General features: G+C 36.6%; 5 protein-coding genes across 5 annotated transcripts in view; 2 read left to right on the top strand and 3 right to left on the bottom strand.

Annotated features, from left to right (window-relative positions):
• Positions 1-3499: 3499 nt before the first annotated feature.
• Positions 3500-47957, bottom strand: LOC306844104 (ectonucleotide pyrophosphatase/phosphodiesterase family member 1-like). The gene is made up of 25 exons (XM_079376022.1): positions 47474-47957; positions 40840-40912; positions 40625-40753; positions 34811-34936; positions 33226-33286; positions 31712-31809; positions 30499-30578; positions 30218-30337; positions 26404-26513; positions 26027-26092; positions 25708-25780; positions 25403-25511; positions 22758-22889; positions 22341-22372; positions 22082-22209; positions 20634-20703; positions 19173-19260; positions 16269-16453; positions 14144-14183; positions 13894-14048; positions 10339-10465; positions 9896-9970; positions 6942-7074; positions 5205-5349; positions 3500-4463 (listed from the first exon to the last, which is right to left on the bottom strand). The coding sequence occupies exons 1-25, from the start codon at positions 47600-47602 to the stop codon at positions 4311-4313; spliced, it is 2637 nt and encodes an 878-aa protein (XP_079232148.1). The 5' UTR covers positions 47603-47957; the 3' UTR covers positions 3500-4310.
• A 2865-nt stretch (positions 47958-50822) lies between these two features.
• LOC306844111 (potassium channel subfamily K member 3-like) lies at positions 50823-62298 on the top strand (the record flags this gene model as incomplete). Its single annotated transcript, XM_079376029.1, has 2 exons — positions 50823-51105; positions 61409-62298. The coding sequence occupies 2 exons, from the start codon at positions 50823-50825 to the stop codon at positions 62296-62298; spliced, it is 1173 nt and encodes a 390-aa protein (XP_079232155.1).
• A 13510-nt stretch (positions 62299-75808) lies between these two features.
• LOC306843426 (serine/threonine-protein phosphatase 2A 56 kDa regulatory subunit alpha isoform-like) lies at positions 75809-95224 on the bottom strand. The gene is made up of 13 exons (XM_079374921.1): positions 94458-95224; positions 85333-85529; positions 85118-85219; positions 84706-84798; positions 82288-82418; positions 81365-81424; positions 81084-81192; positions 80147-80200; positions 79089-79139; positions 78833-78952; positions 77724-77851; positions 77261-77362; positions 75809-77185 (listed from the first exon to the last, which is right to left on the bottom strand). Exons 1-13 carry the CDS (start codon positions 94612-94614, stop codon positions 76978-76980), a joined length of 1512 nt encoding a protein of 503 aa, XP_079231047.1. The 5' UTR covers positions 94615-95224; the 3' UTR covers positions 75809-76977.
• LOC306843425 (denticleless protein homolog) lies at positions 95146-101710 on the bottom strand. Its single transcript, XM_079374920.1, has 15 exons — positions 101553-101710; positions 101351-101476; positions 101169-101261; positions 101015-101076; positions 100775-100895; positions 100183-100248; positions 99995-100095; positions 99762-99835; positions 99518-99621; positions 99324-99428; positions 99045-99157; positions 98855-98944; positions 98606-98744; positions 97305-97885; positions 95146-96342 (listed from the first exon to the last, which is right to left on the bottom strand). Exons 1-15 carry the CDS (start codon positions 101605-101607, stop codon positions 96226-96228), a joined length of 1947 nt encoding a protein of 648 aa, XP_079231046.1. The 5' UTR covers positions 101608-101710; the 3' UTR covers positions 95146-96225.
• Positions 101711-102818: 1108 nt separating this feature from the next.
• LOC306843882 (integrator complex subunit 7-like) overlaps positions 102819-115189 on the top strand; it is a 13823-nt gene continuing 1452 nt past the window's right edge. Inside the window, exons 1-18 of the mRNA XM_079375579.1 lie at positions 102819-103095; positions 103216-103345; positions 103619-103765; positions 103975-104112; positions 106391-106437; positions 106533-106732; positions 108219-108341; positions 108421-108538; positions 108667-108801; positions 110126-110223; positions 112141-112380; positions 112458-112595; positions 113209-113415; positions 113566-113760; positions 113895-113998; positions 114475-114543; positions 114787-114919; positions 115021-115119. Coding sequence (XP_079231705.1) covers positions 103002-103095; positions 103216-103345; positions 103619-103765; positions 103975-104112; positions 106391-106437; positions 106533-106732; positions 108219-108341; positions 108421-108538; positions 108667-108801; positions 110126-110223; positions 112141-112380; positions 112458-112595; positions 113209-113415; positions 113566-113760; positions 113895-113998; positions 114475-114543; positions 114787-114919; positions 115021-115119 — 2415 coding nt within the window. The 5' untranslated portion in view covers positions 102819-103001. The remainder of the gene's footprint in view (positions 103096-103215; positions 103346-103618; positions 103766-103974; positions 104113-106390; positions 106438-106532; positions 106733-108218; positions 108342-108420; positions 108539-108666; positions 108802-110125; positions 110224-112140; positions 112381-112457; positions 112596-113208; positions 113416-113565; positions 113761-113894; positions 113999-114474; positions 114544-114786; positions 114920-115020; positions 115120-115189) is intronic.

Raw genomic sequence — 115189 nt, 5'->3', positions numbered from 1 at the left:
CAGATTTGTGCTTGTGTGAGGGACCTATAGCCACGGTGAATCTGAGTCAGCAGACCTACATGGAATTCAGCAGTGTGAGAAATGTCTGCAGTCATTTCCCACGTTCTTCATGAGCTCATTTACGTGAAGCGTCTCTGGTGGACTCATAGCTAGCGAACTGTGCTTGTCATGCAATGATTGGGTTATGCGGGAGCCCACAACGTCTTGCCCTGCCAGCTCTCTGCGAGGGGCTTTTGCTGCAAGAGCCACTTCCAGGAAAGGTTTATCGAACAAATGCCTCATGTATCTATTATATACATAGCTGTGAGATGACAACCAGCTTCCCATAGATCATATGTTTTCAGTCAGATGGCCTGCTTGACATTCACATTTGTTTTCTTTGTTTTAATTGCCAAGCACTAGACACTAAACTAAACTGATCTGCAGTGACTGATTCAATTCTTTCAACTGAACTACATGCATCATGCACTTAAAACCTTTCTCTAGCAGGGACGTCACAAAAATGTGTGATTCAACACCCTATAGAGGGATTTTTTTGTAAATATACAAAAAAATCCAAAGGGAAACAGTTATGCTGAAGAAAAAATAATACACCTTTTTGTACTGCAATATTAGAATCAACGGAATAATCTTTTGAAAGCAGAATGACATTTGATCAAATGTCATATTTCATAACTTGTCTTTGCACACATTGACAGCCCTAAAAAACATTGTAAGCCAGTGTTGGTTAACAGCATTTACAATGTTTCTGTTAATATGACTTTTAAATGTTAAGTAACACAAGCAACATGATTTACAACAGGTCTTGTGAATATTAAAGTTTACTGACACTGATGTATACTTCACTAAAACATGTTACACTTTGCTGTTAATAAACTTCACCCCATTCAAATTTGGCAGCTTTGATGATTGTATATTATAACAATCGCCACACTGATGTGTCGTCGAGATAAAATATTAATTGCAGACTTACCCTCCAGCCAGTTTGATGTGATGATATGAATTGACAGCTCAGAGACCTGCAATCTTAACTCTATATAAAGAGAAAGAGCTGTTCGTCATTTTCCACATCCTTCCTGTTCACATGATGAGGTCACAGGTCTGTGAAACTGAAATAAACCAGAACAACAGTATGTTCAGTTGAAGAGGGCTATGTAAGGCCGCAGAAGCAGTTTGATTCTCAAGCATCTTTAACCAGAAAGTTTTCAGTGTTTCATTTAGATTTTCTAACATGCATTTTTTCTTTAGCTTATAATGCATGTAATGTGAGTGCATACATGTTAATCAGTATTTTACAAAACATTATACAATGCAAAAAGTGTTTTGTTTGATTTGTTTTTAAATCATGAACATAAATGTAACAACCTGAACTAAACTTGTAATATCATAAGGTGGTAAAATTATCATATACAGTGGGTACGGAAAGTATTCAGACCCCTTAAATTTTTCACTCTTTGTTATATTGCAGCCATTTGCTAAAATCATTTAAGTTCATTTTTTTCCTCATTAATGTACACACAGCACCCCATATTGACGGAAAAACACAGAATTGTTGACATTTTTGCAGATTTATTAAAAAAGAAAAACTGAAATATCACATGGTCCTAAGTATTCAGACCCTTTGCTGTGACACTCATATATTTAACTCAGGTGCTGTCCATTTCTTCTGATCATCCTTGAGATGGTTCTACACCTTCATTTGAGTCCAGCTGTGTTTGATTATACTGACTGGACTTGATTAGGAAAGCCACACACCTGTCTATATAAGACCTTACAGCTCACAGTGCATGTCAGAGCAAATGAGAATCATGAGGTCAAAGGAACTGCCTGAAGAGCTCAGAGACAGAATTGTGGCAAGGCACAGATCTGGCAAAGGTTACAAAACATGTCTGCTGTACTTAAGGTTCCTAAGAGCACAGTGGCCTCCATAATCCTTAAATGGATGACGTTTGGGACGACAAGAACCCTTCTTAGAGCTGGCCGTCCGGCCAAACTGAGCTATCGGGGGAGAAGAGCCTTGGTGAGAGAGGTAAAGAAGAACCCAAAGATCACTGTGGCTGAGCTCCAGAGATGCAGTCGGGAGATGGGAGAAAGTTGTAGAAAGTCAACCATCACTGCAGCCCTCCACCAGTCGGGGCTTTATGGCAGAGTGGCCCGACGGAAGCCTCTCCTCAGTGCAAGACACAAAACACAACACCTGAAGGACTCCAAGATGGTGAGAAATCAGATTCTCTGGTCTGATGAGACCAAGATAGAACTTTTTGGCCTTAATTCTAAGCGGTATGTGTGGAGAAAACCAGGCACTGCTCATCACCTGTCCAATACAGTCCCAACAGTGAAGCATGGTGGTGGCAGCATCATGCTGTGGGGGTGTTTTTCAGCTGCAGGGACAGGACGACTGGTTGCAGTCGAGGGAAAGATGAATGCGGCCAAGTACAGGGATATCCTGGACGAAAACCTTCTCCAGAGTGCTCAGGACCTCAGACTGGGCCGAAGGTTTATCTTCCAACAAGACAATGACCCTAAGCACACAGCTAAAATAACGAAGGAGTGGCTTCACAACAACTCCGGGACTGTTCTTGAATGGCCCAGACAGAGCCCTGACTTAAACCCAATTGAGCATCTCTGGAGAGACCTAAAAATGGCTGTCCACCAACGTTTACCATCCAACCTGACAGAACTGGAGAGGATCTGCAAGGAGAAATGGCGGAGGATCCAAATCCCAAATCCAGGTGTGAAAAACTTGTTGCATCTTTCCCAAAAAGACTCATGGCTGTATTAGATCAAAAGGGTGCTTCTACTAAATACTGAGCAAAGGGTCTGAATACTTAGGACCATGTGATATTTCAGTTTTTCTTTTTTAATAAATCTGCAAAAATGTCAACAATTCTGTGTTTTTCTGTCAATATGGGGTGCTGTGTGTACAATGAGGGGAAAAAAAAATTAACTTAAATGATTTTAGCAAATGGCTGCAATATAACAAAGCGTGAAAAATTTAAGGGGGTCTGAATACTTTCCGTACCCACTGTATATATATATTTTTTTTTTAACCTCAAAACAGTCATGAACGTCTGCAGGGGTCCTGATGTTTTTTATTTAAGGTACTTGTCATGTGCCAGCAAAATTGTTTCCTGCTAGTTCATACCACAAATAGCTATTAAATAATATTTTAAAACAAAACCGCTTCACTGCAGTACAAAAACATTAGGCTATATAAAATACTTTTAGCCTTTTATAGATTTTCTTCATCATGACTTTAAGATTATTTTCAAAATATATGTATAATAAATATTAATATATATACTACTGCTTCAAATTTGGACTGTTTAAAGTCTCCTGCATGTGCTTACCAAGGCTGCATTTATGCATGTATGGATGGACCCAGACCAAAAATCAAAACAAAAACAAATTGATACAAACTAAAAATAAAGTACACTTCTTGAAGAGGGTAATTGACAGTGCCGCTTAATTATATTGAACCACAACAAATTGCACAAATAAAATACAACACATTAAATATTTAATCAATATTCACTACATGAGAAAATCTACAGTACGATCCCATCTCTGCTTACACGTTATGAACTTTGAATAACAAAAGTAACATACATATGTAATAATGTTGATGCAAATTTATTGGTAAAATTGACCTGAGAGAGTGAATCCATTTAATCTCCAGAAAAAGATGCACAGTGACATAAATTTTGCTTTTGTTGTCTGATGTAATTCTGCATTCTGGTCTGAAAGGGCAGTACAAACCACTGTTACACGAGTAAATAAATCACAAATTGGCTGTACATGACTGCTGGAAACAGCGTTTGTTTCATTTGTTGTAATACAATATAATAAAAACAATGTATAGCAAGTGACACTTTGAAAGTGATTCTTGTGGAAAATGTAGCTTTGCTGTTGTTTACACAAAAGCTCTTGACACAGTTTCATTTGAGGATCCTCTTTCTTCTTGGAACCCACAGTCCAACCACAGTTAAATCACTAACATGTGTGCAGCAAAACAGCTTTTTTTTTTTTTTTTTTTTTTTGGAAAAACAATTTTAGTATCTGTGGAATTGTTGGGCCAGTTTCTGATACAGTCGGTACTTCACCAGATATGAATAGATTGCCTCTGAGAATAAAGATTTCATTAAAGCAAAGAAAACGTTTTATTTTCGCATTTTAGCAGTTCAAAGACTCTCATGATGAACTTGTGTCTTTGTTTCAGAGTCTGGTAAAGCTCAGCTGCGTTTCAATGATGAAAAGATCCACTCCGTTCTGAATGTGTCGTTTGTGGCCTGCAGACTGCAGTAGCGTTTCTAGAAAGTTTTGAGTGTGGTTTTGAGTTGTAATGTTTCAGCAACAGATATCCGGTCATGGTAAAAACTCAAGCCCGTCAGAAGCTCAATGTCTCTGATTCGCGCCACGTGAAACTGAACCCAATCCTGGAGCCATGAGTAGTCTGAGCCATTCTGGAGGAATAAATGATCAAACAAAACAGGGTGTGTAAAAATAAACGCATAATGAGATATGAGAGAGAGAGAGAGAAACACAAAAATTCCTTCTTTTAATAAACATATTGGATTCATCTCATGATATTCCATATTATGCTTGACCTTGTGAAAAAGCACACTTTAGCTTTTAAGAGTACTTAAGGAAATAATATACTTTAAGTGTGAACTGAAATGTAGATTTAAAGTGGCTGAAAACATTACATTAAATTCAATTAGTTGAAATTTTGGACCCGTTCAGACAGGACTTAAAGGGATGGTTCACCCAAAAATGAAAATTCGGTCATTAATTACTCACCCTCATGTCGTTCCAAACCTGCAAGACCTTTGTTCATCTTCGGAACACAATTGAAGATATTTCTGATGAAATTCGATAGCTCTCTGATCCTCCCATAGACAGCAAGGATCCTACCACAATCAAGGCTCAAAAACGTAGCAAGGACATCGGAAAAATAATCCATGTGACACCAGGGGTTCAATTTTGGGGTGAACTATCCCTTTAAGTACATATTTACCTTTGAAATATGGTTGAAGTGTACTGCCAAATGTTTGTTGTTCAACTAGTTTCATTTTGGGTTTTTTTTTTTTTTTTTTTACTTAAGTGGTTAACAAGTTACCTAACGAGCACGTTGCTCAGCTACTTCCTCTGTACAATCATATGGTCACTGTGGTTTAGATCATGCATGGCTGATTATTACATACATGACATGTTTCCAGACGATCAGCTCGATGAGGAAGAACAAAAGACACAGCATCTAGAGGACCGTCACACTGTCGGATGGGAATGGACGAGTTCTTACAACTTGTAAGAATCACAAAGAAATGTGTCGGGATGGGAGCCCCGTTCCTGAAAACAGAAGAGAATCATCTATATGAGCGAAGAATTCAGTCGAATGCATTGTTAAATCCATTTTTGGCAGTGTTTGGCCACTAGTAGGCAGTATGTGAACTACCAATAGGTCTTTTCATAAATGGTGCATTTGGCCTAATAAAATATTTTCCTTATATAGTCACATGTTAGACTTAAGCATAAAGTCTGGTCCACTTTGTATCTTGTTTTTGTCATCTTAGACAAACACCATCTGACCAACATGTAAAGTGACCAACCACAGTTTATTTTGATTTTAAATTGGAATTTATGGAAAATTAAGTCTGAAAGAGATTAATAGCAAAGTGTTTTTTAAGAAATTAATACTTTTATTCAACAAGGATGCATTATATTGCTCAAAAGTGACAGACATTTGTAATGTTACAAAAGATTTGTTTCACAGGATAAATATCGTTCTTTTGAACTTTCTATTCGTCAAAGAATCATGCAAAAATATTAAGCATAATATTGTTTTGTACTGTGATAATAGTAATAAATATCTCTAAACCCTCTGGCCCTCTTCGGTCATTTTTGACCAAAAAATTTTCTATTTTGAAATTTTTAGAATCTTAGAAGTCACCAAGTGTCATCTCATTCTGAAGCGGTCACATTAGCAATATGAACACACAAAAAACATGGACATGATTCGGATATGTTAAAGGGTAAAAAAAAAAAAAAAAAAAAAAAAAAAAGTCACGACTTCTTCGCGGTCAAAAATGACCGACATAGGAAATGAATGGGAAATACGAAAAAAAAAGTAAAAAGTCAGTGAATCTTTGGGTGGTACAAACTACAAATCAGTCACTGGTCAGAAAAAAAAGTGAGCAGCAATCAAGAGGTGACTGTCTGGAATATCAGGAGTGCAAAATAGACACCCACACATACGCGCGCACACACACACAGAGAAATTAGCTGGTAAGACAATTTTAGGGTTGTGACTGCAGAGCTGGTCCCTGCGCGGCTCGTGCCTCACCTCATCTAATCTTTTAGAATGTCTAGATATACATCTAAATGCAAAACCTAAAAAAAAATTAAGAAAATGTCTAATAACAGGAATCCAAAAGCCTCTGTATATATCTATATAGGGTGCTAATACAAGGTGGTTACACAACATTAGTTGCATACAACATTACATAAGTTTTTATTTTTTAATGCCTTCAGATGGCCCAATGCCTTCACTATTTTAATGTGAAATATTTATTAAACAATACTAAAAAAAAAATAAAAAAAACACATGAATTCCAATGGAGAAAATAGCTCATTAAAATTGTATAAATATTGCATAGCATCATAAAATTCCCTCAAAATCATAAATAATAATAACAAAATATTATTGAACAAAAATATTACATTGATTTTCCTGAAAAAAAAAAAAAAAGTTACATTAAGGCTTCGGTCACTTTTGACCGTGAAGGCAAGTGTGACTCCTAAACGAAGAGGGCCAGAGGGTTAAAAAGCAAATCAGCATATTAGAATGATCTCTGAAGGAGCATGTGGCACTGAAGATCGGATATTATATCCGTGATATAAAAAAAAAAATTGGATCTTTCTGGTTCATTTTGCAAACTTACGGGGTTCCCTTGTTCATAAAGTCATAGTTCCCATCAAAGTCATTGTCAAATATTGGTCCGCTCACAACATTGACTCCATTCAGCTTTTGTGAATACTTCACCAGCAGAACATCGTGAAAGCGATTCCAGATATCTAATCACAAAGACATTAAACATGAACAACTGTGACACTATTAACAAACATGAAAGACCTAAGAGCCACAGAACAGACACAGCAGGGTTATCATCAATATATTACTGATATAAACATGTACTTAAACTAAACAAACATGAGGTGCTGTCTGGGCACATAAAATGTACTTAATACAAACCATTTAGACATTAAAAAAAAAAAAAAAAAAAAAAAAAAAAAGGGCAATAACAAAATAGAAATATCAAAATCTTTGGTACTAAAATAAGACACAGTAGAGGAGAGGTTTATGTAACATGATAACACCGACTGATATGTAAAACAGTGATGATAACATTCGAGACAATCCCAATGTTAGTGCAGAGTGCTGTCCATAATTCTGTTTACGCATAATTACTGTTCTTAAAATGCTTAAGTTGCACCTTGCTGTTTAAGTTTAAGTGACTGAAAGCAAACAAGTTGTGTAATGAACGATGCGGTTTTGGATTCTTATAAATAACAGGCCTATGATAAATGCTTAAACAATATACTTGTGTAAATCAACCGATAAATGCGTTATGAAATGCTGGCGCACCCAAAGTACAAACCACACATTTTCAGATTATCACCGTGTAGATGCACTAAAACGCAACTGAATGATTTCTAATGGAATGCAGATAGATAATGCTCTACATACGTCATGTTAGTGGAGTTAGTTTGGGAGTAATTTTTATTTTGATCTAAATACTTGCACAATGGGAAGAAAGTGTTTAACATACACAGGTGTTGCAATTACCACTGATGAGTCTCTGAGGTTAAAGCACAGCGTCAGTTAATCTGGTTCACAGGCATATATGACTCAATACAGCAGGTCTGCCTTCATGACTTGTGAGGATCACCTGGTGTAAAGCTTTCTAATTGATTTCTGGGTTTTCAGAGTATAACAATTTAACAGGAACATTCCCAAGGTGGGTCTGCAATACAGTAATGCCATAATGTGCATCCAAAATGACTAAAAATACAATGCTGCTCTATAATTCCATTAATATCTTTGTATGTTATTTATTAATTTTGTTGTGTTTTCTGAATTTCCCTAAAACAGAGTTAGTATGGTTATCGAAAAGCTTTTTTAAAATCATTACCGGAAATAAATGGGGGGGGGGGGGGGTGAAATAAAATGTAAGAAACCTAATAAACCTAAATATTTACGTTTATACATTTACGGTAGGAAATTTACTAAATATCTTCATGAAACATGATTTTTACTTAATATCCTAATGATTTTTGGCATAAAACAAAAATCTATCATTTTGACCCATACCATTTATTTTTGGCTATTGCTACAAATATACCCCAGCGACTTTTGTAGTCCAGGGTCACATAAAATATAAGATCCTATATATGAAATATCACTGAGATGCCAATTTTGTTTGTCTACGGGCCCATATAAACCCAAAACAGCATCGGTGTCATGTCTGTTCGCTCATCAAGCCCATTTTTGTCTCACTCGGATAACAGAGCCATGAAATTGCGCTGAGAAACCTGCAGTTCTTTGGGCGCTCTGTTGAGCATTCCTAGGTGGTTTCTGGCAGGTCAAGTGCTCCTGCAGGACTCTTTCTTTGATTTTGGTATAAATGCTTGCTGGCCTCAATTCAGCTGTGATCAACTGGTTCTAATTATAGGGCAGCTTTAATTGGAGAACATTTACCTTTTCAGGGAGTGTTGGATATCTATTAAATTAGAGCACAGCTTTCTCATATATAGTCTGATTTATTTAGAATGCGTTTTAGTTGTTTAGTAGGACAACGCTCGCTCTGTAGATCTATAGAATGGCACAGCACTGTAGATCAAGGTTCACACCCATGTCTATGCAAACACTTGCAAAACAGTTTTAATTATCATGCAATGTAGGAACTTTAACATTCTACTTGCTTAAAGTCAGACATGTCCAAACCCGGTCCTGGAGGGCCGCTGTCCTGCAGAGTTTCGTTCCAACTTGCCTCAACACAACTGCCTGAAGATTCTAGCATGCCTAGTAAGACCTTGATTAGCTGCTTCAGTTGTGTTTGAATAGGATTGGAGCTGAACTCTGCTGGACAGTGGCCCTCCACAGGTTTGGACAACCCCTTAATGCTTATCATCAGTATAAATATTCATGGGTGCGTTTATGTTGGGCAAAGTCTTTTGTTATTTTAAGGATTTCTGCATTACTTTCTGACTTCTAGTGTCAATGTATTACACTTTTCCAAACAGAAAGTTGTAAATTCTGACTTCATGAGCTGGAATGCAGAATTACAGCCTTTTAATAAAAACAGGCAGCATGTTTACGGGCATATGGATCCCATTCTGAATACAAAGTTCAGTACTTTATTTTTTTTTGATGATTACTGGCAACGGCACTCCAGACCCATGTGTTTTTTTTTTTTTGTTTGTTTTGCTATTGTTGACACCAAAGGTTGTGCGTGTAATTGAACTGTACGGTCATTATGACTTGTTATATTTGTGCAAAAAACTAATGTTTCCAAGCACTTCATGCTTGAATCCCTAATAAAAGCTACATTTTAACCAACCTCAGAGATAATTATGCATAGAATCTGGATTTGGAGATTCATTCCAGCATGCCATTAACTTTCCATTTCCACGCATACAGCAAATGTTTAGGAAATATTCGTATTGGCAGTCAGAAGAAAGACATCATTCAGTTCTTGCCAGAACAAGCAAATTGCAATCGTACATGACATAACGCAATAAATCACAAAAAGTGTAAATAAGAAAGATCCCAGTTGTCAGGTTGTCTTCCTGCAGTCTGTGTAATGTTATAAGCTGAATGTAAAACACTGCTTACCTTTGAAAACAGGAAACATGGGCACCATGTTGCTTGTAATTAAGGAGTCTGGCTCAGATCCTGTAGGACTGAAGTCTGAGGGAGAAAGAAAGCATTTAGAGTCCTGTCATGCAAAACACAACAGATATAGCAGAGTAAACATAACTCTTTTATCACACAGATCTCTGGATACACTAATTGGCCAAATTGCAGAATTGAGCGTTTAAACTTTTATAATGACCACTAAACTGTACAATGCTGTTCAAAAAATGGGTCAGTAGGATTTTTGTTTTGAAAACTTCTTTTATTCAGCGAGGATGCATTAAATTGATCAAAAGTGACCGTAAAGACTTTTATATTGTTACAAAAGGTTTATATACAAATGGTGTTGTTTAATTTAACTTTTTAATCAAAGAGTCTTTAAAAAAAAAACCTAGTAAATACAGATATCCCGTTGGACTCACTGGGCGGATGCAGGAGGCCAAAGGTCAGAGTGGAATTGTTCTTATAGAATGAGCAGGACTGTCTCGCACTGGCCTGCACACGCACATCTGCACGCACACATGTGTCTGCTGAGGGCTGGACGCTCACCTTTGTTTGACAAAGAGAAGAAAGAAAATCAATGATCAGAGCAAACAGTGCTTAGTTTTTAAAACACTCATTAAGTGCATGATAGAATTCCTTTTAGACACATTGCAAGCTCAGAGTTTGCCACTTAACAGATTTCCTACAGTAAATTTACGTCTTTCAACTTTGAGAGATTTGCTTAAGAAACACGTATTTTAAGTGCTATTAAATCAAGATTAGAGACATGCTTCACAATCTGACTTCTGTGTGGGATGGTGAAGTCATGATGTTTAGTTACTCCCATGCAACAACAAAACAAGATCAGGCCTGAAGCCTGAAAAACTCCAGATGTGGTCACATTCGTCATTTCACAGCCTCAGGTTGCGGCTTGTAGTTGTTTTATGTACACAGCCCTCTAAAAGTTTGGAAATGCCCTAGAAAAGTGGGGTTTTGGACAATATTGGCATGAATGTTTTAATTTGTGATAATTTTGCACTGATAAGGGACAACACAAACTACGAAAACATTTTATTACATAAACAGTTTATACATAGAAAAAAAAACTAAAATTTTCAATTAATCAAAATATCCACCATTAGCAGCTATTACAGCTCTGCATAATCTGGGCATCCAAGCGGTCACTTTATTCAAACATTGACTTTGAATTGACGATTGTTGAAGCTACAGTATTAAGGTGTTCTGACCCAAAAATCTTTTAAAAACCTGGGCCAAGTTTAAACCAGTAACCAGGCATCACAGCTGGCAAAGGGGCATGTTTGACTTTAACATGTATATATTGCCATTATGTTTTATTGCTGGTCTTCAATGATCAAGTTACTTTAATGTATTTGCACCAAAAAAATAAGGATTTATGCTTACATCGTCCAAGACCACTGAAAAATAGACGAATCGGAACATAACACCGACTGTGACGTTACAGTTGGAATCACTAATAGTTACTCCCCCAACATTTGCATATACCCGCCCATGTTCAAGGCCAGCCGAACCATCAGAAGTTCTGCAGGTATTGTGAAGAAACAAGTGAAGACAACAGCGTAAATGGCAGATCATGGCAATAAATGATATGTTCCAGGCTATGCAGGGGATGTGAAGTGCAGGGATGGGTTGGTGTCTGTATTCAGGGACAAATCCAAGGGTTGTAAATGGACATGTAAAACCGTTTCTGGAGAATTTTTGCCCTTACCCAAGTCACATACCTTCTATGTAGATATCAGAGAACAATTTAAAATATTGTATCAATGCATTCTATGGCACCTTTAAGAAATAGGCTAAAATTGTAACAATTTCTCACTAGCATTCTTTTAACATTCAATTTCAGGCTGTTCCCCACAAAAGGCTATCACATGGCGTCAGAAAACTATAGTGCGCAAGATATTCTGGACAACTTTAATGCTGCGCGAAGCCCAGAGTATACTTCTGTTTTTATGTATTTACATTCGCAAAGAAACTGATAAGACTAAGGATGAAAGTGCTTGTGTGTGAACCAACTGAATTCGCACAAGCTATCAAACGGGGTATTACTTTGAACGGCTAAAGAGACGGTCGTATTTCACTTTTCGTTCATCTGACATAGGCATAACCATTCTGAATGCAGGATACAGAAAACACAAGTTAATGAGAATTTCACTGCATTGGTGAACTCTGCCCTGCCACTTGATCACGTGAAAACATGTGATTGGCATGACCTCTTGGCTGAATTAAAGTACACCAACTTTGAATCTGCAGGATTGCAGCGTTGCAGGAAGGTCAAGTACAGTAGTTGAAGTGCACATGAGTTGACTTGCTGTGTTTGCAAACAATATCAAATGAAGTATACAAAGATTGTGTATTTGATTGTGAAAAAAAAAAAAAAAAAAAAAAAGTATACTTTGGGCTTAAGAGTTTGGGTGAAAACTGAAGTATGCCTTCACGTTCATCATATGGAAAAGAGTGACTAGTATATACACTTCAAAAACCTTTGCATTGCATGGGAGAGAGCAAGAAGTACAGATCTGTAAATACATACGGCAGAGTAAATAATCAGAATTTTCTTTTTTGGATGAACTCTCTCTTTAAGCTAATTGACAAAAAAAAGACAGTAACAATCAAAACACGCATTGCATGAAGCCGAGAAAACACTTGATGAGCGACTGCAGCTTGTCACTGTCGAGTGTTAGCAAGTGTGAAGACTGATTTACTCTGCGATCGGCACCGCAAAATGAGCAGCACATGCTGAAGGGTGGAGAGTGAGGCCGTCTGTCATATTTCCTGACCTCACTGAGCATCGCCATTAAACCCTCTGGCACATGTACACCTTCCTGTTAGAACGGTTATTACAAATTTAGTTTGTGGGAAAAAAAATAAAAAATTGCACTTAATCTCATTTCACCAGCGGTTACTCGCCTTTGTGAAAAAGAAATGCACTTAATTGATTATGCACTTGTAGTGTATATGGTAGTGTTTTGGTGCTTTCAAATATCAACATCGTTTGGCAAAAATCGCTTAGTACGATTATTAAAACAGTGATTTAAAATGTAAAGTGCACTGACTAACATACTAAAATACATGTAAGGTACTTGATTAGAATTTAAACTGTAGTGTGTTATTCAATCAGAGTTAATATATTTGAAGTGCACTAAATTGCAAATTGATCACAGACGTATACAAAAGTATTTAAATGAATGTAATTTCTGTAGAAATTTGTATGCGATACAAGTATATTTTAGTTTATCGTAAACACTTGTCAGTACATTAGGCAACATGTTAACTGAAATAGTATTTGAATTATGAAAAAAAAAAATTCTAAACTTCAGTTAACTGATTTCATATAAATTTAAACGATTAAATTTTCATGTATCAGTTAAAAGCAATGAAGTATGTGAAAATATTACATTTGCACTTAAGCATATTATATCTATAAAATACAGTAGTGTTACTTTTTACAAGTTTCCTATAGTGTACATCTTTCACAAGTGATTTCTAAAGTTCCAGTCCTGTAATAATTAAAAAGGGGTGTAGCTCATTTAAATCCCACAGGACATCTTCAGAAAATAATCACAGGAACAGATCAAATGAAAACCCCTGCTGTGCAACATTGTAACAGCTTAAAATGAGCTATTGTTTCCTCTACAATAAACTGCACTTTAAAGACCCCATGATATCACAGTCAGTCATAACTGTTAGTATTGCGATCATAATTATGTTAGTGTACTTCAAATAAAAATAATGATAAAATAACATTTTAGCAGATGTATCTGTTTGGGGGATGCTCTACATGACTCCTCTTGCACGACTTGTCTACATGAATCATGAGAAAAAAAAAAAAAAAAAAAAAAAAAAACTCCCTAATTATACATTCCACCTTTAACTAGCAATACGAGTAGGAATATGCCCACAAAGCAAAAATAGAAGTGCTTATCAAGTATTCCATGGGGTCTTAAGACTAGTCTTACCGTTGCATTCAAAGAGTATGAGACCCAAAGGGGCATCAGGATGTTTCTGCTGTATCCGCTGGCGTACACACTGTGGTGAAGTATACAGTAATCTGACTGCTCCTGAAGAACACGTGGTATTCCATAAGGCAGATGAACATGCTTCACGTTAGGGTCTATAAAAAGATTAATAAAGAAAGATTGACCTGAAGAGTTTCAAACACAGTGTTTAACACAATGTGAACTATTCCTGACAAATCAGTTTACTCACTTGAGTCTGAGTCGATGAGACGCTGGTTCAGACGGTTCACCTGAAAGAGTTTGGGGAAATGTATTATATATATATATATATATATATATATATTTTTATTTTTAAGCAAAAAAAAAAAAAAAAAAAATTAATAATTTGAATTCATAAAAAATAGGTTTGGGGTCAGTAAGATTCTTTAATGTTTGTGAAAAATGCCTCTTATGTACTTGTCTTTTTATGTATTATGTATTTATTAGAACAAAAATTAAAAAGTATCATCCTATAAAAGTATTTTACTGGAGTAATGACTGCTGAAAATTCAGCTTTCCATCACAAGAATAAATTACAATTTAAAATATATTAAATATAGTAATTTATTCTTGTGATGGAAAGCTGAATTTTCAGCAGTCATTACTCCAGTAAAATGCTTTTTCAGGATGCTTTGATAAATATATATATATATAAAAATAGCTTTTGCTTTTCTTTTGTACTTTATTTATTTATTTTTTATTTGCACACACACACATACACAATTTAATGCATCCTTGCAGAATAAAAATATTGCTTTCTTAAAAACTATTTACTGACCCCAGTAGAGTATGTATACTGTGTGTATATTTATACTAGAAAAAAAAAGGTGCGCACATCCAAGAGTATCTCGATCAGGTGCAAGATCAAAAAGTGATCAGAAAAAGTAGAAAAAGGATCCGCACACTGTTAATCCCTTTATTTTAAATGTTTAAAAAGCGACGTTTCGGTCAGAAGACCTTCATCAGGCAAACACATTTATACTAGAGACACTAAATCATTTGTAACTGTTAAGCACAAGTGGCTTGACTCAAGAACTATGAGAGTGTAACAAAATCACAGGAAAAAATAAATCCAGACAACACCACAAAGCCAAAAATGAATGTGATGTGGATCATCATAGAGACACACAAACAACAAACATAACTCAAAAGAAATTCCTTGCTGAATGGATTACAGTCTGTAGCTCCAACATTAACTGCAGAGACCAATGCTAAAGGGCAATAAAAACCCCTTTGAACCATGTTTGAATGACATTCTGAAACTATCCACTTTTTTTCAGAATTGTAATATGAAAAGGGTAATATAATTGGCTTTCCAAGTCTTTCAAACATGCAGTTCTGGTTGCACTGCAACTGAATTGTATAGTAATAGGCTTTGCCACATTTTAGGCTTAAATCCCCTGTTACAAACACAAAGCAACAATAGCAAGGAAAAACTCCTCAAAAGTAAGGAGGAAACCTTGGGTGGAACCACGAGGAAATTCATCCTGTTCTCAAGAGGGAGTCATCTAATAACAGCCAGTTCAAAGACACAGGATTACACCATAAAACACGGCAGACATCCGATTTAAACTTAAGCTTGGCCTTTGAAGGGAACTAGTCTTGGTTCATAACAAGTCAAATAAAGCATGCTCAAAAATGTCCTTAAAATCAGGCATAGCAATCTATTTGTAATATCATGACCTGCATTAATCCATCAACATGCAAAATTATATACATAACATACAGCCTCATAAGAAAAGGTACACAACTGTGACAGTGCCTTATTTACCCTTGAATGGTACATATTAGTATGTTAAATGTGCATTTAGTACTTTAAAAGTACATATTAGTTTCAAAACTATAGGTGAAAGGGGAAAATAAAATTGCATAAACAATAGAATTTTGATGGTTTCGTGATCTCATGCTGTTCACTGTATTCCTATTTTCTTCTACCTCATGTAGTATTGTTCATGGTTTTTGAGAACAAGAGCATGTCATGTGATCTGTCCCTATTGGCATCTGTGCTAATTTGACTCGATCTTAAGCGACATTTTATTTGAATATTCAAATATTTGAATTATGAACCACCGCAATACGTACCTGAAGCAACGTAATACGAACACAGCAATATGTGCCTATATCAACGTAACAAAAACGTGTCAGGGTCACGTATTGAACCTGTGTTTTAGCACCACTTACTGGACGTTTCACTTTGAACCTGCCACGAAACGTGCAGTAAGGTGCATAATAACAGTGTTGCAGAAATATATTTAGAGGCATGCATTTCGAATGAGCCTGGGTTGCAAAAGTGTTTCCAAAGTCATTTCTACTTTTACTCTTTTTAAAGTGCTGACCTCAGCCTCAGTGAGGGCGTCACAGGTGCAGCCGCGAGGGTCCCGTAAGGAGCCACTAACAGGGGTGCATATCGATGGTGCCGAGCGCTCTGCGGGGTAAACCGGCTGGTGGGGTGGGTTCTTCAGCAGATGGTTTAAACTGCCATGGGTGCCATTATTGGGGGCAGGAGGAATACCCAGCAAATCTAAAGAGACACACAGAAGAATACACTGTATTGTAAGTAGTTTTGGTGAAAAGCATCTAAGAACAATGCAAAAATCATGCTAGTCAAAAATCGGAAAGAACAGTCTTTACGTTAAAGGGATAGTTCACCCAAAAATGAAAAGTTGATGTTTATCTGCTTACCCCAAGGGCATCCAATATGTGTTCTACTGAGGCATTTCCTCAGTAGAACACAAATTAAGATTTTTTAACTCAAACCGTTGCAGTCTGTCAATCATATAAATGGCAGTCAATGGAACTCATGGCTTTAAGAAAAAAAAAAAAAAAAAAAAAACACCATACAGACAAAACCAAATTAAACCCTGTGCCGCGCCGGCTGTTGTATGAACGCGCTCAGGACAGTTGGACAGTGTGTGGACAGTGGATCAGAGGTTAAAAAAAAAACAAATACTGTTCAGTTTCTTGCACAGGCCGATTGTTTCGTGTCTTTAGACCTCAATGTATCATCATGAGCCGCAGGGTTTCATTTGGTTTTGTCTGTGTATATTTTTTTTTTCTCTCAAAAGGCATGAGTCCCATTGACTGCCATTATATGAATGACAGACAGCAACAGTTTGAGTTAAAATTCTTCATTTATGTTCTACTGAAGAAACAGTCTCCTATATCTTGGATCCTTGGGGTAAAGCAGATAAACATCAAATTTTAATCTAAGATAGGCTTTAAAGGGATAGTCCACCCAAAAATGACAACTCTGTAAGCATATACTAATCAAACGGTTACGGTTTCCATTGACTTTCATTGTAAGTCAATGGGAACCAAAACATTTTTTTTTAACAGAAGAAAGAAAGTCAGAAATAAATAGCATGAGGGTGAGAAAATGACAGACTTTTCATTTTTGGGTGGAGCATCACACTAACATCAGGGTTGCCTTGCTATAGTGAGATTTTGATGACATCGGCCTAAAAGAGTAGGAAATCCTGTTAAACACCCCGGTGACAGGTACTATTTGTAGTCCTAAATACCCATTCGGGATGCTTACATATAACTAGAGTGAAGAGAAAAGAAGAGTGGGTGAGAAAACCAGACATTATGTAACAATGTTGGGAAAGCTTTAACTTTAAATTAACTTGACAGGCTGCAGTTTTAATCAAGTCAATCTACACTTTAAAAATTAGCTAGCTACATTTGTTTTTACTTGACCTTGCAATTTCTAAATCAGAGTCTCATAACTCAATCATTTGAACTGTCCCCGTCCTACATTTTTTTCTTGTCACAATACAAAAGAAAAGATCTGTTGCTAGTTCAGTTACATTAATAGCTTTTCAACAAATCAGTTTCCACTAAACACAACTGGAAAACAATATTTTAACCCAATATTTTAAACATGGTTGGACAGCAGCATTAACCTCAGCATTCTATTAATTGTGAAGTTATTGAAATAAATATTACATTATAAAACAGTTCCAGTTTCCTTTCAGCAAGTTATATTTTTATGCCAATTAGTGAATCACTGAATCATTCACTTAACCGATTCATTCAAAATCAGCGATTCATTCAGAACTGAAAACCAATATGAGCTCAAGACCTCACATTCCATTAGTATACTGTATGTTACTAGATTTAGAAACTTTATGAGTGATAAAGGATGTGAACAAATCATAATTTAAATAACATACACTTTGTTCCAAATCAAAGATGAACAGAAGGAATCAAACACAGTACATGGCTGCAACCATTTGAGGAATTTCTCATTTATCTCAACAGCAGTTACTCAACCTTATTAAAATAAATACGCTTTGTATTGAATGTGCACTTGTAGTGCACTTCAAATCTTAAGTATATTTTAAACAACTGTACTTGCACAAAATATAATATTAATACAATAAAAGGCCACTTAAAGGTGGGGTAAGCAATTTCTGGTGGCCAATGTTGACATTTGAAATCACCAAAACAAACACACCCCTACCCCAAAAGGGTCTCGCCCCTATTTTGATAGCTCCGCCCCACACATAACGATTAGTTCTGTGAAACAAAGCAACCCTCATTATAATCAGTGACGCTGTCTACACTGGATGAGTTTCAACAGAAGTTACATTATTTTAGTTTACTGTAAATACTTCCCAGTACATTCGGCTGTACACTTTAACAAAAGATAATAAAGGCAAATATGAATTTATATGTAAAGATTATTTAAGTTCTACTTAAAGGGATAGTTCACCCAAAAATGAAAATTCTGTCATCATTTAGTCACCCTCAAGTAGTTCAAAACCTGTATGAATGTCTTTGTTCTGAAGGAACAGGGCAGTTCTGGGCACCATTGACTTCCATAGTTTTTTTTTTTTCCTACTATGGAAGTCAATGGTGCCCCAAAACAGCCTGGTTACAAACTTTATTCAAAATATCTTCCTTTGAATTTCTTTGTTCTGCCGAACACAAATTCATTCAGGTTTGGAACTACTTGAGGGTGAGTAAATGAAATAATTTTAATTTTTGGCTGAATTATCCCTTTAAGTGGTTAAAAAAAAGCAGCTAATTGCATTTAATATAAATTTAAACTCTTATATTTTTATTCATTAATATAGCTTTTTATGCTTAAGTGTTATTTTTCACAAGGGCATTTAGCACACAAGAATATGCTCAGTACCAAAAACGTCAATAGCGGAGAAGGGATGTCAATGAAATATGATTAAAGGAACTCTTTCAAACTTTCATGATATATAATATATAAGAAATAAACTTACCACATAGGAGGTTATAGACTTCAATGTTCTCGAAGGGAAGCACATTCGCCTTAGAATGAATACCTGGTCCATATCCAACAAAAATGGCCTGCAAATAGTTACATTTCATTCTTTAAAATCACACCATTTGCTTGTCTTAAAGTTTGAAAGAGTTGTGTTTTTGGTGAATATTTTGAATTTCATTAAAAAAAGAGAGAAGATGGTTCTGAGAAAAGGTTATTTGTTTGCAGATGCCACTTAACATTGTTATCCAATGTGATGAAATTTAGACAATCCTTAAATGCGGCTTTAGTGTCCAAGTACTATTTGGGGACCCTGGATATGACAACAACACCCACGACAGTTCCAAAAACACAGACCACAGTTAAAAATAACTAAAAGCACTTGGTTTGATTTGCAGTCGCAGAGAGACACACATTCCACTCGCCTCTGGCTGAAACATTTGAGTACTAGAAACTAGACTGATCTCATTTCCTTGACACAGAGTCACAAAGATGAAAATGACCTTCATTCCTCCTAACAGGAGATTTCACTTCATTAAACTGGCCTAAAGTAAAGCTCGTCATAACCAACTAGCTTGTGTAATTACCTCAACCAGTTAGACCGTTGCCTCAAGAGTTCCTGTAAGAGGTTTTTGTAAAGCCTACCAGATGCATTAGACATTCCTAGACAACCACATCGACCAGGGGGCGCAGATGGCTGGAAACTCACACACGTCACAGACATAAACAAGACTTTGTCAAAGGTCCAACGTGTGGGTTGAGCGTGTGTTTAAAACTGCAATCTGAACACCTTCCAGTTTGAAGGAACTACTAAGTGTGAATCTGGCACAGAGAAGCTATATTCAATAGCCGAGAGTGCATTTAAAGGGCGTGTCTGGATTTCTCTCAGTTTTTGTGGAAAGACCCTCGGGATCATAATCCCCTTAATGGAAATTTACTCCGATCCTTTAATAAGAATTTAGTATAATCCCCTTCAAAATGCTTGGTCTACTAAACCTCATTACACTGCAGCACAGAAGCCTTTGAACAGAGCCTCGAGGAGAAACTGAAGATAGAAATGTTTACTGGTGTCTATGGCAAATTTCAGAAATATTTTCTCTGGATTTAAGGGATTATGATTAATTTTGTGGTTAAAGGTTTATGTTGACTTTCAATGAAGCTGAAAGAGAAGAAAATGCCATGAGAAGTAATGGAGAACTGATGTTTGGCAACTGCCAACCATACTCTTCTTCAAAAGAAAAACATTTTTCAAAAGGCACTGAGACCAAACAAGTAATTATAAGTATACTTGATTATGTTTCTTAAACGGGTACAGCCAATCTATTGGTAACATCAGCCTTTGGTAAGAAAACATCTGCTATAGCATCACCATCAAGATGAGGATGCAATTTGTTTTATTTGTTTACTTTTATTACGCAAGACATGTGCCTTGAATGTGAAAGTGTTTTAAAACACCAACCTGCATGTTCTTGAAGACATTATCTGAACCATGGAAGCCGCCCCTGCAGTATTTAATTTCATTTGGTTTGCTGTAGATCAAGGGAGAAAAATACTGTGAAAATGCCAGTTTGAGTGCATTAAAAAAAAAAAAAAATCTTCAAATGCCTTCAATCAAATTGTAGTTGCCTTTTAAGAACAGAAAAGTTTGCAGAATGATCAAAAACTTCTAGAGGTTAAACTCATCTGGATTTATAAACGTATTAATACTTTTTTTAGGGATATTACATTTTCATTATACACAAATATTTTACGATTATTTATTAGATTTACAATTTATGCATTTGAATTGCAAATAAAATATCTATTTGGATTACACAGTTTTAGCATAAACTAAAAATTGTGTAGGAATGCATTGCATTAAATTCTAATAGATTATCATCTATTAGTATCAATGTGATATATATATATATGTGTGTGTGTGTGTGTGTGTGTGTGCGCGCATTTGTTTCTCAAATTGTATTTATTATATACAACTATTATTAGAATCAGTATACATCTAAATTCTTTTTTCAGTAAAAATTAACGGTTAAAATATGGCTACCTATAAAACAAGAAGTATTTGGTTAGTTAAAATGTATGAGATTGAAAGAAATTGCTGATAAATATGTAAACTTTGTTAATGTGTATTTAAAACACATTTAGTTTTTTTTTTTTTATGACAGCGGCTATTTGCGCTAAATGTAAATAATGATAGATGCCATTTACACTAAGTGCAAACAGCAATGGATTTTATTTACACTTAAAATAGCAAGATTGCCTGCTATTTATATACTAATTGCAAATAGTGGCAATTATCTGCACCTCAGTATTGTAGTACATTATAAAACAGTATGCAATAACTTGGTGTAAATTATAGTTAATTCAAATTATTAAATAGATGCCACCTTATTGGGACAATAAAGCCCTCTCTACACATACCCTAAACCTACCCGATACTTTGATTATTTCCTTCATTTTTCTTGAAAATAAATGCCTTTCTGATGCGATATGAGGGGAAAAAAAAAAAAAAAAAAGTTCGGCAAAAGGCGGGTTCGAACTCGATCGTGTGGAAAAGCACACACCTTACCATCTACGCCACTGAAACTGATGTTAAATGAGCTTCTTTTTTCAGTGTTGACTAGTCCAATCACACGTTGGTGGGTGGAGTTAGTCTAAATAGCCTCTGCCAACAATGCGGCTATTTGCACTTAGTGTAAATAGACACTAATGTGTTATCTATATGCATGACTGACAAATATGAATTGGGATTTAGCAGTTTCAACAAAAAAAAAACGCTGCATAATCTAAACAGATGGACATTTTATAGCCAATTCAAACACATGAATCCTAAATTCAGACCAATTTTATTTTTTGAGCACTCATTTTAACATCAAGCATCAGATGTGGCGTCCCAAAGCTCAAACTCACAGTGCTGCTTGCCAGCCGGGCTGCATGTAGAGATGTGCTCTCTCTATACGGATGTTACTGGCAAAGTGAAGCCGTTTGGGTAGATGCTCCTTCAGATACGGCCTCATCGGCTGATCAGGTTCCCTGCACTTCAAACACAAAGAAAGAAAAAAAAAAAAAAAAAAAAAAAAAAAAAAAAAAAAAAGGACAGAATAAAGATTAACATGATTAAGTGGAAGATAGTCTGTAATTGAGGTGTGGAGATGTGACAGGGCCGTACCGAAAGATTCTTCACCAGACCTTCATAATCAACTGCCAGATGAATACAGGAAAAGAGAAGAGATGGATCGTTTGACTTGCATTTAATGGACAAAACATTTTTTATAAATGGGTGTGTCTTCAGACCAGTTGTGAAATGATAATTTTTGTTCTTTTTTTAAATATACATTTAAATGTAATTTATTCCTGTGATGCAAAGCTGCATTTTCAGCTTCATTACTCCAGTCTTGAGTGTCACATGGTCCTTCAGAAATCATTGCTGCACCCGCAAAAATGAACCATTTTATAGCTAATGCAACCTTTATACCACAATCTTGCTAGTTTTAATAAAATCAACTGCTGTGGCACAAAAGTGGCTATAATTGAAGAAACCCTCAAATACAAAGACATGTGTGGTGAGTCAAATCTATTTGCTTACAGGAGAAGAATTCATCAGGCAAACGTTTGGGACGGACTCTCGCTGCAGGACCCTGGATGACCGTTATGTCATCGATGTTTTCCAGATAGTTGGAGACATACGCAGCTTTCTTGCATGACGCTTCTTCCATCCCTGCAAATCAAGCATTCAAAATGAACTATATTTCACAGATTGCTCATTCAGTTGTGCTACAAGGAAGTTCTCCCAAACAATTCTACCATGATTTACTCACCCAAACCAGAATTAATTCTTTCTAAGTAAAAGTGAGTACATTTTTGGGTAAACTATGAGTTAAAAACGTTAAGTTCAAGTGACGTCCTCACTGTAGTAATTCACAGCGTATTATAACATTCAACGTATTATAACATTCAAGCGTCAAAAAAGCATATAATTTACTGACAGTAAGGCTCACAGCCAAACCTCCACGTCTTTCATTATATTCTTGAGTGAGTACTAATTAAACATCAGTGATGCAACAGAAGTTCAGCGCATAAAAAACATACAAGCTCAATATGTATCTGCCAACCACAAAGGCAGAGCGGCACAGACAATTAAAAACCCAAGAGTCAAAATTAGCATGCTAGCAGGCCTCATGGCGTGCTCTAGGGTCAGGAGACACATGTGCAATCCCACACGCCTTTAATTAGCCCCAATCACAAATGAAGACACACGTCAAGCAGATGTCACTGCTGAAGAACTTCTGTGCCCACCCAGATGTTATTTCCGTATATTGAGATACTATTTTTTAAATTAGTTATCATTTTTTATATTTTCTGTTTTTATTTACACTTAAGTTTTAGTATTTTTGTTCAAATTAATTAAAACTGTCTATTGTTTTTTTTCCTGTTTGTTTTAGTTATTTTACTACAGCAAGTCAAACTAAATGAAATAAAATGAGGCAACTGGCTGCAATAAAATTAGTTAAGTTTATTATGTTATTTCAAGTCACGAAAGTGTTGGGTGCCTATGGATGGAGAAATACTTTAATGGATAAAGGCTTTATGGAGCACGGTCTAATCCAAATTTAAAAAAAAAAAAAAACTCCTAATATTACAGTGGCAAAAGCATGGCCAGATTTAGTACTGTTCGGACTGCAATGGTTTTCATAAAAACTGGGAATACATAAGTCCAATAAATATTTACTCATGTCTGACTGAGACATTTGGTAAATGTTCATATCAGATAAAAAAATAAAAATAAACTAAATAATTGTGATTTTATATTTTTAGATTCTATGTAAAGTTTCTGCATACACAGTACACTATCAGGAGCAATGCAATACATTTCATACAGCAAATCTCAGCTGCCCGATGTTATATTTTTAGATTCTATGTAAAGTTTCTGCATACACAGTACACTATCAGGAGCAATGCAATACATTTCATACAGCAAATCTCAGCTGCCCGATTTTATATTTTTAAATAGGGCAATATGAACTATTCAGCAAATCTCAACTGTTTGAATTGCTTGTGTCATTGCAAAATGTAAACTATTATATAAAGCATGCGTAAAGCTAAGCGCATACACGCAAATTTGTGCGTGAAATGTGTGCAAACATGTGTATGAATTTTAAAAGCAAATCACGATTCACCAAAAATTACACAATCATTTATTCTAAATTTACGAAAAAAAAAAAAAAAAAAAAAAAAAAAAACACCATAGGAACAACTCAAACCACACATTTTGCAAAAACCAGTTACTCCGTAAGACTTAGTGTTAAGTTATATTTAATCCTAACACAACTATAATTATACTGAAGTATGTTGCATTAATTGTATATAAATCAATACATAAAATAATAAAGTGATTAATACAATTGAATTTAATCTTAAATACTTTCCATCATATACAATCATAAAGCTGCGTTATAGCTTCAGCTGTGAGGTTTCTCTGAATAACATAGATATACTCATATGGACAGCTGGCTAATGAGAGGTCTGTAATCGGAGTCTGTATAAGAGGTGTTTGTGAGAATGACACTTTTGATCGAGGATCGGGCGAGTATGGAAGCATGTTTCTGCATTTTAAAAGATAGTTGCGACTTGTCACAATCTTGAGTTTACATCTTACAACTCAGAATTTCACATCTTTTATTCTGCATCAGAAAAAGCTGCTATGTGCAAAAGCATGGCACGTTTGACCAGAGTGATGAAAGGCTGTAAAGAAGAGCATGTACGGAAAGCCCTTACATGGAGATGGTTTAGGCATGTTTTATGCAAATGACTAACTTTGTGCATGCAACCACTCATTTAGAATACTCCAAGGCCCAGTTTCTTAGACAAGATGCACACCAGTAATGTTTAGTCTAATTCCTAAGACAAAACAAAGGCACTGATATGTTTTAAGATCAGTCAGTGCAATTCTCTTTCAGGTTAAACAGCTCATAGGATTAGACTAGGATTAGCTTTAAACCTTGTCTGTGAAACCAGGGGGGAAACGTACAAACATCAGAACGATGTTAAGAACAAATTCATGCACATATGAACTTATTAGTGAATGAGACCCACTGTGTATTGTGAAAAGTGATATACAAATAAATTTGACTTAAATTGAAATACCTTAACTATGACTTAAATTATACTGTAGCTGTTGCCAATACATGTTTAAACTCAGATTTGGTCAAATTAAAGTGTAAAGGTACTCACCGTGGTCAGAGACCAGAACCAGGTTGACACATCTGTGCAACTGTCTTTCCTTGAGACCTTCCATCAACATCCCAATAAGCCTGTCGACATTCAGTAAAGCCTCAATGACCTGCAATGCAAAAATCCGCCAAGATTTGAGACGCAAACATTTCATCAATAGAATCCAAAGCAGGGGAATTCATACTGCTTATAAAAAACGTCAAAGAATAACAATGGGGGCAAAAATCTGATTTAGGATATGACACAAACTAAACTGACATTTAAGCGTTTCAATTATTTCCGCATGTGGTTTGTCTTCAGTTTACCTGGCTGCTCATTGGTCCATGTCGATGACCTGCAGAATCAGGCTCTTCAAAGTATAAGGTGTAAAAGTCTGGCCTAAATCAGAGTGAATATACTGTAAATTTAAAAAATTACTTCTAAATTAACTTACTGTATTCAAGTCAAAAAAAGGATTTAATGTCAGTTAATCAACCTGACTACATTAATTTACACATTTTTATGAGCTAAATAAGGTAGAAATAGCTCTTTACCTTAAAATAGCAAGTTACCGTTTCTACAGTGCAGGCAAAATCAAACCAAAACAGTAACTTAAAATAAATATATATTTTAAAAAAGCATTACCTTTCTCCTTCAGGTAACTGCAACCATTCAAAGATTTTTGCCATTCTCTTTTCAAAGGGGATGTTCCTAAAAAAAAAAAAAAAAAGGAAAAATTGTAGCATCCATTTTAACTAGTTTGTTGGCTGATATTTTTTTGATACAATTTTTGATGGCCATTTCTAAAATCCATAATGTCTTCTGTTGAATTCAGCAGAAGCCCACATTCAGAGTCATTACCTACGTTACCGGTTTCAAACTTTGAGGCAAACTTTTGTATTTAGTGTTGCTCTTGATAGCTAGTTTTAGATGTGAATTATAGTCAGTCCTCACAACCCTTAAATCAACCCTAAAATCCAGTTAATAAAAGTTTAAACAAATCAGGTATTGTAAATATCCACCTGTCATACTTCTCCCAGTAATCTGGGAAATGTCCATTGACTTTCACATCAGATCCAGGCCAGAAGAAAGTAGCCGTTTTTAGTTTGTTTTTCTTGGCTGTGAGCCAAACCTAAAGACAATCACAGGAAGAACTGAATGAAAGTGCTGACAAAAGATGCAGCGCACAAGATAAAACACCACTAACAATTACAAAATGAAACAAACATCTGCAAAAAAAAGTGAGATAATAGAGAGAGCCTCAGTACACACACACGTTTTGAGTTCAACTATTAAAAAAAAAAAAAAAAAAAAAAAAAAAAAAAAAAAAAAAAAAAAAATCACCCTGGGTTGACGAACTGGCAATCCCGTTTCATTCAAATCATTTGTAAGGACAAAATTAGAAACTAAAATGGTCACTACTATAGCAAAGTACATGGTCATGAAGCAGCAAGTATGCACGCATACAGTCAGAAACCGCAAAGTCTGTCTCTGTAATTACTGTAAAAGCCAGTACGATGGAGACCAACCCAGTCTTCAATGTAACACAGGCTACCACTGAATTTGAAAACGTCACACATTTAAATGACCATTAGTTTGAGTCTAAAATGTCAACAGCTGCCTCTTTTCAAAAGCAAATCCCAGTATCTCCTACTAGAAGGTTTTATGCTGCATCATTTCAGCACAATGGACGGGGCAAAACAAAAGTGCATGGCTGAAAGTCGAGCACAGACACAAACCAGAAGGACCCGTGTTCCCAGTGAGGAGTTTGAGGAACTTCAGAAACCCTGTCCATCACCAACTTGGATACAGGAAAGTTAATCAGGAAAACAAAAACTTTGCAATAGATCTTGGATTTTCACGATTTCAGCTGCCCACCACAAACACCTTGTGCGCTGGCATTTTTTGACCATTTGCTGCCCATTTGATTGCAAATGTGAATAGGTCGCACAGTGTTAAACATCTGTGCACCACACCCTGTTTCCCCCAAACGGCTGTCTTGCTGAACTCTGAAGAGGATGGCATGGGTGGTACCAGACTTTCTTCTTGTGCTGTCCTTATACAGAAAACAATCTGGAAGAATTCATTGGCTAGAACTCTAAGTGAGTTTCACTCAAAGAGTTTCACTCAAAAAAAAAAAAAAAAAAAAAAAAAAAAAAAAAAAGACCAAATGCAAGTCTATGCATTTCCATCAGGTTCAAGAGGGTTTTGGCCCTGGTCCAAAAGAGTGTGATCCAAAAGAACATCACGCCTCTTCAAGCAAAGCTTTATGCTCAATGACAGGTCATGAAACAGGAATTTGAAGTAATGTGTTATTGAAGAATTATCCAAGCCCAAATGCATTGGCTTTCCATTGATTCCTGAAGCATTCATGAATTCCTAGGTTGTTCTAGGTTGGCTGGTAGAAATGGCCAATCAGCACAGTCTTTCTGATGAAGCTGGATGATCAAGGAATCCTTGCTGGTTCAAGCTAGTTAAGAAGCCTGCTGGAGAAACCACCATCTAATTTTGGGGAAGGGACAACATCTGTTCGCATGAGCAGAAGATTCCAAGTCTGAACTACATGGCAAGGTCACCAACATATGTTGTGTTTTGCACAAGTCAATTGAAAGGTTCTTCTTAAATTAGGATGTGAAGGTCACACTAGGGGCTTAGTAAACACTTGTAAGTTTGAATCCACGTATGCTCTTAATTTGGCTGTACCATTTGAGTTAAACATCTGCATTAACCCCAAACAGCTATCTTGGCAAACTCTAAAGAGAAAGATAAGAGTGCTGCCAGAAGATGGGTGTGACTCTCGTTCCACCCCGATACAGCAATAAATCTGGAAGAATTCTACCACACTACTAAAAATAAAAAAATAAAAAAAATTAACAAAATAACTAAAAATATAATAAAATACCCAACTACATAATACTATTATTGTTAGAAATTGCAACAATATAAAAATATAATACATTTATACAAATCAATAATATCCTGGCCAGAGGAGAACTGGCCCCCCCGACTGAGCCTGGTTTCTCAAGGTTTTTTCCTCTCCATTCTGTCACAGAGGGAGTTTTGGTTCCTTGCTGCTGTCGTCTCTGGCTTGCTCAGTTGGGGACACTTGATGTCCAGCGATTATCGTCAATTTGATTTCACAGATACGATTTAAACTAAAATGAGCTAGACAATGACACTGAATTCAATAATGAAATGCCTTTAACTGAAAATTGAGTGTTTAATATTATTATACATTACTGACACTCTATCCTACAATTTGATACTGTTAAGTGCTTTGACAATCTTGTCCATGAACTTGAAGAACATTCCACTCCATCACTCTTAATCTTGGCAGTTCAGATGAGTATATGATGAAACACACAGCAGCAGAGCTGCTCCATCAGGTACCAGATATTTATGACCCTTGACCAGAAGAGTGTGATCCAAGATAACATCAGGACTTCAAACAGCGCCTATCCGAGACTCATCAAATAGGAATCTGAAAGGGTGTGTTATTGAAGAACTATGATGGTCACAGTCCAAGACTAATTGTGACATTTTCAAAATTGAACAGCATATTTTTCATTGGGTTAACAAAGATTTCCAGCATTCATGAATTTCCAAGTTGGTTTAGGTTGGCTAATGCATGGTCTTTCTGATTGATCAAGGAAACCTTGTTAGTTTAGGCTAAGTAAGAATCCTTCTGGACACACCAGCATCTCATGCTCTGGACCAATATCTGTTTGCATGAACAATGAGCTGAAGACTCCAAACTTGCTTTGGGCCGACGAATTCTTGAAATATATACAGTAAGGTCACCAGCATGTGTTGTGGATGTTGGTGCATGTCAATGACATTGATTAAATATGGTCTTTATAATAAATAAGCTTTGCATGAATGTTTTGTTTTTGGGAAAATAAATATTTTTAATTGATTACATTAGAACATTAAAAGGTTTGAACCAAACCATAAATATAAATTAAAAAAAACTTCAAGTTTGTTTTAAACTGTAATGTTCACACTAGGGGCTGGGTAACTAGCTCTACTCATAATTTGGCTTTACTATTGGCTTAAGGTAGAATAACCAAAACACACCAAAAAGATAAAAAAGGAGGGGCAGGACAGAACAGGACATGACCGCAAACACTGTGCCAGAAGAATCTGATGGAAACAACCAGAAAGTAATGCTCACATACAGACAGGGCCAAATGGCACAGAGTGGAGCACAGGAGAACTCACCCAAAACCAACAAGCACAGTATGAGTGCACATAGGTAATAAAATCACATCTGACAGGTGTGGCAAATGAACTAGTGGCAAGGCAAACAAGAGAGCGGGGTGAGAGGAGCACATGGCGAGCAGACACAAACTGGGTTTTGTTTCTGGAGCATACAGTAAGGGCCAAGATCCCACACCAGAAATGACATGCTCCTGACATTATCCTCCAGAAACATACTGTAACCCACAAGAACCAAAAACAGGAAGAGTTACACAGGATCCAAACACTAACAGCAGAATAAAAAGAATAATTTGGGGAACCCCGACAAGCAGTGCTTTTATCTTGACTTATTTGAGGTAGCTGTTAATATTAATGACTACATTTCCATTAGAGCATGATAATTAAGCATGGTTAATTATCTTAACATTTACCCTCTAAATCCAAATCAGTTACGTTACTTATCCAGACCTTTCAAAATAAATAAATACAAACTGAGCGGATGTAAATTGAGTTTAAAGATTTCACAAGAAAATTCTCTAATCTTCATAAAACAGATCATCACAAATCTATATTATTTCAAATGTGTTAAATCTGTGCTTACGGATTTTTAAGTTTCACGTGTGTGCTTATACTCACTGGTTCACCCTGGTACCATGCAGAGTTGAATTTCTCATCAATTTTCAAACTGAAAGAGGCATTGCGAGTGACATCATACATCTTATTGTCCACAATTCCATGCGATTCTGGATACAGACCCTGCAAACGAAAAAACATTTTATGAAAACAATTTCACTCATTAGAAAACAGGAGCAAAGCAAAATAACTTGTTTGTATGGTCTGTAAAGCAACCATTGTAATTTTGATGTACATGTAGTTCTTCAAGAGCAATTGTGGCTTAATTTCTACCGGTCACTTACTGTCACTATGGTGTAATGATTTGGGAAGGTCTTGGTGGGATAAGCAGGTCGCATATACGGTGCGGAGGTCCCACATTTCCCTGAAGAAACGAGATGAGTTTATTTTGTTTACATTAATTAATTTATACCAGTAGGTCACAACCAGGGAGCCAAGGCCCACCTCAGAAACCTTCCAAAGGGGATTCAAGATGACTTTTTTTTTTTCCTCCAAGACAGCCTTGGAAAATCTGGATATATCATGTAGCCTAATTTTAAAAACATGACTTCTAGACCTGGAAAGTCATGCAGGTGAATAAGACCTTAAAATGCCATGGGGATTTTTATAGTTATGTATAGCTTAGTTTTAATAGTTACATTTTCTAGTCATGTCAAACTCTACAACATTTTATTAGGTAAACTTTGAGTAAACAATATTTTTAACCCCTGGTTTCACAGACAAGGCTTAAAACTAGTCCTAGACTAAAATATAAATCTGAGCTTTTTCAAATGAAAGAAACTTGCATTGACTTAAAATACGTCAGTGCCTTTGTTTTGTCTTAAGATGCACACCAGTAATGTTTTTTTTTTTCTAAGGCATGTTTATAAAAATTACTTAAATGTCCTAATTGAACTATGGCCTAATCCTGGTTTAGGCTAAAACCAGTGTATGAAACCGGGCCTAAAAGTACTTATACTTAATTAGTATATCATGAACGACTAGAAAATTCATATAAATTTGTTAGGTAAAGAGCGAGTTTCCTGAAGGACATTCAGCTCTTAATTTCTGGAATTCTAAAACAATTATTTTAAATCTTAATGATAATTGATGAATTAGTATGACTTGTTTTAATGTCGATGCTACTAGTTTTGGTCAAAAAAAATAAAATAAATACTTTATTACAGCAGATGTGCCAGAAGAAACCTATTAGTCTACATGGGGGGGGGATATTGTTGTGGACAATAGGGGGCCTTGAAATGAAAGAGTTGAGAACCACTGGTTTAGACCAACTACAGTACAGAGAATATCATACTTCACTTTATGAAAACATGTTTCAGTTGGTTTTAATACACCGATTCTCTTATAAGATGAATTTGACTCATTCATTTATCAGACTGACAAATGTTAAGATGTTTTAAACAAAAGTCAATTAAAAAGGTTCATTAGATGCCCCTAACAGATATGAAAGACATTATTTCTACAGCCAGGGTCAGACTCTGAGTGAATGTGACATACTGAGTTTGTTGATGACAGGAAGCAGGCTGCTGTAGGCCTCCATGTATCCTGCCCTGAATCCATCCAGAGACACCAGAAGCAGCGGCGGTTTAGAAAACCTACAGAAAAAGACGACAGTTTTTAGAAATGCTTGTCATGCCATGGAATAAAGTAGCTTCCTTTTTCAGTTGAAGTAACCATGGGTAAAAATAGCAATGGAAACTTGAGTAGGGTTTCACCCAGAGAACAGCAGATGTTGATGCATGTCTACAGGCAAAGCCCAAAGCAACCGGTCACAACCAAAACGCCAAATTCAACAACCAGAATAACATGCTTTACGTCAGAGACTAGAATGACTGCAAAAACTTTTGATGTTATAAAACATTCGTATTTTGCATTTTGATCATACACCTTTTAACTGGCTCTTTAAGTGCCAAAATATTACAAAATGTGCAATATCTGTGTAATATAATTAGTCTTAATGTAGCTATCTGACTCTATGACAACACTGTAAAGTTACATTAGCATTCACACATCTTCTAAAAGACCCACCAAACATCCTTAACCATTTCCTTGTCATTATAAAGACATTACCTCACTGTAAGACAATTCAATTCAATTATTATTTTCAGTGTAGGTAAATGGCTCCCATAATGTTTTAGTTTTCTTTTCTTTTTTCTGATGAAACACAATGGCAGCAAAAATGGTTTTAGAGTTAAAGCTCATGGCTCATTAAGTTGTCTATTTGTGTTTACGCCAGCGACTACCATTACGGCCAAAGCTGAATGTACTTCTGAGTACGTTTATTATAGCTAATGGAAAAACAACACTGACCACACAGTCCATTTACATATAAACAAACACACGCCTAAACCTCTCTCTGTGCATCTAAATAGATGCATTTATATACAGTGCCATTTTAAAAGTCCACATGTGATTTAAAAGCTCTTTTAAACCCGGAAAGACAGTTTTAGCATGCTGACAATTTACAACAAAGAAATATTATTATATGAAATTAACTATTTCTAGGCCACTATTAGTAAATACTGACCAGGGGTGCGTTTCCCAAAAACAACCATGGTCGCAAGTTCCGTCGTTACCAATAGAGTTTCGGGAAACGCACCCCAGGTGAACTCCTTTGTGCAAAGAGTCTTTGTCAGAGTTCCTTCCAATGAACAACAAGATCCTCTTTGGATCATTCTCATATCATGCTGGATAACATGACCATTAGGTTTATGAATTTATTCAAGACCATTAGACATACCAGAAGTCTGTCTGAAACCAGTTTCCCTCATACAAAATCACTGTGAAGTCTATGGCTAACTTTGGCAGTGTGGGACTTCGGGACGCAAACATTGGGATCGTTTTCAAAAGGAAACAAAGTTTTATCCCAAAAGTTGGTAACCATATACACACACACAGTACCTATAAAGCCTCATTAACTATTGATGGAGATGCTAATTTCTAGTTAATGATATTAACCTGATTGAGATCTTGATACAGAGCCATCTCTTTTATAAACATAAGTCTGTTACCCAGCAGGACACTGAGGAGTTCTGATGTCCTCACAGTCCTCTTCCAGCCAAGGTTTTTCACCTGTGAAGAAAAGACGGAAGAGAAAGGAAGTATTAATAGTAACTTGAAACTCTGGCCAGGTGTATTTGTTCTTTCAGTGCTCAGTTTTCGGAAGTTTCCACTGAGTTAGCAGTGAGAAAGAGAAATTAAAAGGTGACGAGGAACAGTTCAGTTTTCAAACGCAGGAGAGGGTAAAAATGTTAGCCTTGATTTAGCCTTTTTCAAGTGATAATAATTAGCTGTCACCGGCTAAAGCAGCAGCAGGAACAAACATGGCTGTGATTGTGTTGAGATTGTGAAGAGTTACTGAAGAAAGACAGCTAGTGGAATTATGAGTTATCAATCTGCTATGTGGAATCTTAAATCCCTGTTGCGTTTAATTCACATCATATGTGAACAATGTGTTTCCAGAGGATTCGAAGAGCAGATGCAGTGCTTTCAAGCCAAATCTTTTTTTTATTTTTATTTTGCTCCCACAAATATCCTGCTTAGAAAAATGTGGAAATCAGAGCTAGTCATCACACATAAAGCTGTCACAAGAACTGCGTTTCATTAACCGAAGGTTTAAAGTCAAGAGTCCAATTTTACAAGTGCTTATTTTCTACAGTAGCATTTTTAAGTTGGTTTATGTAATGTAACAATGTAAAACACTTAAATGCAAATTAAAGGAAATTTATGGTGTTTTGTTGTTGTTGTTTTTGACCTACTTGAGCATTTCAGAATTTCCTACTTGAGTATTTCACCAATTCAGAAAAATTAAAAAAATAATTTACTCATCCTCAAGTTGTTCCAAACCTGTATGATTTTTTTTATTATTATTATGATGAACACAAAAGATGATGTTTTGAAGAATGCTGGTAACCAATCAGCTTTTGGTAGCCATTGACTTCTATAGATGACAATTTTCATTTTTGGGTGAACTATCCCTTTAAGTAAATCTTTGTGCGTAATTTCATAATGACTTTTATAGTCTTTGAAATACGGTTATTTAATGGCAGGTTCCCAGTTTGACAACTTACAATATATACTGTATATTGTGACAATATAAATGCATTACATAAACTGTATCTTTTTTACAGCACAATAAAACTGAAAATTGCAATGCTTTTAGTGCAAGACTTTAAAATCCAATACAGAAACTGAATCGCTCAAAGTCTGAGTGTCTGTTTACACTAAGTGCAAATAGCCCAGCTGATAATGATCTATTTGGACATTATTCTGTACAAACACCCAAAAAGCGATCTGAAATAATCAGAAGACTATTTGTGAAAATAAAAAACAACCATCTATGAAAACACCATGTAGGGAAGATTCATTGCTCTCTGTCCTGCTGAGAAGAGATGAAATCCAGGCCCAAATAACTTCAAAGACAAATAAGTTCAAAGCTTAAACGAAAACCTAATCGGCTTGAGGACTTTACACAACACTTATGAGATTGTATCAACCCAAAATGTCTTTATTTACATTTATACAACTTAAATGACAACTAGCATGTTGTGTAGCTACTCGACGAGAATGGAATGCAGAGCAAAGCATGTCTTGTACCTTCACATATGCTCTTGTAGTTTGAGCAGCAGTCACCCACTTTCACACAGTCTTCAGAACAGGAGCAGAGGCTGTTCAGCAGACGCTCCTCACTGCAGCGGAATTTAGAACATGTCCAGCGCTGACCTGGAACACAGCGAGTGACATGATAAACAGCAGGACACAGATGTTGGGGGAAGATTTGAGAGGATCAAGATTGTTGATATAAACTGCTGAAATTTTGGTATCATGAAAGCACTTCAGAGCTGTATAGAGGAGTGCTTTCAAAACCAATGTAGCACATTCAGCATAGTTTACATGCAGACCTTTGATTTAAAACAATTTTTGTATTTACTGAAATTCAAATTTAATGCAAAGTCAATGCAAGGGAAAAAAATGGTTTGATTCCTAAAGGGACAGTATACCCATTTACCCAGCCAGCGTTTTAATTCAGCAAATCATTTTGGGGAGACACAGACAATTACTATTCAGGAGCTCAATAGGTTGTCAGGCTTTAGTACCACAGATAAGCAGTGGACAGAATGAAATTTCACGAGTTCGGGTGCACGGGTGGAGGCGGGATGATTGGAGAGAAGGGTTAGAAGGAAGATAGGGAGGGGCCGAAACCGTTTGCGGAGGCTGCCTCGCGCACGGATTAGCCTTTGGTGTTTAGGGAAGCATGTAGGAAGAGGTAGAAGGAAATGAGGGAGAAGGCCAGTAAGCTTGCATTGCTGGCTGATGATGCCCTACATGGATGTCTGTAGCATGGGCTGCTGGCCATTGATAGGGAAAAGGAGTAGCGAAAGGGTAAGTGTAAGGTGGCTGAGCTTGAGTAGCTAGCGGAGGCAGCCTCACGCTAGCGTCTGCTGCCGGAGGTAGAAGGAAGGGAGTGCGAAGGATAGGAGTTTGGGAAGCTAAGCCAGCGGCATTGCATGAGGCGCTGTAGCTGAAGGCGCCACAGTGATTTATTGAGAAGAGGAGAAAGGCAATGCAATGTGAGGAGCGGTCGAGTCTGGGGCATGGCCCATGCTTTCTGATGGCCTGCTGCGTCTTGAATCTGGAGGGGAGCTGGAACTTGATCTGGAAGAAGACAACGTTATTTTGAAAGAAGTAGGGAGCTATGGGGGAAAGGAGCATTGGACACAACTGACAGCAGAGTAGGGCTGTCAAAAATTTGAACTAACAAAAACTAAACTTGCATTTTCCACCTAAATATTATATATTGAATATTATCAATATTCAAATTCTATTCAAATTTGAGAGGCATAATTTCAGTTAGGGGGAAAAAGCTTTTGGCTTCTCTCCTGAGGCCACAGGAGGGTGCATCGAGCAAAATATTACTAATGCACGTTTATTAAAGCAATAAAACAACAGGACTATTTATGAAAATGTGCATAATCTTTACGGACCAAATATAATCAATTAAGTTGCTTAAACCATAATGAACAAAACGGCATCATGTATGCATAGTTTAATATAAAGAGACGAGAGCCAATTAGACATTTTATATGGCTTTCTAAACATGCTTCTCTCTTGTGCGAGATGCGAGTCTAAAAGTGATTTCACTCTAGAAAATGTGCAAAATATGCATTCTGTGTGCCACTGATAAGGCAGACACACCTAAAATTCAAATGCATCGGTTTTATATTCGAATGAGAATTTTTATTTTGAACTCAAATATTCGAAATTCAAATTTATTTGACAACCCTGCAGCAGAGGCAGCCTGACTTTTAAGTCGGCCTCTGGGCTAGTGTCTGCTATGGGAGCTGGAGGCGACTGAAAAGAAAGAGGGGTCATTAGAAAAGGCCGAGATGTGTGGGCTGGATTTGCAAGCGGAGGCAGTCTCACGCTTCCTTCAGCTATTGTAGACCACAGGAGTGGAGTTTATGACATCCTGAAAAGCCTGCGCAGCTAGCGGAGGAAGACTCACGCTAGCGTGTGCTGTGGGAGCTGGAGACCACTGAAAAAGAAAGGGGTTAGAAGTAGCAGGAGAAAATATTACTTTTTTTAAAAGTTGTTAAAAGCAGTGATAAAATTATGAAAATACATGTTTTTCCTCTTAACCACATGAAAAGAAGAAAGTATTGAAAGCCAAGCCGCACATTGGTTGGTAGAGACTTGAAGAGGGGTGCCTATGCAAATTGGGTTGCATTTGTTCAATAATGATATGAATATTCTTTATGATACACCTTAGTTGTTAGTTTGTACCTATAATTGTTCATTTAGGTACAATGATTTTCGAAAAATTAAGTTCAAACAATCTTTTACATCTTATCTGTCTGAGTAATGTGCAATTTAAAATACAGGTAAAATTCTAGTGAAAATTAATACAGAAAATGAGTCATTTCCTTGTGTGATCTGCATCATGGTTACCGAAATGACGTCGACATCCATAAAGGTCATCACGTCATTTAACAATTTTAGCAACAAATGACCTGCCTTTACACACACAGTTTATTCGCAACACGATCGCACGTATCCGCTTTGTTTACCCTCCACAAGAATGGTTTGTCAGAATAAATCAGCATTTGCTTCAGGCTTAAATACTGTCCACTTCCAATCTGAGCATATATTGGAATGAGCCGAATGAGACGAGGATGTCGGTTGAGGCGAGGTTAAGCCTCGGCATTGTGGAGAGCGTGTGGCTGGTCGAGCAGAGCACCGGCTGCGATGAAGCTGCGATGACTGACGGAAAAGGAGTGAGCCTAGCGCTTGCAGATTGCGATGGAGGATACGAAAAATCCCCAGTCCAGGTTTTGTCGTTGTCCAGAAAAAGAAGCGTCTGTGATATGATAACAAAGGAGCAAAACCGAGTGCTGGAAAACTGTCATAGAACAGAGCTGAGTTGGCTGTATATATACACCTGATGTGCTTGTTAAGGTGATTAGCTGACGAGCTGCACCTGGGCCAGACTGATTATCTGATCGTGCTCCTCCCGAACCTTGTTAATAAAACATCATATAGTGGAAACAAAATGAATGCGAGCAAACATTTAACTGTTGACTAGTTAATGATGTTAAACCAATTGAAATATTTTACATTTTGATAACATTTAGCAAGTTTTCTTTATTTTTCTTGTTTTAAATTCTGACCTCTTTATTGTCTTTTTCACAGAAACACTGAGTGACCTATAATATCTCACACAAAACCATTAAATTATATGATAATTCTTCAGTTTATTATGAAAATGTTCATCCATTCATGGACCAGTGTCATTTTAGGATAATTGAGATACACTATTATAACTTATAATATTTTCTGTTTTAAATTTAATTTCAGTTAAAGTTTTAGTAATTTTGTTGTTTTGTCATTTTTTATGTATATGTATAATTTTTATTAATATTTATTTCTGTTTTAGTTATTTTAACAAAACAAGACGTGTTGTGGCCACAAAACTTCAAATAAGTTTAAGTTTTATTTTTCTATTTTATTTTAAGTTTATTTTAAGTAACAATTTTTAATAACACTGATAAAGATTCTTCATTTTAGTTGTAATATTATATATATATATATATATATATATATATTATATATCATATTATATCATTATTTAGTTCAAACTATTATTAAAGATATATTATTACTATTAATGTTCTATCATAAAAAAATATTAGTTATGCTTTTGTAACAAAACATTACATATAACATACCTTAAAAATTCCCAGCTTTCTTTCGTCTGAAACTTCAAACAATTATTTGAAAATATTTCAACTGTTTCTGTCCATACAATGCAAGTCAGCAAAAACAGCATGACTGATCTGTGGAAGATTTAAAAACTATATTCCACAGACAAAAGACAGTCATATAAGATTGGAAAATATGAGAATAATAAAATGATAACTGCATTTTCAAAGAAACCACCATTTAACCACAAACACTGAGGTCTAGCATCTGCTGGCAAGATAAATATTAAGTACATGTGTGTTTTCAGTCAGTAGAAGCCCTCATCTTGACACGTATCGACATTCTAGGACAAAGATGTTAGATAAAGCAACAAAACACATTCTGAATGTAGGTCTGTGGGTTGTGTGTGTATGATACAAACAGCTACAGCTATATTACCGGTGGTTAAGTTCTAAAGTATTATACATGTGAAAAAACGAGACAGGTGGAGAGGGAGAGACAGGAAAAGAGTCTGTCTCAGCAGACCCAAAGTCACTGATCCTTTACATGCAATTTACCAAAGCAATATGCACCCATCCCACACGAGGCGCACAGGGTAGGCGCCACAAGGAGGAACATTCGGCTACTGTGTTGGAAAATGGAGCTGATTCAAAACATCAGGGAAAAAACTACAGGGAGGGAATTTAAACCCAAACTAGGAGAAACCCACAGAGCACTAACACTTCACTGAGGGGATTTCAACAGGTGGGTGTTGATGGTGTAAACAGACATTCTTCTTTCCAATGCGTGCAAGCCTTTTTTGGGTTGTTACACCCCTGAATAAATAGTCAGTGTCTGTACACATACTATGAATATAACTTCATTTTCCTTTTCTGTTTCTATGTCAGACACATTCACCAACACTGGCTGGTTTGCCAAGCTACCAAAACACAAAACAGCGTGACATGACCATGACCCAAAGGAGAGTTCACACCTAGTATTAAAGGGATAGTTCACCCAAAAATCTAAATTATGTCATAATTACCCTCATGTCGTTCCAATCCTGTAAGACCTTTATTCATCTTTGGGGGAAAAAAAATAAGTTTTGATGATCTGAGAGCTTTCTGACCCTACAGAAAGCTCTCGGATTTCATCAGAAATATCTTAAAGGTGTCATATGGCATTGCTAAAAATAACATAATTTTGTGTATTTGGTGTAATGCAATGTGTTTATGTGGTTTATTAAAGTTCAAAAAAACACATTATTTTTCACATACTGTACATTATTGTTGCTCCTCTATGCTCCGCCTTTCTGAAACGCATCGATTTTTACAAAGCTCATCGTTCTGAGAAGTGAAGCGTGCTCTGATTGGCCAGCTATCGCTATCCAGTGCATTGTGATTGGCCGAATACCTCAAGCGTGAGACGGAGATGTTACGCCCCTCACCATATTGTTATGCCATGTCCCAGCGTGACGACACAAAAACAATAAAACCCATTATAAACGAGGCATTTGTTGCATCCAGTGGGGACATAAATACTGATTATAATGACTCATATGGTCTTTTTACATTACCATGTCTGCACTACAACAAGCACTACTCTACTCAGCTCAAAACTCGCGTTTGAATAGTCAGTATCTCTTTGGTTTTGAGACTTTAGTTATCTTTGCAACTTCAGGGATCTTATCTATGCACAAACAGCTTGTAACACTCCAAAGAGAAAGGAAAACTTGAAATCGCATCATATGACCCCTTTAATTTGTGTTCCGAAGATGAATGAAGGTCTTACGGGTTTGGAAAGACATGAGTTGTGAGTTTCATTCTTTTGTGGAACATAAAAGGGGAAGTTTAGCAGAATGACTAAGTGTAGATGGGGTTGCCAAGCTCCAAAAATGACAAAAAACAAAACAAACAAATACTCACAAAAGTCATCCTTGTCACTTATGGACTATATTTAAATCTTCTGAAGCCAAGTGATAGTTGTGTGTGAGGAATAGACTAAAATTTCATGTGGTCAATATTCACTTTCATATTATTGAAGCATCCAAGAAAGACAAAAAATCATGTGGATTTTGAAAGACACGAGCGTGAATACTTTTTCCTCTGCTTTATCAGCATTCAGTAACGCATTGACGTCAAAAGTGAAGTACTGTATGCAGTTATGAAACTAGACACTTCACATTGAATCTGAACAGAAATGGTCACACAGGATGGATGAAATGTCACTTACTTGGTTCCACACACACTTCCTCGTAGTCCAGACAGCAGGTGCCTTCATTCACACACGCAACGTCACAGTGGCACACCGCGTTAGAGTCACGACTTTTGGACAAGCAGCGGTTTCTACAGCTATTACTAACTAGAAAACACAAAATAAAGAGCATGTAAACAGATTATATAAGGTGAGCTTTACAAACATGAAAAAAAAGTAGAAAACTGAGATACCTTTATCACTGCAGCGGAGTTTGAGTATAAATATGACTGTGAGAATTAAAGCCAGCAAGCCAAGCAGAAGGACCTAGAGAGAGAAAAATAAACAAGAGGGCAAAAACTGTAGTTACAAGATCCAGTAAAGAATATTTCATTTGCATCAATATAATTTGCTTGGACTTTAGGAAATACTGTAATAATAAAAGTTTCTTTGACATAAATGTTGCTAACATTGTGGTTTATTTGACCAAAAATACAGTTAAAATTATTAAATATTATTGCAATTTAATACAACCTTTTTATATTTGAATATATTTAAAAATGTAATTTATTCCTGTGATGGAAAAGCTGAATTTTCTTTTTAGCATTTTGAAAACAGTTTTCCTCCTAGATGATTCTTCTAAATAATGATTAATACAGAAATGCAATAACAAGCCAGCTATTTGCTTAAAGTGATTTGCTTAAAGTCCACCCAAAAATAAAAGTTCTGTCATCAATTACTGACGTAGGCATAATTGTTTTGTAGAATGTGGGTAACCAAACACTTTCTGTTCCCTATTGACTTTTTTTGTGTTCAGCAGAAGAAAGAAACTCACACGGGTTCACAAGAACTTGAGGAAGAGTAAATGATGACATAATCGTCATTGTTGGGTGAACTATTCCTTTAAATGGGTGAAGGAGGCATTTGAGCACTAACATTGTTTAGAAAAAAAATAAACACACTAGCCACAAATTTGCATTTGTTTATGAAATATCAAAACAATGGATTAGTGTTCTCGACTAGCTCCATTTCAAAGAGACACTGTAACGCTACATTACACAATGAGATACTCTATGCTGGCTTCTGGAAGTAATGAAGCTCCAGTGCAGCCAGTTGCTACTTGTTTTCACAGCTTTGCTTTCTGGCGTTCTCAGGCTTTACAAACAGCGCAGTAGTGTTTTATTTAAAAAACACGGTTCCAGCATTGTTTGATAAATTAATTTCAACGATTTTTCCAATTGTTCATGATTACAATGCAAACTGCCATGACCTTTAAAGATTCATTTCCATGGATTTCCTGGCCTGCATATCACATTTGTTTCCAGGTTTTCATTGGTCGTGGGAATCCTGATGATTAATGATGCATGCTAAATCTCAGCTAAAACAGCCTACTTCTAACAGCAGAAATGGTCAAATAGAACTTACAAAAACAAAGAAAACAGAAACAGGGAAAAATAGGCATAAAACCTTACATATGTAACTCTGGAACACAAAACCAGTCTCAAGTCGCTGGGGTATATTTGTAGCAATAGCCAACAATACACGCTACACTACACGCATGCGCTGATTTGTGACTGCGTGTTTTGAGTTTGAGCTTCATCAAGTTGATTCTTTATCATCTATTTTCTATCTTAAAAACAATTTTATACACAATAATTTTCATTTCTATAACGTGTGAATATATCCCCTATAGAGTTCTAAAGCAAAACCAATCAGAGCGCCTTGTTATCACTAGTTTTATTTTGATTTATCGAGTCTGCTATTAGTTTATAGCCTGTTAGCATCTAATCTCGCATCTAATCAGCTAATCTCGCTTACATTGCTAATACTCTATTCACACACATTACCATTGTTTCACTGTAACTTGCTTAAATGGCAGATGTGTCTACATTTGAGTGCAAGTGAGGACACATTCGAGCTGCATTCGGTGCAGCTGGAGCTGGAGGCTGTGGAGAAGCAGATCCACGACCTGGTGGAGAAGCAGGCCCAGCTGAGAGAGCGGAGAACTGCGCTGGAAACATCCCGGGCTGACGCTCACAAGTCCGGGGTAAGTATACAGCATGCTGCTAACACTCCCACCACCTCTACTCTACTGTTTCTCTGCACAGACCCTGTGCACCCAGGACGCAATCTTCCCAGATGTCCTTCACTCCGGCGCTGGGACGCCACGGACCCTGGGTGCACCAGCAGCGGAAGACGCGAGCCAGGCCCCGGGCGACGACCTCTCCCCCTCCGCCACCTTCGGTCTTCGAGATCTCCACCCGGAACCGCTTCACTCCCCTCTGTGAGACGGAACGCGACGCTGTGATCGTCAGAGACTCTATCGTCCGGCACGTCCGTGCTACGTTAGCTGAAGGTAAAGTGCACACTCACTGTTTCCCCGGTGCTCGTGTTCTCGATGTTTCTGCGCAGATACCCGCGATCCTAAAGGGCGACGAGAGCATCGGTGCTTTCGTGCTGCACGCGGGGGTTAACGACACCAAGCTGCGGCAGACGGAGACACTGAAGAGGGACTTCAGGAGCCTGATCGAGACGATACACAGCACATCGCCCACGACGACGATCATTGTGTCAGGACCGCTTCCCATGTATCGACGAGGACACGAAAGGTTCAGTAGACTTTTTGCTTTAAAGGAATGGTTATTGTCATGGTGTAAAGAACAGAAACTGCTCTTTGTTAATAATTGGAATCTTTTCTGGGAGCGTCCTTGGCTTTTCCATGCTGATGGCCTGCACCCCAGCAGAGTCGGAGCGGAACTCCTGTCGGACAACATCTCCAGGACGCTACGCTCCATCTGACTAGTAAGCCAACTCTCAAATAACTGCTATGATGACTTTTGCTCTACCCACTTAAAAGATAGAAGTACTTGCGTTGTCCAATCTATACAGACTGTGTCTGTTCCCCGAATAGCGAGGTCAAAATATAAATTTAATGCAGGATCTAGAAAAAATCTGATCGTGATTAAACCAGAAAAACGCAAAATAAATGAACAAAAACAATTTTTAAAGCTTGGGCTCCTAAACATTAGATCACTCGCACCCAAAGCAGTTATTGTAAATTAAATGATCACAGATAATAATTTTGATGTACTCTGCCTGACTGAAACCTGGCTTAAACCAAATGAATATTTTGGTCTAAATGAGTCTACTCCACCAAGCTACTGTTATAAACATGAGCCCCGTCAGACTGGTCGTGGCGGCGGTGTTGAAACAATATATAGTGATATTCTCAATGTTACTCAGAAAACAGGATCCAGGAGGTTTAACTCATTCAAAATACTTCTGCTTAATGTTACACTGTTAGATATGCAAAATCAATCTCTCCTGTCTCTTGCTCTGGCTACTGTGTATAGACCGCCAGGGCCATATACAGATTTCCTAAAATATTTCCTCTCAGATCTATTAGTTAATGTTGATAAAGTGCTAATTGTCGGAGATTTTAACATTCACGTTGATAATACAAAGGATGCGTTAGGACTTGCGTTTACTGACCTAATAAACTCTTTTGGAGTCAAGCAAAACGTCACCGGGCCCACTCATCGTTTTAATCATACGCTGGATTTAATTATATTGAATAGAATTGATCTTACCGATATAGATATCATACCTCAAAGTGATGATGTTACTGATCATTTCCTTGTATCGTGCATGCTGCTTATTACTGATATTAATTATATGGCTCCGCGTTATCGTCCGGGCAGAACTATTGTTCCAACCACCAAAGACAGATTCACAAATAACCTGCCTGATTTATCTCAACTGCTCTGTGTACTCATAAATACACATTAACTAGACAAAATGACTAGCAACATGGGCACTATCTTCTCTAATACATTAGAAGCTGTTGCCCCCCTCAAATTGAAAAAGGTTAGAGAAAAACATACTGCGCCATGGTACAACAGTTATACCCATTCTCTCAAGAAAGAAACTCGTAATCTTGAGCGCAAATGGAGAAAAACTAACTTAGAAGTTTTTAGAATTGTGTGGAAAAACAGTATGTCCAGCTATAGACAGGCTCTAAAAACTGCCAGGGTAGAGCATATCCACAAACTCATAGATAATAACCAAAACAATCCAAGGTTCTTATTTAGCACAGTGGCTAGATTAACAAATAAACAGACACCGCCCAAACTAAATAGTCCCTCACAGTTTAATAGTAATGACTTCATGAATTTCTTTACTGATAAAATAGATAACATCAGAAATACAATATCAAATATAGATTCTACTGTGTCTAGTATTTCAGCTTCATTCATCGCACCCAAAGAAAAACTGCAGTGCTTTACAACTATAGGACAGGAAGAGCTAAATAAACTTATCAGTATTAGATCCTGTACCCACTAAACTACTGAAAGAGTTGTTACCTGTAGCAGAAGAACCGCTTCTCAATATTATTAACTCATCGTTATCTTTAGGTCACGTCCCAAAACCATTCAAGCTGGCGGTTATTAAGCCTCTTATTAAGAAACCACAACTAGATTCTAATGAACTGGCAAATTACAGACCCATTTCAAATCTTCCGTTTATGTCTGAACTTGCAAAAAAATAATCTCTATGAAGAATTTCAGTCAGGTTTCAGGCCTCATCATAGCACAGAAACTGCACTTGTTAAAATTACAAATGACTTGCTTCTTGCTTCAGACCAAGGCTGCATCTCATTGCTAGTATTAATTGATCTTAGTGCTGCGTTCGACACTATAGACCATGACACACTCATAGATCGATTACAAAACTATACTGGTATTCAAGGGCAGGCTTTAAGATGTTTTAGATCCTACCTGTCCGATCGCTACCACTTTGTTCATTTAAATGGGGAGTCATCTCAATTATCACCAGTAAAGTATGGAGTACCACAAGGATCTGTCCTAGGTCCTCTGCTATTTTCAATATACATGTTGCCTCTTGGTAATATTATTAGAAAATACGGGATTAGTTTTCATTGTTATGCTGATGATACTCAACAAGACCAGATGAAACTTCTAAACTATCTAAGCTAATAGATTGTGTAAAAGATGTAAAAGATTGGATGACCAATAATTTCCTCCTATTAAATTCAGATAAGACAGAGATATTACTTATTGGACCAAAAAACAGTACAAAGAATCTCTTGGATTACAATTTACAACTAGACGGATGCACTGTTACGTCCCCTAAAGTCAAAAATCTGGGTGTTATATTAGACAGCAACTTGTCCTTTGAAAATCATATTTCCCATGTTACAAAAACAGCATTCTTCTATCTTAGAAACATTGCCAAGCTTCGAAACATGCTACCTGTTTCTGATGCAGAAAAGCTAGTTCATGCATTCATGACCTCTAGACTGGACTATTGTAATGCACTGCTAGCTGGTTGTCCTGCATCTTCAATAAACAAGCTACAGATAGTCCAAAATGCAGTGGCTAGAGTTCTTACCAGGTCAAGAAAATATGATCATATTACCCCAATTTTACAGTCTCTGCACTGGCTACCTATTCAGTTCCATATCATTTACAAAATATTATTACTTGCCTATAAGGCCCTAAATGGTTTAGCTCCTGCGTACCTAACTTGTCTTCTACCACGCTACAATCCAACCCGCTCCCTAAGGTCGCAAAACTCTGGAATTTTGGTAGTATCTAGGATAGCAAAGTCCACTAAAGGAGGTAGAGCTTTTTCACATTTGGCTCCCAAACTCTGGAATAGCCTTCCTGATAACATTCGGGGTTCAGACACACTCTCTCTGTTTAAATCTAGATTAAAGACACATCTCTTTAGCAAAGCATTCACATAATGCATCTTATAATCTTGTACTGCAGTTATATCTGATCAAATGTACATTATTATTATTCTTTAGCTTGGGTTGAACAAATAATGTTTGCTTAGATGGAACAGCTGCTACGCTAATTATGTCTCTATTTGTTTCTCTGTTTCTGATTAACATCCCGTGGTAACTAGGAATGACAGAAGCTTCAGTCTGGATCCAACCCTTAAATGTTCTGAGATGACCGAACACCTGAGAAAAGATAATGCCAACCCCTCAGAGGACCTCAGAGGATGCCACCGCTCAGACAACATACAGAATTACCTAATTTTGCCATAAGTTAAATATATTAAGGTTCTGCAATATATAAATATATTGTGGAAACTTAATTTCCTGTAGAGCTGCTTTGCGACGATTTGTATCGTAAAAAGCACTATACAAATAAACTTGAACTTGAATACATTTTATGGGTCAAAATTATCGATTTTTCTTTTCTGCCAAAAATCATTAAGATCATGTTCCATGAAGATATTTAGTAAATTTCCTTTCCATAAATATATCAAAACTTAATTGATTAGTAATATGCATTGCTAAGGACTTGAACAACTTTAAAGGCGATTTTCTCAATATTTAGATTTTTTTTGCACCCTCAGATTCCAGGCTTTCAAATAGTTGTATCTCAGCCAAATATTGCCCTATGATAACAAACCATACATCAATGGAAAGCTTATTTATTCAGCGCTTAGATGATGTATACATCTCTGTTTAAAAAAATTGACCCTTATTATTGGTTTTGTGGTTCAGGGTCACATAGCCTATATAATTCTCCTGAAAGTAACACATTTTAGAAACCTTTTTTTTTTTCCTTGTTTTGATGAAGTGCCACTTAAGCCTCCATATCTAACTTAATTATCCATGTGTACAGTATGCAGGCCATACACTATACTATGCTGTATTATACACTGGTCTATATGGATACTGTATGTCAAATTACTTGAAATAAATAAATAATAAAATAAATTATTTATTCTTACACAAACAATTCGGATTAAAGATTAAATGAGTAGCACTCTCATGGATTGCTTGTTTAACCTAGTTTCAGAAACCTGCTGTTATTTCCCCATAGAGTCCCATCAGTCTTCGCTTACCGCACAGAGGATTTTCCAGTATCTTGACTTTGCTTTGGTGGCGCTTTGTGTCCGATTGGACCGCTGTCCTGTCCCCAGTAGGTTGGCGGCGTGCTCGCTCATGTGTTCATCCTGCTTGGCTGAATCCATTATTGATCGCTCGCTCAGTGTGTGGTGCACAGGTTTGTTTTGCAGGGACTCATTTCAAACTTTGTTCTCTAGATCGTGCAGGAAAGGACCGCCCAGCTTTAGTCTACTAGTAAACCAAAGGTAACATGAGCGGCAGCACATGCCCTGTTTCTGTGTGATTATATTTCAGCCCGAGAAAGACCAGTCGACTGCACTTAAATGACCTTTGAAGGATACGTGTCCCTGTTTGGAAAAACGTCTTTGACAAAAGCTCTTTTATTTCACTGACGTTTACAACACTGTCAGGAAAAAAGTGCAAAAATTGTACAACAGCTTGTCACTGGCACAGTACCCTCAAAGATCCATCTTTGTACCTTCTTTAGGCTACCTCAAGGGCGCGTATTAGTAACTTAAGAGTGGTAGTAAGGTAGCAATAGGTACGCGGTCAATAGGTAGTGCTGTCAAACGATTCGCATCCAGAATAAAAGTTTACTAACATATGTGAGTGTACTCTTTATATTTGTTATACATATATAAACACACACATATGCGTATATTTAAGAAAAATATGTTATGTTTATATTATAATTTATATGAATATAAATATATACATGTGAATATTTTCAATATATATACTGCATGTGTGTGTATTTATATATACATAATGAATATACACAGTAGCCTACACACACACATATATTATGTAAATAAAAACTTATTTTGGATGCGAATAATCACGATTAATCATTTGACAGCACTAGATATGTACTCGTATGGTACTATTTTAAGAGTAAAAAATGCACAAAGGTGTCCCTTTGTAGGTACTGTCCCAGTGACAAGCTGTTGTGTCCCTAAAGGTAAAATGTTTGACTGTTTTTCTTTACTGACTTTTTATGTAGGGGAGCACATGTGGTAAATTAGTCCAACCGTGTTTTGAACTGATTTGGGGAGGAAAACTTTGGTTCCGATATGTCAAATAGGTATTGCAAGTCGAAGTACACCTTAAAGTGTGGTAGATTCACTAAGGTGAATGCTAATACTGGTTTGGAAATGTGTCGGCTGTAATTTGCATGGCAAAACAAGTACAGAAATTTGCACTGTGTAACATGCAAAATATGCTACAACATCAAGGTTCAAGCCTTTGTTTATTACTGAATGCATTCTGTCAGATGCCACATGAACTGGTGCATTTCGTTATGATGGCCTCAATATGCAGAAAAGAGGCTTGCATCTGCTTTATTGCAAAGTTATGGATGTATCGCCCTCTCATGGTCACTCGACGCATGTACACTACTTTTTTTTTTATCTGACATTCAGCAATTATATGAGCACGATCTGAAGGTTTGATCCAGTCAGCCATCAGACCAACATCACAACCTGCATTTAACTTTCTGTTATTATTGTATATGGCATCACTAGCCTATAAGATAGGCTACACTATAAGAAACGGTTTTTGAATTGCCATATCAACATAAACCATAAATAAAACATGTTTTTACCTTTTACCAGTTTTATTAGCCTGTTACCAGCTGTATTTTCATCCTGATGAATATGGCTGTATTTTGGAGTTGATTATGGTGGAACATCTGTGATATCTTTTGTCTGAATCTGGGCAGAGCAAGCGAGGCTGATTATCTGAGCTGACAGTATCACGTTCCTAATTCATTTAGTCTCACTTACCACACATCCTTCAGGAAACGGAGGGAATCTAATTAGAATGAACAATTCAAAGAGAGCTCATTACATTAAGCTCAATTATTGATCAACATCGGCAGAATTTTTGTAAAGCGTTATAATTTTTTTAATGATAGGGTGAGGTGTGCAAAAGTAGGGCAGTTTTGGTAGATTTGACCAAATTTCATTTATTTGAACATTTGAGCATAGTAGGCACTTCCTTTTTAATGTTTTATTGGACAGATCATAAGCTAAGTGAAAAGTATGTGAAATATTTGTTCTATAAAAAATACAATAAGTCTGTAGAAATGTGTATCTCATCAACTTAATGCTGTTTTTTTTTTTTTTTTAGCATAGTGACAGGTATGTTACTGGTGAAAGGTGGACTAACTGCTTTAACAAGCTCAATTATGGTCTACCAGCTTGATTTCAGCCTCACAGCCTGCATGGCATTCCAGCTAATCCATTATCTAGATCAGCTTGGACCAGTTCATGACCAGCAAGCTGTAACTAGAAACCCAGTAAAACCACTTTTCCGTCATGTGCTGTAGAACAGCTACAATCAGACTCTATATAGGATAGATCCAGAATCTGTAAACTTTATTTCTCATATTCAGCATAAATAGATATTTTGAAGAATGTTGGTAAACAAACAAGCGGGGACCAGAAACTGTGTGGTTATCCACATTCTTCAAAATATCTTCCTTTATGTTTAGCAGGAGGACGAAATGCATACAGGTTTGGAACAACTTGAAGATTTGAATTTCTGATGAACTGTCCCAGGGCTGCGAAACGATTAATCGTGATTAATCGGTTCAAAATTAAAGTTTACATAAACAAATTGTGTGTGCTGTGTATATTTATTACGTATACATAAATGCACACTTTGTTGTATATATTTAAAAAATATTTGTATACACTTATTATATATAAATATATTTTTTTATATATAAAAATCTAACATATTTTCCCTTAATATAGACATGTATGTGTGTATTAATATATACATAATAAATAAACAGTACACACACATTTAGTATGTAAACTACTGCTATCAAACGATTAAAATAAAGTTTTTGTTTACGTAATATATATACTGTGTATAGCCTATTTATTATGTATATATAAATACACACACATGCATGTATTTATATTTAAGAGAAATATGTTTATATATTAAATATATTTATATATAATATAAATGACACGAAGATAAACATATACATGTAAATAATTTCAAAATATATACTGTATATGTGTGTATTTAGGCTATATATGTGATGATGTCATGCAAATGTATTTATGTTTGATTATTCTTATCTGATTAATCACTTTTCCTGATGTTTGCTGAACCCAGCCTATTTAAAACGTTCGGGTTATTGTAGCTCCAGCTTCAGTCTGTAAATGAGCTGGCTGTTTTGTACCAATGGGAGGTTCTGAAGATGAAACACGGCTGAGATGTGTTGACTCAACAGGCACATGTGCACCCGTGGTGCTGAAGGAACAGCTCAGCGATGAAACAGTCCTCAGTCCTCAAAGTTTGCGGCTCGCTCCATTCGCTCTGACCATGAAGAGGCAAAACATCAGGACCCTCGTGTTAATCATCTGCACTTTCACTTATTTGCTCGTCGGAGCGGCTGTTTTTGACGCTTTAGAGTCGAAGATGGAGATCACCCAGAAGAAGATCCTGGACGATCGGAAGCGAGAGCTAATGGACAAGTATAACTTGAGCAAAGTGAATTTTGACGAGCTGGAGCGGGTCGTGCTGCAGCTGAAGCCGCACAAGGCTGGAGTCCAGTGGAGGTTCGCCGGCTCCTTTTACTTCGCCATCACGGTCATTACCACCATAGGTATGTCACACGTGTCCGTCAGCTTGTTTTTCATTCAACTTTTTAATTGCTGTATTCAAGTTCCAAATATGATTAATCATAAATGAGTTCTTGGTCGCCCATATAGGCTACACTAATCTGCGTGTGCTTACTTGATTAGTAAAGTACGCGAATTTGAGACTTTTAATCTAGGCATATAATAATAAAAATACATCTGTAGCTTTGTTTGGAATATGCTAACTGATTTGGTCATTAACTGGGTCAAACTGCCTGTTAGTTGCTCTAAATTGGTCATTAGCTGGTCCAGTCAAAACATTAGCTGGTCTAACATGGTCATTAGTTGGTCCAGGTTGGTTGGCCATTGTGGACCAGCAATAAATCATCTACACAGTAGGCTTACTGTGATTTTAAGGTTACTGGTCAAGCAAATGAGCATCTTAAAGACCAGCCAGAACACGTTTTCCTACTTTACCCAAAACACTGTAGCCAGCTCAAACTGGATTGTCCAGCAGGGACACAATTTGCACAACCTTCAGGAAAAGTCAGACTTCCTAGGGATGCTGAGACATCTGTGGGTTTGGTTTAGCTTGGCAGCTGTACTACATGCATGACACTGGACGGCTCTTGAAGAATCAGACACTTAGCCGACAGAACAGGGTTGTAGGAGGTCTTTTAATTCATCCAAAAACCAACAGACCATGTTCAGTGACCAGCCTTCATCTGTCCGTTTCTCTCTGCTTCGTTGTCTCTGCAATAGGATATATGGAGTTGACATGTCGAGCAGTGACAGCACTGTCCTGCAGTGTGACTTTAAACATTAATTTATTATTCTTGTATAATTTTATAGTATAGCCTCATATTAATTGAGAGCCTGCATTACTTTTTATACCATATGCGTTTTATATTGAACATAAGAAAAGGTGAAAGGTAATTATAAGTAAATAAACAGGGACCAGTTAGAGCTCCTACAATGTATACTTCCTTTTATGCGTTTATGATACATATTTTTGTATTATGCATAATACATAATTTTTAAGTCTTAAAATCATTCACAGCTAGGGTAAACGTACTTATTAAGCACACTTCCATTTTTGAGATCAGATTATAAAATCAAAAAATTATTTATTATCCTACTTGATGTCTTAACCAATTGATGTGTTTGTTACTATATATCTCCAATAATTTCAAGTCAATCAGTTCATTTTCAGATCAAAGGTTTCTAAAAACTTTCACCAAAAGAGGAGCCCCTTAAATGTGCGTTTTTTTTTTTTTTTTTTTTGTCAGATGTTTAAGCCTTTATTTTGGGCAAGTTTCAAAAGTTGGGCAGACTTTTGCAGATTATAACCTGGAACTTGGATGTGGGAAATAATTACATTAGATCCAAAAGATAGTTTTAGCAGCAGAGCGCAGATGCTACAGAACACAGTTATGCATGAACTTAATACATGACCTAGGCTTTTTATTTCGCACAAATCCTGTCATTTTAATAAATATTGCATGAAATTTATTAAAAATTGTTGCTGCTCCAATTAAGCTCAGTGTGCTCTCTATTGCAATTATCATAGAATTATGTTTCCTGAACACATTACATAAAGTTGCACTTAAATCTATTATATTAAAGTATATTATTTTCATAACAAGTACTCTTTTTTAAGTATGCAGAAGTATACTTCTTTTTCACAAGGGTTCTATAGATTCAATTTGGATCGACTGTAATGGACTGTAAATCGTATTAAAATCTCAACCCCATTTTAGGATTCACAAAAACTCAACTTAATTTTTCCATTGTATTGTATGCTGTGTTTGCTCTTATCAGGCACATCCATGGTCAGGTCTGTTTCATGTGTCTGCTATAGATCAGGTTACTGTGTACACTTGCCATGAGTAATCTAATCATCAGTTAAGCAACCGGCCTGCCAGCACCTTATTGTCAATGCAGGACACTCTGTAAACAAGGAACTGTTTACTATCTGCGGTCTGTAGTATCAGCTTAGTACACTCAGCTAACCTGATCCATTAGTCTAGTGGAAGTTTCTTCTGTAATTATCAGCCCACAGTTCTGTATTACCAAACAGATGTGTTTCCCTGAATATCCAGATGAGGGTTCAATCAATAACATCTCGGAAATTTGGTTGCATCCTTGTCACCAGGCAGGTTTAGTTAGCATGGTGACCAGATCGATTGATTTAAAGATGGGAAGATTTTATGGCAAGTGACTCACCCACATACTCTATATAGCTAAAAAGATCATTTGAAAGTTTTAAAGGTTTTTTAGATGCATTTTTTTTATTTTTTTAGCTACTTCACTGTCATTAGCATGCTAATAGCATACTGGCTTAGCTGTTACGCTAGAAAAATACTCAATATAATATTATAAATATCAAAATAAGTATGTGAACTCAGATGTCTGCAGCTACACACACTTAATTTCATGCAGCAGTGCGTTTTAAAATGTGCCAGCTAAACAGGCATACTATATTATAGTAGTAGTATGCTAAGCTATTAGCAGTTAGCTTAAGTTTATAGCTTTGGTTATGTGTAACACAATTTCTACAATGCAGGCGAACTGAAAAAATATGCCTGTGGCGACATTTCTGCTAAATGATATTATGTTTCGTGTCAGTGAATTGTCCAGTGACTGGCGTTAAGTGTGTTAAATTTTCTCCAAAAGAGATGAATGTGAATTTGGCCATTTTTATTATGTTGGTTGTTGTGCAAGAATGAAATATCCAGTCAGTGGTGCGCATTTGAAAATACTACTTACAGTAAACCCTACCCTGAACCAAAATGATAGTGTTAACAAAAGCAAATGTGAAATAAAAATGCTTTTGCTCAAGCAAAAATACCATTTTAGCTTGCCTAAACAAGTCTTTGAGGTCTTTTATCATAATTTGTGTTTTGCTGGACTCAAGCTCTCTCAAGTTCAGTGCTGTACCAGGTGAGCCACCGAGCAAGTTTACTAAGCTATGGATCTGGTTATGTCATGCAAACATCAAAATCAGTATCAAGTGTTATAAGGTCATAACATAGTATTGTGCTATGTATATAGGAACCATGTGAAAATAAGTGTTTATTAATTAATAATCTGCCCCGTAATCATAATTTTAGGAAAACTACCACTAAAAGCTGGAAACTACAGTGAATTGTATTTATAGGCAATTTTTTTTTGGGGGGGGGATTTAGAGGCATGTTTTTCCAATGAGCCTATTATATTAAATTGTATTATTGTATTGTATTATTATATGTAACACAAATTATTGGTTGTCGTAACATAGTTCAGGTGATATCATAAGCCCATTTTGTAGGACTTGGAATGCATTAAAACTCATTTCAGTCAATTGGATTCATCTGCATTCTTTCATGTTGAGCACCATTGTTTTTGAGCATAAGAGTGCATGCTTTGTAAAGACATTTCCGATAGGATTTGTGGTGAACCCAAAATTAGCCTAATTATACAGCGCTGCCGCTTTCACCCACCAACTAGTCAATTTTGAAATACGCAGTTGATTGATTTCAAAATACTGTTTTACACTTAACTAATAGCAGAACTCTTGAAAATTGTTCAGCACAGATTTTGAGGGGATTTTAATTCCAAAACATTAGAATAATGTGCTCCCTAGAATTTATGCTCAGAATTTTGATGTGAAAGATGTGGGATCAATACAGTTCCAGGGTCCGGCGACAGTACAGCTGGACACGAGCACCTCTTCTGCCCTCCTCTGCAGGGAAGGAGTGTTTTGAATGGAAAGAATGTGAACTGAAAAAACAAATACCCTCCTGGCCAGCAGAGCCAGGTCAAACATCAGTTGGAATCTGTGGCTTTTTGCACTTTATACATTTCACATAGTGAATCTGTTGATCAGCTTGACAGCTCTAGTGTCCCAGCTGATGTTCCAAAAGGGCAATGAAGGTGCTATCTAGACCTTGTATTTGCATCATGTGATTCTTTTTTTTATATGCCACTTTGCCCAAAGCATATTTACAGTCCACCAGCCAGCTGGATAGACCATTTTATGACACCCGTGGTGCAAAGATACACTTATAAAGGAAGTTATACAGAGATTACAGCATGCAATGCACTGCATATCCTGCCCTAAAACTAACAGAAAAATCATTATTTCCTGATATTATGTACAAAATCCGGTGTGTCTAAATGGCAAGATAAAAATGACACTTAATTTAGTTTTACCCACAGTCAAATCCATCAATATTTCATCCAGATTATGCCGTTTCCCCACAGAGCTCACAGAATGCACAATATTTGAATAATGTAGTCCTACAATTAAAATCAATAAAAACAATATTATTACTACATATGATTAATTATTAAAAAATAAATAAATAATAATGCTAATTGATATCCATTGAGATTTAAAATGGGATACTTGATATCTGAGAAACATTTGATTAAGCACATGGCCTTGGGATGTTTGTTGGCATGACTTACTGCAGTCCAATTATGCTTACGTATACTGTATATGTGGATACATTTTCATCCAGTGTGACACATGGCAGGTTGCCCAGTAGTGACAGCATCACTGGTACTTTGCAAGGACATTCACCATCAGTCATCATGAAAGACCGCTATGATCTTATATCGCCCTATAACCATGAATACAGTTATATTACACTCTGTAAAGCTCACTGTAAACTGCTTTGAAATCATCTATATTGTATAACGTGCTCTGTAAATAAACCTGACTTGACTTGATGCTCTCAGAAAAAAAAGGTAAACAAGATGTTACTGGGGTGGTACCTATATGAAAGGTACAAATAAGCATCATTGAGGTACTAATATCTAAACTTTGGATACTAAAATGTACTTTTAAGGTACTTCTATGCACCCTTTAGGGGTCAGTAAGGTACAAATATGTACCTTTTTAAATGTGACAGCTGTGTAAATGTTTTTTTTTCCCCTGGGAGTATTTAAAAAATCAATAGTTTTTGCCCATGCATGTTCATTCATGTCATAGCATTACTTATGAATGAAATCACATTTTTTTAATTATTGCAGCATTATGCAGCCTTGGTTAACATAAGAGACCTGTATTTATGTAAATGTATTTAAAAATAATAACAATTATTTTTAAAAGAATGAAAATGTAGTAATACTACAGTGAGGGAAAAAATTATTTGATCCCCTGCTGATTTTGTACGTTTGCCCACCAGGTGAAAAACAAGTGCACTTCCATAATGTATTTAAAATGCTCTATTTTCGCACACTAATTTTGTACTTAATATACTAAAAATGGTCCTTTAGTACTTCTTAAGATAAACTTAAGATCATCATTTTTTAAATACAAAGATAGTATGTTAAAAGCGCATTTTAGTTCATATTCATGGTGTCTCAAAATAGCACAGTTGACTACATTTGGATGGCCTTAAGTTTATCTTAAGAAGAACTAAAGGATCATTTTTAGTATTGTCACGGTGCACAGACGAGGACGATACAAGCACACGCAGATGAGGATGTGAACTTCAAATAAGGCAGGGCAAGGCTGACACAGACAGGAACACCGGGGAGTAACGAGTAGAGCAGACGAAATCTAACTGAACAGACAGGAATTAAATACATAGGATAATCATAGATAATGAGACAAACATAGCTGGACAAGTATTAACTAATAATCACACTAAACAAGGACAGGAAACAAACCAAATATGGAAACATGAGGCGGGAACACATGACACAGGCGACAGAGCACTGACAAGTATATTAAGTACAAAATTAGTGCGCGAAAATAGAGCACTTTAAGTGCATTATGGAAGTGTACTTGTTTTTCACCTGGGAATTGATCAGTCTATAATTTTAATAGGTAGGTTTATTTGAACAGTGAGAGACACAAAATCCAGAAAAACACATTTCAAAAAAAGTTTTGAAATTGATTTTCATTTCAATGAGTGAAATAAGTATTTGACCCCTTCACAAAACATGACTTAGTACTTGGTGGCAAAACCCTTGTTGGCAATCACAGAGGTCAGACGTTTCTTGTAGTTGGCCGCCAGGTTTGCACACATCTCAGGAGGGATTTTGTCCCACTCCTCTTTGCAGATCCTCTCCAAGTCATTAAAGTTTCGAGGCTGACGTTTGGCAACTCAAACCTTCAGCTCCCTCCACAGATTTTCAATGGGATTAAGGTCTGGAGACTGGCTAGGCCACTCCAGGACCTTAATGTGCTTCTTCTTCAGCCTCTCCTTTGTTGCCTTGACTGTGTGTTTTGGGTCAATGTCATGCTGGAATACCCATCCACGACCCATTTTCAATGCCCTGGTTGGCTTCAATGCCCTGGCCCTGACGGTGCATGGCCCTGTCCATCGTCCCTTTGATGTGGTGCAGTCATCCTGTCCTCTTAGCAGAAAAACACCCCCAAAGCATAATGTTTCCACCTCCATGTTTGACGGAGGGGATGGTGTTCTTGGGGTCATAGGCAGCATTCCTCCTCCTCCTCCGAACATGGCGAGTTGAGTTGATGCCAAAGAGCTGGATTTTGGTCTCATCCGACCACAACACTTTCACCCAGTTCTCCAGTTCTCATTGGTAAACTTCAGATGGGCCTGTACATGTGCTTTCTTGAGCAGGGGGACCTTGCGGGATCTGCAGGATTTCAGTCCTTCACGGCGTAGTGTGTTACTAATTGTTTTCTTGGTGACTATGGTCCCAGCTGCCTTGAGATCATTGACAAGATCCTCCCGAGTAGTTCTGGGCTGATTCCTCACCGTTCTCATGATCATTAAAACTCCACGAGGTGAGATCTTGCATGGAGCTCCAGTCCGAGGGAAATTGACAGTTATTTTGTGTTTCTTCCTTTTGCGAATAATCGCACCTACTGTTGTCACCTTCTCACCAAACTTGGTCTTGTAGCCCATTCCAGCCTTGTGTAGGTCTACAATCTCGTCCCTGACATCCTTGGACAGCTCTGTGGTCTTGGCCGTGCTGGAGAGTTTGGAATCTGACTGATTGATTGCTTCTGTGGACAGGTCTCTTCTATACAGGTAACAATCTGAGACTCCCTTTAAGAGAGTGCTCCTAATCTCAGCTCCTTACCCGTATAAAAGACACTTGGGAGCCAGACATCTTGCTGATTGATAGGGGATCAAATACTTCTTTGACTCATTAAAATGCAAATCAATTTACGACTTTTTCAAAATGCGTTTTTCTGGATTTTTCTTGGCAAACATACAAGATCAGCAGGGGATCAAATATTTTTTTCCCTCACTGTATATCAAAGAAGGGAATCTGACATTTATTATCAAGTAACTAAATGCTGTCTTACATACAAGAGAAAACCAAATAGCATTCTATAATCACATGACTCAGCAGCACTGGTTTGCCATCTCGATTTTCCAGAAGATGTGAAAGATTAAAAGTGACAGCAGCAGGACATTTGACCGGAGTCTGTCAACCCCCAAAACACAGCTACAGTTACATATAGCCTACTAAACATAACGGCTCAGCATGTGTACACACACAAATATAAATAATCATGTATATAAATAAACATATGGGTTTTTATTTCTTCATATATTCTAAAACATCTGTGGAGGGTCCTATAAAGCAGTTTTATATGTGCCATAATCTGATTATTAATCATTTAATTAATCCTCGATGTAGGACTGGTGAGCTGACAGTGATGTAATTCTAATAAAGGTGGATGTGTCCCAGATCAGCCTTTGATCTGCATTTAACAAACACATGCAAACACCACACACACTTAGGTACATATATATTACATTTTGTCCCTTATATGTATTATTATCACTCCTTATGCTTGTCCCTTAATATAGTTTATATTGTAATTTAACCATTGGCAAACATCTTTAATCCTTAATTTCGCACCATCCCTTCCCCCAACACTCTCACACCTTCTCTAAGTATTTAATCCCCAACCCCTTTATAATATGTGTTCAACTACTGAATGGATTTGCAGTGACTGCAGCACATTTGCTGATAATAATTCAGAAAAAAAGGAGTTATTTTAGGAGATGTAAGCTGAATGGATGGAGAGAAGCAGAGACATGAGAATGAGCTCTAAACAGCAGCCTGTACATACAGATGGCTCGACTAAGCCGCTTTCAAAGAAATAATTCATGCTGCTTCTATAATAAGAGCAACTGAACTCCATCAAAGTGCAATGCAAAAACAATTACAGATGATCAAGCAAGATGAATCTCAGTTAAAGAATTTTAACAGGTGCAGGGATAGTAGGGATATTGTTGTACTTACAGTGCCATTTCATCCCCAACGTTAATATTTTAGCAAACAAGATTTTGAATTTGAACACTGGATTCCTTTGGAGAAGTTCACGCACATCCTTTAAAGAAACAGTTCACTCAAAAATGAAGATTTGCCAAAAACGTACTCACCCTCAGGTTATCCAAGATTCATCTCAACAGATTTGGAGAAATGTAGCATTACATCACTTGCTCACCATTAGAGTGAATGGGTGCCGTCAGAATGAGAGTCCGAACAGGTGATAAAAACATCACAATAATCCTCAAGTAATCCACACCACTCCAGTCCATCAAATTGGTAATTGGCTTGTATGAGTGACTAAGCATATTTAGTCAGTTATTGTATACTTTAAATGAGCTTGTCGCTCTGGTAATTCCTTAAAGAAACCTCTTTCAGGCCTGACATGGTTTACACTTGGACTAGATCATGCTCTTAGATCAACATCCATCGATGTTTGATTTATATGTCACATGGTCTGCATCTTCAGTTAAAGTATAATATTTCTTGTAGCAGCCTTAATATGCACGTTGTTATGAAAATGGGATGGTGAAGCTTGTGTATTAAAGTTTTAATCCTGTAGATTCACCATTGTGTTCATGAACAACACGCTAAATTTAAGGCTACATTCCACTAAAAATGAAACCTCAGTTTAGCACTGTAAAGCAGCTCAGAGCTGCTTAACAGTGGAATTGAATTTGTTTCATAACTGATGAACTTTACAACATTGACACTGTTACTGAACTGAGGTGAATCAACATTGAACTGACTAGAGCTGAATTATAACACTGTTGTCGTCTGTAGAGCTGCTTTATAGTTAAATTGAATTTGTTTTGATTAACTTTGCAACACTGACACTGTTACTGACCTGAATCAATATTAAATGAAGCTAAATAATGGCACTATGATCTTCGTTAGTGCTGCTTTACAGCTAAAATGGATGGATTCTGCAACATTAACACTTACTTACTTACTGTTATTTTCTATTTCTCGGAAGCTGCTTTGAAACAATCTGTATTGTATAAATTCCCCCAAAGGACATTCTACTGGCTGTAAGCGACTTTGCAAGTACTTGTCAACTTATTTTACTAATCCCAATCTAGCAATCTACTAATAATTAAGTTAATATGTAGCTGCAAAGTTACTTAGTCAACAGAATGTCTAAAGGGACCATAATTAGCCATTAAAGGTGCAGTATGTGATTTCTGAGAAAGGCTGTTGATATTTGAAATCACTAAAACAAACATTTATATCTTGATAGCTCTGCCCCCAAATTCACAAACATGCTATGCAACACAGTCATGTGAGGACACGCCCCTTACTGGTGATTGGCTACAAGTATGTTTTGGTACTCGGTCTGGTCCACTATCAACAGCGTTTCTCTGAAATCACTTACTGCAGCTTTAACTACAAAACAAATTAATAGTGATGCACCAATCATGATTTTCTAGTGCCAGTTACGTGGATTCAGGATATGAACTCAAAACAAAACAACTGCCATGAATGTTGTATGATTTATATTTTTTTTATATTGATATTCCGTTTTTGAGAATCGATACAGTATCGCAAAACAAAATATCGCGATACTCACGTGTATTGATATTTTTTTACACCCCTAAAAGACACCTGCACAAAACAAAAACAACACACAGATTAAATGAAAATGTAAATTCACTCTCTGACAGTAGGTTGCGCTTATGAAAAAGCAGTGGTACATTCATACAACTCCACCATCCAAAATTCAATATTTATATTTTTCTTCCCATATTTCGTTTTTGTTCTGCCTGTACGGTATTTTCTCCTCTCTGTGACCGTCTTCAGCACCTCTGGCCTCTGTTAACGTCCTGTATACAGGCTTTGTAATATTTCCACACTAATGACATTTTTGCAAAAGATTGCAATGCAGTATATGTGCATTTCCAGAATAGAGACTGGGCAAATTAAAAATAAATAATGGCTGGTCACTGATCGTACATTGGACCAAAAACCATCTGGTTCCAATTTGTGACCGGTCGACTGGTGCATCTCTACAAATTATGAGATTGATTATTCACAACATTAAAAATAATGAGTTACGTCCATTATATTTTCTAGGATATGGTCATGCGGCCCCCAGCACGGATGGTGGGAAGGTGTTCTGCATGTTCTACGCTCTCCTGGGGATCCCCCTCACCCTGGTGATGTTCCAGAGTCTGGGTGAACGCATCAACACCTTTGTCAAGTACCTGTTGCACCGTCTCAAAAAGTGTCTTGGCCTTCGGAAAACCGAGGTCTCGATGGCCAACATGGTGTGCATTGGCTTAATATCCTGCATGAGCACCTTGTGCGTGGGAGCAGCGGCTTTCTCCCGCTATGAGGACTGGAGCTTCTTCCACGCGTACTATTACTGCTTCATAACCCTCACCACCATTGGTTTTGGGGACTATGTAGCCCTGCAGAAGGATAATGCGTTACAAACCAACCCCCAGTATGTCGCATTTAGCTTCATGTACATCCTCACGGGACTCACGGTCATTGGCGCCTTCCTGAACCTGGTGGTTCTGCGTTTCATGACCATGAACGCCGAGGACGAACGGCGCGACGCCGAACAGCGTACATTGCTATCCCGAAACAGGCAGACCGGCGGTGCCAGAACAAACCACTGCATGTCCGACCCACCATCTTCATCCGCTGCGGGCCACGGAGGCGGCTCTGGGAAAGGGTTGTGTAACGTCTACGCCGAAGTGCTTCATTTCCAGTCCATGTGCTCTTGTCTGTGGTACAAAAGCCAGGAGAAGATGCGCTACTCGATTCCCATGATTATCTCCCACGATCTGTCCACTTCAGACACCTACATGGAGCGCAGCGAGACCTCGGACGCCCTCCACTCCAACAGCTGCATGTGCAGTGCCTTGCAGGACCACTCGGCCACCAGTTCAGTGTACACGGGCCTGCTCAGCCCAGCACATTACCAAAGACTCTCCAAACGCCGCAGCTCCATCTAGAGGGCTGGAGGATGTATTGCACGTGAATCTCTTTCGCCTTACGGAACCAACCACTGTTATACTTGAGGTTGAAAAAACGCTGCTTCAAAGCTGCTCAGATCCTCTGTCAGTCGAATATATGTAATGTAGTGATAGACGGGGCAGGGCAGCCTGTCAGCAGGTGCTGCTTGAGGACCGGAGACGTAGAAGCGTGCAATAAAACCAGGGTAAAGCCTATATTATTTGATGTACACTTTGAGGATTTCGAGAAAAGACAAAACTCAAACTGCTAGCTCTTCACTGAGCTCAAGGGTAAACAGAAACAAATGCAGGTCTTTCGAAACCAACAAGTCCCAAAGTGTCAGCCTCATCTGGTTTTGATTTGAATAGATAGTTCTTGTGATGCAACCATTTCTACAGTGAATACTTTATTATCTTTGCAGGAGTTATCATAGTAATTAAACAAATAAAATATTAAAAAGCAATTATTTTATATGATAACTTTGCTAATGATTAGCATAGACCTTAATCAGGGAAGTGCCATATTTAATTTCTGATAGGAATAGAGTGCTGCAGTGATGACATGTTTTTTGTAGGCCAACCCAAAGCTTAGCTGGTTCCCTCGACATTTTTTTCATCATGATAATCTTCACAAATTAATACAACTTTTATGAATTTTGAGGCCTCAATACCATCACCAGAAAATGTAGGCTACAAATGAACTAAATACTTAACGTCACCACCGACAAGATTTCTTTTTGTTTTATATATATTTTCCTAAAAAGTTTGATTCGAAATAGTTTTCAAGAGTGCGATTATAAACACAACATGGCTGCGAATTAGTAACTTCTGCGGTCCCATTTACCACTTGTTAGCAAGCAGCTTTTTAAGGCAAGGAAAAAAAAATCACATGGGAGTATTAAGGCCTAAGTATACTTCATTTTTGTACGTGTACGCTAGCGTATGAGTACAGTCAAACGCTTAGCCTTTCAAAGTATACTGAAGTATAGTGAAGTTGTGCGAACGCTGGCGGTCGACACATGCGCTCGAGAAAGCTTCGTCCATGTTCAGTGTCTGCTCTATTTTTCCCCGTTAAGTCACGACTGATAACAAATTGTTTTTAAACCAAAGCTGAGCTGTCTCATACACTCTCGCTCACAAGCGCTTGTCAATGTGAGCGTTTGTTGTTGCAGTCTCTGCTATTTAGTTGTCGTGGTCCATATTGGCGCAGGCCTGGGACAGTGTTGCCACCATGTGGAACAACTGATTACTGCAAAATAACTTCAGTGTGCATGTGCGACCTGAGCATACAAAGTACGCGCGGTTACAAAAATCGGGTGGTGCAAGTACAGTACTCGCGCACTGTTCTGATGACGCAATTTGCGTTGTGCACACTGCACGCTGTCCTTCGCATACGCGTAAAAAGTGAAGTATACTTTGGGCTTTATTGATGCAGTTTGTCTTAGAATAAAATGTGAAATTATCTTGAGCTTGCGTTATACACAGACTATATTTCAGACATTTAGTGAAGTGAAGTGACATACTGCCAAGTATGGTGACCCATACTCGGAATTCGTGCTCTGCATTTAACCCATCCAACGTGCACACACACAGCAGTGAACACACACACACACAGAAGTGAACACACACCCGGAGCAGTGGGCAGCCATTTATGCTGCGGCGCCCGGGGAGCAGTTGGGGGTTCGGTGCCTTGCTCAAGGGCTCCTCAGTCGTGGTATTGAGGCTGGAGAGAGCGCAGGACATTCACTCCCCCCACCTACAATTCCTGCCGGACCGAGACTCGAACCCGCAACCTTTGGATTACGAGTCCGACTCTCTAAGGCCACGATTTAACCAAAAACCCTTTAAAAAAACATATCGTCTTCTTTAGAACCATGGAACAGGAAGTGCTAAAAACTTCGTTTACAGGTTTTGACCTACAAAAATATGTCATCCCTTCAGCAATCTATGAAAACAAGGCTGTGAGGGATAGAAGTACAGTGTGCCCAATGGATTGTAAAGTTGCTGAACAACATGCATGGACGCTGATGAAAAGTCTTTTTGGAAAAACATTCAGTAAACAGAAACTCAAACGCAAAAAAGGGTTTTAAAAGTTGTGAGCTGTGAAAAGGTCCACATATCGAGGGCCTTTATAAAGCTTGTGCTGTTGTAAAGGCTGTAAGTATATTCCTGTACAGCCTTGTAAAATTCAGTATGGTGTCTCACCTAACTAAGGTCTATTCACTTTTCGTTTTCTTCAGCACTCAAACTCACATTCACAACTGTATTGTTCATCTATCCACGTGTTCCCCTTTTCTGTATGTATATCCACTATTATTTTAATCCATCACCATGTTTGTCTGAATAATTATTTGTTTGCATTGTAGCTATTGTAACATCTCATGTTTTAAATTATACTGGATTATATATAGGATTATATTGTACTTGGAGTTGCACTTTAGATGAAAAACATTAGCTTCAGGGCTGTAGCCATGAGTGCACAGATTATCTCTTAAGGTCGACAAGAGACCCTATTTACTTTCCTAAAATATGTTGTAGTGCACAATTCACCATGCTATTCCAAAGGAAGAAAATGTTTGTTTTTGTAATCTTAAATGAAAATTTATATAAATAAAAACGTCTAAAATAAAAAAATAAAAAAACAAGCCAAGCCAATTTTTAAAAATGAAACCAACAACCATTCAAATATTGACAGGGCTCAAATATATTGCCAGTTTTGGTCGTAATGTCTTAATAATATCTTTGAAATAGTTAATAAGACAATTTGAACATGATCTCTTAATTGTTCTCCCAAAAAATTTAATTTGCTGAAAATTTACTCACCCTGAGGCCATCCAAGATGAGTTTGTTTCTGAACAGATTTGGAGAAATGTAGCATTACATCACTTGCTCACCAATGGATCCTCTGCAGTGAATGGGTGCCGTCAGAATGAGTCCAAACAGCTGATAAATACATCACAAGGGGAAGTCGTGGCCTAATGGTTAGAGAGTCGGACTTGTAATCTAAAGGTTGCGGGTTCGAGTCTCCGGCCGGCAGGGATTGTAGGTGGGGGGAGTGAATGTCCAGCGCTCTCTCCACCCTCAATACCACGACTGAGGTGCCCTTGAGCAAGGCACCGAACCCCCAACTGCTCCCCGGGCGCCGCAGCATAAATGGCTGCCCACTGCTCTGGGTGTATGTTCACGGTGTGTGTGTGTGTTCACTGCTGTGTGTGTGCACGTTGGATGGGTTAAATGCAGAGCACGAATTCCGAGTATGGGTCACCATACTTGGCTGAATGTCACTTCACTTCACTTCACTTCACTCACTTCACTTCACTTCACTTCACTTCACTTCACTTCACAATTGTAATCCACACCAATCCAGACCATCAATTAAAAGATGTGTTTCTAAAACAAATCCATCATTAAGACACCTTGATAGATTTTTTATTTGTTTGTTTGTTTTTTACCTAAAGACACAGCTTTTCAATTCACAAAACATTATTTGATGGACTGGAGACATGTGGATTACTTGTGGATTATTGGGATGTTTTTATCAGATGTTTGGACTCTCATTCTGACGGCACCCATTCACTGCAGAGGATCCATTGGTGAGCAAGTGATGGAATGATTGTGTGATAATCTACATTTTGGATGGCCTGAGGATGAATACATTTTCAGCTAATTTTCATTTTGGGTTAAGTTTGAACATGACCTTCAGCCTCTACATCTCAAGCGTTCTCCATTTAGCTATGGAACTTCCACCATCCAAGCAAATTTCAACAGATAAAAACCCATCCAGCATATGTTCTCATTACATATGCTTTTATCTTAGAAGTAATGGATTGCAAAGTGTAACTGAACCGCAATAGTGTTTTTATTATATATTTTTTTGTCAGTACACACAATTTGTAACCTTGTATAACTGCATTAGGTCTAAAGATGTTGATATTTGAAGATTGACTAAAATTGACATTTTTTAGCATCAGGTTTGAAGGCAAGTTTTGTATATTTACCTACATAAAGCCGTATATTAAAGGGCATAAATTGTCTCCCGTAAAACTGCACTTTTAATATCAAAAATACTCAAAATAACAAATTTTTTAAAAACTGGATATTTAATTTAGTTAAACTTTACTTAGGTGTAAACACCAATGCTTGTACTATTCTAACATTGTATGCATTTGCAATTTTAGAGCAACTAATGGCCTTGAACTGTCATCACAACTGTTTTCTAATCTAAACTCATGTCCTAATCGAGATTTGGCCATCCGAAGTGGAATAAAATGTGCGTATAGATCATGTCATTTCTCAACTTAACTTACTTAGGCATGTCAAATGTGTAGCACATAGGAAATATAATCTAAGCAATATGTCAGGAGATCATGTATAAATGTTTATTGTATTAATGTCCTAGTTTCACATAGTTACATATTACAATATCAGTAACCCATCATTTGGTGCTTGTCACGTCATGTTTATGAAAACAAGTTTGATATTGTTTGCTGGGTGCCTTAGATGGCTAAAACTCTTTGATCCAAAATGTACAACTTGCACATCGCATGATAGAACTGAGCGTAATACCCCATTGCCCCTGTTTGTTCTTTCTTACACTGTAAATCAAAGAGCCTTCCTGTTAATGTTACTCTACCTCAGAGGGTTGAGTCAGTGTGGGTTTTTCCCGTCTCCTTCATCTCCCTGCTCCCTTTCTCCTGCAAAAAGGAAAAAAATTAAATAAAATAGTTGCCCCTTCTCAGCAAAGTTGTCAGTTCGGATCATCTTCATCCAAGCCTCTCTTTCTATTTGGGAATGAAGCTGCATAATGTGTCCACCTAGGGGCAAAGAAAGTATTTGACAAGTGGTTGGGCTGAGGGCACGCATTAAAGCTGAGAACTGTGTGTTTGTGTGCATGTTTGGGTATAGAAATTTCAGTTAAATAATCATTATTTTTGCCACTTTGTCCACTGCTGTGCTTCTCCAGTTGTAGGAATTCCTCTAGGAATGATAGAATATAGACAGAAATTCATGTTTCTAAATTCTGCTTCATTGTAAAGAGCCTTGATATTATTGCCCTTCTATTCTCAAACATTTCATGCTGAATTGATTGTGTTTAAACATTCATTTGAAAGGGGCCTGTTAAATGCCGTTCTTAAGGGATGTATTTTTAAATTTCCATAATTATTGTATTTTGCGATCGTAAACTAATGTCCCAGCTGTCTGTTCAATAAATATATGATGCTAAATATGTATTCAAATCTTTATTTTGTTGATAAGCCACAGAAATTCTTTTGATAATCGGTCAAGTTCTGATTTGTAACGATAAATAGTTAAAAAAGCTATAAAAATCACTGATCTGTTATTTGTGATGTCTCATTGTGTACTGATATATATATATAGTTTTTTTTGTTTGTTTTACTCTCTTAAAGAAACAGTTGACCCCCAAAAAATTAATTTGCTTTCATCTCATCCAATATGTAGATGAGTTTGTTTCTACATCAGAACAGATTTGGAGAAATTTAGCATTCCATCACTTGCTCTCCAATGGATCCTCTGCAGTGAATGGGTGCCGTCAGAATAAGAGTCCAAAAAGCTGATTAAAACATCATAATAATTTACAAGTAATTCACATGACTCCAGTTCATCCATTTAATGTCTTATCGACTGAAAAGCTATGTGTTTGTAAGAAACAAATCCATCATTAAGATGCTTTTAACTTGCAACACTCCACTTTTTTTAGAAAATAGGCTCATTTTATAATTCCCCTTGAGTTAAACAGTGTAGTTTTACCGTTTTTGAATCCATTCAGCCGATCTCAGAGTCTGGCGGTAGCACTTTTAGCTTAGCTTAGCATAGATCATTGAATCGGATTAGACCGTTAGCATCTCGCTCAAAAATGACTAAAGAGTTTTGATAATTTTCCTATTTAAAACTTGACTGTTGTGTATTTTCTAGGCTAGGAACTATACTCTCATTCCGGCGAAATAATCAAGGAGCTTTGCTGCCGTAGCATGGGTACTATATCATAACTAGTTACCTAGCTGGGGACTACTTTAAGGCTCTGCGTAATATCATTGCGCCTGCTGCACCCATGGTACGGCAACAAAGTTCCTTGATTAGACAACTTTTAATTTTCCGTCGGTCTTAGTGCACGATGTAACTACAGATGTGTCAAGCTAAAAGTGCTACCGCCAGACCCGTAGATCGGCTGAATGGATTCAAAAACGGTAAAACTCAACTGTTTAACTCTTGGGGAGTTGTAAAATGAGCCTATTTCCAAACAAAGTGGAGTGTTGCTTTAAACCATTGCTTCTTCCTAAAATATGAGTCGTCCAATCATAATATTGTTTCTCCAATGAAGAAGTCAAATCATCTGAATCAGGAGATAAATATGCACAGATCAAATCTAAACATAACTAACAGTATTTTGATTGTTTAACAGTCAGTTAACTTTCTATAGGGCTGTTCACACATTTTTTGCATTCCACATTTGGCATTTTTCTTTGTTTTTCTATGCAAACATGCTAGATGGACGTATTTTCACATCTTTTGCAGTTTATTGCGCATGACACAGAACTCTAAATCAAAAGTTCAATTTCAAGGAATTTCAGCTTTTAAAAAACACTGCCCAGCTTTTCGTGTTTTGAAACGCAATGACGTTCCGTGTGAACATCCCCTAAAGGTGTAACAGTTTGAGTTTGGCTGACTTGTTTACAAGGCAAGATGGTTGACACCTAACAAATGAGTGATGAATAATGTAACCTCATAGAAAATCTAATTGTGAAAGTTGGCATTAATATAACATTAAATAATCTAATATTCAGCTTGTAGGTGCTGTATTAAAACTTGTTTTTAAAACGTTTTAGAACTCATGCCAAATCTCGAGCCCTTTTTTTCGCACAGAGAGAGGAATTGAAAAGAGCTGGAGCTTGAGGATTTGTGGGCTGATTTAATAATAAAAACAGGGCTCACACAGCTGTGACATTCCTCTGTCACGTGAGGGACTCTCAGAGCCTCGTATGTGTCTCCAGCTTCAGCTTCTATCAGCGTCAAAACCTCCAGTGTCTTCCCGCGTCAGCTGAGATCAGATGCCCTCACGTTTCCATCGAGGACAAACCTAGAGTCTGAAATTAAGCAGGCATTAAAAAATAACAAGACTGTGAGCGAGTTTATGATTTATTGAAGAGGCTGAAAGAATGTTTAATAAATCATAAATTGTGAATTTAATGAGCATTTTATAACCGTTTCTTACATCAGTGCACCTCATTAAATCTCTGCTGACTTGTGTTTGTGGTATTTTTAAAGGCAAGATGTAAATCTTCTTTAGTGACCTTTATTAAATATATCATATGCCTATTATTAGACACAAACAAAACTGATATCAAATAAAAAATATAGACATATGAACAATGACTAAATCGGAAAAGATGCATTTGCCGTCTTCCAAGAGAACTGCATTATGCTGTGAATAAGAAATGCAGAAGGCAAAGTATATTAAGTTTTACTTTTTAAATGTCATAGTTTCCTTATTTTATTGTTCAGTGCCCTAGACATCCTTTATTTATTCATATTTAGCTTAATTATACATTTGTTGAGCATTTGACTGTGTAAGGGCTTCTTCTGATGTATCTGACAGAGCCCTGGGGCCGCAGGAGTCCTTAACTCAGTGTTACGTAACGCTGCCGACTGCATTTCACTGATGTTTCAGCATGTGCTCCAGGATCCTTCTGCACTAGCCTGCTACTGCTTTCTACCTCACTTCCTGTGCAAATATACAAAAACAAAAATATACTCAGCTTAAGCATAAAATTAATTTAAACATCCTCAATGACTGCAAAAAGCTCAATACTAATACTACTACTACTGATGATATTTTTTAAATTATTTAATTATTTTATTTAATAATAATTATTCTTCTTATTATTACATTTTAATATTTCAGTATTATCAATATTCACTAAAAATAATTAATTTTTAATTTTACATTTTAAATTTTATATAGCTCATTAGTTATTATTTAATAATAATTAATAATTATCAAATCTTCTTTAGGACATTCCTTTTAATTTATTTATTATTTTGTCTATTTGTTCTTAGTTGTCAAATATTTAATGTCAATAATAATAATTTATTTAGATAATTAATTACATTTATTTTTAATTAAATTCTTATGATTGTTGTTGTTGTTGTTGTTATTATTATTTTGCTAATTATGAATGAAAATGGATTTTTTGTTTACCAGTTTATTTAGTTTGTTCTTAGTGGTGCAACATTAAATGTCAAAAATAATAATAACAACAACAACAATAATAATAATAATATTTGTTGCTGCTGTTGTTATTATTATTATTACTATTATTATTATTAAGAAATTAATTAATTTATTTAGAAATGTATTTATTTATTATAATAGTTATTTTCAGTAATTTGTTTTCTTTCGTAGTGGTCAAATGTTCAATGGCGCTCCACAGCTACAATATTTTTAAAGTTTACAATTGAAATGGGGATCTGTAACCATTCAATGAAATTAATATTTCTTTAAATGAGCTATGTCCCTCCAATTTCTCATTTAAAGACCTTTGATGCCACTGGATATTTTCTAACGTGTTTGTTTTTACCAAAACCAGCTCCTGTTTTAATAAAATGAACAGAAATACAGTGGGGGGAAAAACATATTTGATCCCCTGCTGATCTTGTATGTTTGCCCTCTGACAAAGAAATGATCAGTCTATAATTTTAATGGTAGGTTTATTTGAACAGTGAGAGACAGAATAACAAACAAACAAACAAAAAATCCAGAAAAACGCATTTCGAAAAAGTCATAAATTGATTTGCATTTTAATGAGTCAAAGAAGTATTTGATCCCCTATCAATCAGCAAGATTTCTGGCTCCCAAGTGTCTTTTATACGGGTAAGGAGCTGAGATTAGGAGCACTCTCTTAAAGGGAGTCTCAGTTTGTTACCTGTATAGAAGAGACCTGTCCACAGAAGCAATCAATCAGTCAGATTCCAAACTCTCCAGCACGGCCAAGACCACAGAGCTGTCCAAGGATGTCAGGGACGAGATTGTAGACCTACACAAGGCTGGAATGGGCTACAAGACCAAGTTTGGTGAGAAGGTGACAACAGTAGGTGCGATTATTCGCAAAAGGAAGAAACACAAAATAATTGTTAATCTCCCTCGGACTGGGGCTCCATGCAAGATCTCACCTCGTGGAGTTTTAATGATCATGAGAACGGTGAGGAATCAGCCCAGAACTACTCGGGAGGATCTTGTCAATGATCTCAAGGCAGCTGGGACCATAGTCACCAAGAAAACAATTAGTAACACACTACGCCGTGAAGGACTGAAATCCTGCAGATCCCGCAAGGTCCCCCTGCTCAAGAAAGGCCCATCTGAAGTTTACCAATGAGAACTGGAGAACTGGGTGAAAGTGTTGTGGTCGGATGAGACCAAAATCCAGCTCTTTGGCATCAACTCAACTCGCCGTGTTCGGAGGAGGAGGAGGAATGCTGCCTATGACCCCAAGAACACCATCCCCACCGTCAAACATGGAGGTGGAAACATTATGCTTTGAGGGTGTTTTTCTGCTAAGAGGACAGGATGACTGCACCACATCAAAGGGACGATGGACAGGGCCATGCACCGTCAGGGCCAAGGCATTGAAGCCCACCAGGGCATTGAAAATGGGTCGTGGATGGGTATTCCAGCATGACATTGACCCAAAACACACAGCCAAGGCAACAAAGGAGAGGCTGAAGAAGAAGCACATTAAGGTCCTGGAGTGGCCTAGCCAGTCTCCAGACCTTCCTCCCAAAGAAAATCTGTGGAGGGAGCTGAAGGTTCGAGTTGCCAAACATCAGCCTCAAAACTTTAATGACTTGGAGAAGATCTGCAAAGAGGAGTGGGACAGAATCTCTCCTGAGATGTGTGCAAACCTGGTGGCCAACTACAAGAAACGTCTGACCTCTGTGATTGCCAACAAGTACTAAGTCATGTTTTGTGAAGGGGTCAAATACTTATTTCACTCATTAAAATGAAAATCAATTTATAACTGTTTTGAAATGCGTTTTTTGTTGTAATTCTGTCACTCACTGTTCAAATAAACTAACCATTAAAATTATAGTCTGATCATTTCTTTGTCAGTGGGCAAACGTACAAAATCAGCAGGGGATCAAATAATTTTTTCCCCACTGTAAATATGACTGATAGATCAGGTGTCATGGTCAAATACACATTAATTAGGAAAGGCCTTGTGCTCCAAATAACTGGGACCAGTATGAATGAGGTTCATCATGTGGCTCACCAGCAGAACATGTTCTTGAATCAACATCCTTTGTTATTCCTGGAACGCTCTGATCAACCAATCACTGCCATGAGATTTAGAGTTATAGTAAAGAAATCAGCAGAAGGTGCAGCAGGTGCGCTGCTATAAATCAAGAGACCATCTGGGAGTACATTTCCAAAAGGATATTTTAGTCTCACTTGAAGATCTTCAAGTGACAGTCTCTCCTTTCAATTGCTGCTTTTTGGTCACTGCAGCTTCAGGACTGTCTGTACAAACACAATTTATGGCACTATTAAAAGACCAAGAACAAAAAAATACATATATATACAAATACATAAATAGACTTCAGTGAGAACTAGACAAATAGAGAGAGAAAATAACATAGTTAGTCCTAAAAGCAGCTCGAAATAACTATGTGTATCGCCTACCAAACTTAGACCACAAATAGAGACTTGTTTAATTGTGTTATTTCCAAAACGTGTCAAATTTGACGTTACCATAGGACTTAGTAGTTAATCAGCATCGCAGTTGGATTTTATTGCTTTTTGATACAAACAAACCTTGATGAGACATTCAAATCTCCTCTCATGGTGTCTGCATTTGCGTCAGTGGCCTAAAGCGAAAGGTTAATTGAAAGCAACGGGGTTCCTGAGAGCATCAATATAGCGACGGCTGACGTCTGCTGACTCACAGGGGTCCTGACTGTCCTTCACTAGCTATACTTGACATGCAGGGAATGAGAAACAGATCCCTGCTAATTAAAATATACTATAAATGCCACTATAAGATATAGCTACTTATATAATGCAATCAAATGGGCAGAATTGTAATGTGCAAAAAGAAAAATGACAGTTTTTCTCTTATATTTTTGCCATTTGGTTGAATCAATTTAAAGAAAAATGAGTTTATGAATATATGTGTGTATTTACCATTTCAGGTCAAATATGGAAATTACATTGACAGGACTCTTATGAACTGTTGAATACAGAAATGACAATCTCTTAAGTGTCAGTGAACATTTTGCTTATATATATATATAGTTACTTCATTTCAGCAAGTGTCCAAAGCTGCATTTGGTAACACTTTATTTTAAGGTGTCTTTGTTACACGTTAAACATGTATTTAATAATGATGAATTATGTATAATTACATGCAAGTAACCCTAATCCTAACCCTAACCATATAGTAAGTACATGTAGTTCATTAATATTACTCAGTACAATAAAGTGCAAACCAACATTTCTCAAGAAACACCACAAATTATCAACATTAATGCGTGTATTCTGTATAATTAAAAACTTTACTTGACAAAGTGTCAGAAAAGCTTGATACCTTGACCTGTCCTGCAGTGTAACATGACAAAAAATCGTGCAGCATTTTACTAATTGTAGCTATATAATAATTCATAATTTCAATCAAATGTAATATATCACATCACAACACTAGTGATATCTAAATGTGGATTAAATGTGGGGGAAAAAACGGTGCATCTAAAATATGTTGGTGTTAAAAAGTTTACTATATCTTGTGTATATAAGAGCATATAAAGTTCATTTATTGAACTTTGTGACCAAGCAAGCTTTTAATTGTTTTTTCAGCCAGAAGGTGGCGTCCTCTGATATTCATTCTGAGGTGGGAGCGGGTCTCATTATTCTGTACTGTAACTATTACTGTACTTTCCTGAAACCCCTTCATCTGGACACACAAGCAGGTTAGAGACGCCACCTTCTGGACAAGCTAGATAACACACATCTGGAGAAACAGTGTCCTTTAGAGACTACACTGGGCAAGAGATGGAGGAATGAGATAGATTGATAATCTTTTAGATGATGATTATGATGAACACATGCACTCTTACAAACAAAAAGGGCTACAAAAGCTGTCACTGTGGTGGCACCCTGTAAAGTTACACGTTTGCATCCTTATTTACTCCTAAAGGGTGCATATTAGTACCTTAAATATACATATTAGTAGAAAGGTGCCTTTTTGGAGAGTGTGCCCTCATTTAAAACAAAACCGTAGGCTAAATCACCATGTACACAAAACAGATTGTTTTCTTATAAATACATCAGGGTTGACTAATTATCCGTAATTATTCACTAATATTTATGTTATTTTTTTTTACATTCAAACTTATAGAGTTACATAATGACAGTTACACAACTTCACATCCCTTGAGAAATGTCAAATAGTCAAGAAACTCCATGTAAAAGACAACCTATTATATTGCTATTCACTGGAGAGCGCAATGTTATGGACTCATATATTAGCTGAAAACAATGGTTTGAAGTTAAAAATGTCTTCATGGATTTGGTTTTTTTTTACAAACTTGCAGTTTTTTACTTTATAAGATGTTAACCGATGGAGTGGAGTCGTGTGGATTATTGTAATGTTTTTATCAGCTCTCATTCTGACGGCACCCATTCACTGCAGAGGATCCATTGGTGAGCAACTGATGCAATGCTACATTTCTCCAAATCTGTGCAGATGAAGAAACAAACTTATCTGCATCTTGGATGACCTGAGGGTGAGGACACGTTCAGCAGATTTTGGGTGAACTATTCTTAAGTATAAACACAAATGTAGACACTTTAAATGCACTTTCATTTGCAAGTCTCTCAGTTGTTCTGTGAAAGGATAGATCTTAGCATCATATAGCCACTGTTTGGAAGAGCTCAAATGTGCAGAAGATACTGGAATGGATGGAAACTTGCGTCTCTAAGTTACTTTGTCTTGCAAAATTTGTGTGATAAGGACAGGATGGCTGGCAGCCATATTAACACTATTATTAATTATTTCAATAAATGAACTGCTCATCATCACAGGATGACATTTATCATGTTATATTTGTGATAAATGAATCTCACGCTGCGAACTGACCTTTATTTCAAAGTCTGACTGCATGATTAAAGCAGCTCACCGCTTCCATCATGACAATAATTTACCCCAGATCATTACCAGAGCCAGTCGTTTGTGAAAAAGTATCACCTGCTGGTCACCAAGTCTGCATTCTGTAATGACTATATGGCAACAGTAAAAGAGAATGACTGTTATTTCACGCATACAGACCATTAATATTACATGGAAAAAAGCCTGGCATTTTATTGCAGGAAAGCACATTACAACAAGGTTATTTTACACATTCTCACAGGAAATCTCATGAAAACATAACTGCATAGCGATGAGACCATTTTTGGTTGAAGCAAGACAATAGAACGTTGAATGGAATGTCAGTGAGTCTCATATCTATTGCTTCTTTAAACATTACAATTTTTTTTCTATTTTTGAGAAAATAAAACAAGAACAACAAAAAAAACGTTCTATAACATGTGGGGAGCATTGGTTATCCCTGAGTTAAGTTATGTCTAAGAATGATCTATTTGTTTCAATCCCAACCTGCGAAATGCATGTGGATCCGAATGATACAGAAAGCAACGAGTTTTTAATCAAATATAGTATTTAAAGATGTTGCATTTATAATGCAAGGCTGGTATTATGATAAAAAGTCTTAAATCAGGTTCACTACATTTGTGCTTCAATTTTTGCATTTCTAAGGCTAATTTTTGACAGTTCCATGGAATATAACTTGCGTATCATGTGAACTATAGGCATCAAATATTAATATTCAGCTCAGGTCACATTTATGGTGAAATACATTTCAAACTCATGGTAGTGTTTGCTTTAAAAAAAAAAAAAAAAAACAGATCATGCTCATGTGTCTTAATATAGCCTTCACCACCAATAATATTTCTTTTGTCAGTATTTTTATCTTGTTTTCTTGTAAAAGCTAGAAGCCAAATTGAATAATAATGGTTAAAAATAAATTCATTTAATATATATACCCTTATAATATAACAAAAGTACTATTTTAAACTATTATTAGTTATATCGTACATGTATTTTGTTTAAAAAAAAAAGGACAAAAATACTGATTATAACTGCAGTGACATTAGTGAAATTTATGAGAAAAGGTCCATCGTTTGTTAGCAGTAGTGTAGCGATGTATGGAGCACATCTCACAATAGACTTGTTTTTTTTTTAAATAAGCAGCTTTCTATTGGTCAGCGAGCGTGGTGTGTCCACGTGACTAACCTGAACCCACTGCGAAATCTGCAGGGAAAACTTTCATCCTTTCACTTTTCATTCCTGATTTCTATTGAAATTTCTCAATTTCACTAAGATTAGTAAATGTAATCGCACTTACTATAACCACACTTTACATCCAAAATAGACTTACATACAGAAAATATATTATCCTTTAGCAGGAGAAAATAGCATTTTGATTTAGTTTTACATAGGCTTTTGGCTTTAAAAATGATTGTTGCTGAAGGTCCATATCCTTTACTGCTCTCTACATTGGTTTACATCTGTAAACCAGCAAAATACTAAGGAAAGAAGAAAGAGGGCAGTGTCATTTGACCCAGGAGTCGCTCTCAATTCTGTCAGTAATGGCTGCTGCTGCGTTTTCATCCTTCTCGCGAAGGTTGTTGTTGTTATTGTTGTTGCTGTAAGTGAACTGGATCTCATGCCTGTTATTCTGGATGGCTGATGTCTCCTTAAGTCTGAGTTCATCCAGCTTCCTCCACAGTTCCTCGCGTTCCTGCTCTTTCTTCTTCTCTCTGAGGACAGAAGTGATGGCAATCATGAGCAGAGTGATTGTGAACTAAATGAGAAGAGTAAAGACGTGATCTTACCGCTGTCTGTCAGATTTGTAAGAGGCCGTCAGTTCATCAAACAGCTTGCTGTTCATCTCCATCAGTGTTTTTAATACATTGTACACCAGGGCCATGATCGTCCTGAGACAATTAAAAGAGAGTTACTGCATGTCATTTCTTTCAACCATTCACCAAACTGCATTTAAACGAACACTCCACTTTTTTGGGAATGATTATGCTAAGCTAAGCTAAAAGTGCTACCGCCAGACCCGGAGATCGGCTGAATGGATTCAAAAACGGTAAAACTCAACTGTTTAACTCTTCAGGAGTTGTAAAATGAGCCCATTTCCAAAAAAAGTGGAGTGTTGCTTTAAGGAGCAACTAGTACATTCGTTAAAATTTCTATTTTTCTGTTTGACCGAAAAAGTCAGTTTGGGTTTGAAATGAAGGCAATTAATGATTCCTTTAATAAAATGTGGCAAATGAAAAATCCACAACATACGGGTTCCAGTGCTCTTTGGAGATCCGGTACAAGTTTCCAAACATGATGGGAAGGACTTTGGCATTATTCTCCTCGATTAGACTCAATATGTATTCATTGTTCCAGTAGTACAGCGCTCGTTCTGCTACCTGCAAATATTAGAAATAATGAAACGTACACTACCACCCAAAGTTTGGCATCAGCTTAAGAAATGAACACTTTTATTCAGCAAAGACATTTAATTCATTAAAAGTGACAGTAAAAGTAACATTTATAATGTTACACAAGATTTCCATTTCAAATAAATGCTGTACTTTTGAACTTTCCTTTCAATGAATCCTGTAAATATTTAGCAGCACAATTATTTTCAGCATTTTCTTGAAAAAAATGGAATAGTAATGGATGAAATCCATACCAAACATTTGCAAAACAATAACCTTTTGCAAAAAATAAAAAGTATTGGGCATAAAGAACTGCAGAATAATGATGTAATTAACTGCAAAATATGGCAAAACGTGAACCAGGCACAAAAGTGAACTGCAAAGGTAAAACTGTATCACACGCTCACACTTGACTGAAACAGATTTAAGCGCTGCAGATGAATTGATAGGTATCGACCTCGGGTTTTCGGATCCAAGTGGACCCGTGAAGATATTTTTATACTTTTCTGTGCCTTGACAGTGTAATTTACTTGGCGGTCAATAATACTTAATAGTCAATAATAATACTTGGGAGAGTCACATGCCTCCCGCTTTTCATCCAAAATATCTTAAATTGTGTTCCGCTTTTAGCTTGGAACGACATGGGGGTAAGTGATTAATGACAACATTTTCATTTTAGTGTGAAGTATCCATTTAAGCTTCTGTTATAGCAGGTCATTGACTTTGTGTAATTATCTTTATTTTTTATTTTATCATACTATTTTGCAATCATTCACTTTTGTTTGCAAAACTTTTCCTCAATGAATTTTTTTTTTTTTTGTACAATTATTTATTTATGAAATATACTGTGTGCGGCATGGATTTGATTCCATAGTAAAGTAATTGAAAAGCACATTTGTAATCAGCTGTTTCCCTACAAGCTGTGATTTACCGGACAGACTCTGATCACATACTAACACCTCTCTCTACCTGAAAATGAGGGCTGGCTACACATTTAGAGATTTGCTTAAATAAAGGCTCCTGAATCTTCTTGAACTGCGTAGGTTCGATAACGTCCAGGATCTCTTCAATTTCCCCTAGAAACATGACCTAATAGAGCAGAGACAGAACACAGAAACTCAACGGACACTTGTCTGCAAATATAGTAGAAAAAAAGAGAACAGCCTCTCATAATGCATTCATTACTTGTTGTAATGACTGGCCTATAAATGATAAGATAGTTTACCTCTTTCTGACTACACGTCTTAGGCCAAAATTTAAGAAGGCCACGAACCACCTGATAGGAAACAGAAAAGATAATTTTTTGATAAATTATGCAATTCTAATGAACTTGAATTATATCATAGAAATACATAATGAAATAAAGGGAATTTTTTTTCATTTTGACCCATAATGTATTGTTGACTATTGCTACAAATATACCTGTGCTGCTTATGACTGGCCATGTGTGACCCACTGACCCTGGAACACAAAACCAGTCATAAGCAGCACAGGTATATTTGTAGCAATAGTCAACAATACATTATGGGTCAAAATGAAATTTTTAAATTTAAGTTAAATTTTTAACATGATGTATTTCTATGATATAATTCACATAATATATATACACACACAGTACACATGTACCTGTCTAGTGATATTTGAACTTTCTTGTCAGCTTTCAATTTGCACAGACTGTACTCTCAGAAATAAAGGTGCAAAAGCTGTCACTGGGGCAGTACATTTTCAAAAGGTACATTTTTGAACCTATTAAGTTTTAATATATACACTTTATGTACTAATATGTACCTTTAAGGTACCAAAATGGACTCATGGACAAACATGTACCTTTCGAAAAGGTACAGTCCCAGTGACAGATTCTGTTCCTTTATTTTTCAGAGTGTGACTGTTAAACTGACTGATAAAGAGTATGCACATTTTTATGCAGTCTGCATGCACATTTCACAGGATTTCATAGTTTACTTTTTTGTAATTATGTGAGCTGGACCAGCTAAACCTTGACCTTCTCTGTGAAAACCTACCAGCCATCAAGACCATTCACAACTATTTTGGTTAGTTCTACCAAAATCATGTGGTGGAACTTTTAATAAGGCATTATTTTTGCAATTCTTTTAAAGGCACTAGTGTGCAGAAAGTACACATTTCATTAATGTAATTTATTTTAATTATAAATTCCATTTCCCCAAATAAATTCTAGCTTTCAGAGTGTAGCTGTTAAAAAACAGTATGTTGGTGGCTCAAATAAATTGAAATGGGATTGCGTGAGAATGAGGTGAGCAGTACCACTTCAGTGAGGGTCGGGTCCTTTTCTATGAACTGAACCACACAGTAGGCCAGCTGAAACACAACAAGGTGAAGAGTAGATACTAAAGAAGAGATGGTTTGTGCAAACATAAATCAACCTGCCAAAGATTTTCTTATCAGCATGCTTATGAATATAAAACAAAAAGATGAATTTTAAAAGGCTACTGGTCGTATAATCACCAGATGAATTTCTCTGCCAATAACATTTTTCATGACTGTAAAACTGTAAGATGTGCAAAAAACTAAATACAGTTGCAGGGGTAAAATGTGATGTGGAGGGTCAATCCAAGGAGTGTATGATGGGAACAGAGTCTGATCTTTTAGCTTTACACTATGATTCTACCGAGTCAGAGGATATAAAACATGTTTGATATTTTGAGCCGATTTTAGAACACACATTGTTTTAATTTGTCAAGCGTGAGTTTGTTGTGTTCAGTGTGAAATGCCTAATATTTATAACATCTGTTAAAAGTTTTTTAAAAGTCATGTAGTGTATTCCAGCCTTTAGTTTATAAACAGATCAAATTTTTTTAACAATTTATGCAGAAATTCAGGTAAATTCAAAGGGTTCACATACATTTTTCCTGCAACTGTATCAGAAAGAATACATATGATAAATGGTAAGTTAACATGTGTTTTTGTTAAGTATCATATTTGACACATCTGTCATTTATAAGATGATATTGAGCTCATATTTAGATTATTTTTTTTTTTTAATCAAAAGGCACAAAATAACAAAAATATGAAATTTGGTGCAGTTGCTGATATTCATATGGCCAAAAAAAAAAAAGAAAGAAAGTTTGATAATATCTCTTTATTATCGGCATGGCACACTACTTACATAAAATTCATATACATGTCTATATCATTCAAAAACTTGCGTATCAAATATGATAGAGCAGGCTTTAGGGGTTACCTGTGCGTGGAACAGCGCGAGTCCTTTAACAGTGTGCAGGGGAATGAGGATCTTCATGAGGAACTGCTTGTGTTCAGCCTTCAGCGGCAGAGCAAAGCCATTGATGATACTGCGATTATAAAGACAGTGACAGTTTTAACATTAGGTGACTACAGTCAGCCAACACCAACAGCCAAATAACCTTTTACCCAGCATGCATTCTGACGCTATACGCTTTCAAATGCACTCCATTAAATGATCTCTGTGAACAGAACATGAAAGAAAATGAAGCAAAGACTCACCTGCCCAGAATCTCAAGGAGTTCAGCAACTCCATTAAAGTGCTCAGTTTCATAGATGTATCTGGGAAAAGTATATGAATGATTTACATTGCAAATAAAATATGATATAATATAAACATAACATAATTACAATATATAAACATTTTTTAACTAAATGCACAATCCAAAAGTTGAAATTCATAAGCCAGTCTATATATATATATATATATATATATATATAAATATATATTTTTTCCCCACATTCTGTAGCCCAAAGCATTTCACACACTTTACACAGCTATCATTTATGGAAATGGTATTTGATATTGCATAGAGAACCATTTACATGGTTTTTACTAGCAGTTCACCAACTTTTTCCTTACTTTGACATGCAAAAAACATTTTTACATAAAGATTACAAAGCCATGGAAGAATGACAAAAAAATACAGACACAAACTACAGTTAAAATGTTTGTGTTTGGTAAGATTTTATTCAAATGTTTTTGAAAGAAGTCTCTTTGCTCACCAAAAATACAGTAAAACTGTGAAATAATATTACATTTTAAAATAACTGTTTTCTATTTGAATATATTTCCAAATGTAATTTATTCCTGTGATGCAAAGCTGAATTTTCAGTATCATTACTCTTCAGTCTCAGTGTCACACGATCTTTAAGAAATCATTGTAATATGCTGAAACATTTGCTATTATCAGTATTGAAAACAGTTAAATATTGAATATTTTTAGTGGAATATAAAGTTTAAAGGACAGCATTTATTGAAATAGAAATATTTTCTAACGGTATAAATGTTGTTACTGTCACTTTTGATACATTTATTTATTCCTTTTGTGCATCCTTGCTGAATCAAAGTATTTATTTCTTTTATTAAAGAACTTTTGAATAGCAGTGTATACATACGAGTGTGAAAATAAGTGTTTTCTTACCTCAGAAAAATATTGTTGATCTGTTTCCGAATAAAGGCACGCAAACCCAGAAACTTCCCATAGATGCGATGCAGAATCGTTTTTATAAACTCTCTCTCTCGAGGATCTTCACTGTCAAACAGTTCTAAGAGCTGGAGAAAAAAGCAAGGAATTCATTTTCTCACATAATCATTTCTTATTACAGTATAAGGTTGCAACCCTGAAATGATGTAATCATCTTGTTTTTTTAAGCTTTTTCATTTTCGAAATACTGAAAATAAGTATAAATTAAGAATGCCATGCAATATACAATTTGTACCCAGTTGAGACTCTTAATGGAAGGTTTTATGGAATGGTTTGATCTGGCAGCATCAACTGTTATGTCACATTAGACTGTCTACACAGGACCGCGTTATGTAATGCTACCTTTAGCCTCCAGACAATGAATCCCTGCCATGAGTGATGTATTTGACAATAGCCTTTATGCAATATGACATTATTAGTAAATGAGTCCAACCTCAATCACATTCATGAGGGCCGTTAATGATGTCTAAAACATTAGTAACTCTAAATCAAAATTTAAACAGGATTAAAACTGCTCATCCTCATCCTTATTTCAATAGATGACTTTGAACAAGATGGAATAAACGACCAGCTGACCATAGCTTTATCACCCTAAAATAAAGCCCTTTCAAATGGGAATTTAATTCATTCAAGCAGTTAAGTGGTCACCTATCATTAAGACAAAACATATTATATATTTTTATAGATAGATTGTACTGCTGTCAAACAATTAATCGCGATTAATCGCATCCAAAATAAAAGTTTTTGTTTACATAATATATGTGTGTGTACTGTGTATATTTATTATGTATATAAATGCAAACACATGCATGTATATATTTGAAGAAAATTTTTATATTTGTATATTAAATATATTTATATATAAAATAAATTATATAAATATATACATGTAAATATTTTCAAAATATATACTGTATGAGTGTGTATTTATATATACATAATAAATATACACAGTACACACACATGTAAACAAAAACTTTTATTTTGGATGCGATTAAACACGATTAATCTTTTGACAGCACTAATAGATAGATAAAAAAGTCAATCGATAAATATCAACTGTTTTCAACATTAAATGTAATAATAAATGTTTCTTGAGCAGTAAATCAGTATATTAGAATGATTTCTGAAGGATCATGTGACACTGAAGACTGGAGTAATGATGCAGAAAATTCAGCTTTGCATCACAGGAATAAATTACATTTTAAATTATATTAAACAAGAAAACAATTATTTTAAACTGTAAAAATATTTCACAATATTTTAGTGTAATTGTAATTAAATAAATGGATCCTTGTTGAGCATAACAGACTACATATATAAAATATAGAGAATAAAACAAAATCAAGTACCATCTTGAAAAAATAAATAAAATCAAGTATCATCTTGGTAAATATCATGCTCTGTTCAAAAATGCAGAGCAACTTTTTTTTTTTTTTATGTTTTCAAAATCTTAAAGCTAAAATGTATCATTTCTGTACAACAGCATCTCCAAATGGAAAAATAATGCAAAAAACAACAGGCATGCAGTAACACTCTCTACCACATCTCTACTAGAACGACTCTTTTTTTGGTTGTGTCTGCTGTCTGTCATTATGTTCTCCATCCCAGCCTGGACTACAGTGCTGCCTCTTTCCTTCCTGTGGCGTAAACAACAGGGCGCTATTTAAAGCAGCCCAGGAAACGCTCGCATCATGGAAACTCACTTTTACACCAGCTTCCACACTGACTCTACATTCCAGAGCATTCAGTGCGCTCAGGGGGAATGACCGGGTCGATACGGACAGCTGATCACGCAGGAACAGACACTGACTGAGGCAGATCCAAAAGAGGAAGAGGCCAAGCCTACCAAGCGTATCATTTCATATTTCTAAATATTTACCACTTCAGCTGTAAAAGTCAGGGAAGCTATTTTGCTATTAAGTAGTCTCCTAAAAATGCATTTTCTTAATCTGTATTTCTAGTTTAACATTTCTGAAAAAAAATCCTTCAAACTGGTCAAATTAACTTCAGAACCAAAACTGTGTAAGATAACAACTTGTTTTTCTTTTCTTTTAGTCCCCATTTAAGTCAGAGGATACCAAATTGGTGAGTTTTAGGGATAAATATCATTAAACAGTTAAAATGTATGATTAAAAGCAACAACAACAACAATGTATACACGTATATATATTTTATGCAATAGGATTATGCTGCTTTAAAATAAAATGGCAAATGCCAAGAAAAATAGTAAGAACAGAATAACAATAATTACTAATATTTACAAAGTATAATTTTCTGAAAATTAATATGAATTATTTAATTTTTTATATTATATTTATAGAATTGAAATGCATTAATACAAAGTTCACATACCTGTAGCACAAACGTCTGGTCAATATAACGTTTGGCAGTACTTGGTTGGAAGTCTGGATTTTCTAGGAATCGAAGGAAAAACTCATACACCAACTGAAAAAAAAGAAACAAAAGACAATATTTAATATTTCTCTCATTCTTGACAGACGTAGAAACAATATTAGAACACAAAGCTTGCTTAAATAAATACATACATAATATTTACATTGTCAACAATTGTACTCTCTAGTCTATAACCTTACCAAAATGCTGTTGGTTTTTTGTTTTGTTTTGTTTTTTTGTAAGTCAACATTTTTGACTTGTTTAATTTATTCACATGCTGTGCTGTGCATAAAGTTAACTAAATATAATAGTACATAAAAAAATACATTGTAAATAAGCAAACAATGAGCTATAAAATGTGAGAGCTGACCTGTATGTGTGGCCAGGAGGCTTCTAGAGTGGGTTCATCTTCTTCTGGGTCAAAGTCAGGGTTTTCACTGGGTGGAAGCGTTCTGAAAATATTTGTGCTAACCTGTAAACAGAAAGGATTTGGAGTTTACTTTGACAATAAGGAAGATATTTCTATTTTTGCTAAAAACAAATACATTATTTTTAAAGTTTGGTGCACATCACATGGATGCTGACCATGGTGGTGATTTCAGGATAGACAGGTTCTACCAGAACTCCTCTGTTAGTGGACACATAATCCACAAGTTCACTGAGAGTGGCCCGTTTGGTCTCTTTGCTCTTTAGGTCAGTCACGGTGTCATAAAAGTCGAATATTACGCAGCACTGCTGTAGTTTCTGCATGAACAGCTCATGCTGCTCTGTAGAAGATGCATCTGAAACGATGAAAAAAAAAAAAATATTTATTCTCCTGTACTTTCAATTAATTAATAAATATTTCTATAAACAAATAATGAGGCACTTAGACTTGGCAATTTAACTCAAACAAAACAAAACAAGACAAGGCAGAACAAAAACAAAATAATGCAAAGCAAAGCAAAGCAAAGCAAAGCAAAAAAAAAAAAAAAAAAAAAAGGTTTAGTTTGCACCAATCCTGGGTTTTAGGTACCATGGCTTGGCTTTTAGCTGCGTTCATTGCCATAGTAACTTACACTGCACAGCTAACCTGCTCCGGGGCAGGTTATGTTCTGGGTTAGAGATCTCAAACTGAAATTGGACCAATCAGATGTGAGAAAAGTGACACGACTGACACAAAAAAAGTGTCACTCCCCCAGTTTCTCTTCCTACAAATTAAAGGCCACTATGAAGTACCTTAAAACAAAAAAAAATTATGATAATTATGGCTTTAATGATAATTACAATTTACATATGATTTATATTATTATTACTCCATTACACACAAGCACTTTTAGTTTAACAATTATTATAAAACATTTATTTTAAATGAATATTATATACAGATCATATGTAATATAAATAAATGGTAGAATCAATAGATAACACTTTAAAAATGGCTACGTGACCTTACATGTTTGAGTCTCTGTAACTTCACAAGTTTCACTTGTGACTGCACTGATAGAGCAAGATAATTCCCTTTATTCGTCCTCTTTCATGGACAACTACTTCAGTGGAAATGCGTTTAAATTCCTCATTCTTTAATCTCGTAACCTTAAACAAAAGAGTTTTGTATCTCGCTGGCTCTCTCGTGAGAAGTGAATCACACTTGCTCTGTGTTGTGATTGGCTGTTCACCGCTGATGTCACACATTCATGTGCACGCGCTCCATTAACTCAGCATCAAGCCTGAGTTGACAGAGAAAATTGATGATCAGCTTCATGGTACCAACAAAGCCTGGTTTTGTCAACTCCAAACTTATCCTATAACTCTGAATTTGTTCATCTACCATCATGGTACAGGCCCCAGGTATCATCTGCATAGCAGTGAAATGATAAACCATGCTTTCTGAAAATAGAGCCCAAAGGAAGTAAATACAAAGAAAAAAGAATGGGTGCGAGAATAGAACCCTGTGGCACTCCACAGGAAAGTTTAGCAGGCAACGAAGAAAAATGACCTAATCTGACAGAAAAACTTCTATTTGTTAAATATTATTTGAACCAGCTTGGAACAGTTCCCTGGATGTCCACAAAATATTCTAGTTGAGATAAAATTATTTTATGATCAACTGTATCAAAAGCAGAGGTCTAACAGAATTAGGATAACAGAGTCACCAGAATCAGTTGCCAACAAAGTATCATTAATGACCTATAATAAAGCACGCTCTGTGCTATGCAGAGACTTAAAACCAGACTGGAAAGTTTCAAAAATATGATTTGCACTAAGGAAAGACTGTAGCTGAATAAACACAGTTTTCTCCAGTGCTTTAGTAATAAATGGAAGATTTGAGATGAGTTGAAAATTATTAAAATTACTAGCATCAAAATCATCAGAGATATGCATTTACACAATACTACATGATCAAATGTATTTAGATTTTTTCAACTGCAACAATTTAGCTGATACAATTACAATTAAAACACTTACACTTGAAATTTAAATCAACATTAAATCACATTTAAACATTGACAGTGTTGCTATAGAGAAATCACATACATGCAGTGGTCAACGACATCTGCATCTTATTTCACCAAAACTAATATCTTTGATACCTAGTGCAATTATGTTCGAGTGTATATGCATGCACTGATCTAGCTGAATGCTTGAGTGGACAGGAATGGTGTAATATACACTTGGTAGTGTGTCTAATGTCCTGGAGTAAGAAGGGAGGCTATACCCCAGCTGGGAAGCTCAAAAACAAATTGCTCTTCCACCATCAGATGTTTTTCATCATTTTATTTTTACTTTATAAATGCACCTACCTAGTTTTATCAAACAGTTAATTTGTACATTTTATTGTAGAGAAATAAATGTTTGTATTTGTAACATTTAATCAAATGTTGTAATTCTTCCTCTGAAGTGACTCTCTTCTGCTGAAATCAATCTGATGGCATAATGACGTTTCACTTTGTAAACCGCACATGTTTGCTTTAGCAAACACAGAGATGGTGTACATGTTTCCCTATCAAAACTCGGTAACACTTTAGAATAGGGAACACTTATTCACTATTAAATTCCTAATTTGCTGCTTATTAATAGTTAGTTAGGTAGTTGTTAAGTTGAGGTGTTGGGTAGGATTAGGGATGTACAATAAGGTCATGTAGAATAAGGCATTAATATGTGCTTAATTAGTACGAATAAATAGCTAATATTCTAGTAATATGCATGCTAATAAGCAACTAGTTAAGAGACCCTAAAATAAAGTGTTACGCAAAATTCTATTGCAGGCCCAAATGTAATAAAATTTTCACTTGGATGTGGAAATGATGTGATTACTCTGTTCTATACACGCACACACACAGATCAGCTAAAACATTAAAACCACTGGCAGGTGAAGTAAACAACATTGATTATATTGTTACAATGGCACCTGTCAAGAGGCGGATATATTAAGCAGCAAGAGAACAGTCCATTATTGAAATTCATGTGGTGGAAGCAGGAAAAATGGTGACTTTGACTGGAGTCAAATAATGATGGCTAGACGACTGGGCTAGATCATCTCCAAACAGCAAGTCTTGGCATTTCTGACATGCAGTGGTTAGTACCTAAAAAAAGTGGTGCAAGGAAGACCAACTGGTGAACCAGCATCAGTGTCACAGGCACCCAAAACGCCTTTGTGCCAATGCAGCAATGGAAGAAGGTTGCCTGATCTGATGAATCGTTTTTATTTTGGTTTTTTTAGATAAAGTGGATAGCCGGCCTGGGTGCATGCGTGTCGTTTACCTGGCAGAAGGATGCACTATGGGAAAAATGCAGACCAGCAGATTTAGTGTTATACTCTAGTCAATGTTCTGCTGGGAAACCTTGGGTCCTGGCATTCATGAGGATGTTACTTTGACACCCACCACTTGGATGGTCGCAGACCACATACGCTCCTTAATGGCAGCGGTGGTCCCTAATAGCAGTGGCCTCTTACAGCAGCATAACTTACCCTGCCACACTGCAAATATTGTTCAGGAATTGTTTGAGGAACATGACAAAGAGTTTAAGGAGTTACCTTGGCCTCCAAATTCCGATTGAGCATTTGGGACGTGCATCATTTGCATCAATGCATCAGAGCAGTTTTGGCATCATAGATTAATTTGGCAGTTTATATACAACTTGAATAGTCTCCAGTTGTGGGTCATCTATCAGAACATCTGCCAGTTGCTTCAGAGATGTTGAAGGATTGAATCTGCTTCTCACCAATACTGCCCAAAGTAGTTTATGTTGAAGTTCATCTTTGCATTATGACGTTCTCTGTAGTGTGTTTTTCTTCTTCTTCTTCTTGAAGAATTAGGCTGCAAGGTGAATACTGAAGTTTGCTGTAACATTGTTTGGTCACAATCCTTCTCAGTGTTCAATTATTATATTTTGGTATAATATATATTTGGTTTATTCTTGCCATGCTTTGTGTATACAATCATAATCAAAGATTGTTGTTTAGAAAACACCAAACAACTGGTCTGTTAACTTTACAGATGCTCCTGCTAAACAATTTCTCATGGCTTGTCATTTCTGGAAGTCTAACAAGTCACTTTTTTCACAGAGCACTTACACTATAACACAACATATACATACAAGAGAATATAAACAAACAAAATATACATATACTAAAGAAAGAAAGAAAGAAAGAAAGAAAGAAAGAAAGAAAGAAAGAAAGAAAGAAAGAAAGAAAAAGGGTTTTCCCCCCACTGTGGCCTTGACAATTTATAAACTCCTCTAATAATAGATGTTCACATTATTTTGTGAATTATAACAATTCTAAAATGCATTATAGCAAAATATGATATGATACATTGCATTTCATGTAGCAAATGCTTTTATCCAAAGTCACTTAGAATTGAGGAATACAACAAGCGATTCATAATAAAGAGGCAAATAAACACAGGAAAAGCTTGCAATAGAACCCGAAAAATCCTTTTTTGACTGATCTTAGCAAATATTTTGAGATACTGGATTTTTGATTTTCATGAGCTGTAAACTCTAATCATCATCAAAAAGAAAAAAAAAACAACTTTTTGAAATGTTTTACTTTACATGTAATGAATCTAGAATATATGAAAGTTGAAATAAGTTACAATAAACAAATTAACTTTTTCAAGATATTCAATTTTTTTTAGACGCACATGTACACACATTTTGTTGCTGTCAAACTATATACCACTTTCCAGCACAAATGACCATTATTCCTGGCTTAGGGCAGAAGTTTCCAGCATGGAATAAATCCACCACTGTTACTGATTTTCCTAACATCTACTCTACTGTCAAACATACTTTGTTTAATTTATAAAAATATAAATAAAAATGTTCAGCCGAGCAAAAACTCCTGAACTTCTGACCTCTAGCACTTTGTGCTCCACTGAGCCACATAAGCTCATGTTCAGGCATACGGCTGAATCCCTCTTAGACTGAAATCCAATAATCTCCCCAATGTAGGCGATTCCTATCTGCAGTTCGTTTGGCACAGCTCCTTTCACATCCTTAAATGCATCCTACAAATCCATTAAGTCGGGGAGATCTCTAGTCATTTGGAGAACATTTTCCAAGTGTTGATGGGGACATTTCTGATTTTCCAAAAGTTGCTATTACAAATAACCTAAAGTTATGCCAACACACAGAACCAATGTAATAAATCAAGAACTGAGGAAAAAGTATCATATGCATGCCATGTGTGCAGCAAAGACAAAGAGAAATTCTCTCATCCATCCATACAGGACTCAATTAAAATGATTAAACACTACATGTACAATTTTATCACGATTTTTCATATAGCTTTAGAACTTTTCAAATATATTATAGGAGTCATTTAATATGGACTATATTTATCATATCTTTTTGGTCCTCAATCCACATCCATTCCTCATACGTTTCTCTATTCTAATGCCTGGAGCCTTTGGGCTGCTGAAGTTCCAAGAAGTACTTCGAAGGATCTCATCTTGCATAAGACACTGTAATACCAGTGACCTCAGCTGGGTTAGTGACACGTGAACAGGTCACTCATAAAACTGGCTGCACTGCAGCATTTATTAAGGGTTAAAGCGTACTATCTTCGGTTCACTCTGCCTATCAAAACATTTGACCACATGCAAAGCCTTGTAGAGAATTTGCAAATTAAATGTAAGTGCCATAGGATACATACTCAATTCTAACAGAAACGTAATGGTCTAGTTTCACACGGAATATGGAATCTTGACAGGCCATACATTTGACTGTAATATAGATGGTAATATAATAAACACAAGGAAGTATCTCCAATCAGTTACCCATATCATTACAGACACTGTGTACACTAATAATAAATCAACAGCGCTTTATAAATAACAGTGGGATCGTAACTGACATTTAGTTGACCTGAACTTTGGCCATGAACGGCATAAATAATCTACAAGTCCTGACATTTTGGCACTTGATTAGAATATTAGGCCCAAAATTATTTCCCGAAGAATCGTTTCACATTGTAAACGTTTCCGTAATATAGAAGAGGTTTCGCAAATTACCTCTAAAAAGAACTATGGCATTATTTTTGGTCATTGGTCACAGATTTTAAAGAAATTCATACTTTTATTCAGTGAAGATGCATTGAATTAACAAAAAAAAGTGAAGTAAAGATTTTGACATTTAAAAAAAATATATATTTATTTCAAATAAATGTTTTTCATTTGAATTTTCATCAAAGAATCTTGGAAAAATATATCACGGTTTCCATAAAATAAAATATTAAGCAGCACAACTTTTTTTCAACATTGATAATATGTCTAGCATGACACTGAAGACTGGAGTAAAGGCTGCTGAAATACTGTTTTTACTGTATTTTGATCAAATAAATAAGGCCTTGGTGAGCAAGAGACCTTTTTCACTTAACATTTAAAACATCTTATAACAGATCCCAAACTTTTGAACGGTAGTGCGCCGTAGTAATACTAGTTGTATTCTTGAAAGTACAATTGAAATTAATTTCTGTACCATGTTAAATATCAAATACTGAGCCATGGTACCATTACAGTATTCCAATGGAGACAAAATACAGTGCAGACCCATGTAATACACACCACACAAGAGTGCACTCTAGAAAAAAAAATCATTCTATTAATGTCATGTAAAAAAATTTCTTTCAATTATTTATGGCTCTTTTTGTACTCTGGTTCTTACAGCCGCTGTCTATCTGTTCCAGGCTTCTGTAAACTTCATGATGTTTTTTTCCACTCGGAGAGGGTTTAACAGTGAGAGAACAGTGGTGGAAGGGCTGGAGGGGTGCTAAGACAACCCCACTGCTCTATTAATACACCTTATGTAACTCATCTGAATGCCAGTGTCCCGGTGTCTTTCCCAGATAACTTCTGCTTTGAGTCACCACGTCCACCAGAAAATGCAGCCAAGTGACCGCAGAAATGAGCGAACATTAGAAACATGTTCATTGACTGCCTCACTTGTATTTGTCCTCACACACACGGGATGAGTCATTGAATTTGCTGAGGTTCCCATCAAGACCCCGGGTGTGTGGTTGCCATGGATACATGGCCCGTCCATGGGGAGTCATAATGTCAGTATAACTGTAAATGCATTTCCCAGCTATATTGAGCATCAAGCAAATGAGTTATATATATATATTATTTATGGGCATTTTGTCTTTATGGAATAGCAAAGTGCAGAATATCAAAAGAGTATTGAGAGAAAGAGATTTTCATCAGGCATCCCATAAGAAATGCATTTAAAAGAAAGAAATTTGATATGGTTATACTGAAATTAAACGTAGTGGCATGCTTCCCGAGTCACTATAAGCAATAAGTAATGCATATAATAAGCAATACAGTAAGTAGTAAATATAATGAATGAATTTCTAAATTATTTCTTATTTCTAAACTAAAATGCAGTTATGCAAAACACTCAATACATACATGCAATATAAACTCATTCAGCAAAGCTGCATTTTATTTTATATTAGGAGTTTTAACTCTACTTTTTGACTTTCAGAGAAAAAGGGTGAAATCAGCCACAACAACCAAGATACTATATGTTCGGTTGGATAGTAAGAGCAAAACTGCACGCATTTATTTACTAGTCTGTTACTGACAATTCTAGGCAGAAAACTTGAATCAAGTGGGGGCGTGGCTACTAGTATGCTTCGGAAACTTGTTTGGAAAGATCTTTCCATTTGATGACTCAAGTGATGCAGCAAAGGCTTACAAACAGCTGCTTCTCTATAGAAGGAATGGAAAGTTTGACTCGTTTACACTTTGCGTTTGCTTTAAGGAACGGGTAAAAAATAAATAATTGAGGGTATATTTACATGAAAAAGAACACAAAGGAAAAACTTTTCAGTTTTTATGCAAAACACACACACAAAAAAAAAATCAGTTGAAAATGGCATCATGTAAACACAAACTCAACTCTTTCACACCACGGCGTAATTAATTACGTAATCACATGGTCACTAAAGTCCCCAAAATATTTCAATAAACCAATATGCAGACACATTACAATTTTTTTTTTCAATTAATATTTTATTGATAAATAAATGTGTTTGTTGTAATAGTGTGTCCTACTTCGGTTTGCACAAGTGATCACTCATTACTTTCTCAATTCATTAGGAATTAGATTTCCTCTAAAGGGCCAGTTTTCGGTTGAGTGAGTCAGTCAGCTGTTGAATTGAGAGCTGCTTGTGACTGGAGAGTTTGTGAACCAGTTCAGCCAACTGATTGAAAAGATCTGACACATACTGTAAGAATGTTGTGCCCTCCGCAGTCTTTGTTTTAAATGACTGACCTTTGTAGAACCCTAGGGGTGTCCAAACTCAGTTCTGGAGGGCCACTGTCCTGCAGAGTTTAGCTCCAACTTTCCTCAACACCTGCCTTCAAGTTTCTAGTGTGCCTATGATCTTTGGTTAGCTGGTTCAGGTGTGCTTACTTGAGGCTGGAGCTAAACTTTGCAGGACAGCGGCCCTACACAGTGTTGCCAAGTCCACAATTTCCCCGTGAAATTGGGCGACTTTAAGCAATTTAAAACAACTGGACAAACAATACTTTAAGCAATTGGGTGGGATTTGTGAAAACCTGGCAACCTACAGGAGCAGGATTGGACACCCCTGGTAAAGAGCCAAAGATGATGGTACTTCCCAATAATAGGACCATCTTGGTTCCATTTGACATCCACTAGAAATACAATGGAAGGCAATGGGAACCAAAACTGTTTAAAAGAAAAAATCATAAAATTGGTTCGGTTCATGACTTATAACTCATTAACTAAAACGTTTTTAAAATCCCTATGGGAAAGACACTTCAGGAAGCAAGGCCACTGAAAAAGTGGGTGGGCACTGCTGTACTCTTGACAACCACGTGGCTTCCAAAAAATACAAAAAGAGGACATGAAATGTGGGAAAACACAGGTTAGACCATGCTTCCCTTGATAAAGCTCTGAGACATAATGTTGACACAATCAGTGTTTACAGTATTCTCCCAAACAGACACACACCATGAGTTTTCCAGCAGTTATGGGCCTGCTGTAAATAATTCACTCGTGGCTCATCAAAGATGCGAATATATAACTCCAGAGGCAGATTACACTCACATAACAATTGAGGTGCCATTTATTTGAGTGCATTTGTAATATTTACTACTTTTTAGCATTCTGGGAACTCGAGCTACCACAATGCTGTCTAGATAGGCAGCGCACTTGGTTTTGAGTCTATTTCCAGCGCTTTATCCTCTTACCTCTGAGCCGCGGGAGCGCGGAGATCTCCGGAGCCGCAGGCCTGCTGCCGCTCGCCGCGAACTGAGACGAGCTCTGACAACCCCTCTGCCTTTGAGCCTTCCTCACTGACTTCCGCGTGAATCCATCCACTTTCTCGGCCGCAGATATCGCCGACATTTCCAAAGCAGGTCTATCCAACGAGCTGCGTTTACAGTGACTGAAAGTGCCCTATATGTTTTCTAGTCTGACTGACGTCCCATTGACTGCGCTGTTGATTAAACTCACGAGACCCCATCTAATGACACGCAGTGAAGCCACTCATGAAGGCTGCATGTTCCCCAATAACCCACAGGTATCCTGCGAAGACAATTTGGTCACGTATGACTGTAAAACGCAGTTAATAGTAGGTTTTTATCATGCTGAAATGTTTCAACAAGCGCGCCTCATTAAAACCTGTTACTCCGCGTAACACAGTTCAAAGACAGCCGACACACAGCGAGTCACGGTGATCCAGTCGCTTGGAACCGGCTACTGGCGACGCGAGGAAAGAGTTTAACGTGAATCCGCCGTGAAATCCCTCGGATCCGCTGAACTTCATTCAGCTGCTGTTGCGCCTCACTGGGGTCTAAAAATAAAACCCCGTGGCGCGCCTGAGTGATGGAACACTCGTCCAATGAGCATCCGCGCAGACAGTAAGCCCCGCCCCTCGACCAATCAGAATCTTGTTTTAATGGTATTTAGAGGTTGTGTATCCTTGAACTCAAATGAGCACAGGCAACAAATGTTCACAAAGTTGAACCACTCAAGAGACATGCAAGAACAAAATATCAACGCGAAATCACAAAATAAAAGCGTTTAAACACAGTTTGAGAGACTTGTAGCCAGTCAAATGAGTCCGGTTCATCCCAAAAATGCGAAATAAAACAAACAGCTCAATGCTCAGCCCGTTCCTAACCTATGAGACTCAATTTCTTCTCTGAAACACAAAAATAGATGAATGATAGTGATTGACAGCGTCAGTGCATGCATCTTTTTTTTCATGCAAGTGAATGACTTTTGAGAATTGCATATTTTGATTTAAATGGGTTATAGGCTAGCTAAAACTGAACTTTGAGTCCAAAAGTAAAATAGTTTTGAACAACCATGCTAAACACCTGAGGCAAAAAACACAAGCTGGATCAAAACATGGAATCAGGTCAAGTCACATTCCAGACAAACCTGCAAACTTAAGAAACCGCCCATATCATGGAGAACGTAACAACTAAATGTTTAAATCATTATAAATATTCAATAACTAAAAAGCACTGAGCTAATTGAAAATGGATTTGTTATGTAAAGTGCTGCTTTACAATCAATAAAGAACTCGATAATAAAATGTGACCCACGTTCAGAGTCAGACAAGCTGAAAGGGCATCAGTTTTGGAAAGTCAAAATAAAAAGTACTGACAATCTACAGAGTAGATTTAATCTGATATAAATGCAGTTACTTTAAAATGCGTGTTGAATCACGTACTAAGCTCAAAACTATTTTCAGTGCTTCACAGATAGACGTGGACACTTCAGAAAACTTGTAGAGTTTAATTGCGGTGTCCAATCTAGTTTTGTAACGTTTACCAAAACGATCATCAACATGACCCTTTTTGAAACTTATACATATTTAAAAACCATTAGATAAAATATATACACATCAGATACATAAATACATAAGCTTGGTCTCAAAAAACTGAACCTGAACTTAAACCATAGATGCGTCATATGAGACACTCTTGATTTGTTGCCACACAATGATCAGTCTTGGGTTCTTTTCACAAAGTAGCTAGAGATCTTTTTCATGGGTCTGGATGGTGATGCTTTCTTGGTTGGCGGTGGAGAGACAACTCTTATTGGACATGGTGAGACTGCTGCCTAAAAAGACAAAAATACATAATTTTTAGAGGGCTACTAAATGAACAACAACAAAGGAGTCCCTAGTGGAAAATAAATATATATATACTAAAACGTATTTCAAATACATTTATTTTGCATCAAGTATACTACAAATACATGAACATTTATGTGCTTATAACATGAAATTGTCCTTTTGGTATACTAAACTGGCATATTTAAAGACTGCTAAATTGTCCAACTAAAGATGCGCTTCAGTATATGTGATTGTGCTAAAGTGAAACGATTGCATGTATACTTCAGGTACAATTTAAATATCTTGCACTTAAAGACTGATATTATTCAAAGATCATACAATCCTAATTAATAGTGATATTAAACATTTTAGACATACTATTAGGAAGTGTGCACTGTGCAATAAAGAAACTCCAAATAAAGCTGAATTATTTTATATCAGTAAGTCATGTCAATAAATGTATACTTTGTATGAAATAAATTAAATTATGGCATTTTTTACTAGGGAATATTGGCGTAACAGACAGGTGTCGATAGTACAAACAGAAACACTGCAAAATATTACCATAAAAATGAATAAAAAAGTCATTTCTGTGATCAAAGCTAAATTTTCTGTATCCTTACTCGAGTCTTCAGTGCCACATGATCTTTCAGAAATCATTCTAATATGCTGATTGTGGAATTTTTTGTATTCATTTTAATTTTCTAACATTATAAATGTATTTACTGTCACTTTTGATCAACGTAATGCCGCCTTGCTAAAAATGTAATTTAAAAAGAACTTACTGACCCCAAACTTTTGAACAGTAGTGTATACATCTTTTACATTTATCAAATGAAATAAATCTTAAATAACTGTTGTGTTTTATCTCATCTCAGAGTTGGTTTGGTCAACGGCTTAGAACTCTATTGATTTTTCTTTTTTTTTTTTTTATTAAATCTATATAGATTTCCATGCATCTACTCACTGGAGAGCTGTGTGTTCTTGCATCGTGCCGTTTGCTGCTGCCGTTGGGGCTTTTTGGTTGAGCTGATCCTTTAAATCTCTGGCTGATCACAGAAAGCCAATCAGACCTCCTCGGAGAGCTGTTCTCTTTGCCAGTGCCAACTTGTCCAGCCGAGCTGAGCCTCTCCTCTGTTTGCAAACTGAATAGATCACCCTTCTCGTTCTGTGCGCTTACTGAACTCCTGCTCCTCTTTACGTCGGGATACAGTTCAGACAGCCCGTCACTCTCCTCTCCCAAACCAGACCTATCACCTGTTTCCAGTCGGCGCTTTGCACGGCGTTCAGAGGAAGGGCCCTGGAGGACAGGTGTGAGCACCTTACGAAGAGGAGATGTACCAGGGGAACTACCGCGGCTGATCCACTGCTGGATGGACGAGGGCATTTTGGGGCTGCTGACCTTGGCCGAAGGTGCAGATGTGTTTGATGGCAGGGGTAAATCAGCACCCGTAGGGGCGCAAGCAGCAGGCTGGGGTGAAGCCAGAGAGACGGCCCTCTCAGATCCAGGACTTTTGGCTGGAGTGACTTCAACAGGGCTGTAAGGGCCTGAGAGGAAAAATGGTCATCATAAATACCAATTAAAAAAAAAAAGAAATCAGTTTGAAATTATGAATTTATAAAAATAAAGTACAAAAGTAATCCTATGAAATATTATTTATTAAAAAAAACATGTATTCTGTATATTTCTTTCCTGTGATGGTAAAGCTGAATTTTTCCAGTTATTCCAGTCTTTAGTGTCACATGATCCTTCAGAAATCATTCTAATATACTGATTTAGCGATTTTTAATTATGTAATAATTAATAAATGAATTTATTTGCATTAAAACTTATATTACAATAAAAAAGACCTTTGAATTTGTTCAAAGAATCCTTTACAAAAAAGTCATAATTCCTCAAAAATATTAAGCAGCAAAAACTCCCCAACATACACAATAAGAAACATTATTAATATAAATAATAGATAATAACTGAGCATTAGAATGATTTCTGACACCGAAGACTGCTTTACACCATCACAGGAAGAAATTACATTTTTGCATATATTAAAACAGTTATTTTAAATTGTAATAATTTCACAAGATTAGTATTTTTGTTGCATTTAATCAAACAAATGCAGTCTTGAAACCTTGTGAGAAACATCTTTCAAAAACTAAAAAAAAAATAAAAAAGCCAAACTTTTGACCAGTAGCTCTGAATCTGAAATAAAATGTTTTACACACACACACACACACACACAGTAGAAAAATTTACAAAAAGAGACCTACCAGGTGCTCTGGGTGGTGATTGGATTTTATGAAGTGTCCAGCCTACGAAGTTTGGATCTCGGTTCGATGAATTTTCTCCGTCTGGTCTGCGATTCAAGCGCCAGATCCTAACAGTGTTGTCATCAGAGCAGGAAGCAATCTGCAGAAAGCGTGATGGGTATGACAATATAAAACTTTGAATAACTGTCCATACATCGATGAAATATTTAGCGTTTTGTTTTAGTTAGTTTTTTTGTAAAAAGTAGAAACCTTTGTGAAATCGGTGGGGCACCAGGCCACTGATGTGACTTCCTGGCTATGGCCTTGAAGCATCATGGGAGCCTGTTTCGGGTCTGATATCTGAAACAAAAGCAAAATGTCATATATGCAGACAGTGACCACAGATGTTCTCAGACAGACTGAGGCTGGTTAGCTCCAAGTCTTCTAGGTTAGTCCTTACCTTCCATATGAAAGCATGATGGTCACTTGAACCACTGGCCAGGAACTGGTCATCTGGGCTGACACTGGACTTCACATAAAATGAGGAGTTACTGTGACCGCTGAATACAGCAACTGTGAAGGAAAATCACAAAACAGGTCAGTCAAACTACATGAGCTCACTTTTTTTTATTTTACATGCCTGAAAAAAGTAAAAAGCAAATGCATTTAAATTCCACTCAAATTATATTATACATTAAATTCATTCATTAACACAAAAATATACACATTTATAATTTACCTGGAGTTGTTTTCAAACCACTGATGTTGAACATGTAGATATTGTCATCTGTGCAGTTGGAGAACAGTCTGGAGCCAGTGGAGTCCAGTGAAAGATCAGAATAACCTACAGAGGAAAACATAACGGTGAATTAATACTACTTACTAATGCACATTACTATTGGTGTAACGACAGAGTGGGCATGAGATGTGTACCTAGTTTGCGTGTGCAGGAGCCTGGGTAAGGATAGGCCTGTAGAGGGAGGGGGTTGTGGTAGTATGCAGTGTAGTTCTTCCGCAAATCCCACATTTTAACGATCCTATGAGGAGATCAGAATGTTATGGGAAAACATCAGCATTAAAATGGAATCATACCAAGAAATTAAGTTGAAAAGTGTGACAGAATGTGGTAGCAGCATGTAATATTTAAGTAATTTGTACAAATCCATCAGGCACTCACCCATCTACTGCTCCTGAGGAGATGAGTTTGTTTTCGTCACAGAACAAAACCACCGTCACACCCTGCTGGGAGTCCTAAAAATGCAAAATCTCTGAATTTGTAAAATAGAACGTCCGTGGTTATGCTTTATATGTATACATATATAAACTCAATCAAGGAGCATCCCTGTGATATATCAAGGTTGTGTTACACTGGCAAATGAATGCCTCCTCACTGTGGATTGTGTGACTCACCACAGGGGGCGCCATCCCACGCCTTTTCTTTGTTTGAGGAGTGGATTTTTCAGGTTTCATATGGGCACCACTGATCTGTTTTACCTGCCTGTAGAAACCATCTGTGATGGAATTAAACATTTCTGTGAGCTTTAGAAATCATTTTGATGACCAGGTTTGATTGAGATCAGGTCAGAATAATAATGTACCTTTTTTACTGCATCTTGTGTCCCAAATCATGATGTTCCCATCTCTGCCTCCAGTGCCAAAAACAGCTGTTTTAAAACAACAAGCAGTTTAAAAAAGCCACCAATAAATATAAATCGAGGAAAACACACACACTTTGTATATACTACTACAGTATTTATTAATATTTTGAATTATCTTTTATATTCGTTTTCATTTTAGATGTAGCAATTATGACTTTTTCTTTCCATCTAATACTTAGATGGAAAGCTACAACACTGCTACTTTTGTTTTAAAAACTGTGAATTTTGTTTGAAATAAATTGCTACATCTTATTAAACCGTGCAGCTTTAATTCAGTTCTCTTTAAAAAAAAATAAAAATAAATAAAAAATCAATAAATACCAAATAATAATTTTAATCCAAGTGTGTAATTGTCTTTATTGCCAGAACAAACAAAACATGCATGAAGAAAGATGTTATAATGGTTGATTATATCTGAGGGTGCATTATGGGACGCATTATCAATATATTGCACATAACAAAAGACATATTTCATTCATACAGTATACATACTGCACATTAAGAGCTATTTTGAAGATAGTTGTAGACTTACCTTTCTCTTGCTTGGAAAAAGCCACTGATTTAAGACTGCACTGATGTCCTTTAAATGTTCCCAGCAGGTCACCTGTAACAACATCCCACAGACGGGCCATTTGGTCACCAGACGCTGTTACCTGTAAATTAATATTTCCATTTAAAACAATACTGTCTATATAGACATATAAACAGATAGATAGCTATATACATAATAAACTAAAGCACTAAATAAACAGAAGAATCAGACAAAACTCACCAAGCTGTTTGCACCAGGAACCCAGGCAATGTCAAAAATTGCATTATCGTGCGCCTGCCACTCTGTAAAACAAAAGTTCAACATATATGAATGGGTTTAACCAAAATAAGCATCCTACAAAACCAGTCTTGAATCTAGGTAAACCTAAACCAACCTTTCAGCACAGAGCTCTGTTTTTCTCCAGTATTGAAGAGGGTCACAAACCCTTCCTCGTTTGCAACAGCAAGGCTGTTCTGCTGGCCAGGAGCTGAACGACAAATAAACCCAGCCCAAAGTGTTAGGCTTTACACAGTCGTGAGGTTTTCACTCGTTGTAAACGTTTAATTAAAAGTGTACCAGAGGAAAACGTGCATCCAAACGGCGGCACCGCAGCAGCTGAGGCTCCGTATGAGATGTGTTCGTCCTGTCGCGCGCACCGGTAGCCGTCCAGCAGAGAGGACAGCGGATAGTCCCGACGCTGACCTGGGTATTATATGGGGTTTTGAGTAAAAAAGCGTAAACACATAGATTTCCATTAACATATCTAAATTATACTCACCATTACATATTCTTTTAATAACGCCTCGATCAACAACATGGTGAAAAAGAGTCATAGCTCCTGCTGGATAGGCGTTTCATTCAGAAATGCTCAGTTTCCCGCGAACAATGAAAAAGCGACTAACACGAATTCCGCGGGAGATCGGTGTTCGCTGTTCTGATTGGTCAGTGCGTTAGATTACCGGAAGTGTTGAGCAGCAGAGCGTGGAACGGCTGCCGGTTTATTATCTGTTTCTATGGGAACTATGCAGGCACTAGAGGCACTCTGTGGCCCAGAAAGTCAACTTTAACTTTATACATCTATTGGACTTTATTTATTTATTTAGATGCATTACTGCATCCGAAACATCTGTTGTTTTTGAAAAATGAAATAAATTCGGCAATTCACAATTTTATGAAAGCACATTTCCGACACATAAGAAAAAATAAATAATGCTTTGGTAAATCATAATTATGACAAAAAAGGTCATAATTATGAGAAAAAAAGTTCCAAATTACGACACAGAAAGATACTAAATCACCATGAGATAAGAAGCCGAAATTATGAGATAATTTAAATTAAAAGTGATTTAAGCTGTATTAAGCTGTGTATTTGTAAGAATGAAAATTATTTCTGACGTGATTCACAAAACAACGATCAATATTGCAGCTTTTTATTTATTAATTAAAAAAATGCTTATTTATGAATATTAAAGAAAAATATTTTGTTTTGATTTTATTTTAAATTAGTGAAATATTTGTTTATTTTATTAGATTTTATAGATAGATGGATTAGCTTAGATTCAACTTTATTGTCATGCAGAGTACAAGTACAGAGCTAATGAAATGCAGTTAGCATCTAACCAGAAGTGCAAGAATAAGTGAAGCTATAACTTACCACATATACAGTGGAGTTATATACAATATTAAACAGAGTATGTACAGAATATAAATGGGGGTACAAATCGATAGATAGACAGACAGACAGACAGACAGACAGACAGACAGATAGACAGATAGATAGATAGATAGATAGATAGATAGATAGATAGATAGATAGATAGATAGATAGATAGATAGATAGATAGATAGATAGATAGATAGATAGATACTGTATTTAAAAACAATTCATGAAAGCCAAGCAGAGTAAAAAAATAAATAAAAAATAAATAAATAAATAAATAAATAAATTATTAATAAAGACAGACCAATCGGAGTTGACGCAACCGCATAGGCCACGCCCTCTTTGGGACACCGCCATTGCTCGTTTTCGCTTCTAGCGTTTTTTGTGGTTTAACGGAAACCCGACGTATGATCCTGGCTTTGTCTGTCACGTGACCTGCACTGCAGCCGGGTCATCCGCTTCAAGTTTCGTGCACATGCAATAGTCTCTATCTGATGTAACGAATGAAATACTGAGTCTTAAAACAGCCTGTCGTTCCACATTTTTCGCGCAATCTAATAATAAACGATGTCGCTCTCCGCAGCGCGCTCGTTTCTGTCGGAGGCTGCTTATGGAGAGCAGGAGCTGGACGCCAATTCTGCGCTGATGGAGCTCGATAAAGGTTGTGCTTTTGTTATGATTAAGCTATGCATATTATCTGTACATCTGATAACGCAGTATTGTGTTTATTTATATTCAGACAGAATGAAATCTAGTCATTCTTATTTTCGCACCATTAAAGGTTTAAGGTCTTGTAAGCTGGGCGAGCAATGTGAAGCTGTGGTCCTTTTCCCCAAACTCTTTCAGAAGTATCCTTTTCCCATCCTCATCAACTCTGCCTTCCTGAAACTGGCAGACATCTTCAGACTTGGGTAATTATGCGCATTAAGTAAATACAATTAATTTCTATTAGCTTCGAGGCGGCGTGTATGCTGTTATTACATGGCTCTCTGGAATACTTGCGTCTGATTGGTCAATTGCAGTGGTCAAATATTTCTGAATACTAATATTTGTCAATGCTTTGTTGTGCTTCTGTTATAAAATGTACATGCCATTGCATAAAATGTATCTGGAATTGAAATATATTTAAATATTTGTGTTGAGTGAAAAGTTATGAATGTATCATTTCACCCCTGTCAAATTAGGAACAACTTTCTGCGCCTCTGTGTGCTGAAGGTCACACAGCTGAGCGAGAAACACCTGGAGAAGATTCTGAACGTGGATGAGTTTGTCAAAAGAGTGTTTTCCGTCATCCATAGCAATGATCCTGTTGCCAGAGCAATAACTCTCAGGTACTTGCAGGTGCTTTTCTGCATGCAGTTGTTCAAAATGTTTTATTTTATTTTACAAATGGCATGCTTTTCTGATCAGCTTTCTACTAATATTTGATTTAGATTATCAATTATTATGTCAAAGACCGTCCTAGAATATGCTTAGAAATAATAATGTGATTGCATGCATTTTCGATGCATATGTTTTTGTGTCTTGTGCATTTTGGCAGGATGTTGGGAAGCTTAGCCTCTATTATTCCAGAGAGAAAAAATGCCCATCACAGCATCCGGCAAAGTCTGGACTCTCATGATAATGTTGAAGTAGAGGCAGCCATTTTTGCAGCTGCTAGCTTCTCATCGCACTCTAAGTAAGTGGACACTATGACAGCCAGTCTACTGATTTTAAAGGTGCCATAGAATGCATTGATACAATATTTTAAATTGTTGTCTGATATCTACATAGAAGGTATGTGGCTTAGGCAAGGGCAACAATTCTCCAGAAATGGTTTGACATGTCCATTTACAACTCTAGGATTTCTCCCTAGAATGAAATGGTCTGTCATTACCTTATTTGGAAGGCTCTGATTGGCTGTTTCACAGTGTGGCTCATTTCAGTAACTCACACAGCAGGAAGGAAACAGGGAAAATACAGGTCCTTTTCAAAAAATTAGCATATTGTGATAAAGTTCATTATTTTCTGTAATGTACTGATAAACATTAGACTTTCATATATTTTAGATTCATTACAACACAACTGAAGTAGTTCAAGCCTTTTATTGTTTTAATATTGATGATTTTGGCATACAGCTCATGAAAACCCAAAATTCCTATCTCAAAAAATTAGCATATTTCATCCGACCAATAAAAGAAAAGTGTTTTTAATACAAAAAAAAAGGTCAACCTTCAAATAATTACGTTCAGTTATGCACTCAATACTTGGTCGGGAATCCTTTTGCAGAAATGACTGCTTCAATGCGGCGTGGCATGGAGGCAATCAGCCTGTGGCACTGCTGAGGTGTTATGGAGGCCCAGGATGCTTCGATAGCGGCCTTAAGCTCATCCAGAGTGTTGGGTCTTGCGTCTCTCAACTTTCTCTTCACAATATCCCACAGATTCTCTATGGGGTTCAGGTCAGGAGAGTTGGCAGGCCAATTGAGCACAGTAATACCATGGTCAGTAAACCATTTACCAGTGGTTTTGGCACTGTGAGCAGGTGCCAGGTCGTGCTGAAAAATGAAATCATCTCCATAAAGCTTTTCAGCAGATGGAAGCATGAAGTGCTCCAAAATCTCCTGATAGCTAGCTGCATTGACCCTGCCCTTGATAAAACACAGTGGACCAACACCAGCATCACTGACTGTGGGTACTTGACACTGGACTTCAGGCATTTTGGCATTTCCCTCTCCCCAGTCTTCCTCCAGACTCTGGCACCTTGATTTCCGAATGACATGCAAAATTTGCTTTCATCCGAAAAAAGTACTTTGGACCACTGAGCAACAGTCCAGTGCTGCTTCTCTGTAGCCCAGGTCAGGCGCTTCTGCCGCTGTTTCTGGTTCAAAAGTGGCTTGACCTGGGGAATGCGGCACCTGTAGCCCATTTCCTGCACACGCCTGTACACGGCGGCTCTGGATGTTTCTACTCCAGACTCAGTCCACTGCTTCCGCAGGTCCCCCAAGGTCTGGAATCGGTCCTTCTCCACAATCTTCCTCAGGGTCCGGTCACCTCTTCTCGTTGTGCTGCGTTTTCTGCCACACTTTTTCCTTCCCACAGACTTCCCACTGAGGTGCCTTGATACAGCACTCTGGGAACAGCCTATTCGTTCAGAAATTTCTGTGTCTTACCCTCTTGCTTGAGGGTGTCAATGATGGCCTTCTGGACAGCAGTCAGGTCGGCAGTCTTACCCATGATTGCGGTTTTGAGTAATGAACCAGGCTGGGAGTTTTTAAAAGCCTCAGGAATCTTTTGCAGGTGTTTAGAGTTAATTAGTTGATTCAGATGATTAGGTTAATAGCTCGTTTAGAGAACCTTTTCATGATATGCTAATTTTTTGAGATGGGAATTTTGGGTTTTCATGAGCTGTATGCCAAAATCATCAATATTAAAACAATAAAAGGCTTGAACTACTTCAGTTGTGTTGTAATGAATCTAAAATATATGAAAGTCTAATGTTTATCAGTACATTACAGAAAATAATGAACTTTATCACAATATGCTAATTTTTTGAAAAGGACCTGTATATATTTCAATACTTTCTCTCGCAGTTATATAGTCTGGTAATAATACTGTACTGAAACTGCTTTCGATCGCTTTTTACTTTATCTTTCGAGATACGCGATCGCACAAACTCGGTTTATGCTATGGAGCGGCAGTACTTACCACACATTTTACAAGATCAGATGCTTGTCAGTGGTGCTTCTATGGCACCTTTAAATATATTTAGTTTTTTTTATTTAAAATTTTATTACTTGGTGTTCAATCAATTAATTAATTATTTTTATTTTTTTAGTTTAGTGTCAATTTATTTTAGTTTGCGTTGATTTTATTTCAAGTAGTTACAATGTTTTATGTTTCTAGTTAACTATAATAACCCTGGAAATAATGTCTGTCATGTTCATTGTATCTTTTATTGTATCTTTTTTCTCCCAGAGATTTTGCCGCAGGAATTTGCAACAAGATTAGTGAAATGATTCAAGGTATGTGCTATCGTCATGCGAGTGGTCTTGATGGTTTGTATTCGTGGTCTCCAGTCCGACTGAACTGGGGCTGGATTTTGTGTGTTTGACTGAAGGACTGGACACTCCAGTGGAGCTGAAGCTGAAGTTGATCCCGATGCTGCAGCACATGCACCATGATGCCAGTCAGGCCTCGTGCAGCAGGGAGTTACTGCAGGAGCTGGTGTCCTCCTACCCCTCCACACCCATGCTCATCGTCACGCTGCACACCTTCACCCAGCTGGCCACCTCCTCACTCGTCGATATCCCAGAGCAGGTCAGAGCATGTCTACTGATGTCTTATATTGTCTTAAAGCCAGTATTTGCTTTAATAGTGTTAATGCTACAAAATCAATTAATTTCTTCATATGTTCATTATGTTTTTGGTTGTTTATGTACAAAATATTTAGAGCAGCAGGACTGATTCTCGGAATCAGAAATATTTTATTCCACAATAACATTTTAAAATCTGCTACCAAGTAGAACATTTCAGTGTACTTTACAAACTGGGTCACAGACGGGAACATCCAGTGCAGACAGCTTCATTGATTATAATGGTAACTATTTAGAATTGACATGGCGCAACATAATGCATTTCTGTTTTGAGTCTGTTGATCTGAACTCAATTTACATATTTTGAAGCCATATTTGCACTAGTGCTAGATGTATCTTTTTTTTCTCTCCCCAAATGATCAATTGAAATAATTCAATGGTACACTACCATTCAAAAGTTTGGGGTGAGTTTTCTTTTTTTCTTTTTAAGAAATGTATATTCAGCAAATATACATTATACAATTATATTGTATATATAATCTATTTAAAGGAATTCTGTTATTTTGAACTTTCTGTTCATTAAATAATTCAGAAAACCTTTTATTTCCAGAAAATACTAAGCAGCACAACTTTTTTCAACACTGACAAAAAAAAAAGAGCCGCAAATCAGTATATTAGAATGATTTCTGAAGGATCACGTGACACTGAAGAAATTATGCTGAAAATTCAACTTTACCATAACAGGAATGAATTACCTTTTAAAATGTATTATAATACAAAACGGTTATTTTAAATTGTATTAATATTTCACAATACTTCTATATTATATTTCTTTATTTTAACTAGGCTATTTTTTTTTTAAATATATTAGTATTTTTGATCACATAAATGCATTGATGAAAATAAGAGCCTTCTAAAAAAATCTACATTAAAAAATCCTATCGAACCCAGATGTTTAAGTGGTAGTGTATGTATTATATTTCCAGAAAGAAACAAAACAAGAAACTAGTGCTGTCAAACGATTAATCGCGATTAATCGTATCCAAAACAAACGTTTTGTTTGCATAATGTATGTGAGTGTTGTGTATATCTATTATGTATGTATATATTAATAAATACACACACACACAGTATATATTTAGATGTATTTACATATCTATATTCATATAATGTATACTATAAATAAATGTTTTATACATAAACACAACAATTTTCAGAAATATATGCATGTATGTGAGTGTATTTATATATACATAATAAATATTCACAGCACACACATATATTATGCAAACAAAAACTTTTATTTTGGATGCGATTAATCGCGATTAATCGCTTGACAGCACTGAAAAAAACAACAACATGTTACTATGAAATAAAGTGGTGATATGATGCTCTTGGCTATGATGTTCAGTCCAGTTCCTCCTCATATAATTGCTCACAATTAATTTTTTTTTACAGTATTTCTGTCTGTTTTCCTTTTTGTCTTGTAGATTCGTCTGCTTCTCCAGTACTTGAGGGAGGACCCCAGAAAAGCAGTGAAAAGGCTCGCCATTCAGGATCTCAAACTCTTAGCTAAAAAAGCTCCTCACTTGTGGACCAGGAAGAACATACAGGTCAGAGAGTCATGAATATATGTGGGACAGCTGGTTTACTTACTACAATAAATGTAATTTCCAAGTTATGTGTTTATAGGTGCTATGTGAATGTGCTCTCAGCACCCCGTACAACAGTCTGAAGCTGGGAATGCTGTCTGTCCTCTCCACACTATCCGGTACCATCGCTATTAAACATTACATCAGCCCTAATACAGGTACAAAGTCATGAAGTCATGTTGAATTTACTAAAAATGCATTTATGCAAGTGTATACAGATGATATCATGTGGCCTCGTTATATTTTGCATGTGAGTTTAACCACCTAATCTCTCTGGATGACACAGGTGAGGCATCTCCAGCGCTCCGTCACACTGACCTGGTGAAGCTGGCGCAGGAGTGCTGTTACCATAGTAACCTTGCAGTGGCAGCCCATGGAATCACAGTGTTGACCAGTATCACTGTTTCCTGTCCAGAGAAAGGTTGGTTTCCCCTCACCAAAAGTTTGTAGGCTTATTTAATTTAGGTTGTATAAACCCAAGGAGGTCAAAAATTTAGATTTTTTTTAAAAATGATAAATAACTTAAAGCAACACTCCACTTTTTTTGAAAATAGGCTCATTTTCCAACTTCCCAAGAGTTAAACAGTTGAGTTTTACCGTTTATGAATCCATTCAGCTGATCTCTGGGTCTGGCGGTAGCACTTTTAGCTTAGCTTAGCATAGATCATTGAATCTGAATAAACCGTTTGCATCTCTCTCAAAAATGACCAAAGAGTTTCGATATTTTTCCTATTTAAAGCTTGACTCTTCTGTAGTTACATCATGTACTAAGACCGACGGAAAATGAAAAGTTGTGATTTTCTAGGCCGATATGGCTAGGAACTATACTCTCGTTCCGGCGTAATAATCAAGGAACTTTACTGCCGTACCGTGGGTGCAGCAGGCGCAATGATATTACGCAGCGCCTGAAAGTAGTCCCCAGCTAGGTAACTAGATATGATATAGCCTGGGGACTAATTTCAGGCGCTGCGTAATATCATTGCGCCTGCTGAAACTCTTTGGTCATTTTTGAGTGCGATGGTAATGGTCTAATCAGATACAATGATCTTACCAAACCCGTAAGACCTTCATTCATCTTCAGAACACAAATGAAGATATTTTTGATGATTTCCGAGAGCTCTCTGACCCTCCATATGCAGCAAGGGTCCTTACACAATCAAGGCTCAGAAACATATTAAGGACATTGTTAAAATAATCCATGTGACATTGTGGTTCAACCCTAATTTTACAAAGCTACGAGAATACTTTTTGTGCGCAAAGAAAACAAAAATAACTTTATTCAACAATTCGTCTCCTCCGCATCACTGTATAGCGCCATTTTGGCTGCGCCACACGGATACGTTTTTTACACTTTGATCTGAAAAAAAATCTACGTATTGTGCTGCTGAAAAAGAACAGCATGCACTGTTTACGTTCAGTGGAAACTCTCCAAAACACGGAGGAGACAATTTGTTGAATTAAGTCGTTATTTTTGTTTTCTTTGTGCACAAAAAGTATTCTCATAGCTTCGTAAAATTACTGTTGAACCACTGATGTCACATGGATTATTTTAACTATGTCCTTGCTACATTTCTGTGCGTTGATCGTGGTAGGATCCTTGCCGTCTATTGGAGGGTCAGAGAGATCTCAGAATTCATCAAAAATATCTTCATTTGTGTTCTGAAGATGAATGGAGTTCTTACAGGTTTGGAACGACATGAGGGTGAGTAATTAATGACAGAATTTTCATTTAAATATTTTGTCAGAGGTCATCCAGCTGGAACAAGAAACAGTGATGGGGATGGAGTCTCTCATTCTGCTCTGCAGTCAAGATGACAGTAAAACTGCGCAGGCCACACTCAAAGTAAGTGTTATTCAGGGTTTACAGAGCTTCGAGTATGTGACTTGAGCCAACTGTCTCCTTCTGAGTCCATGTTTCAGTAGTCTCACAGAGCCAGGTTCATGTTGCAGCTTATTCTGGCCAAGAACGGGATACTTAAGGTCTCTTTTGTGGGATTTTTGTGATATTTCGCTGAAAAATAAGAGCAATGTCACAATGTCTGTAGGGTAGTGATGCACAAGGCACCCCTCACGCAGAAGTCACTTTCAAACCAAGCAATATTCTGTTGGTCAACATGGAAAATGTATGTGATGCAAAATTCCCAATAGCACAAATTCCTATTTAAATGACTGTATTTTGCCTGTCGGATTTTGCTGAGCAGTGGTAAACGTAATTGGGCCTGTTTGCATCAACGCAAATATTCTAATGAAGTCCATTTTCGATTTGTCTGTTTGTCCACATACAATTTATCTGTGCAGATTAATGTATAAGAAAATGTCAGATAAACTGAACGAAAATAGTGGTGGAAATATGATGCCAATTTGTAGGCCAATCGGCTGCTAGCATCACACTGGTTCTGGTCACTGTTGGCTACGCTGCACTGACCAATAGAGGTCACTTTCAAATCAAACAGTTGTCTATGTGAGCCGTGCTTCATACTAGTGGTTGACCGATATTGTTTTTTTGACAACCGATGCCGATATCTTGGAAAGCAGGGTGGCCGATGGCTGATATAATTTTATTTATTTTAATTAATATGTAAGAAATTTGAATAGTCCCGCCTCGAGCGCATCGGCCAAACAGAAAATCGTATTTGCCGATATTATGCAAAATATCGGTCCGATATATTAGCCTTGGTGATATATCGGTAGACCACTGCTTCATACTAGAAGAAAATGGAAGTTTATTTGTCTGAATTAAATAAATTGAATTAAGTAAAACCAAATTTTGCTAATATAAACATATCTTTAGATTGTAGACTGTTGTGAAGTCCAGACCAGTGAATGGAACATAGGGTCTCCTTGTGAGCACACTTACCACAAAATGACAAATGAGACACCCTACGTTCTTGTGCACATGTGTAAACAAAGGCCACTAGACTGCAAGTCCACCATGTTTCTTCACTTCAGTTTATGATGAGCATTTTTAGTGATGGTTCACCCAAAAATGAAAACAGTCATCATTTGCTCCCCCTCAGGTTGCTGATTACAAAAGAAGATATTTTGAAGAGTGTGTGTAACCGAACAGTTAAATTTATAGCTCACCCAAAAATGACAATTCTGTCATTACTCACCCTCATGTCGTTCCAAACCCATAAGACCTTCCTTCATCTTCAGAACACAATTTAAGATATTTTTGATAAAATGCGAGAGCTCTCAGACCCTGTATGCCGCTGCAGACGGGATGAAGAGGAGAAGAGTTGTTGGAAAAAAGTCATTATTATTGGTTTTCTTTGCGCATAAAAAGTATTCTCGTAGCTTCATAAAATTACAGTTGAACCACTGATGTCACATGGACTATTTTACTGATGTTCTTGCTATGTTTTTGGACCTTGATCGTGGTAGTACCTTTGCTGTCTATGCAGGGTCAGAGAGCTCTCGGATTTTATCAAAAATATCTTAATTTGTGTTCCGACGAAGAACGAAGGTCTTACAGGTTTGGAATGACATGAGGGTGAGTAATTAATGACAGAAGTTTACTTTTTGGGTGAACTAACCCTTTATTGTTCCCCATTTACTTCCGTATTATTATTATTATTTTTTTTCATTCTATAGAAATCAGTCGCTATCGTCAGCTGTTTGGTTACCAACATTCTTCAAAATATCTTCTTTTATGTTCAACAGAAGACTTGTAAGTGAGTAAATGATGATGGCGTTTTGATTTTTGGGTGGGCTATCACTTAAGTATTGAAATGTTAACTTTTTTTTTTTTGTAACTCAGATGGTGCTCACCTCTTTGGTGAAGATGTTGAAGAGCTGTCCTCATCTCAGTCAGAGCTCTGTGGAGCTCCTGCTGGCGCAGCTGCACTGTGCGTGTGATTCTGCGCGGGTGCTCATGTGTCAGGCTCTGGCTGCTATTGCCACACAGCAGCCGGTGATGGCAGAGGGAATGCTGGGAGACCTGCTGGACCTCTTTAGGGTGGCAAGTCACAGAACCTCAGAGAAACAGCAGGAGCTTCTGGTAAGCAAATACACACATGATGTCCAACTGTAGGTGTTTAAATCTCATTTTCCCAAAATTTGTCTTGTGTTTCTTAGGTTTCTTTGGCAACGGTATTATTCGTGGCCAGTCAGGCTTCGCTCTCGGCTGAAGTAAAGACTGTGATCAGGCAGCAGTTGGAGAATGTGGCCAATGGGTGGACCGTGTACCGCATTGCCAGACAGGCCTCCCGCATGGTGAGCTGGGCTATGAGGGAGAAGGAATCCCTTTCTGACTCCATTGCCTGATGTCCCTTAAAAATCTTTCTTTTTTGCTTCATTTTATTTATTTTTTTAAATTGATTTCATTTGATTTTATTTTCATTTATTTTTTTTTATTTAATTTGAATGTAACTTAATTTCATTAATTCTTTTTAATTTAATTGATTTTCATGTTTATTTTATTTCATTTTGTTTTATTTCATTTCATTTCTTTTTCATTTCATTTTATTTTGTTTTATTGTATTTAATTTTGTTTTATTTTATTCTATTGTTTTCCATTTTATTTTAATTAATTGTATTTAATTTTATTTAATTTTATTTTATTTATTTTTTCATTTCATTTTTCATTTCATTTTATTTTAATGTAACCTAATTTCACTAAAAAAAAGTTATTTTATTTTATTTCATTTCTTTTTTTTTCATTTGATTTAATTTCATTTCAGGGCGAAATGTGACCTGGATAGTTCTTGATAGCCTTCATGAGACTTTCCCAGACCCAGACACTTTTGTCTATGTATTTGTGCTTGTAGCTGAATACAGTGTAAAATGACCTCTTTCCAATGCTCTCCAATCTATAATTTGTCCACAGGGCTGCCATGATTTTTCTCGGGAGTTGTACCAGAGTCTTCGTACCCGCGTGGCCTCAGAGCACTTCTACTTCTGGCTGAACAGTCTGATGGAGTTCTCTCAGGCGGAGCAGTGCCTCAGCGGCCTTTCAGATGGAGACTACAGCGCAACCATGGGCGCCATCTCTGAAGCACTCAAATCCTACCAGAAGGGAATTGCGTCTCTCACGGTCAGGATTTTCCAGTCATCCTCTTTTTGCTTTTTTTGTATGCTGTCTATTACCGGCTGCTTTCCTTCATTCCTCTGTTGGGTTATATTCATATGGAAGCAGCACAGAAGAGTTTTCTTGTGACTGACTGTAATCCTGTTTCGTCTTCAGGCCGCCAGTACGCCACTGAGTCCTTTGACGTTCCAGTGTGAGTTTGTGAAGCTGCGGATAGACACTCTTCAGGCACTGTCCCAGCTCATCTGCACCTGCAACAGTCTGAAAACCAGCCCCCCTCCTGCCATCGCCACCACCATCGCTCTGTCCTCAGGCAGCGACCTGCAGCGCTGCGGACGCATTTCAACACAGGTGCTCAAAAACATACTGCATACCATTTGTGTTCCTGCAGTTGCCTCGTTATGTTGTCTATAATTATTTCTAGGAGTTCTTTTATGAGGATGGCATATTTATTGTGTGGTGTTGTTTTTTTTGGATGTACTCAGATGAAATTAGCCATGGATGAATTTAGAAGTCTGGCAGCTCGCTATGCCGACCTGTATCAGTCTTCGTTTGATGCCGACTATGCCACCCTCCGTAATGTTGAACTGTATCCTTTTTGTGCCTTGGAGGACGATCTGTGTGCAAAAACAGAATTGCAGTTATTTATTTATTTATTGGTCTTATTGCTAATTATGTAATTTAACTGTCAGTTTCACTTGTGAAATGTATATACTATAATATACTAGTGTATATTTATATTTAATGCGATTAAAATTATAATTGATATTAATTATATTAAAATTATAAATTATATATATTAACTCTAATTAAATAATATTATTAAATTAAATTTAAAAAATGATAAACTTTCTACAAAAGGAGTTTGCATGGTCAGTGTCACAGATTTGTTTACCTTAGTAATTTGTTGACGTTATTTTTCATTATACCGTTCCAAAAGTAACACGCTTTAATTTTTAGCTGTTGTTTCAAACTAAACATGGCATTTGCAAGGCCACAATGAATGAAGACCTCATCCTAAAATATTTTGCCAAACATCTGTGTTTTCCTTAAAACCTTTCTTAGACAACAGCAAAGCTGCTTGCTTGTATCTTACGTTATTGAGGCATTAATAATTGATCCTCAAACGGCCAGGTAAGAATACTCTAACATTTACCACTCTCAATTATGCAACTATGAACATGTAGGTTTTTCCAACTTGTTCCTGATATGTTTTAAAATTAATCTTAACTTAATAACAATGCTTCAAATATTCAATATGGGATTATTGAGGTTTGGAAGATTATTAGGCACAACATAAAGACTCCTATTATATTGTAGTTTGAATATTTAATTTGCACTTACTGTAAAGACATCCATGAGGTTTCTCTGGTTCAGTTTCCAGGAGTTCGGCACACATGGATCAGTACTGGCAGAGAGCGAGTATGAACTGAGAATGCTGGCTGTGTTCAATCACGTCCTGGAGGAAGTGGAAAACCTAAGCAGGAAGCACCCTCCTGTCTCTTACCTGGTAATGCTTTAAGGTTTTCATTGGCCGACTGTTCCTGTCTGTAATTCATTTGGATTCACTTTATTAGGCACATTTTGACTTTCTTTTTTCCGTGTTTCAAGCACACTGGCTGTCTGTGTGATGCTGTTATAGCCATTTTGAAGGTACCGCTGTCATTCCAGAGATATTTCTTCCAGAAGCTTCAATCCACCAGCATTAAAGTAAGAAATCTGTATAATTATTAAAAACTACTAATAAAAAAAAATAAAAATAAACCATTTTATAAATGTT

The sequence above is a fragment of the Barbus barbus genome (genome assembly GCF_936440315.1).
Source record: "Barbus barbus genome assembly, chromosome: 24".
NCBI classification, from domain to species: Eukaryota; Metazoa; Chordata; class Actinopteri; order Cypriniformes; family Cyprinidae; genus Barbus; species Barbus barbus.
This window is presented reverse-complemented; position numbering and strand designations above follow the sequence as displayed.

Coding starts and splice junctions, on each gene's coding strand:
- LOC306844104 (XM_079376022.1), bottom strand. CDS start 47,602: ATGGATTCAGCCAAGCAGGATGAACACATGAGCGAGCACGCCGCCAAC. Junction 19,261..20,633: donor ATGTCTTCAAGAACATGCAG/GTTGGTGTTTTA, acceptor AACTATTTGCAG/GCCATTTTTGTTGGATATGG. Junction 5,350..6,941: donor TTTATGAACAAGGGAACCCC/GTAAGTTTGCAA, acceptor TTCTGTTTTCAG/GAACGGGGCTCCCATCCCGA.
- LOC306843426 (XM_079374921.1), bottom strand. CDS start 94,614: ATGTCGGCGATATCTGCGGCCGAGAAAGTGGATGGATTCACGCGGAAG. Junction 85,220..85,332: donor ATCCTGAAATCACCACCATG/GTCAGCATCCAT, acceptor TTCTGTTTACAG/GTTAGCACAAATATTTTCAG. Junction 77,852..78,832: donor TAGCCAGCCCTCATTTTCAG/GTAGAGAGAGGT, acceptor TAATATTTGCAG/GTAGCAGAACGAGCGCTGTA.
- LOC306843425 (XM_079374920.1), bottom strand. CDS start 101,607: ATGACTCTTTTTCACCATGTTGTTGATCGAGGCGTTATTAAAAGAATA. Junction 100,096..100,182: donor CACAAGATGCAGTAAAAAAG/GTACATTATTAT, acceptor ATTCCATCACAG/ATGGTTTCTACAGGCAGGTA. Junction 99,622..99,761: donor TCCTCAGGAGCAGTAGATGG/GTGAGTGCCTGA, acceptor ATCTCCTCATAG/GATCGTTAAAATGTGGGATT.